We start from the raw sequence: 114072 nt of genomic DNA on the forward strand, positions 1-114072 counted from the left end.
ACAAGAAAATGTCTGACATACATGTCTTGAGCTTATAGATAAACTTTGCTACTTGCATGTACATACATGAACCAGTGCCTGGAACTGTGCAGTCAGTTTTCCCTTCTTGTGGTCGTATGTGAAGATCACAGTGCAGGTAGAAAAAGTCATTTGTATCTCATTTTACTGTGTTAATTTGTGCAGCATCGCTGCTGTGGCTCATCATAATTAAAGCCCTAAATTACAAGATTTCCTCTTATATTTCTGTTTCATGGTAAACATCTATTTACTGGATTGTTGCTGAATATCATACTTTTCTAACTTAATTTTCAACTTAACACAAAGACTGTCATATTTGAGGGTGGAAGAAACCAAGCTGCCTGGCATAAACCACTGTCCTTTGGCAAGTTACAGACAAACTTTCCCACATGACACACCAATATGCACATGAAAGACAGTAGTAGTAGCTGTTATTGTCGCAAAGCACGACAAACTGTAAGATAATTGGAGTCTACAAATTCCTAGACCAAGGTTATATGTATATATGTGTGCCTATCTACATCATTGTTGGAGTTTCATCCAAAGTCGATGGGTTGGGGGACATTTGCAAAATTACTATCCCAGCTGGCAGCAGATAAACAGGCAAGCTTCTAGAGGCTCTCTTGTGCCCTGAGGCTCTGGTCTTTAAAATAGCCAGAGGTGAAATTTATGCCATGACTGATGACTAAAATTAGATATAGGAAGCCTGCATAAACTGCATGTTTGTCCTGTTCTTCATTTTTTTTTTACCTTCTAGATTCATCACTTGCTTTTTTTCTATCTAATTATTTTTAAGGTGTTGACTACCACATCCTGCATTCCCAAAGAAATGAAAACTACCTCAACAATGTGAACCGTATAAAATATTCTCCATGCTCAAAACATCATCTCCAACAAATTTGGTAAAATTTGGCCCATACTCACATTCCTGCATTTTTTAGTCCCAGTCATGTTTCAACAACATCATATTAAGGATTACAATGATATGGTCATTCTGGATTATATTAATTAGCAGTCCCTATCAGATTTGTGAGCTCTTTCAAAAGAGGTAGTTGAGGGTTCACTCTTTATGGTGCAATATGCAGCTTTTAAGATTACGACAAAGAGTGCTGTCCCTTTGTGATGGCACTATGTTCCCCAGTAGGGTCAATCAATTTTAACATGGGGTGGTATACAGAATATACTATACAATACTACTTAAACAAGGTTACATTGAAGAACTGAATTATCTTCTTGGGTGGGTATGTCTTCCCAGTATTGCAAAAATAATTAGATTTTCTTGGTAGTTTGATCCAAATGAAATCACAATGTTAACAGATAGGGAAGTAGCCCTACTGTAATTGTGAAGCAGTGCATCACTTTGCATTAGGACATCATCCTGTTGTCATAATGACCTAACTTGAAAACTACCTATTATTCCCCACACTGATGTTTTCACTTCTACATGTATATCCCACACTGATTACAAGTAAGTTAATTAAATAAGCTTTATTTGACATCCACATGAGAACAGAAAAAACATTAAAAATTTGATGCATAGATGTAATGATAATCATTGAGAAATGCCAAGAATTATGCGACAAAGAATATTACTGCCATAAGAGGGTTAATGTTGGAAATTTGTGTACAAAACTCATCAGCCCAGTGCCTTCCATGCAGATTACCTCCACCATGATAACAAGATATTTTCACCTGATGGAAACAGACTTAATCTGATTTCATAACTCTGTTACCAAATTTCCTGAAGATCATAATAAAACCAGTCAAAATGAGGATGTTATCAGCAATAAGTCTGACTTGGTTCCAGTAGTCCATGTGGAGACGCACTGTCCAGTAAGAAATGTCACTTTCCACAAAGGAGGTCATGAAGGCGGTGGTGATCACCATACACAAGGCAATGTCTCTGAGAAAATAGCCTGACATAAAGCACAGTGAACTGGTCAGGTACATGATGGTGATGGCATAACGACTCCAGTCCCCACCTGGCACATGCCACAGGAATGCTTTCTTGTCCTCAGTCGTGCTGTTCAGAAGGTACGCACAGCAGAACAGGTAGATCCCCACCAAACCCTCGCCCAATTTTCGTAAGAACCCCTGACGCTTGGGGTCATTCAGGTGAGCAAACAGCAGACACATTCCAATTGTTCCAACATGTCTTGTTGCCATTCTTACCTGTAAAACGCAAAAAAATTGGTAGATTAGCACAGCAGAAATCCTCCAATCAAAGTTGGACACTAGGGGGAATAACCAGTTATAACATAACATGAGTTACCTCCTCCTGGATGAGACAACAATAAATAAACCCCAAGACTCAACAAGAATGAAGATATACATAAGGTAAATGCCTATTCCAAACACCCGGAATCTGAACTTCATTGACTGTTAAATACATCATGCAAATTGAGGTGCTGTTTCACTTAAAAGTATATAAATTATATATATATATAACCATATAATTCCTAAGTTCTAATTCCTAGCAACGTATAATTCATACATGTGGTAAAGGCCCTTCCTCGATCCTGGCTCAGGAGGTACATTTAGTTACAGTCCAAACATTCAGCTCCAGCTCTAAATGCTTAGGCAGCGACATTAAGTCAACAGGTGTGTTATGTAAGTGATCAGGGGTTGTGGTTTACTTCGGACACTTCAGTTTCCTCCCCCCATATACTGGACCACCATCAATAAGCAGAGTTTCACATTTTAATACCGATGTAATTGACAGTTGAGAAAAAATTACTTCACTGACCAATGATTTATTTATTTAGTACTTTCATTGGTGTTTTACACCGTACTCAAGAATATTTAACCTATACGATGATGGCCAGTAAATTGACCGACTGACTGTACTGCATATAATCATGATTTAACACTCATAGCTGAAAACTTAGTACACCAGATGAGAATCAGAACTTCAAAACTGCAATCGGAATACTACGATGTAGAAATTGTCATGGTTTTCTTGTTTTTCTTACATCATTATCTGTTCTCCAAATCAGAAAGTTCAACTATTTACCTACACACATTGATATACATTGATCAAAAACTTTGAAAAACCTTTGAGATACAGTGAAACTAGTCAGCTAAATCAAGTAAGCTGAGTTTGTCACACTTTTTTTCAAATCATGACTCCGCATATTCTTAACACTTCTATGTAAATAGGACTTCTTTGTAGCGAGTGAATAAAGTTTTGAAAACTTCAAGGTAGGTATATCACAGGTATACATGTACATACCCTCATCCATTCCTTGTATTTCAAGCTACTGTTAGTGTACATATTGTAGGCGAAGAATGCCAGCTGGCCAGCATAAACCACTGTGGCTTCCTTTCTTTTCCATCTCAATGACATGAAGAATCCACAAATAACGTACAAGCCAACATGAATATAGATTAATCTTGGCTCTACAGGAGGATAGCTGTGAAGAAGCAAAGTCAAAACAGGTTTACTTCTAAATGACAGGTGAAACTGCCTGGTGAATACAAAAGATCCATTTTCATTCACATAAAACAATGCTAACTTCTGTTCAGATTTCATTATGAAATGATACATGTGAAACTGAAAGCACAAAATCACAATACAGATACAAAATATATAGACAGGCTTGCATAAGACAGGACCAACTTTCCCACATATATTTCACTTGCAAAACTCCTACTAGTGAGACAGCTGTCAAGTGCACATGGTCAGGATTTCCTGGAACTTGAATTGTATCTCTTGGCAGTCACATGTACATGTAGTTCAGGACATTGCATCATTTTATGCAAATCTTGAATACTGAAACTTTGCATGGACTCAAGCATGGTTTCAAGCCAAAAACATAGAAAAATACACATCAAAACTTATCTGAATGAGGGAGACAGATTGATGGGTGAGGAAAACTGCAGTGCCTCAAGTAAACAGGCACCTTTTGTCAGCAGGGCCATATCTAGGACCATTTTAGTTGTGGAAAATGTTTGAGCTTTGTTTGATAAAATTTCTTTTTGCACCCTGTCCAATGTCACCTTTGAAGTTTGTGGTCAGAAATTTCAATTTTTTTCCAGATATGGCCCTGGTCAGGTACCTGATAAACTTCCTGCCTTAAAGCTGCAGCTCAAGGAGTGAGAGCTGGATTTGAACATTCAACCTCATTGTTCAAGACTGAAATTTGCAATGAGACAGTGATCTAATTATTTGACTGACATTTCATGGTGGAAACAGACTGTGGTTCAAGTTGTAGTTGAGACAGCCAATTCTCCTGCCTACAGAACTCACAGTCCTGCTAGCCCATTCTTGTGACATTTTGTCAAAAACGTATGTGCCCAAATCCTGTCAAATATGTTTGAGGTCTATATGGTAATTTAAGTCAGCACAGGGTTAAGTTCAATGCTCGCCTTTCGTATTGCTTTCGTAAAACAATGGAAGTTGTAAAGACTAGAGTGATATTTATGTGTAACTTTCTATATCACTGCTTACATTAATTACATCAATGCTTTCCTGAATGAGGCTTGCCAAATATACAAGAGACCCTTTAAAGATGTAGTCCACGTGACAAAGCATGTGATACACACACGTGCATTCAACCCTTACCATCTGTCTTCAAGACGTCTAAAAACCACATCTAAGTACAACAACCTGAGTACAAGCAATCCTCTATGGATCCCGACAGGCTGTCTCATGGAAGTTCAAATCCAGCTCGTTTCACAAGAAACTACTGAAATCCTTTCAAAAATGTATCAACCGTGAATTATACAATGCAGAATTCTCATATGTAATGGTGACGCATGACAGAGTCTAAAATGATAAACATCTTATTTACACTGTTTTTCTCTGTAGGCTATGCGAAGTCAACATCTCCCCATTCAATTTTAATCAATGAAAATCAGTTAAAGCATGTGAAAAAAATGGCGTCCGACTGCACGTGGAAATCAACACGTAAATATCACCCTAGTCTTTACAATTGCCCAAAAACCATTTTCACAAAGTGATTTGTGTCTACATAACTGGAGACTTATACAGTTATATAATGCGAGCGCACGATGCATTTACTTAACCATAGTGTGCGCAGTTTTCGTTAAGTCAATGGCGCGTAACTATCACTGAAAACCTTATGCACACCCATGCAACTTTATAAATTGACTCGCAACTTTACCTCTCCCTTTTTGCGCGCTCTCCCAGAAGCATGAGCAAAGTGACAGCATTAATAAACGGATATCTACAGAGGAGAAACACCGTCCCCCGGTCTATCAGCATTCCAGCAGACGCCATGTTTGTGATATGGACAGGAAGGCTGTGTCTAGCTACTCTCCGTTGACTCGGTTTTTGTCTTCTGAGTTACTGTTATATCAAGCAAAAAACGCATAAAACCGCGTCCAGGAAATCTTAACTTTGGAGTTTAATGTCCATCACGAACGTCGGATGTTTCTGGTTAATACCCGGCAAATCATGTAAAAGAAATGTAATTTGGCGGTGGAACTGATTTTTTGCATATTGGAAGTGTGTCGTAAGTTGGCACAGTTTGCAGATCTTGCAGGTGCTAATAATTTTCTGAAAGAATTTCTCCAATACTCGCTAAAAACACTGGAGGGGGAGGGGTTCCTTGTTGTTTCTGACAGTCATATTGATGAGTGATGGTCATGAACTGACACCGGCATATATTCTTTGCGAAGGGATGACATACACGCCAGAGATGCAGATGTTTCTGCAACTTAGCCATGAAAAATGTTTGATTTACGATTTGATTCCAGCGATAGAATTTTAGACACTTGAAACTGCATGATGAGCGCTCATTTTCTGTAAAGTATGTTTATTAAAATGAAATGTTGAGATACCGGTATAGGCCTATCTTGATTTCAAGTTGTTAGAAGATGGATAACTACTATATAATATGACTTGAACATTGATGTATATATTTGTTCTTAGTAATTTGTGTTTTGTTTCAGCCATTCAGTTATTGTGTAAAGGCGTCATAAAATTGACATTTTGAAGAATGGCATCAATCTTGGATCAGTATGAGCAGGAATCTGCACGAGCAGCATCTAGTCTGACATCTCCTCAGAGCGTAACAGAGCCCGTAAGTATGTCCACATGCAGAGGACAGCCATGTCATAGCTGAATATTTCACGTCCATCTGGGCTGCACGGTCTGCATATGCGGGCCAGCTATTGCGGGCCGACCATGGTTGGATCCTGTTTGATTGTGCATACAGCTATTGTCACAACAGCACTTAGCACAGAAACAAATTTCCCTGGCCGAATGGTTAGCGTGCCAGTGCAGCACAGTGACTCAGGAGCCTAATACCATTGTGCAGGTTCTGTGAGTGGAAGTCCAGCTCATGATGGCCTCCTCTCCAGCAACACATGGAAAGGCCTGCCAGCAGCCTGCAGATGGTAGTAGGTTTACTCCAGATTCTTCACGGGTTTCCTCCCACCATAATAATGTATAAGTGAAATATTCTTGAGTACCCGTCATATAAATAAATAAATGTAAACAAACTTGTAGGTGTACATTGCAGTTCTGCAGCTATTTTTGTTTGTTTGTTTGTTTAGTTATTCACTTGGACTTGTTTTATCTCATTACACATGTAATTAAATGTACATACAGTAAGTGTAGACACTGGACAAAACTGGACTTACATGTATGTACCGATGTGACAAGATACAAGGCTGGCTTCATGTTGCCTTCCTCTCTGGCTATACATGAGTAGGGTTGGTGCAGTCTGCGGATGGTCATGGGTTTCCCCCAGGCTGTGCACGGTTTCCTCCCATTGTAATGCTGGCTGTCGTCGTATAAGTGAAATATTCTTGAGTACAGCATAAAACACCAATCAAATAAATAAATAACAAGGCTGGCTGATGGTGATAAGATATAAGGGAATTTGTTACTAGAAATCTGATTCTACAGTATTCATGAGCAGTGTGTATCACTTCCAGGTTTGTTGTTGTACATTATTTATTTATCTGTTTGATTGGTGTGGGAGGAAACCGGGCATAGCCCGAGGGAAACCCACAACCATCCACAGGTTTATTGCAGATTGGAGGTGCATTGATAATTGTGAGCAGTGTGTATTAGGCCTACTCCCACGCTGTTGTTGTACGTTGAAGATGAGTGAGTGAGTGAGAGCTTGGGGGTTTAACATCCTGCTTAACAATTTTTCAGTCATATGACGACGAAGGAATCCTTGGAGTGCATGTAATGTGCCTCCTTATTGCAGGACGGATTTCCATATCTAGTGCTGCTTCACTGAGATGCCTTACTGAAGGCAAGTAAGCCGCCCCGCCCGAGCCATTATACTGATACGGGTCAACCAGTCATTGCACTATCCCTTTCATGCTGAACGCCAAACAAGGAGTTACAACTTTCCCTTTCAAGGTCTTAGGTGTGACCCAACCGAGGATCTTCCAAGTGTGCTATCGGGGCTGGTCATTGAAGATTGAAGGTGCAGGGATAATTGTGTGCAGTGTGTATTACTGGCAGTTTGTTGTTGTACATTTTCAGATTGGAGGTGCAGGGATAATTGTGTGCAGTGTGTATTACTGGCAGTTTGTTGTTGTACATTTTCAGATTGGAGGTGCAGGGATAATTGTGAGCAGTGTGTATTACTGACAGTTTGTTGTTGTTGTACATTTGCAGATTGGAGGTGCAGGGATAATTGATGCTCGTCTAAGGGAAACAGAACAACCTATCTTCAGCAAGAAAAAAGTTAACTTCAAGTAAGAAGGTTCCAGTGTGTGTCAGTGAAAGGGGTTTCTGCTGTTGGTTTGAAGTAGTGATGTCAGTGAAAGGGGTTTCTCCTGTTGGTCTGAAGTAGTGGTGTCAGTGAAAGGGGTTTCTCCTGTTGGTCTGAAGTAGTGTTAATCTCAGTCAGTGTCAAAAATTAATAGTGAGATGATGCACAAAGCAAAATAATTGATGAAAAGAGATAACTGAGTGCTTTACCCAGACAATTTTTGTCATTTTATTTCATCAACTAAAATTGAAGAATTCCATGTTTAGTGTAATGGTGAACAATTAAATGAAACAAAGCTTCTTTACTCACCCTCTATAGATTATTTGATATAGTCCCCTTGAATTTTTTTTTGTTTTTTGTTTTTTTTATATTTGTTCAGTGATCCAAAAAGTTTAGGTTTTGTTGGATTGTGTTTTCAGACCTCCAGACCCAATTGTTCACTTGACGGTGTGTAACAACTACTTGGTGATGGCCATGAGTAGTAATATCCTACTGAGACTGGATCTTGAACGCCCTGACCAGCCAGACGGTAAGTACTACTTTATGATCTGTCATATACAAGTACATGTACAGCCAGCCAGCAGAGAGAAACCCTACATCATAGAGGAAACATCAGCCTTCATTTTGAAAATGTAGAATCTATCCATGGACATTCTGTATGGTATGTATGGTATGAGCAATGAAACAAGTAACACATGCCACAGTATTAGTTAGTGCTTGCATGGACATTCTGTATGGTATGTATGGTATGAGCAGTGAAACAAGTAACACATGCCACAGTATTAGTTAGTGCTTGCATGGACATTCTGTATGGTATGAGCAATGAAACAAGTAACACATGCCACAGTATTAGTTAGTGCTTGCATGGACATTCTGTATGGTATGTATGGTATGAGCAGTGAAACAAGTAACACATGCCACAGTATTAGTTAGTGCTTGCATGGACATTCTGTATGGTATGTATGGTATGAGCAGTGAAACAAGTAACACATGCCACAGTATTAGTTAGTGCTTGCATGGACATTCTGTATGGTATGTATGGTATGAGCAATGAAACAAGTAACACATGCCACAGTATTAGTTAGTGCTTGCAAGGACATTTGATGAGAGTGGAATGCTGTGTGTAACACAGTATTTACCTGTCCGTGTACCTGTACTGTATTTGATGTGTATACATTGTACATTTACAGAGGTGGAAGTAACAAAGGCAGTAGAGGACAGAGTACATAAGATATTCCTGGATCCTACAGGACGTCATCTCATAATCAGCATGGAGTCCACAGAGAATTATTATCTCTCCAGAAACTCCAAGAAACCCAAAAATATTGGAAAATTAAAAGTAAGTTATAATAGTGAATAGTTTGCTGCTGTTTAGTGCTGAAGACTACTCTGTGTAGTTTAATTTGTTCTGGTGATTGTTGAACACTGCTGTTTTCTCTTGAGAAAATCAAAGGAATGGAGAGCAGTTGAACATCATTGAATAGCTGAATTGCTAGCTTATCTTGTACAAGAACGAGTGACAGGTATGAATGTGGTTTTCTCTCACACTTGTCTCTATGATAATAAGCATATCCATTTATATCTGGGTGATTATTTATATTGTCACACTACCAAAACACTGATAAGATGTCGCTAAAGTGTGTTAGCAAATGTGCATACAATTGTCCAAATGTGAAAACCTTATTTAAGTATTCATATAATCTGCCTGACGTATGTTGACGGTTTATGCTCTTGTCCACAGGGTCATCATATTGACTCCGTGGGCTGGAATTGGCAGAATGCCAACGACAATACAACAGGGGCCATACTGCTGGGGACCAGTAAAGGTGAGTGAAACCAGCAAAGTGATGTAAGTCCAGTTACCATCAATGTCACAGGGGCCATACTTCTGGGGACCAGTAAAGGTGAGTGAAACCAACAAAGTGATGTAAGTCCAGTTACCATCAATGCCACAGGGGCCATACTTCTGGGGACCAGTAAAGGTGAGTGAAACCAACAAAGTGATGTAAGTCCAGTTACCATCAGTGTCACAGGGGACATACTGCTGGGGACCAGTAAAGGTGAGTGAAACCAACAAAGTGATGTAAGTCCAGTTACCATCAATGTCACAGAGAACATACTTCTGGGGACCAGTAAAGGTGAGTGAAACCAACAAACTGATGTAAGTCCAGTTACCATCAATGTCACAGGGGACATACTTCTGGGGACCAGTAAAGGTGAGTGAAACCAACAAAGTGATGTAAGTCCAGTTACCATCAATGCCACAGTGGACATACTTCTGGGGGCCAGTAAAGGTGAGTGAAACCAGCAAAGTGATGTAAGTCCAGTTACCATCAATGTCACAGGGGACATACTTCTGGGGACCAGTAAAGGTGAGTGAAACCAGCACAGTGATGTAAGTCCAGTTACCATCAATGTCACACGGGACATACTTCTGGGGACCGGTAAAGGTGAGTGAAACCAGCACAGTGATGTAAGTCCAGTTACCATCAATGTCACAGGGGACATACTTCTGGGGACCAGTAAAGGTGAGTGAAACCAGCACAGTGATGTAAGTCCAGTTACCATCAATGTCACAGGGGACATACTTCTGGGGACCAGTAAAGGTGAGTGAAACCAGCACAGTGATGTAAGTCCAGTTACCATCAATGTCACAGGGGACATACTGCTGGGGACCAGTAAAGGTGAGTGAAACCAGCAAAGTGATGTAAGTCCAGTTACCATCAATGCCACACGGGACATACTTCTGGGCACCGGTAAAGGTGAGTGAAACCAGCACAGTGATGTAAGTCCAGTTACCATCAATGTCACAGGGGACATACTTCTGGGGACCGGTAAAGGTGAGTGAAACCAGCACAGTGATGTAAGTCCAGTTACCATCAATGTCACAGGGGACATACTTCTGGGGACCAGTAAAGGTGAGTGAAACCAGCAAAGTGATGTAAGTCCAGTTACCATCAATGCCACACGGGACATACTTCTGGGGACCGGTAAAGGTGAGTGAAACCAGCACAGTGATGTAAGTCCAGTTACCATCAATGTCACAGGGGACATCCTTCTGGGGACCAGTAAAGGTGAGTGAAACCAGCACAGTGATGTAAGTCCAGTTACCATCAATGTCACAGGGGCCGTACTGCTGGGGACCAGTAAAGGTGAATGAAACCAGCACAGTGATGTAAGTCCAGTTACCATCAATGTCACAGGGGACATACTTCTGGGGACCGGTAAAGGTGAGTGAAACCAGCAAAGTGATGTAAGTCCAGTTACCATCAATGCCACACGGGACATACTTCTGGGGACCGGTAAAGGTGAGTGAAACCAGCACAGTGATGTAAGTCCAGTTACCATCAATGTCACAGGGGACATACTTCTGGGGACCAGTAAAGGTGAGTGAAACCAGCAAAGTGATGTAAGTCCAGTTACCATCAATATCACAGGGGACATACTGCTGGGGACCGGTAAAGGTGAGTGAAACCAACAAAGTGATGTAAGTCCAGTTACCATCAATGCCACAGTGGACATACTTCTGGGGACCAGTAAAGGTGATTGAGGCAGGCAAAGTGATGTAAGTCCAGTTACCATCAATGTCACAGGGGGCATTCTGCTGGGGACCAGTAAAGGTGATTGAGGCAGGCAAAGTGATGTAAGTCCAGTTACCATCAATGCCACAGGGGACATACTGCTGGGGACCAGTAAAGGTGATTGAAGCAGGCAAAGTGATGTAAGTCCAATTACCATCAATACCATAGAGGACATACATGTACTGCTGGGTATTTAATGTTTCCTGCTCTTGTTTAACAGCTGTTGTTCTACAAATGTGATCTGTTTCCACAGGGTTGATATTTGAGACAGAGCTGACAGCAAATGAGGAGACAAAGTTCTTCCAGGGAAGTTTAGACCAGTATTTAAAACAGGTCAGTTTTGGTAAATGTCTTTCTTTGTCCTAGTCTGACGTTACATTTCAAAGTTATATTGATTTAGTGCTGATAATTAAAAAAAAATAAATGAAACAACTGCTATCACTTGCATACTAGGAGAACATACTGTAATTGGTTGACTTTTTGGGCCAGCTGACCAGCACTCATGGTCAGAAGGCTTGAGGGAAAGTTGGCAGAACAAGATCAAGGGCTGTAGGGGAATCTGATCAGAAAGGTTGAATAGCCCTCTGCGTACAGTTGATGTTCTCACTCAAATAACTATAGACAGTATAGAAAGTCGGCACGTGTCAACTGGCTGGCTATGTGCATGGATACACTTTTGCCAGTGAAGGGGCCGCGTAGGCTTTGAGTGGTTAGTCTGTCAACGCGCAAGGCCAAAAATTTAGGCTTCGTAGCGTGTGTGATTCCCTGAGCAACATGTCTAACCGACAACACTTGCCGGTCTAGTGAACGACACAGTAAATTTCTACTCGACCTTGGTCAGTCTCGGTATCTTCAGCCAATGCAATGTATGGTGAAATTAGTCGTCTGTTGCATGTAATCGGACCAACCTTCCATAATAAAAATGAGCCACTGCACTCCTCTGCCTTTAAATACAGCAAGTAAATACTCATCATTACAGTGTTTCTTCTCATAAGAAAATCTATTTTCACCCACTTTGTTTTTCATCAAAACATACATGGGTCTTCACACATGGAGGTTTCACATTCGTTTTGACTTTTTTTTTTCAAGGGGCTAGTCAAAAATAATTGGTCAGTGTTGAATTCTGTAAGCTGTCAGTTATCTGTAAGACTACACAGTCACTGAGTTCCCCAAAAATGGGAGTAGGAATAGATTTAGCCTTGCATTAACACAGTGTTTACAATTGTTGCAATATGAAGCTGGTAAGGGGCATTCATTTCCACACATGCCAACACAATGTTCAATCCATGCACGTTCTGCTTATGATCGCCATTTTATGAAACCAGGAATGTCTGGAGATTGTCCTCGCCTACCTATACAGGCTTAATGCAAATTTAGTGATGTACACACATGGCAATGGGCTGTCAAGATAATACGAGAACTAGGTTTGAACAGGTTTGTAAACAACCGTAGCTTGATACTTTCATCATTGTAATTCATCGATAAAAATAATGGTGTTGTCTAGAATTTTTCAAGCCTGTATCCACTGGACTACTTTCATCTCACCAGTCATGTGCACTAGCCTCCCCTGGCGACGTTTGTCCAGCTATCAGTCGAGGCAAGAAAACAATCACTCAACCCACCATTGCAGCATGATTTTAAGTTTCGATCCTTTGAAGTAAAAGTGGCAAATTTCATGGTTTGGCACACAGCTGGTGGTTGATGCCAGCTGGTTGAAAAGGTCAACAAATTATGGTAACAGTCATAATATCATAATGTCAGTCATAATATGACATAATATCATAATGTCAGTCATAATATGACATAATATCATAATGTCAGTCATAATATGACATAATATCATAATGTCAGTCATAATATGACATAATATCATAATGTCAGTCATAATATGACATAATATCATAATATCAGTCATAATATGACTGTTACTGCTGAAAGGAAGTCCATAAACTGCATAAAAGCCATTAATATCAATGAGGTGTGATGATGTTATCTCTTTATGTGCTACCAATTTACCTTTGTGGTGAATTTATGATTGATTTTAAAATGCATTTTCTTTAGTTAAAGCTGCCAATGAAACCCCAGGAGGTAGTGTATATCACTTATCTCACCTGTTAAAGTGTTTTGCACGTGATGTTGTTTGTATTATTCATGTCATTTGTATGACACACAAGTGAAAATGTGCAAAAAACAAAAACAAAACAAAAAAAAAAACCCAGATAGAAAACAATTTCAGAAAGTTGGATGCACAGTCCTAGCAGTTTCTGCTTATAGTAACCACAATTGAGTTTACAGTCCATTATAAAGTGTATAGATCAGAACTACATATGCTGTACTGTGTATAGATCAGAACTACATATGCTGTACTGTGTATAGATCAGAACTACATACGCTGTACTGTGTATAGATCAGAACTACATATGCTGTACTGTGTATAGATCAGAACGACATATGCTGTACTGTGTATAGATCAGAACGACATATGCTGTGCTGTGTATAGATCAGAACTACATATGATGTACTGTGTATAGATCAGAACTACATATGCTGTACTGTGTATAGATCAGAACTACATATGCTGTACTGTGTATAGATCAGAACTACATATGCTGTACTGTGTATAGATCAGAACTACATATGCTGTACTGTGTATAGATCAGAACTACATATGCTGTACTGTGTATAGATCAGAACGACATATGCTGTACTGTGTATAGATCAGAACTACATATGCTGTACTGTGTATAGATCAGAACTACATATGCTGTACTGTGTATAGATCAGAACTACATATGCTGTACTGTGTATAGATCAGAACGACATGTTCTGTACTGTGTATAGATCAGAACTACACATGCTGTACTGTGTATAGATCAGAACTACATATGCTGTACTGTGTTCACTGATGATTCCTTGTCAGTTTGATGTCCTATTGTGTTGGTTTGTATACAGTGTACATGCATACCTGTACGTATTTCTCATATACAAAGCACTTCCCATAGCACATTTATGGCGCTTTATGAATGGGCAGTAGGTCATGTCTTTCAATGGGGATTCAAAATTTATCGCTGTAAAAAAACTTGGCTTGGATGGTCTTCGCTGGCTTATTCATCTAATGGGTCACCATCACTTCAGCTGACCTGCCTGTGAAGACTTTTTCTACAGCATGCATTACATGGATGTACTGGAACGCAGCTGATACAGCTGTAAATCTTCAACCTTTTCAACCACTCAAACACTGTTTCAGTGGAATTTATGCATACTATTACTACAAATGTGATACTAAACATTGTTTGTTTATGTCATTAAAGAAGTAAGCTTCATAAATCTGTGGAAATTATTTCTCTACACTCCATAGTTTTTTAAATATTTCTAAATGCTTCAAAATATTGGTTGAAGAGGTGGTTGAAAAGGTTGAAGAATGAAGGTATTAGGCTATTGTTTTAAGTTTCATGTGTTAGATAACTAGCCAAGGGTGGGGATTTTCTTTAGGCTAATCTCTACCCATAAACCTTACATGTATATGACATACATGTACATGTATAATGAAATTTTCTTCAGTAGGTTAAACACGTCAAATAATCCTTGTCATACAACGGCATTAAACCCCAAGCAAACATACATAGATACTCAGAGATGTATCAGAGATGGTCCTATGTGTTGAGGCATAGCTAGACCACATATTAAACTTATTTGAACATTATAATCTGGGTTTATTGTATGTGTAATTAGAAGCTAGAAATACAGGTATCAATAAGAAAATGAGTTGCTGTGAGTTCAAGTCTAGCTCATGCTAGCTTCCTCTCTCGCCATATGTGGTAACATCTGCAAGCAACCTCTGGTCGTGGAATTCCCTGGGCTGTGCCCAATTTCTCCACCCATGAGACTGGCCTCTGTCATATAGGTGAAACATTCTTGAGTACAGTGTAAAACACCAATTATATAAATAAATATAATAAGTTGTGTTATACTTGACAGTTGTTCAACCTGGGGAAGGAGAAGGCAGTACCTGTGACAGGTCTGGAGTTTGACAGGATGCCAGTCAATACAATGACAGAGTACAAGTACTACATACTGGCCACCACACCAGGGTAATACTCATTGTGTACAGACTTAGTCTGGAGTGTGACAGACTGCTGGCCAGTACAGTGACAGAGTACAAGTACTACATACTGGCCACCACACCAGTGTAATACTCATTGTGTACAGACTTAGTCTGGAGTGTGACAGACTGCTGGCCAGTACAATGACAGAGTACAAGTACTACATACTGGCCACCACACCAGGGTAATACTCATTGTGTACAGACTTAGTCTGGAGTGTGACAGACTGCTGGCCAGTACAGTGACAGAGTACAAGTACTTACATACTGGCCACCACACCAGGGTAATACTCATTGTGTACAGACTTAGTCTGGAGTGTGACAGACTGCTGGCCAGTACAATGACAGAGTACAAGTACTTACATACTGGCCACCACACCAGGGTAATACACATTGTGTACAGACTTAGTCTGGAGTGTGACAGACTGCTGGCCAGTACAGTGACAGAGTACAAGTACTTACATACTGGCCACCACACCAGGGTAATACACATTGTGTACAGACTTAGTCTGGAGTGTGACAGACTGCTGGCCAGTACAATGACAGAGTACAAGTACTTACACACTGGCCACCACACCAGGGTAATACTCATTGTGTACAGACTTAGTCTGGAGTGTGACAGACTGCTGGCCAGTACAGTGACAGAGTACAAGTACTTACATACTGGCCACCACACCAGGGTAATACACATTGTGTACAGACTTAGTCTGGAGTGTGACAGACTGCTGGCCAGTACAATGACAGAGTACAAGTACTTACACACTGGCCACCACACCAGGGTAATACTCATTGTGTACAGACTTAGTCTGGAGTGTGACAGACTGCTGGCCAGTACAGTGACAGAGTACAAGTACTACATTCTTGCCACCACACCAGTGTAATACTCATTGTGTACAGACTTAGTCTGGAGTGTGACAGACTGCTGGTCAGTACAGTGACAGAGCACAAGTACTTACATACTGGCCACCACACCAGGGTAATACTCATTGTGTACAGACTTAGTCTGGAGTGTGACAGACTGCTGGCCAGTACAGTGACAGAGTACAAGTACTACATACTGGCCACCACCCCAGGGTAATACACATTGTGTGCAGGTTTACCAGGAAATACATGTACCTAGGTTTTCCTATCTACAGCCGTTGGAGCATTACTTACCTTGACCTAAATGCTGAACATTCATGTCTTCCTGTTTACAGCCACCTGTACCAGTTTAGAAGGAACATCTCCACCTCAGTAGGAGGTGTGTTGACATTATTTAGCTTGACCTAAATGCTGACCAGTCGTGTTTTCCTGTCTACAGTCACCTGTACCAGTTTAGAAGGAACATCTCCACCTCAGTAGGAGATGTGTGAACATTATTTAGCTTGACCTAAATGCTGACCAGTCGTGTTTTCCTGTCTACAGCCGCCTGTACCAGTTTATTGGGAACATCTCCACCTCAGGAGGAGGTGTGTTAACATTATTTAGCTTGACCTAAATGCTGACCAGTCGTGTTTTCCTGTCTACAGCCACCTGTACCAGTTTATTGGGAACATCTCCACCTCAGTAGGAGGTGTGTTGACATTATTTAGCTTGACCTAAATGCTGACCAGTCGTGTTTTCCAGTCTACAGCCACCTGTACCAGTTTAGAAGGAACATGTCCACCTCAGTAGGAGGTGTGTTAACATTATTTAGCTTGACCTAAGTGCCGACCAGTCGTGTTTTCCTGTCTACAGCCACCTGTACCAGTTTAGAAGGAACATCTCCACCTCAGTAGGAGATGTGTTGACATTATTTAGCTTGACCTAAGTGCTGACCAGTCGTGTTTTCCTGTCTACAGCCACCTGTACCAGTTTATTGGGAACATGTTCACCTCAGTAGGAGGTGTGTTAACATTATTTAGCTTGACCTAAATGCTGACCAGTCGTGTTTTCCTGTCTACAGCCACCTGTACCAATTTATTGGGAACATCTCCACCTCAGTTGGAGATGTGTTAACATTATTTAGCTTGACCTAAATGCTGACCAGTCGTGTTTTCCTGTCTACAGCCACCTGTACCAGTTTAGAAGGAACATCTCCACCTCAGTAGGAGATGTGTTAACATTATTTAGCTTGACCTAAGTGCTGACCAGTCGTGTTTTCCTGTCTACAGCCACCTGTACCAATTTATTGGGAACATCTCCACCTCAGTAGGAGGTGTGTTAACATTATTTAGCTTGACCTAAATGCTGACCAGTCGTGTTTTCCTGTCTACAGCCACCTGTACCAGTTTAGAAGGAACATCTCCACCTCAGTAGGAGGTGTGTTGACATTATTTAGCTTGACCTAAATGCTGACCAAACGTGTTTTCCTGTCTACAGCCACCTGTACCAATTTATTGGGAACATGTCCACCTCAGTAGGAGATGTGTTAACATTATTTAGCTTGACCTAAATGCTGACCAGTCATGTTTTCCTGTCTACAGCCACCTGTACCAATTTATTGGGAACATGTCCACCTCAGTAGGAGGTGTGTTAACATTATTTAGCTTGACCTAAATGCTGACCAGTTGTGTTGTCCTGTCTACAGCCGCCTGTACCAGTTTTTTGGGAACATCTTCACCTCAGTAGGAGGTGTGTTAACATTATTTAGCTTGACCTAAGTGCTGACCAGCCGTGTTTTCCTGTCTACAGCCACCTGTACCAGTTTATTAGGAACATCTCCACCTCAGTAGGAGGTGTGTTAACATTATTTCGCTTGACCTAAATGCTGACCAGTCGTGTTTTCCTGTCTACAGCCGCCTGTACCAGTTTATTGGGAACATCTCCACCTCAGTAGGAGATGTGTTAACATTATTTAGCTTGACCTAAATGCTGACCAGTCGTGTTTTCCTGTCTACAACCACCTGTACCAGTTTATTGGGAACATCTCCACCTCAGTAGGAGGTGTGTTAACATTATTTAGCTTGACCTAAATGCTGACCAGTCGTGTTTTCCTGTCTACAGCCACCTGTACCAGTTTATTGGGAACATGTCCACCTCAGTAGGAGGTGTGTTAACATTATTTAGCTTGACCTAAGTGCTGACCAGTCGTGTTTTCCTGTCTACAGCCACCTGTACCAGTTTATTGGAAACATCTTCACCTCAGTAGGAGGTGTGTTAACATTATTTGGCTTGACCTAAATGCTGACCAGTCGTGTCTTTCTGTCTACAGCCGCCTGTACCAATTTATTGGGAACATCTCCGCATCTGCTGAACCTCCCATGTTTCTGCACATATTCCAGCAATATGAACAGATGACAGGTTTGTATCACTAACTCACAACCTACCCTTCTGATGTATATACATGTCTTCTGTCCCAGTAACTGACATTGTTTTTGTTGTATTTGGTGGTGTATTTGGGTTTTGTAATGTTCACAAAACAAGTCAGTATCAGTTACTGTAGATTACCTTTTGTTACCTGTCTGATATATAGAACAGTTCCTGGAGCTTCCAGGAAACTTGGGCTATAGTCAGTTAATACCTGTAGATTACCTTTTGTTACCTGCCTGATGTACAGAACAGTGCCAGAGCTGCCAGGTAAATTTGGTTATAGTCAGCTGATACCTGTATATTACCTTTTATTATCTGTCTGATGTACAGAAGTGTTCTTGGAGCAGCTGCCTGGTAACTTTGGCTATAGTCAGTTAATACCTGTAGGTTACCTTTTGTTACCTGCCTGATGTACAGAACAGTGCCAGAGCTGCCAGGTAAATTTGGTTATAGTCAGCTGATACCTGTACATTACCTTTTGTTACCTGTCTGATGTACAGGACAGTTCCTGGAGCTTCCTCGAAATTTTGGCTATAGTCAGTTAATACCTGTAGATTACCTTTTGTTACCTGTCTGATGTACAGAACAGTGCCAGAGCTTCCAGGAAACTTTGGCTATAGTCAGTTAATACCTGTAGATTACCTTTTGTTACCTGCCTGATGTACAGAACAGTGCCAGAGCTGCCAGGTAAATTTGGTTATAGTCAGCTGATACCCTGTACATTACCTTTTGTTACCTGTCTGATGTACACGACAGTTTCCGCAGCTTCCTCGAAATTTTGGCTATAGTCAGTTAATACCTGTAGATTACCTTTTGTTACATGCCTGATGTACAGAACAGTGCCAGAGCTGCCAGGTAAATTTGGTTATAGTCAACTGATACCTGTACATTACCTTTTATTATCTGTCTGATGTACAGAAGTACTCCTGGACCAGCTGCCTGGTAACTTTGGCTATAGTCAGTTAATACCTGTAGATTACCTTTTGTTACATGTCTGATGTACAGAACAGTGCCAGAGCTGCCAGGTAAATTTGGTTATAGTCAACTGATACCTGTACATTACCTTTTATTATCTGTCTGATGTACAGAAGTACTCCTGGACCAGCTGCCTGGTAACTTTGGCTATAGTCAGTTAAGACCTGTAGATTACCTTTTGTTACCTGTCTGTTGTACAGAACAGTTCCTGGAGCTGCCAGGTAACTTCGGCTACAGTGAGTTACGTCTGTACCAGCCCAAATTCCGTGAACCAGCTCGCAGCTTTGCCTGGATGACTGGCCCGGGAGTGTACTATGGTACCATTGATGTCACAGGAGGGGCAGGACAGCACTCTGTCACTACCAACACCAAGCTGATTGCGTATCCTTTCTCTGCAGTGACATAGACGTGTAGAAGTGAAGTATGGGTGATGCTATGCTGATATTACCAGAGATTCAGAGATCTCTCTGGTTTCTGTATTTCATGCAGAAGTGAAGTATGGGTGATGCTTTGCTGATATTACCAGAGATTCAGAGATCTCTCTGGTTCCTGTATTTCATGTAGAAGTGAAGTATGGGTGATGCTTTGCTGATATTACCAGAGATTCAGAGATCTCTCTGGTTTCTGTATTTCATGTAGAAGTGAAGTATGGGTGATGCTTTGCTGATATTACCAGAGATTCAGAGATCTCTCTGGTTCCTGTATTTCATGTAGAAGTGAAGTATGGGTGATGCTTTGCTGATATTACCAGAGATTCAGAGATCTCTCTGGTTCCTGTATTTCATGTAGAAGTGAAGTATGGGTGATGCTTTGCTGATATTACCAGAGATTCAGAGATCTCTCTGGTTTCTGTATTTCATGTAGAAGTGAAGTATGGGTGATGCTTTGCTGATATTACCAGAGATTCAGAGATCTCTCTGGTTTCTGTATTTCATGTAGAAGTGAAGTATGGGTGATGCTTTGCTGATATTACCAGAGATTCAGAGATCTCTCTGGTTTCTGTATTTCATGCAGAAGTGAAGTATGGGTGATGCTATGCTGATATTACCAGAGATTCAGAGATCTCTCTTGTTTCTGTATTTCATGTAGAAGTGAAGTAGGGGTGATGCTTTGCTGATATTACCAGAGATTCAGAGATCTCTCTGGTTCCTGTATTTCATGTAGAAGTGAAGTATGGTTGATGCTTTGCTGATATTACCAGAGATTCAGAGATCTCTCTGGTTCCTGTATTTCATGTAGAAGTGAAGTATGGGTGATGCTTTGCTGATATTACCAGAGATTCAGAGATCTCTCTGGTTCCTGTATTTCATGTAGAAGTGAAGTATGGGTGATGCTTTGCTGATATTACCAGAGATTCAGAGATCTCTCTGGTTTCTGTATTTCATGCAGAAGTGAAGTATGGGTGATGCTTTGCTGATATTACCAGAGATTCAGAGATCTCTCTGGTTCCTGTATTTCATGTAGAAGTGAAGTATGGGTGATGCTTTGCTGATATTACCAGAGATTCAGAGATCTCTCTGGTGACTGTATTTCATGTAGAAGTGAAGTATGGGTGATGCTATGCTGATATTACCAGAGATTCAGAGATCTCTCTGGTTTCTGTATTTCATGCAGAAGTGAAGTATGGGTGATGCTTTGCTGATATTACCAGAGATTCAGAGATCTCTCTGGTTTCTGCATTTCATGCAGAAGTGAAGTATGGGTGATGCTATGCTGATATTACCAGAGATTCAGAGATCTCTCTGGTTTCTGTATTTCATGCAGAAGTGAAGTATGGGTGATGCTTTGCTGATATTACCAGAGATTCAGAGATCTCTCTGGTTTCTGTATTTCATGTAGAAGTGAAGTATGGGTGATGCTATGCTGATATTACTAGAGATTCAGAGATCTCTCTGGTTTCTGTATTTCATGTAGAAGTGAGGTATGGGTGATGCTTTGCTGATATTACCAGAGATTCAGAGATCTCTCTGGTGACTGTATTTCATGTAGAAGTGAAGTATGGGTGATGCTTTGCTGATATTACTAGAGATTCAGAGATCTCTCTGGTTTCTGTATTTCATGTAGAAGTGAATTATGGGTGATGCTATGCTGATATTACCAGAGATTCAGAGATCTCTCTGGTTCCTGTATTTCATGTAGAAGTGAAGTATGGGTGATGCTTTGCTGATATTACTAGAGATTCAGAGATCTCTCTGGTTTCTGTATTTCATGTAGAAGTGAAGTATGGGTGATGCTTTGCTGATATTACTAGAGATTCAGAGATCTCTCTGGTTTCTGTATTTCATGTAGAAGTGAAGTATGGGTGATGCTTTGCTGATATTACCAGAGATTCAGAGATCTCTCTGGTTTCTGTATTTCATGCAGAAGTGAAGTATGGGTGATGCTATGCTGATATTACCAGAGATTCAGAGATCTCTCTTGTTTCTGTATTTCATGTAGAAGTGAAGTAGGGGTGATGCTTTGCTGATATTACCAGAGATTCAGAGATCTCTCTGGTGACTGTATTTCATGTACAAGTGAAGTATGGGTGATGCTATGCTGATATTACCAGAGATTCAGAGATCTCTCTGGTTTCTGTATTTCATGTAGAAGTGAAGTATGGGTGATGCTATGCTGATATTACCAGAGATTCAGAGATCTCTCTGGTGACTGTACTTCACCTAAGTTTAGGTGTTGATTGATTCATCTGCCTTATAGATCCATTGAATATTCTTTTGTGAAGCATGTTTATCAGATGTTTGTCACACATGCATATTATTGGTAGATGTGTACTTACTCATGTGTCCATTGTTACTGTAATTCTTCAACCTTTCGCATGTTTGAAATCTGTTTATTCAAGCATATTTTGAAGGCTTTATTTTGTGTGGACTGATAAAAATTATACTTTTATACTGATGCCCTGAAAATGTCCAATCCAACCAATATAGTCTCCAAAACCAAATTAAAAGTGTGCATCAGTTGCACTGAAATTGCTCTTTCATGTGTGAAAAGGTTGAGGAATTAAAGTACATGTATACCTGACTAACAAAGCTAGGTCAATGGTGTACAGTACTGATAAAGTTTTCCTAGCTCAGCATAGGTCAGTGGCGTACAGTACTGGTAAAGTTTTCCTAGCTCAGCACAAGTCAATGGTGCACCGTACTGGTATAGTTTTCCTAACTCAGCACAAGTCAGTGGCGTACAGTACTGGTGAAGTTTTCCTAGCTCAGCACAAGTCAATGGTGCACAGTACTGGTAAAGTTTTCCTAGCTCAGCACAAGTCAGTGGGGTACAGTACTGGTAAAGTTTTCCTAACTCAGCATAAGTCAGTGGCATACAGTACTGGTAAAGTTTTCCTAACTCAGCCTTGGTCAATGGCATACAGTACTGGTGAAGTTTTTCTAACTCAGCATAGGTCAATGGCATACAGTACTGGTAAAGTTTGCCTAACTCAGCATAGGTCAGTGGCGTACAGTACTGGTAAAGTTTGCCTAAGTCAGCATAGGTCAATGGTGTACAGTACTGGTAAAGTTTTCCTAACTCTGCATAAGTCAATGGTGTACAGTACTGGTAAAGTTTTCCTTACTCAGCCTAGGTCAATGGCATACAGTACTGGTGAAGTTTTCCTAACTCAGCATAGGTCAGTAGCATACACTACTGATAAAGTTTTCCTAACTCAGCATAAGTCAATGGCATACAGTACTGGTGAAGTTTTTCTAACTCAGCATAGGTCAGTGGCGTACAGTACTGGTAAAGTTTTCATAAGTCAGCATAGGTCAATGGTGTTCAGTACTGGTAAAGTTTTCCTAGCTCAGCACAAGTCAATGGTGTTCAGTACTGGTAAAGTTTTCCTAACTCAGCATAAGTCAGTGGCATACAGTACTGGTAAAGGTTTCCTAACTCAGCCTTGGTCAATGGCATACAGTACTGGTAAAGTTTTTCTAACTCAGCCTAGGTCAATGGCATACAGTACTGGTAAAGTTTTCCTAACTCAGCATAAGTCAATGGTGTTCAGTACTGGTAAAGTTTTCCTAACTCAGCCTAGGTCAGTGGTGTACAGTACTGGTAAAGTTTTCCTAACTCGGCATAAGTCAGTGGCATACAGTACTGATATAGTTTTCCTAACTCAGCATAAGTCAATGGCATACAGTACTGGTAAAGTTTTTCTAACTCAGCATAGGTCAGTGGCATACAGTACTGGTACGGTTTTCCTAACTCAGCATAAGTCAATGGTGTACAGTACTGATATAGTTTTCCTAACTCAGCCTTGGTCAGTGGCATACAGTACTGGTAAAGTTTTTCTAACTCAGCCTAGGTCAATGGCATACAGTACTGGTACGGTTTTCCTAACTCAGCATAAGTCAATGGTGTACAGTACTGGTAAAGTTTTCCTAACTCAGCATAAGTCAGTGGCATACAGTACTGGTAAAGTTTTCCTAACTCAGCATAAGTCAGTGGCATACAGTACTGGTGAAGTTTTTCTAACTCAGCCTAGGTTAATGGCATACAGTACTGGTAAAGTTTTTCTAACTCAGCATAAGTCAGTGGTGTACAGTACTGGTAAAGTTTTCCTAACTCAGCCTAGGTCAATGGCATACAGTACTGGTACGGTTTTCCTAAGTCAGCATAGGTCAATGGCATACAGTACTGGTAAAGTTTTCCTAACTCAGCATAAGTCAATGGTGTACAGTACTGGTAAAGTTTTCCTAACTCAGCATAAGTCAATGGTGTACAGTACTGGTAAAGTTTTCCTAACTCAGCATAAGTCAGTGGCATACAGTACTGGTAAAGTTTTCCTAACTCAGCCTAGGTCAGTGGCATACAGTACTGGTAAAGTTTTCCTAACTCAGCATAGGTCAGTGGTGTACAGTACTGTAAGGTTTTCCTAACTCAGCTGAAGCACTGCACTTCAGCTTTGTCAGTATAATTCTATGTTCTGTTCTGATGTGTCATTCTGTCACATATCCACAAGAATGTTGGGATGTTTCATCTTAACTGTGCATAGCTACCCACGAGAGGAGAATGAGCGATCCAGCCCCCCTATAGCAATAGTCACCACAGAATTCCATATCTTAATTCTGTTTCAAGAAAGGTCAGTCAACAAAGTGTGTTTGTCCAAATGTCTCAAATCATTAGTTCAGTTGTAAAATTGCTACATTATTACATAATGACACAGGGATTTCTTGAAAAAAGATAAATATTTTGTCATACTGGTCATCATGTTACATGTTACTTTCAATCTTGTCATTTCCCTGTAGTGCCTGGCAAATTCAGGCTGGGGGTGGGGGGGGGTTGTGTTCTGCAAACTCTCTCTGGCCCTATCTGGCAATAACCCTGAGCTCCATTATAAATGGACAGTCACTGAGCACTGCAGTTAACGCCAATCAAATGAATGAATATGCCACTTTGGTGTTGTGTTGTTTCAGACTGAAGGCCATCTGTTCGCTGAATGACCAGCTGATTTATGATGACCTGTATGCTGATGTAAGTCATCTCAACCATCTCACACACGTCACTTCTATCAATGTCTCATCTTTATTTGGTGAGAATACCACCATTGTGTTTTGGGGGTTGAACAGGCATGACATACTTGTACATGTGAGAATGCATGGCCGGTGAAGCAGTGAGGTTTGTGCGCCATAGTATGTTGTAAGTCATCTATATTCCATAATAAAAACCAGATAACAGAAAAGAAAGATTATGTAAAACTTGCTGAGTAATAATAAGGTAACTGTATATATCTTTGCTGTTCTTTACCCACTCTTCATTGGCATTTTAATCCATGTCCACAAAACGCTGTTTGATCACTTGATTTCTTTCCTGAAAGTGTATGTTTTTATGTTTGTGACAGAGATTTGGCAGGCTGTTAGGTCTGTGTAAGGACCCTCTCCGGGGCACCATCTGGGCGTACACCCCTCAGTGTGTGTTCAAGTATAAGGTAGTCAGAGAGGCCAGGTAAGAACAGGCTCGCTGGGTATCACATACTTTAGCAGGGGTAAGGCCAGTAGGTACATGTACATCTGACATGTTGGATGTGAAATGAACAAGTTTCTTGAGTACAGTACACCATTCTGGCAGATAGATAACTACAGTAATTCCTTAACCTTGTCTCATATGAAAGAGCAACTTACAGTACAATTTATGAACCATTTTCATTTGATTTTAGAGACAAACTACATTGGTTGTCTGTTAATTGTTAAACGCAATGATTGTAGGGATGTATGGCAGATGTACCTGGACAAAGAGGAGTTTGAGCTGGCCAAGGAGTACTGTAAGGTAGGCAAGTGATGAGTGTGTGTGTGTGTCTGTCTGTCTGTCTGTCTGTCTGTGTGGTGTGTCTGCATGTCTCTCTGTTTGTCTGTCTCTGTGTCTGTCTGTCTGGTGTGTCTGTGTCTGCGTGCCTGGTGTGTCTGCATGTCTGTTTGTCTGCATGTCTGTCTGCCTGTGTGTCTGGTGCATTGTGGTATACATTGTCCTAAAAGCTGCATTATCATGACCTGATTTTTAGTATAATTGTGTTGATTTTGGAAAGTGGGATGAAAATTGAAAGCTACTAATCATACGGTGTGATATGTCAAATGCGTGAGGTGCATCTTCTTGAGGGGAATTCAGGAAGAGGGCTAACATTTCAGGGTCACACGTTAACCATGGATAACGCCAGCAGTAACTGAAGAAGTTATCCATAAATAATGTGTCATCTTGGCAGTTATGTATATGTATAGCTTAAATGTATGGGCACAAATTGGTAGAAGCTGATTTGAATAAACAAAATATCCCGCTGTAATTATACATGTCCATGTATTGTCCACCTCTTGGGGAGGCACATACATGTAGCACACCCATGTCCAGTCATATCTAAGGCTTTAAAATCTATGGTGTTGGCACTCATACATTGACTGCTCCTACAAGATTTCCCTCTTCCACTGAGGCACTCACCCCGGATATGTCACACATCTTGTATTCAGGACAACCCTATATAGATGTATATATACACAGATATGGTGTAGGTCTGCCTATGTGTTTGGCCACTCTGCTACACCTGAAGCACCCACCCCCAATGTGTCACACATCTTGTGTTCAGGACAACCCTGTATACATGTATATGTACACAGATAGGGTGTAGGTCTGCCTATGTGTTTGGCCACTCTGCTACACCTGAAGCACCGACCCCCAATGTTTCACACATCTTGTGTTTCAGGACAACCCTGTATACATGGATAAGGTTCTGACCAGGCAGGCAGAGTATTTCTTCAACCATTCTGAGTGAGTAACCCCATCAGCACTGCTACTTTATGTCCTGCTAAAAACATCATGTTTAGCCTATTATTACTTGAGTTAATCTGCAATCTTGTGAAAACATTAAATCATGCAGAGATTATTTAAGTTTGATTATTATTATTTTGATTTGGGACATCACTTAAATAATTTCTCAGTCTTTTATTTAGACTTCACACTAGTTCACTGCAATAGTTCCTTCCCTACACTCATTTTGTAACACAGTTCTTGAGCCTAACAGTTTATGTACTTGGTGAAATGAAAGAAAGTTTCACTGAAACATTATGAGGAGAATTTTGTTTTATGAAGGTATGAAAAGAGTGCCTGACGTTTGCCATGCTCAGAACTCTTTTGAGGAGATCACCCTCAAGTTTATCAAACTGGAACAGAAAGAGGCCTTGAAATCATTCCTGCAGAGGAAGATGGGTTCACTGAAAGCTCAGGTACATGTTAACTATGAGAGTATCAGCAGTGTGGCATGGGAGTGATTTATTTGTGGGAGGAGCGTATGACGTGGGGGTTCACCGGAAGGCTCAAGTAGACTTTTAAAATATCAGTAGTGTGCATGAGAGTGACTTGATGGGTTCACTGAAAGCTAAGGAAGCTATTTAAGTGTCAGCAATGTTGACTCATTTGTGGGACGGGTCTGGTGACATGATGGATTCACTGAAGGCTAAGGTAGGCTGTTCAAGGTGTCAGCAGTGTGGCATGAGAGTAACTTATTTGTGGGAGGGTCTGTGATATGATGGGTTCACTGAAGGCTAAGGTAGGCTGTTCAGGTGTCAGCAGTGTGGCCTGAGAGTGACTTATTTGTGGGAGGGGTCTGTGATATGATGGGTTCACTGAAGGCTAAGGTAGGCTATTCAGGCGTCAGCAGTGTGGCATGAGAGTGACTTATTTGTGGGAGGGTCTATTATATGATGGGTTTACCTGAATGCTGAGGTAAGCTGTTCAAGTGTCAGCAGTGAGGCGTGAGATTAACTTGTCCCCAGTGGTCTGTGACATGATGGGTACACCTGAAGGCTCAGGCAGACTGTTCAAGTGTCAGCAATGTGTAAGTTACAGTTACCGCCTTTCAGTGTCCAAGTTTCGGGTTTCGGTATCCAATCAACCAGCCCAGGCTGTCTTTCACAGAGGTCGCGAAGTGACTAAGGTGACAAAAAACTGCCAGGACTGATGATCATCTGGCATGGACACCCATGCCCAATGAAGTCTGTGAAACAATGAAGCCAGTGTATAATGAGAGTGATCCTAGTCTGTGACCTGCTCATGAAGGCCCTAGTCCTGTCGTGCTCATGATGGCGCTCGTCTGTGTCCTGCTCATGATGGCACTAGTTTGTGTCCTGCTCATGATGGCCCTCATCTGTGTCCTGCTCATGATGGCCCTAGTCTGTCGTGCTCATGATGGCGCTCGTCTGTGTCCTGCTCATGATGGCACTAGTTTTTGTCCTGCTCATGATGGCTGTCGTCTGTGTCCTGCTCATGATAGCCCTAGTCTGTCGTGCTCATGATGGCACTCGTCTGTGTCCTGCTCATGATGGCACTAGTTTTTGTCCTGCTCATGATGGCTGTCGTCTGTGTCCCTGCTCATGATGGCCCTTGTCTGTGTCCTGCTCATGATGGCCCTCATCTGTTGTCTTTGCTCATGATGGCCCTCATCTGTCCTGCTCATGATGGCCCTCATCTGTGTCTTGCTTATGATGGCCCTCATCTCTCCTGCTCATGATGGCCCTCATCTGTGTCTTGCTCATGATGGCCCTAGTCTGTCCTGCTCATGATGGCCCTGGTCTTGCATCCTGCTTGTGATGGCTCTAATCTGTGTCCTTCTCATGATGGCCCTAGTGTGTGTTCTGCTCATGATGGCCCTCGTCTTTGTCCTACTCATGACGGCCTTATGTGCCTACGTGAAGTAATGCTTAGGCAAGAAACCTGAGAGCCATTCTGAATTGACATGTATACTACACATACAGAACCAGTAGGCATTTGTATTGCAATATCTCTTTCATTATTTGAGCCTTGTTTACTGTGGAGAATACATTTGCCAGGGTAGTTTAGTGTACTGTCTTTCTCTCCAGTTTATCATTCCGCTGGCTCCTGCACTACACCTTCCATCCCTCCCCCCCAACATCCTTCCCTCACCCATTCTATCCTCATCCTCCCCTCCCTCACTCACCCCCGTTCTCTTTCCCTCACCTCATCCCATCCTTCTCCTCTCTCTCCATCTCAACTGGACCCCCATCTCATTTTCCTTTCCTTGCTCCATCCCACCCTCCTTTCTTTCCCCATCCATCCTCCTCCTTTTCTTGCCCTATCTCACCCTTGCCCCATCCATCCTCCTCCTTTTCTTGCCCTATCTCACCCTTGCCCCATCCCATCCTCCTCCTTTTCTTGCCCTATCTCACCCTTGCCCCATCCCATCCTCCTCCTTTTCTTGCTCTATATCACCCTCCTTTCCCTTGACCCATCCATCCTCCTTCCCTCTTTCCATTCCTCCCTCGCCCCTTCCCATTCTTCTTCCTGTGCCCCATCCCATCCGCCTCCCCTCGCCCCATCCCCATAATCCTTCTCTCACCCCATCCTATCCTTCTTCCTCGCCCCATCCCATAATCCTTCTCTCACCCCATCCTATCCTTCTTCCCTCGCCCCATCCCATAATCTCCTCTCCAACCCCATCCTATCCTTCTTCCCTCGCCCCATCCCATAATCCTTCTCTCACCCCATCCTATCCTTCTTCCCTCGCCCCATCCCAAAATCCTTCTCTCACCCCATCCCTATCCTTCTTCCCTCGCCCATCCCAAAATCCTTCTCCCACCCATCCTATCCTTCTTCCCTCGCCCCATCCCATAATCCTTCTCTCACCCCATCCTATCCTTCTCCCTCGCCCCATCCCAAAATCCTTCTCCAACCCATCCTATCCTTCTTCCCTCGCCCCATCCCATCCTCCTTCTGCCCTCATCCACCTCTCTTCACTCTTCAAAGACCTCTGTACCTGTTTCAGACAAAACTCAGGTGACGATGCTGGTAATTTGGCTGATAGAAATTTACCTGAACAACATGGTGAGCTGAGGAGCAAGGGAAGATATGAGTCAGAAGTATGACGCTGTACAGGAGGAGTTCCAGCGGTTCTCTCCCACTCTAAGGTCAAGGTGAGTCTGGCACTACAGGACTAAGGTACTGTGATACTGTTTGAGTGTATTGAGTGCATTGTGTACAGGAGCCGTTGAGAGGTTCCTCTTCCACTCTAAGGTCAAGGAGGAGTCCAGGCACTACAGGACTAAAGTACTAAGCCACCTACCTGCACGTTTCTGTGATACTCTTTGAGTGTATTGAGTGCATTGTGTACAGGAGTCGTTTGAGAGGTTGGTCTTCCACTCTAAGGTCAAGGTGGGTCAGGCACTGCAGAACTGGTACTAGGCCACCTACCTGCACGTTTCTGTGATACTCTGAGTGTATTGAGTGCACCTGTGTGCAGGAGTCGTTTGAGAGGTTGCTCTTCCACTCTAAGGTCAAGGTACAGGACTAATGTACTAAGCCACCTACCTGCACATTTCTGTGATACTCTCTGAGTGTACTGAGTGCACTGTGTACAGGAGTCGTTGAGAGGTTCCTCTTCCACCCTAAGATCAAGGTGAGTCTGGCACTGCAGGACTAAGGTACTAAGCCACCTACCTGCACATTTCTGTGATACTCTTGAGTGTATTGAGTGCATTGTGTACAGGAGTCGTTTGAGAGGTTGCTCTTCCACTCTAAGGTCATGGTGAGTCAGGCACTGCAGAACTGGTACTAGGCCACCTACCTGCACGTTTCTGTGATACTCTGAGTGTATTGAGTGCACTGTGTACAGGAGTCGTTTGAGAGGTTGCTCTTCCACTCTAAGGTCAAGGTACAGGACTAATGTACTAAGCCACCTACCTGCACATTTGTGTGATACTCTGAGTGTATTGAGTGCATTGTGTACAGGAGTCGTTTTAGAGTTTCTTCTTCCACTCTGAGGCCAAGGTGAGTCAGGCACTGCAGGACTAAGGTACTAAGCCACCTACCTGCACATTTCTATGATACTCTTGAGTGTATTGAGTGCATTGTGTACAGGAGTCGTTTGAGAGGTTGCTCTTCCATTCTAAGGTCAAGGTGAGTCAGGCACTGCAGGACTGGTACTAAGCCACGTACCTGCACATTTCTATGATACTCTTGAGTGTATTGAGTGCATTGTGTACAGGAGTCGTTTGAGAGGTTGCTCTTCCACTCTAAGGTCAAGGTGAGTCAGGCACTACAGGACTAATGTACTAAGCCACCTACCTGCATGTTTCTGTGATACTCTGAGGTGTATTGAGTGCACTGTGTACAGAGTCGTTTGAGAGGTTGCTCTTCCACTCTAAGGTCAAGGTGAGTCAGGCACTACAGGACTAATGTACTAAGCCACCTACCTGCACGTTTCTGTGATACTCTGAGTGTATTGAGTGCACTGTGTACAGAGTCGTTTGAGAGGTTGCTCTTCCACTCTAATGTCAAGGTGGAATCTGGCACTACAGGACTAATGTACTAAGCCACCTACCTGCACGTTACTGTGATACTCTTGAGGTATTGAGTGCACTGTGTACAGGAATCGTTTCAGAGGCTCCTCTTCCACTCCAAGGTCAAGGTGGGTCAGGCACTACAGGACAGGTACTAAGCCACCTACCTGCACATTTCTGTAATACTCTTGAGTGTATTGAGTGCATTGTGTACAGGAGTCGTTTCACAGGTTTCTCTTCCACTCTTCCAAGATCATCACCTGTTCATACAGGTTCATGTAGATGTATAAATAGAAATGTTGTTAAATTTACAGTTTTAGATTATATCTATTCCTGTGTACAGTATCTCTGGTTTTGGTTCTGCCAATACAGTCACATTGGTCCTGCTCATACTGGTTTCCTCTCTGGCTGTATGTGGGAAGGTCTGCCAGCCACCTGCATATGGTCATGGTTTTACTCTAGGCTCTGCCCGGTTTCCTCCCACCATAATGCTGGCTGCTGTCATATAAGTGAAATATTCTTGAGTATGGTGTAAACTACCAATCAAATAAATAAAATAACTTAGATTGTGAACATGCGTGATGTTGTTTACAGGAATGTGTGAGTAACAACAGGAGCACGGTGTATGATCTGATAGCCAGCCATGGGGATATTGAGGACATGATCTACTTTGCTGTCCTCATGCAAGGTCTGTGTCATTTTGGCATCCAATTCAGCAATTCATTTCAATGAATTAAAAAAAAAAAAAAGGTCAAAGATAAACTTTCAACATAAAATTTTGTCTTTTTGCAGCAGTCTTCCTGGTGAATTGAGTCGAGCAATTTTTTTGTGATACTTAATGCAGGGTGCGCACAGTCCTTGAAACATCTTGAAAGTGCTTGAAAAATACAATTTCATTTTCAAGTACTTGAAAGTCCTTAAAAAAGACAAATACTCCTGGAAACTCCTTGAAAATCTTAGTTTGTCCTGAACTTCAATATTGTCTTCTGACGGCCGAACCTGTATATCGGGAGCTCACTGATAATTCTCCCACAATCAGGGCTTCCGCTGGCACTTGCCATTGTCGCAAATTTAGAACAATTGTTTGAAATGGCGATAAAATTTGAAAAATGCGAATGTTTTTGGCGACAAATTTATTTACCTAAGAAAAAATACAAACGTTATACAAAATTTAGCATGAGAGTTTTCAGGGGTTTTAAGCAGATTTTCTTACTTTTTCTAATGAAAATAATCCACTTATTTTCATTTTAACCAGCCTCATCTTGGCGAAACAACATCAACACAGTTGTATGGCGATTACTTGAGAGAATCTACAAAGGGGGTTCAGCATTGTTGCAAGTTGACTGAGATTAAATAACGCTTGAAATCATTTATGTTAAATAACAAATGAGAATCATGGCATTTTGTGGGATGCCTTTCATAGCCAATTGTAAAAAAAAAAAAGCATTATCAATGGAGATAAATCAAGGTACACTTACACCTGTAAATAAAGTTACCGCCCATGAAAAATTTAAACTTTTCCACTTAATAAACTATTTTTTGGGGGGATCTGAAGAAAATTAAATGTTTCGGAATATGTACCGTCCGTCTGGTTTTCTCCTGTCAGACTTTGTTTACTCCAGTGTACTCCAGTGTACTCCAGTGTACTGATCACAAATTAATTTCATAACAAATTGAATTAATTGAAGTTTTCTGATAGAGGAAATTACATTTTACTAGGATCGTACAGATAGGAGGATAAATTCCAGATATAGCTGGAAGAGACCAAACTGATTTTAGCAGCTACACCAAGGCAGATAAAAACGAATTACAGAAGGAGACCAACAAGAGTCATGGCCGCTAAGGAAGTATGGCTAAAGAAAAAAAGTAGTCTGAAAAAATCTGATGACTGGCTAAAATGACTGGCTAAAAAAAAATACTGACCCAGAGGAAGCCCTGCATGATGATATATGGCGTTCATTTTTTTTTACTGAGCATTCAAAGAATGTGTCGCATTACAGAGGTGAAGGGCAGATATTTCTTGCAAAAGCAAGTGTACTATTCAATATACATGCATGCAAATTAAAGCATCTATAATTCAGACTTAAAATATAGTCTATAATTTGCACCATGGTATGTTTAAACTAGCCTTGAAAATGACAAAAAACTCCGGGAAAACTCCCGGAAAACTTGAATTTCATTTTCATAGACCTGTACGAACCCTATAATGGCATCGTTTCAACCATACATATTGAATCATTCAGTGTGTATAGTTTGTGTTTGTAGACTTTGATGGAGTTTGTGTTTGTAGACTTTGATGGAGTGTTTGTGTTTGTAGACTTTGATGGATTGTTTGTGTTTGTAGACTTTGATGGAGTTTGTGTTTGCAGACGTTGATTGAGTGTTTGTGTTTGTAGACTTTGATGGAGTTTGTGTTTGCAGACTTTGATGGAGTGTTTGTGTTTGTAGACTTTGATGGAATTTGTGTTTGCAGACTTTGATGGAGTGTTTGTGTTTGCAGACATTGATGGAGTGTTTGTGTTTGCAGACTTTGATGGAGTGTATGTGTTTGCAGATGTTGATAGGGTGTTTGTGTTTGTAGACTTTGATGGAGTGTTTGTGTTTGTAGACTGATTGAGTGTTTGTGTTTGTAGACTTTGATGGAGTTTGTGTTTGCAGACTTTGATGGAGTGTTTGTGTTTGCAGACTTTGATGGAGTGTTTGTGTTTGCAGACTTTGATGGAGTGTTTGTGTTTGCAGACATTGATGGAATGTTTGTGTTTGCAGATGTTGATAGGGTGTTTGTGTTTGCAGACTTTGATGGAGTGTTTGTGTTTGCAGACTTTGATGGAGTGTTTGTGTTTGTAGACTGATGGAGTGTTTGTGTTTGCAGACTTTGATGGAGTGTTTTTGTTTGCAGACTTTGATGGAGTGTTTGTGTTTGCAGACTTTGATGGAGTGTTTGTGTTTGCAGACTTTTATGGAGTGTTTGTATTTGCAGATTTTGAGCGTGTAATCAGCCACCATCTCCAACATGACAACTACACAGGGGCTTTGGATGTGCTCAGGAAGCAGGTATGTCTTACAGGCTAATTTGGGGTTTTGTTATTTCTGAAAGTTTTTACCTCATATCTCTAAAAATATTTCTAATTTGCTATAAAAACACATTTTGGAGAAATTTGCAACAAGGATTGATGTATGCATGTAAGAAAATTGTAACTAAAGATTGGACTATTGTGTAGAAGTTTTATTTTATTGCTTTGTTATAAATGCGATGTTGTGTTATATTTTAGAGTGATGTGGAGCTGTTTTACAAGTTCTCTCCTCTGCTGATGCAGTACGTGCCCAAGGAAACTGTGAATGCCTGGATAGAGCAAGACACTAAACTGGACCCCAAGAAGTTGATACCCGCCCTAGTTCAGTATGACCATGAGAAATACAGGGAACAGGTAAAATACTGTGTTTATGACTGATATCAGTCCAGGTTCAGTATGACCATGAGAAATACAGGGAACAGGTAAAATACTGTGTTTATGACTGATATCAGTCCAGGATCAGTATGACCATGAGAAATACAGGGAACAGGTAAAATACTGTGTTTATGACTGATATCAGTCCAGGATCAGTATGACCATGAGAAATACAGGGAACAGGTAAAATACTGTGTTTATGACTGATAACAGTCCAGGATCAGTATGACCATGAGAAATACAGGGAACAGGTAAAATACTGTGTTCATGACTGATATCTTCCCTAGTATTGTGATCATGAGGGGCCTCCGTGGCTCAGTTGGTTAGCGCGCTAGTGCAGCATAATGACCCAGGAGTCTCTCACAAATGCAGTCACTGTGAGTTCAAGTCCAGCTCATGCTGGCTTCCTCTCCGGCCATATGTAGGAAGGTCTTTTAGCAACCTGTGGATGGTCGTGGGTTTCCCCCGGGCTGTGCCCCGGTTTCCACCCACCATAATGCTGGTCGCCGTCGTATAAGTGAAATATTCTTGAGTACAGCGTAAAACACCAATCAAATAAATAAATAAATATTGTGATCATGAGAAATACAGGGAACAGGTAAAATACTGCATTCATGACTGATATCTTCCCTAGTATTGTGACCGTAAGAAATACAGGGAACAGGTAAAATACTGTGTTGATGACTGATATCTTCCCTAGTATTATGACCATGAGAAATACAGGGAACAGGTAAAATACTGCATTCATAACTGATATCTTTCCTAGTATTGTGACCATGAGAAGTACAGGGAACAGGTAAAATACTGTGTTGATGACTGATATCTTCCCTAGTATTGTGACCGTGAGAAATATAGGGAACAGGTAAAATACTGTGTTCATGACTGATATCTTCCCTAGTATTGTGACCATGAGAAGTACAGAGAATAGGTAAGACACTGTGGTAATGACTGATATCAGTCCTGGTTCAGTTTGACCATGAGAAATACAGGGAACAGGTAAAATACTGTGTTCATGACTGATATCAGCCCTAGTTCAGTGTGATCATGAAAAGTACAGAGAACATGTAAGACACTGTGTTCATGAATGATATCAGCTCTAGTTCAGTGTGATCATAAGAAGTACAGAGAGCAGGTAAGACACTGACTGATATCAGTCTGGTTCTGTATGACCATGAGAAGTACACAGAACAGGTAAGACACAGTGGTAATGACTGATATCAGTCCTAGTTCAGTGTGATCATAAGAAGTACAGAGAGCAGGTAAGACACTGACTGATATCAGTCTGGTTCTGTATGACCATGAGAAGTACAGAGAACATGTAAGACACTGTGTTCATGAATGATATCAGCTCTAGTTCAGTGTGATCATAAGAAGTACAGAGAGCAGGTAAGACACTGACTGATATCAGTCTGGTTCTGTATGACCATGAGAAGTACACAGAACAGGTAAGACACAGTGGTAATGACTGATATCAGTCCTGTTTCTGTATGACCATGAGAAGTACAGAGAGCAGGTAAGACACTGACTGATATCAGTCTGGTTCTGTATGACCATGAGAAGTACACAGAACAGGTAAGACACAGTGGTAATGACTGATATCAGTCCTAGTTCAGTGTGATCATAAGAAGTACAGAGAGCAGGTAAGACACTGACTGATATCAGTCTGGTTCTGTATGACCATGAGAAGTACACAGAACAGGTAAGACCTGGAATACAGCATTGGGATGTACAGGGAACAGGGAAATATGAAATACTGTTTTAAAGGAGAAGAAAACATAAAAATGATGCCAAGTCAGATGAAAGAGTGTCAAAGCTTATTTGCAAATATGATCTTTAATATTTTTGGGGATTTTTTTTTTCAGTAGAAAAGAGTATTTGAAAATATTTTTGTATGGTAGGTATTTGGGACCAACATTTGGTATTTATCTTGTTGCATAATAATGTTCTAAATAAGGATGTGATGCTTCTCTAATCAATTTATTTGAATGTAAATTTGTTGTTTATATCGAAACATGCATTTAACCTAACTTATGATAATATTTATGAACATATTAAAAATGTAAATATGATCCAAATTGAGGTTTAATACATTCGTTAGCTGAAAAGAACAAATTCTAGTGCAAAAATATTTATTAAACCTGTGTTACATCCTCATTTATGACATTATTAAACAAAGACTATAAATACCAAAGGGTGGTCCCAAATAACCACCATACAAAAATTATTTTCAAGTGTCTTTTTCTCCTTAAGGAAAAATCGGAAAAACTATTGAAGACCATGTTGAGGAATAACTTTTCACACTCTTTCATCTGAACTTTGTGTCATGTTTTCTCCACCTTTAATTAATGACTGTTGAAAACTTAGTCTTTCAGCTTGGCCATAACATTTGCTATTACTCAAAGTGTGTCTGTGTGTGTGTGTTTTCAGGGCAACGAGGCTATCCGGTATTTAGAGTTCTGTATCCAGAAGCTGAACAACAAAGATCAGGCTATTCACAACTACATGTTGTCACTTTATGCCAAGCTGCAGCCCAAACACCTGATGAAGTACTTGTTGTCCCAGGGGCAGGTAACTTTGTTTGCTTTGTGTTATCTCTGCAGGATTACCTCTGTCAGACTAAGTGTGGATCATAGAACAGTTAACATGGAAAAGTTTTAATTTTAGTCTAATGACTTGCCCCAGGTAAAGTGTTGAGATGCACAAGTATGGTGTAATACATATATCTCTCATTTCAGATGCATTGATATTCAGTGGTTCATGTAATAGGAAAATCTGACGTATGATAGAGTTGAAATTTGAATATATGATTCTGTATACGTAGGCATTGGGATATGGAACTGCGAAGCCCTGTCAAAATTGTTCATACATTTCAAAGTACCCAATGCACATGTAACATATACATCAGAGGCAATTAGTGAGGTCATTCTTTGGTGCAGAACATTCTTAATTTCATGATAAATTTTTATCATCAGTGTTGAATGTTGTTGGTATTATCTGTACCCAGGATGCTGACAGTATTTGCTATGACCTGAAGTATGGCCTGAGGCTGTGTGCAGAACACAGTCATAAAGAGGCTTGTGTTCACATCTACTCTGTCATGGGGCTATACGAGGAGGCTGTCGACTTGGCTTTACAGGTAAGCAAGACATACCCGGGGGAAAGGGAAGGGGGTGTTCACATCTACTCTGTCATGGGGCTATACGAGGAGGCTGTCGACTTGGCATTACAGGTAAGCAAGACATACCTGGGGGGAAGGGAAGGGGGTGTTCACATCTACTCTGTCATGGGGCTATACGAGGAGGCTGTCGACTTGGCATTACAGGTAAGCAAGACATACCTGGGGGAAAGGGAAGGGGGTGTTCACATCTACTCTGTCATGGGGCTATACGAGGAGGCTGTCGACTTGGCTTTACAGGTAAGCAAGACATACCTGGGGGAAAGGGGAGGGGGTGTTCACATCTACTCTGTCATGGGGCTATATGAGGAGGCTGTCGACTTGGCTTTACAGGTAAGCAAGACATACCTGGGGGAAAGGGAAGGGGGTGCTCACATCTACTCTGTCATGGGGCTTACCGAGGAGGCTGTCGACTTGGCTTTACAGGTGAGCAAGACATACCTGGGGGAAAGGGGAGGGGGTGTTCACATCTACTCTGTCATGGGGCTTACCGAGGAGGCTGTCGACTTGGCTTTACAGGTAAGCAAGACATACCTGGGGGAAAGGGGAGGGGGTGTTCACATCTACTCTGTCATGGGGCTTACCGAGGAGGCTGTCGACTTGGCTTTACCGGTGAGCAAGACATACCTGGGGGAAAGGGAAGGGGGTGTTCACATCTACTCTGTCATGGGGCTATACGAGGAGGCTGTCGACTTGGCTTTACAGGTGAGCAAGACATACCTGGGGGAAAGGGGAGGGGGTGTTCACATCTACTCTGTCATGGGGCTATACGAGGAGGCTGTCGACTTGGCTTTACAGGTGAGCAAGACATACCTAGGGGAAAGGGGGAGGGGGTGTTCACATCTACTCTGTCATGGGCTTACCGAGGAGGCTGTCGACTTGGCTTTACAGGTGAGCAAGACATACCTAGGGGAAAGGGAAGGGGGTGTTACATCTACTCTGTCATGGGGCTATACGAGGAGGCTGTCGACTTGGCTTTACAGGTAAGCAAGACATACCTAGGTGAAAGGGGAGGGGGTGTTCACATCTACTCTGTCATGGGGCTATACGAGGAGGCTGTCGACTTGGCTTTACAGGTAAGCAAGACATACCTGGAGGAAAGGGGAGGGGGTGTTCACATCTACTCTGTCATGGGGCTATACGAGGAGGCTGTCGACTTGGCTTTACAGGTGAGCAAGACATACCTAGGGGAAAGGGAAGGGGGTGTTCACATCTACTCTGTCATGGGGCTATACGAGGAGGCTGTCGACTTGGCTTTACAGGTAAGCAAGACATACCTGGGGGAAAGGGGAGGGGGTGTTCACATCTACTCTGTCATGGGGCTTACCGAGGAGGCTGTCGACTTGGCTTTACAGGTAAGCAAGACATACCTGGGGGAAAGGGGAGGGGGTGTTCACATCTACTCTGTCATGGGGCTTACCAAGAAGGCTGTCGACTTGGCTTTACAGGTGAGCAAGACATACCTAGGGGAAAGGGAAGGGGGTGTTCACATCTACTCTGTCATGGGGCTATATGAGGAGGCAGTCGACTTGGCTTTACAGGTGAGCAAGACATGCCTGGGGGAAAGGGGAGGGGGTGTTCACATCTACTCTGTCATGGGGCTTACCGAGGAGCTGTCGACTTAGCTTTACAGGTAAGCAAGACATACCTGGGGGAAAGGGGAGGGGGTGTTCACATCTACTCTGTCATGGGGCTTACCGAGGAGGCTGTCGACTTGGCTTTACAGGTAAGCAAGACATACCTGGGGGAAAGGGGAGGGTGTGTTCACATCTACTCTGTCATGGGGCTTACCGAGGAGGCTGTCGACTTGGCTTTACAGGTGAGCAAGACATGCCTGGGGGAAAGGGGAGGGGGTGTTCACATCTACTCTGTCATGGGGCTTACCGAGGAGGCTGTCGACTTGGCTTTACAGGTGAGCAAGACATACCTAGGGGAAAGGGGAGGGGGTGTTCACATCTACTCTGTCATGGGGCTATATGAGGAGGCTGTCGACTTGGCTTTACAGGTAAGCAAGACATACCTAGGTGAAAGGGGAGGGGGTGTTCACATCTACTCTGTCATGGGGCTATACGAGGAGGCAGTCGACTTGGCTTTACAGGCAAGCAAGGACATACCTAGGGGAAAGGGGAGGGGGTGTTCACATCTACTCTGTCATGGGGCTTACCGAGGAGGCTGTCGACTTGGCTTTACAGGTAAGCAAGACATACCTAGGGGAAAGGGAAGGGGGTGTTCACATCTACTCTGTCATGGGGCTATATGAGGAGGCTGTCGACTTGGCTTTACCGGTGAGCAAGACATACCTGGGGGAAAGGGAAGGGGGTGTTCACATCTACTCTGTCATGGGGCTTACCGAGGAGGCTGTCGACTTGGCTTTACAGGTAAGCAAGACATACCTGGGGGAAAGGGGAGGGGGGTGTTCACATCTACTCTGTCATGGGGCTTACCGAGGAGGCTGTCGACTTGGCTTTACAGGTAAGCAAGACATGCCTGGGGGAAAGGGGAGGGGTGTTCACATCTACTCTGTCATGGGGCTATACGAGGAGGCTGTCGACTTGGCTTTACAGGTGAGCAAGACATACTGGGGGAAAGGGAAGGGGGTGTTCACATCTACTCTGTCATGGGGATATACGAGGAGGCTGTCGACTTGGCTTTACAGGTGAGCAAGACATACCTGGGGGAAAGGGGAGGGGGTGTTCACATCTACTCTGTCATGGGGCTTACCGAGGAGGCTGTCGACTTGGCTTTACAGGTGAGCAAGACATACCTAGGGGAAAGGGGAGGGGGGTGTTCACATCTACTCTGTCATGGGGCTATATGAGGAGGCTGTCGACTTGGCTTTACAGGTAAGCAAGACATACCTAGGTGAAAGGGGAGGGGGTGTTCACATCTACTCTGTCATGGGGCTATACGAGGAGGCAGTCGACTTGGCTTTACAGGCAAGCAAGACATACCTAGGGGAAAGGGGAGGGGGTGTTCACATCTACTCTGTCATGGGGCTTACCGAGGAGGCTGTCGACTTGGCTTTACAGGTAAGCAAGACATACCTAGGGGAAAGGGAAGGGGGTGTTCACATCTACTCTGTCATGGGGCTATATGAGGAGGCTGTCGACTTGGCTTTACCGGTGAGCAAGACATACCTGGGGGAAAGGGAAGGGGGTGTTCACATCTACTCTGTCATGGGGCTTACCGAGGAGGCTGTCGACTTGGCTTTACAGGTAAGCAAGACATACCTGTGGGAAAGGGGAGGGGGTGTTCACATCTACTCTGTCATGGGGCTTACCGAGGAGGCTGTCGACTTGGCTTTACAGGTAAGCAAGACATGCCTGGGGGAAAGGGGAGGGGTGTTCACATCTACTCTGTCATGGGGCTATACGAGGAGGCTGTCGACTTGGCTTTACAGGTGAGCAAGACATACCTGGGGGAAAGGGAAGGGGGTGTTCACATCTACTCTGTCATGGGGATATACGAGGAGGCTGTCGACTTGGCTTTACAGGTGAGCAAGACATACCTAGGGGAAAGGGGAGGGGGTGTTCACATCTACTCTGTCATGGGGCTTACCGAGGAGGCTGTCGACTTGGCTTTACAGGTGAGCAAGACATGCCTGGGGGAAAGGGGAGGGGGTGTTCACATCTACTCTGTCATGGGGCTATACGAGGAGGCTGTCGACTTGGCTTTACAGGTGAGCAAGACATACCTGGGGGAAAGGGGAGGGGGTGTTCACATCTACTCTGTCATGGGGCTATACGAGGAGGCTGTCGACTTGGCTTTACAGGTGAGCAAGACATACCTAGGGGAAAGGGAAGGGGGTGTTCACATCTACTCTGTCATGGGGCTACATGAGGAGGCAGTCGACTTGGCTTTACAGGTGAGCAAGACATACCTGGGGGAAAGGGGAGAGGGTGTTCACATCTACTCTGTCATGGGGCTATATGAGGAGGCTGTCGACTTGGCTTTACAGGTAAGCAAGACATACCTGGGGGAAAGGGAAGGGGGTGTTCACATCTACTCTGTCATGGGGCTATACAAGGAGGCAGTCGACTTGGCTTTACAGGTAAGCAAGACATACCTGGGGGAAAGGGGAGGGGGTGTTCACATCTACTCTGTCATGGGGCTTACCAAGAAGGCTGTCGACTTGGCTTTACCGGTGAGCAAGACATACCTAGGGGAAAGGGAAGGGGGTGTTCACATCTACTCTGTCATGGGGCTATATGAGGAGGCAGTCGACTTGGCTTTACAGGTGAGCAAGACATGCCTGGGGGAAAGGGGAGGGGGTGTTCACATCTACTCTGTCATGGGGCTTACCGAGGAGGCTGTCGACTTGGCTTTACAGGTAAGCAAGACATACCTGGGGGAAAGGGGAGGGGGTGTTCACATCTACTCTGTCATGGGGCTTACCGAGGAGGCTGTCGACTTGGCTTTACAGGTAAGCAAGACATGCCTGGGGGAAAGGGGAGGGGGTGTTCACATCTACTCTGTCATGGGGCTTACCGAGGAGGCTGTCGACTTGGCTTTACAGGTGAGCAAGACATGCCTGGGGGAAAGGGGAGGGGGTGTTCACATCTACTCTGTCATGGGGCTTACCGAGGAGGCTGTCGACTTGGCTTTACAGGTGAGCAAGACATACCTGGGGGAAAGGGGAGGGGGTGTTCACATCTACTCTGTCATGGGGCTATACGAGGAGGCTGTCGACTTGGCTTTACAGGTAAGCAAGACATACCTAGGTGAAAGGGGAGGGGGTGTTCACATCTACTCTGTCATGGGGCTATACGAGGAGGCTGTCGACTTGGCTTTACAGGTAAGCAAGACTTACCTGGAGGAAAGGGGAGGGGGTGTTCACATCTACTCTGTCATGGGGCTTACCGAGGAGGCTGTCGACTTGGCTTTACAGGTGAGCAAGACATACCTAGGGGAAAGGGAAGGGGGTGTTCACATCTACTCTGTCATGGGGCTATATGAGGAGGCTGTCGACTTGGCTTTACCGGTGAGCAAGACATGCTTGGGGGAAAGGGAAGGGGGTGTTCACATCTACTCTGTCATGGGGCTTACCGAGGAGGCTGTCGACTTGGCTTTACAGGTAAGCAAGACATACCTGGGGGAAAGGGGAGGGGGTGTTCACATCTACTCTGTCATGGGGCTTACCGAGGAGGCTGTCGACTTGGCTTTACAGGTAAGCAAGACATGCCTGGGGGAAAGGGGAGGGGGTGTTCACATCTACTCTGTCATGGGGCTATACGAGGAAGCTGTCGACTTGGCTTTACAGGTGAGGAAGACATACCTGGGGGAAAGGGAAGGGGGTGTTCACATCTACTCTGTCATGGGGATATACGAGGAGGCTGTCGACTTGGCTTTACAGGTGAGCAAGACATACCTAGGGGAAAGGGGAGGGGGTGTTCACATCTACTCTGTCATGGGGCTTACCGAGGAGGCTGTCGACTTGGCTTTACAGGTGAGCAAGACATGCCTGGGGGAAAGGGGAGGGGGTGTTCACATCTACTCTGTCATGGGGCTATACGAGGAGGCTGTCGACTTGGCTTTACAGGTGAGCAAGACATACCTGGGGGAAAGGGGAGGGGGTGTTCACATCTACTCTGTCATGGGGCTATACGAGGAGGCTGTCGACTTGGCTTTACAGGTGAGCAAGACATACCTAGGGGAAAGGGAAGGGGGTGTTCACATCTACTCTGTCATGGGGCTATACGAGGAGGCAGTCGACTTGGCTTTACAGGTGAGCAAGACATACCTGGGGGAAAGGGGAGGGGGTGTTCACATCTACTCTGTCATGGGGCTATATGAGGAGGCTGTCGACTTGGCTTTACAGGTAAGCAAGACATACCTGGGGGAAAGGGAAGGGGGTGTTCACATCTACTCTGTCATGGGGCTATACAAGGAGGCAGTCGACTTGGCTTTACAGGTGAGCAAGACATACCTGGGGGAAAGGGAAGGGGGTGTTCACATCTACTCTGTCATGGGGCTATACGAGGAGGCTGTCGACTTGGCTTTACAGGTGAGCAAGACATACCTGGGGGAAAGGGGAGGGGGTGTTCACATCTACTCTGTCATGGGGCTATATGAGGAGGCAGTCGACTTGGCTTTACAGGTGAGCAAGACATACCTGGCGGAAAAGGAAGGGGGTGTTCACATCTACTCTGTCATGGGGCTATACGAGGAGGCAGTCGACTTGGCTTTACAGGTGAGCAAGACATACCTGGGGGAAAGGGGAGGGGGTGTTCACATCTACTCTGTCATGGGGCTATATGAGGAGGCTGTCAGCTTGGCTTTACCGGTGAGCAAGACATACCTGGGGGAAAGGGGAGGGGGTGTTCACATCTACTCTGTCATGGGGCTACATGAGGAGGCTAACTTGGCTTTACAGGTGAGCAAGACTTATGCCTGATGGAGGGAGGAAGGGGTGTTATCTGTCATGAGGCCGTATGAAAAAAATTATGTCTTAATTCCTAGAATTTTGAGAGTGGAGTTGGCCCTTGAAATACATTAGTATTTTTTTTTTACATTTTTTTTTACATTTATTTTATATGTGTTTATTACTACTTTGACTATCTGTCAATATCAGAATCGCCCTGCCACAGCAAACCACAGTATGTGTACACACACCTATTGACACATTGCCATACGACTTAAAAATTGTTAAGTATGACATAAAACCCCAACCATACATATATACATGAGTCATATACATTATTGACAAAACTGTAGGTTAGAGAAATCATAGTGGTATGGTAGAAGCCAGCTCAAGGTATACTACTGAAAAGTTAATGATGAGCTGGGGGTGAGCTAGGGGTGAGCAAGTGGTGAACGACTGGCACACTCGTGAAATTGTTTGACCTGGTTGGTATTGTAATCTTCCTGTGTGATATTTGTTCATGTCAGGTGGACGTGGAATTGGCCAAGGACCAGGCAGACAAACCTGATGAAGATGATGAGGAGTTGAGGAAGAAACTCTGGTTACGGATAGGTAAGTACATGTACTTAACACATGATACCTACCCACTAGGAATACAGGTATAGGTCAGTACTTAACACATGATACCTACCCACTAGGAATACAGGTGTAGATCAGTATTTAGCAGGTTATCTACCCACAAATAATACAGGTATAGGTCAGTACTCACCAGGTCACCTACCCACTAGTAATACAAGCGTACATCAGTATTAGCAGGTTACCTACCCACTAGTAATACAGGCACAGGTCAGTATTTAGCAGGTCACCTACCCACTAGTAATACAGGCACAGGTCAGTACTCTCCAGGTCACCTATCCACTAGTAATACAGGCACAGGTCAGTACTCACCAGGTCATCTACCCACTAGTAATACAGGCACAGGTCAGTAATCAAAAGGTCATCTACCCACTAGTAATGCAGATACAAGTCAGTACTCACCAGGTCACCTACCCACTAGTAATACAGGCACATGTCAGTATTAGCAGGTCACCTACCCACTAGTAATACAGGCACAGGTCAGTATCTAGCAGGTCACCTACCCACTAGTAATACAGGCACAGGTCAGTACTCACCAGGTCACCTACCGACTAGTAGTAATACAGACACAGGTCAGTACTCACCAGGTCACCTACCCACTAGTAATACAGGTACAGGTCAGTATTTAGCAGGTCACCTACCCACTAGTAATACAGGTACAGGTCAGTATTTAGAGGGTCACCTACCCACTAGTAATACAGGCACAGGTCAGTATTTAGCGGGTCACCTACCCACTAGTAATACATGTACAGGTCAGTACTCTCCAGGTCACCTACCCACTAGTAATACAGGTACAGGTCAGTATCTAGCAGGTCACCTACCCACTAGTAATACATGTACAGGTCAGTACTCTCCAGGTCACCTACCCACTAGTAATACAGGTACAGGTCAGTACTCTCCAGGTCACCTACCCACTAGTAATACATGTATCAGTATTTTGCACCTAACAGTACACGTTCCAGTATATTCAGCATGTAATGTATGTATGCGTAAGGCTAAACACGCAACCTTATCAGCTCAGAGCTTATCAATGATAAAGTTTTGACAATTACACACATATGACTCCGAAATGCCAATACATGGAATGTATGTAATGAAGAGCTGTTTCCATTTTACCAGTAAATTCATCAATTACATTGTATGTTTTGACCATTGATGGACAGTATGCATAATATAGAGGGGTTATATAGCTTTTAAAAATTTCGTTCAAACCGTACTCTTTGGTATGGAGTTTTCTTTTTTCATGTACCCTTTACATATACATGCACATAATTTGCCAACATTTCTTTGAACTGACCTCTTTGTTTGTAGCCCGCCATGTTGTGGAAGAAGAAAAGGATGTTAAAAGAGCCATGGCATTCCTGCATGAGTGTGAGCTCCTCAAGATTGAGGACATTCTTCCATTCTTCCCAGACTTTGTCACCATTGACCATTTCAAGGTAAGGTACATGTCAGGCTTCACAGGGACAGTGCGTGACTGAGGTACCAGTGTCACCTGGGCACTGACTCAGTGGTTTAAGGTGTTATGTTCCAGGCCACCATCCCCTAACAGATGATCTTGCTTATACCTGTGTGTTGCTGATTTCTTGTATCCATGAGTCAAACTGATTGTGTGGTTACTGGTATTGTAATCTGCGAAAAACTTAGCTATTATGTGATAAGTATTATGTCAGGAATTTATCAATAACTTATTCAGATGTGATGTTTGTTGTCTGTACGCCATTATCCAGTCCCTCCATGAATGTAGCCAGCACATACATGTAGACACCCTGAAGGGGGGTGTGGCTGAGGTACTTCTTGTAGTCTGGTCTGTGGTTTGATGTCTGTTGTCAGGACTCGGTCACCCAGCCCCTACGGGAGTACAGCCAGCACATAGACACCCTGAAGGGGAATTTGGCTGTGTTACTTCTTGTAGTCTGGTCTGTGGTTTGATGTCTGTTGTCAGGACTCGGTCACCAAGCCGCTACGGGAGTACAGCTAGCACATAGACACCCTGAATGGGGAGTGTGGCTGAGGTACCTCCTGTAGTTTGGTCTGTGATGTGATGCCTGTTGTCGGGGCTCCATCACCTAGTCCCTACAGGGGTACAGTAAGCGTACAGACACTCTGAAGGGGGGAGGGAGGGTGTGTGGCTGAGGCACCCTCTGTAGTCTGGTTTGTGATGTGATGTCTGTTCTCAGGACCCCATCACCCATTCCCTACAGAGGCACAACCAGCACAGACACCCTGAATGGGGAGTGTGGCTGAGGTACCTCCGGTAGTCTGGTTTGTGATGTGATGTGTGTTGTCAGGACCCCATCACCCAGTCCCTACAGGGGTGCAGCCAGCACACAAGCACTCTGAAGCGGGGTGTGGCTGAAGTACCCCCTGTGGTCTGGTCTGTGGTGTGATGCCTGTTGTGAGGGTGCCATCATCCGGTCTCTACAGGAGTACAGCCAGCACATAGACATGCTGAAGGGGGATTCTGGCTGAAGTACCTCCTGTAGTCTGGTCTGTGATGTGACAGAGGTAAGCACTAGTCTGTGATGTGATATCTGTTGTCAGGACGCCATCATCCAGTCCCTACAGGAGTACAACCAGCACATAGACACCCTGAAGGAGGAGATGGAGGAAGCGACGCAGAGCGCTGAAGAGATTCGCAAGGAGATCCAGAGCTTCAGAAACAAGTAAATATACACATTCCTGTCATGTTGTGATATTTAGTCAGTCTGACCAATATGCAACACTGGGTATTGGCTGTCATGTTGTGATATTTAGTCAGTCTGACCAATATGCAACACTGGGATTGGCTGTCATGTTGTGATATTTAGTCAGTCTGACCAATATGCAACACTGGGATTGGCTGTCATGTTGTGATATTTAGTCAGTCTGACCAATATGCAACACTGGGATTGGCTGTCATGTTGTGATATTTAGTCAGTCTGACCAATATGCAACACTGGGATTGGCTGTCATGTGATATTTAGTCAGTCTGACCAATATGCAACACTGGGATTGGCTGTCATGTTGTGATATTTAGTCAGTCTGACCAATATGCAACACTGGGTATTGGCTGTTATGTTGTGATATTTAGTCAGTCTGACCAATATGCAACACTGGGTATTGGCTGTCATGTTGTGATATTTAGTCAGTCTGACCAATATGCAACACTGGGATTGGCTGTCATGTTGTGATATTTAGTCAGTCTGACCAATATGCAACACTGGGATTGGCTGTCATGTTGTGATATTTAGTCAGTCTGACCAATATGCAACACTGGGATTGGCTGTCATGTTGTGATATTTAGTCAGTCTGACCAATATGCAACACTGGGTATTGGCATTTCAGGGTCATAGATGTGTAATTGTCAAAACTTTATCATTGATAAGCTCTGAGTTAATAAGGTTGCGTGTTTAGCCTCGTGTCATGTCAGGAAGGTGTATGTTTAGCCTTGCACCTGTTTTCACCTGTCTTATATCAGGAAGGTGTATGTTTAACCTCTCACATATTTGCACATTTATATCAGGAAGGTGTACATAAAGGAACAGCAGTGGCCGTCAGTAGACTCTGCTCTAATTACTCAAATTCAGGATATCTGTTTCATGTCAGTATGTAAAATTCTTTTTGCCATGTCACCAAACATTGATAATGTGAGAAGTAACTCAGTTGTATTTAACCTGGCAAAGTATGTTTCATCGCTGTTCTGTTTCTATACTCGGTGCTGCAGTCTTGTGTAGTGCATCGCCATAATACTTCCTGTTTATAGCCCCTTCCTTTTTACATAAATAACAAATAACATTGACCATTGTTTACTTTTCTAAGGTATGCGTTTGTGAGGACTCAGGACAAATGTTCAGCCTGTAACTTCCCTTTACTGACCAGGACATTTTACCTGTTCCCATGCCAACACAAGTTCCATAATGACTGTCTTATAGGAGAGGTAAGGATGTAATATTTTCCGACATCCACTTGTGTGATTTTAACTGCATGCACTAGCATAAATAACTGTTCAAACAATATGTATACAAATACATATATATACATATACATCTATGCACATGTACTGTATCTTCAATAATTATAGTACAGCTTTTCAAGAGGTTGTTGCATGACTAACCATTTAAAATGCAGGGATTCAACTTAAATCATGTACATGTAGTGCTCATTGTATATTGCAAGATGTAAATGTTGAGTTAGAAATGTACATGTGTATTTAGAGTATATGTGGTACCTGTGTATATTTCACAGAGTTTGTCTTCAGTGCTGGAACGGTTTTCAAGATTGATGATTTTGAGAGTTTGCCCATGTTAATGGCTATGCTTGTTGGGCATTCTGAAACTGTCCTTGGTTAATTAGCTTAAATCAGTTACTATTGCCTTTGCTGTGTCTTGTCCAGGTGTTGCCTAACCTGACATTGTCTATCCGGGCTCGTGTTGAGGACTTACAGAGACAGCTTCAGGAGAAGGATGATCCACGCTACGCTTCACGTCTTGCCGCCACACCTGCCTCCATGCACAGCTCCAAGGAGCAGAACATCAAGGTGAGTACTGTAGATGTCACATGTGATGGTCCATGTCACACTTCACACCAGACCACCACACCTGCCTCCATGCACAGCTCCAAGGAGCAGAACACCAAGTTGAGTACTGTAGATGTAACATGTGATGGTACATGTCACACTTCACACCTGACCACCACACCTGCCTCCATGCACAGCTCCAAGGAGCAGGACATCAAGGTGAGTACTGTAGATGTCACATGTGATGGTCCATGTCACACTTCACACCTGACCACCACACCTGCCTCCATTCACAGCTCCAAGGAGCAGAACATCAAGGTGAGTACTGTAGATGTCACATGTGATGGTACATGTCACACTTCACACCTGACCACCACACCTGCCTCCATGCACAGCTCCAAGGAACAGAACATCAAGGTGAGTACTGTAGATGTCACATGTGATGGTCCATGTCACACTTCACACCTGACCACCACACCTGCCTCCATGCACAGCTCCAAGGAGGAGAACATCAAGGTGAGTACTGTAGATGTCACATGTGATGGTCCATGTCACACTTCACACCTGACCGCCACACCTGCCTCCATGCACAGCTCCAAGGAGCAGAACATCAAGGTGAGTACTGTAGATGTCACATGTGATGGTCCATGTCACACTTCACACCTGACCACCACACCTGCCTCCATGCACAGCTCCAAGGAGCAGAACATCAAGGTGAGTACTGTAGATGTCACATGTGATGGCCCATGTCACACTTCACACCTGACCACCACACCTGCCTCCATGCACAGCTCCAAGGAGCAGGACATCAAGGTGAGTTGTTCTGTAGATGTCACATGTGATGGTCCATGTCACACTTCACACCTGACCACCACACCTGCCTCCATGCACAGCTCCAAGGAACAGAACATCAAGATGAGTACTGTAGATGTCACATGTGATGGTCCATGTCACACTTCACACCTGACCACCTTACCTGCCTCCATGCACAGCTCCAAGGAGCAGAACATCAAGGTGAGTACTGTAGATGTCACATGTGATGGTCCATGTCACACTTCACACCTGACCACCTTACCTGCCTCCATGCACAGCTCCAAGGAACAGAACATCAAGATGAGTACTGTAGATGTCACATGTGATGGTCCATGTCACACTTCACACCTGACCACCTTACCTGCCTCCATGCACAGCTTCAAGGAGCAGGACATCAAGGTGAGTACTGTAGATGTCACATGTGATGGTCCATGTCACACTTCACACCTGACCACCACACCTGCCTCCATGCACAGCTCCAAGGAGGAGAACATCAAGGTGAGTACTGTAGATGTAACATGTGATGGTACATGTCACACTTCACACCTGACCACCACACCTGCCTCCATGCACAGCTCCAAGGAGCAGAACATCAAGGTGAGTACTGTAGATGTCACATGTGATGGTCCATGTCACACTTCACACCTGACCACCACACCTGCCTCCATGCACAGCTCCAAGGAGCAGAACATCAAGGTGAGTTGTTCTGTAGATGTAACATGTGATGGTACATGTCACACTTCACACCTGAACACCACGCCTGCTTCCATGCAAAGCTCCAAGGAGCAGAACATCAAGGTGAGGTCATCACACCTGACCACCACACCTGCCTCCATGCACAGCTCCAAGGAGCAGGACATCAAGGTGAGTTGTTCTGTAGATGTAACATGTGATGGCCCATGTCACACTTCACACCTGACCACCACACCTGTCCCCATGCATAGCTCCAAGGAGCAGGACGTCAAGGTGTGTTCTTCAGTACTGTTCCAGGTCTGTTGGTCGCAAGATGTTGTGTAGGCACCAATTTTAGTCCAAAAACCACTTTATACATTTCTTTGGTGTTTAGCACCCTTCTCAAGAATGTTTCACTTATGACAGTGGTCAGCCGTATGTGGGAAACTCAGCCAGTGGGAAACAACCAGTGGATGTTCGTGGGTTTCCCCCTGGCTGTGTCTGGTTTTTTTCCACCACAATGCTGGCCGCTGTAGTATAAGTTAAATATTCTTTAGTACGGCATAAAATACCAATCAAATGAATAAATAAATATGATAGTGGTAGACTTAAGGTGGGGGAAACCTGACTCCCTGGAACGACACACCAACTGCAGCGGCAACAGGCTCCAGACAAACTTGACTTTACAGCTGGATCTGAAATAGGGAGAGCTTGGTTTAAAAACGTGACTGCCCGATATCCAAAGACCATGTTGTCTGTCATGAAAATTTAATGTTTCTGTTGTATTACAGTTTAGGTTAACAGGCTTTGCAGATATGTATCATGACAGTAAATGACTGACCTGGATGATATTGTTGGTCTCAGTGTGTGTAGTGTAGATATCTGTGTATCATGACAGTAAATGGCTGAGCTGGATGATATTGTTACCCCAGTGTGTCTAGTGTAGATATCTGTTTATCATGACAGTAAATGGCTGAGCTGGATGATATTGTGACCTCAGTGTGTGTGGTGTAGATATCTGTGTATCATGACAGTAAATGGCTGAGCTGGATGATATTGTTGCCTCAGTGTGTGTAGTGTAGATATCTGTGTATCATGACAGTAAATGGCTGAGCTGGATGATATTGTGACCTCAGTGTGTCTAGTGTAGATATCTGTGTATCATGACAGTAAATGGCTGAGCTGGATGATATTGTTACCTCAGTGTGTAGTGTACAGTTGTCTGTGTTATCGTGACAGTAATTGACTGAGCTGGATGATATTGTTGTCCCAGTGTGTCTAGTGTAGATATCTGTGTATCATGACAGTAAATGGCTGAGCTGGATGATATTGTTACCTCAGTGTGTAGTGTACAGTTATCTGTGTATCATGACAGTAATTGACTGACCTGGATGATATTGTTGTCCCAGTGTGTCTAGTGTAGATATCTGTGTATCATGACAGTAAATGGCTGAGCTGGATGATATTGTTACCTCAGTGTGTAGTGTACAGATATCTGTGTATCATGACAGTAAATGGCTGAGCTGGATGATATTGTTGCCTCAGTGTGTGTAGTGTAGATATCTGTGTATCATGACAGTAAATGGCTGAGCTGGATGATATTGTTGCCTCAGTGTGTGTAGTGTAGATATCTGTGTATCATGACAGTAATTGACCGACCTGGATGATATTGTTGTCCCAGTTTGTCTAGTGTGGATATCTGTGTATCATGACAGTAAATGGCTGAGCTGGATGATATTGTTGCCTCAGTGTGTGTAGTGTATAGATCTGTGTATCATGACAGTAAATGGCTGAGCTGGATGATATTGTTGCCTCAATGTGTGTAGTGTAGATATCTGTGTATCATGACAGTAAATGACTGACCTGGATGATATTGTTGTCCCAGTGTGTCTAGTGTAGATATCTGTGTATCATGACAGTAATTGACCGACCTGGATGATATTGTTGTCCCAGTGTGTCTAGTGTAGATATCTGTGTATCATGACAGTAAATGGCTGAGCTGGATGATATTGTTGCCTCAGTGTGTGTACTGTATAGATCTGTGTATCATTACAGTATGCCTGATTGTGTGTCCATTCATTTGTCTTTCAGGCTGAGCTGGATGACATCATTGCCTCAGAGTGTGTGTACTGTGGAGATTTCATGATCAGGTAATTATCATTACTATATTTACACACATGATCTACTTCTGTAACTTACTTTCACTGCTGTCAGATACAAGAGTCCATGTCAGTTCCCACAACTTTTTCAATATAATAAATATAATTTCCCAAAAAATTTCGTGGCTATTTTTAAGTGGTAAACAAACATTAATACACTAGTAAATTTTTTTTCTTAGGAATGTGGACAAGGAGTTTGTGGAAGGAGATGAATTTGAAATGTGATGAAGAGCTGGTTAATGAACGTCATCCACAGAGTGGCACAAGTGTCAAGGTCATCCACAGAGAAAAACATGCGATTGGTACAAGTGGCAAGAAATTCCAGAAAATTGGACTCAAGTGACTCCAGCAATTCCCAAGATGAATACTGTAATTAAAACACAAACATAATACTATTATCAAAGCTTGACAGGGATGCAGCTGTTTCAAACTTCAGACATGTCCAGCATTGGATGTCACAAGTTGCAGCATGGCAGTGTGCCACAGTCAACAGCGTACCACAGTCTGCTGTATGGCAGTGCTGAATATTCAACTAGATTTTGATGAAATTTGTCTAACAGGAAATGTTTATTTCACATGAACCATTCACCAACAAGAAGTGTAATTTATTGTGAAGAGAACTGTGCAATATGTTCCTATGTAAATATGAGAAGACTGAATACTAATGTGCATAATGGGTCTGTATATGAAAGTATGATTGGACCACATCCAGATGTAACCATAGCAACATGAATATTCCTATGTTTTGTATACCAATCTTTTCAGCATGATAGTGCAGATTTGATGTCAAAGTTGAGAAATAAAAACAATACAGAAGGATATAATACAAAGCAGTGGCTGCATAGTTTATTTCTCAGACTAACACAGGGTTCATAATGGTAAATTACTACATATGTCCGCAGGAAATATTAAAACCTTCACTGAATAGCAAATATCAGCAGTACATGTAGTAAACCCTGACACAAGGAATTTATCTTGCTTCTGTTCAGCACAATTTAGCAGTCCAGCTATAAAGCTATCTGCGATCACCTTGGAGTAACCTTCTATAAAGGTGTATACCAGTCCTTTGTCAAATTTTTACAATTTAAAATGGCACTTTACCTTCATTACCAATTTAAAACAAAAAACTTTTCAGGAAATCTTAGCGATAAGAATTCTTTTCATGGACATAAATATTATTTAATGCCTTGACCTTCATAAGCAATTTATTGAGGCAATTGTTCATTTAATCTTTATACGAGAGAATTTTTATGAACATCAAATAGCACTTATTGGGTTGACCTTCACAATCAATTTACAAATACATAAATAGAAATGTGAAGACAACATAATTTTCTCAAGACTTGTACAGCTCATGAAATGGTAGAAGAAATAGAAACAGGTTTTGTTTCCTCATATAGGAAGGTCCACTGTGTTTTCTGATTTTTTTACCCTGGGATGTCCTGGAAATTCAGACCTCACACAATATTTTTGGAGGTTAGTAAGACAACATTAAGCCTTCTCCCTACCACAAGGATCATCCATAGAGGCATAGCCATTTGGTGGGTCATCCGAGTTCAGTACAAATGCAAGTAACATGTTTCAACTAGTAAAGTGCCAGAGGGAAAGAGCTGCTATGGCCAATCAGAGAATCTGTCTTAAGTGTATAAGGTAGACTAGAGGTCACATAATCATGCAACACCAATTTAAACACATCACATGATGAAAACATATATATGTGCTGAGAGATTTCCACTGGCAGACTAAAATAAGCTGTGTTGAACAAGTTGTGGTACTGGACACTGTCCAAGGATCTCCTGTAGTTACTGGACACTGTCCAGGGATCTCCTATACTGATGTGACAATAATCCTTGGCAATGTACACCTGGTAATACGAAGATACTTGTGACAAGTCCTACGTGTACCAGTCATGACTTTGCACAGAATCCAGAAAGTTCTCACAGCTTGCTCGTGCACTGTTCATATACTGTTTCAAATGGCTTCATTCCAGATTCCTAAAGAGACAGAAATAAACAATTTCAATGAGGGCATTTTTGGTTCAATACATACATGTATACAACGTAAACTCAAAACTGTGACTGATACTAGTATATGTGTGCTATACAGGAAGCCAGATGTAAGCACAAAACTGTGACTGACACTGGTAGATGTGTGCTATACAGGAAGCCAGATGTAAAACCAAAACTGTGACTGATACTAGTACATGTGTTGCTATACAGGAAGCAGATGTAAACTCAAAACTGTGACTGATACTGTACATGTGTGCTATACAGGAAGCCAGATGTAAGCACAAAACTGTGACTGACACTGGTACATGTGTGCTATACAGGAAGCCAGACGTAAACTCAAAACTGTGACTGACACTAGTACATGTGTGCTATACAGGAAGCCAGATGTAAACCCAAAACTGTGACTGACACTAGTATATGTGTGCTATACGGGAAGCCAGATGTAAGCACAAAACTGTGACTGACACTGGTACATGTGTGCTATACGGGAAGCCAGATGTAAACCCAAAACTGTGACTGATACTGGTACATGTGTGCTATACGGGAAGCCAGATGTAAACCCAAAACTGTGACTGACACTAGTATATGTGTGCTATACAGGAAGCCAGATGTAAACCCAAAACTGTGACTGACACTAGTATATGTGTGCTATACAGGAAGCCAGATGTAAACCCAAAACTGTGGACTGACACTGGTAGATGTGTGCTATACAGGAAGCCAGATGTAACCCAAAACTGTGACTGATACTGGTACATGTGTGCTATACAGGAAGCCAGATGTAAACCCAAAACTGTGACTGACACTAGTACATGTGTGCTATACAGGAAGCCAGATGTAAACCCAAAACTGTGACTGACACTGGTACATGTGTGCTATACAGGAAGCCAGATGTAAACCCAAAACTGTGACTGACACTGGTACATGTGTGCTATACAGGAAGCCAGATGTAAACCCAAAACTGTGACTGACACTGGTACATGTGTGCTATACAGGGAGCCAGATGTAAACCCAAAACTGTGACTGACACTGGTAGATGTGTGCTATACAGGAAGCCAGATGTAAACCCAAAACTGTGACTGACACTAGTATATGTGTGCTATACAGGAAACCAGATGTAAACCCAAAACTGTGGACTGACACTGGTACATGTGTGCTATACAGGAAGCCAGATGTAAACCCAAAACTGTGACTGACACTAGTACATGTGTGCTATACAGGAAGCCAGATGTAAACCCAAAACTGTGACTGACACTAGTACATGTGTGCTATACAGGAAGCCAGATGTAAAACCCAAAACTGTGACTGACACTGGTACATGTGTGCTATACAGGAAGCCAGATGTAAACCCCAAAACTGTGACTGACACTAGTACATGTGTGCTATACAGGAAGCCAGATGTAAACCCAAAACTGTGACTGACACTAGTACATGTGTGCTATACAGGAAGCCAGATGTAAACCCAAAACTATGACTGACACTAGTAGATGTGTGCTATACAGGAAGCCAGATGTAAACCCAAAACTGTGACTGACACTGGTAGATGTGTGCTATACAGGAAGCCAGATGTAAACCCAAAACTGTGACTGGATACTGGTACATGTGTGCTATACAGGAAGCCAGATGTAAACCCAAAACTGTGACTGACACTAGTACATGTGTGCTATACAGGAAGCCAGATGTAAACCCCAAAACTGTGACTGACACTAGTACATGTGTGCTAATACAGGAAGCCAGATGGTAAACCCAAAACTATGACTGACACTAGTATATGTGTGCTATACAGGAAGCCAGATGTAAACCCAAAACTGTGACTGACACTAGTACATGTGTGCTATACAGGAAGCCAGATGTAAACCCAAAACTGTGACTGACACTGGTACATGTGTGCTATACAGGAAGCCAGATGTAAGCACAAAACTGTGACTGACACTGGTAGATGTGTGCTATACAGGAAGCCAGATGTAAACCCAAAACTGTGACTGACACTAGTACATGTGTGCTATACAGGAAGCCAGATGTAAACCCAAAACTGTGACTGACACTGGTAGATGTGTGCTATACAGGAAGCCAGATGTAAGCACAAAACTGTGACTGACACTAGTATATGTGTGCTATACAGGAAGCCAGATGTAAGCACAAAACTGTGACTGACACTACTACATGTGTGTTATACAGGAAGCCAGATGTAAACCCAAAACTGTGACTGACACTAGTATATGTATGCTATACAGGAAGCCAGATGTAAACCCAAAACTATGACTGACACTAGTATATGTATGCTATACAGGAAGCCAGATGTAAACCCAAAACTATGACTGACACTACTACATGTGTGTTATACAGGAAGCCAGATGTAAGCACAAAACTGTGACTGACACTACTACATGTGTGTTATACAGGAAGCCAGATGTAAACCCAAAACTGTGACTGACACTAGTATATGTATGCTATACAGGAAGCCAGATGTAAACCCAAAACTATGACTGACACTAGTATATGTGTGCTATACAGGAAGCCAGATGTAAACCCAAAACTGTGACTGACACTAGTATATGTGTGCTATACAGGAAGCCAGATGTAAACCCAAAACTGTGACTGACACTAGTATATGTGTGCTATACAGGAAGCCAGATGTAAACCCAAAACTGTGACTGACACTAGTATATATGTGCTATACAGGAAGCCAGATGTAAACCCAAAACTGTGACTGACACTAGTACATGTGTGCTATACAGGAAGCCAGATGTAAACCCAAAACTGTGACTGACACTAGTACATGTGTGCTATACAGGAAGCCAGATGTAAACCCAAAACTGTGACTGACACTAGTATATGTGTGCTATACAGGGAGTCAGATGTAAGCACAAAACTGTGACTGACACTACTACATGTGTGCTATACAGGAAGCCAGATGTAAACCCAAAACTGTGACTGACACTAGTATATGTGTGCTATACAGGAAGCCAGATGTAAGCACGAAACTGTGACTGACACTAGTATATGTGTGCTATACAGGAAGCCAGATGTAAGCACAAAACTGTGACTGACACTAGTGTACTATGCAGGAAGCCAGATGTAAGCACAAAACTGTGACTGACACTTGTACATGTGTGCTATACAGGAAGCCAGATGTAAGCACAAAAGTGTGACTGACACTAGCACATGAGGAGGGATGTGACAAAAATGGTGCAGTAGTTTCTTCAGCCTACTCAAGCCATAACACTGACATCACAAGTTAAATGTTTTTCAGTGTCAATAACATAAATAAATATAATGCACTGATCTATCGACTGATCATAGTAGTGTCACCTAGTAGCAGACGTTTCGATACCAGGTTTATTTCATTACAGCTTGATGCCATATTCCAGAATCTTTCCCTGGCAATAATTGCAGTCAGTTTTCTTGGTGGAGTAAATAAGACTGCGTCTGCCCAAGAGAAACCACCAACCTTTGGCAAGTGACTGACACACTTTCTCACATGTAACAGATACATGTCTGTAAACTATACAGGCGGAGACCAAATACCTTTCAAAAATGGCCACAAAGAGCATCATCGCCCACTTGTCACCAAGCCCTCAGCAGCAGTGAGAACAGGGGAATCTACAAGTTACAAATCCCAGGCCATCAGACTTATAGTGCTGCTCAGCACTAGACAACAACCTGAGGATGGTTGTGGGCTTCCCCAGGTTTCCTCCCACCATAATGCTGGCCATCATCATATAAGGGAAATATTCTTGAGCACAGCGTAAAACACCATTCTAATAAATAAATACACCAGACGCCTCCCAAAGTCAAAATATTCACACACCAGCTCAAAGACACCAGAAATCTCCGATAGTCAAAGTATCCAGATACAATGTCACAGACATCAGGCAACTCCCAGAATCAAAGTATCCAGATATTAGTCTATGTCACAGACGTCATCCCCCCCCCCCCAATTCAAAGTATCCAGATATTAGTCTATGTCATAGATATCAGCCCCCCCCCCTACATCAAAGTATCCTGATATTAGTCTATGTCATAGACATTAGCCCCTGCCAAAGCAAAGTATCCAGATATTAGCCTGTCATAGACATCAGCCACCCACAGATCAAATTATCCAGATATTAGTCTATGCTATAGACATCAGCCCCCCAAAGCAAAGTATCCAGATATTAGCCTGTCACAGACATCAGCCCCTGCCAAAGCAAAGTATCCAGATATTAGCCTGTCATAGACATCAGCCACCCACAAATCAAATTATCCAGATATTAGTCTATGCTATAGATATCAGCCTCCCACAAAGCAAAGTATCCAGATATTAGTCTATGTCATAGACATCAGCCCCCTCAAATCAAAGTATCCAGATATTAGCCTGTCATAGACATCAGTCCCCCCCCCATCAAAGTATCCAGATATTAACCTATGTTATAGATATCAGCCCCTCCCAAATCAAAGTATCCGGATATTAATCTATGTCATAGACATCAGCCCCCTCACAAATCAAAGTATGCCGATATTAGTCTATGTCATAGATATCAGCCCCCCCCCCCCAAATCAAAGTATCCAGATATTAGCCTGTCATAGATATCAGCCTCCCACAAATCAAAGTATCCAGGTATTAGTCTATGTCACAGACATCCCCCCAAATCAAAGTATCCAGATATTAGTTTATGTCATAGACATCAGCTCCCCCTCAAATCAAAGTGTCCAGATAATAGCCTGTCATAGACATCAGCCCCCCCACAAATCCCCCAAATTCAAGTATCCAGATATTAGTCCCCCCAAATCAAAGTATCCAGATATTAGTCTATGTCATAGACATCAGCCCCCCCCCCCACCAAATCAAAGTATGCTGATATTAGTCTATGTCATAAACATCACCCCAAATCAAAGTATCCAGATATTAGTCTATGTCATAGACATCAGCTCCCCTTCAAATCAAAGTTTCCAGATATTAGTCTATCATAGACATCAGCCCCCACAAATCAAAGTATCGAGATATTAGTCTATCATAGATATCAGACCCCTCTCCCAGAATCAAAGTATCCAGATAATAGTCTGTGTCACAGACATCAGATCTTCTCCTGAAGCATCAAAGGATCCAGATACTAGTCCATGTCATAGACATCAGACTCCACCCCACCCCCCCAACCAGAATCAAAGTATCCTGATATTAGTCCATGTCATAGACATCAGACCCCTCCCCCCCTTCAAGAATCAAAGTATCCAGATATTAGTCTGTCACAGACATCAGACCTCCCCCGCCAGAATCAAAGTATCCAGATATTAACCTATGTCATAGATATCAGCCCCCTCCCAATCAAAGTATGCTGATGTTAGTCTATGTCATAGACATCAGCCCCCCCCACCCCACCCCCCCAAATCAAAGTATCAAGATATTAGTCTGTCAAAGATATCAGACCTCCCCCACCAGAATCAAAGTATCCAGATATTAACCTATGTCACAGATATCAGCCCCCCCCCCACCAGAATCAAAGTATCCAGATATTAGTCTGTCAAAGATATCAGACCCCTCCCCCAGAACGAAAGTATCCAGATAATAGTCTGTGTCACAGACATCAGATCTTTTCCCGAAGAATCAAAGGATCCAGATACTGGTCCATGTCACAGACATCAGAACCTCCCCACCTCCCAAGAATCAAAGTATCCAGATAATAGTCTTTGTCATAGACATCAGATATCCACCCCCACCCCACCCCACCGCCGCCACAATCAAACTATCCAGATATTAGCCAAGGTCACAGCCATCAGTGCCGCACCGCTCCTCCTCCCTTACCCCAGTATCAAAGTATCCAGATACTACATGTATGATGTCATGGACACCAGACGTCCCTTTAGAGTCCAAGTATCCTGACACCATGCCAAAGACATCGGACACCTCGTAAAATATCCAAATACTATGTCATGGACACCAGACAACTCTCAGAGTGAAAGTATCCTGCCACGTGACCCTTCCCATTCAAAATATCTAGACACCATCTCAAAGACACCAGACACCTACCGGTATTCAATAATAACCTTTTTCCTAGTACCTCCATCACTTACCTTCTGTTCTGGCACCTACATCACTTCTCTATTCTGGCACAACAATCACTTATCTTCTCTGTTCGGGCACCTCCATCACTAATCTATTCTGGCACCTCCATCACTTCTCCTCTCCTCTGCCACCTCCATCACTTATCTTCTCTCTTCTGGCACCTTCATCACTTATCTATTCCGGCACCTCCATCACTTCTCCTCTCCTCTGCCACCTCCATCACTTATCTTCTCTCTTCTGGTACCTCAATAATTTACCTTCTGTTGTGTCACCTCCATCACCTCTCTATTATGGCACAAGTATCACTTATCTTCTTTGTTCAGGCACCCATTCAAAGTATCCAAATGTTCCCGCCCCTTCCATTTTCCCATAAATGCTCCCATAATAGCGCGGTATACACCATCTATGTACTTACGAAATAGGGATCTTCTATAATGTCTGATTTTCCTCTTGGATCATATTTTCCCAGAAGTAGAATTTCAGATGGACTCCCTTTCGGTTTAACTCTCTTCAAATCTCTGGTCACAACATATGCAGAATAAAAATTAGTATTGGTATCAAATGTAAGTTCACACAACTTCACATGTTCATAATGTTGTCACTAGCAATTAAACAAAATCAACTTAACAAATTAAAAGCAAACCACTAAATTCAATATGGATTTTGAATTATGCATTTGGCTGCCCTGCTCACCTGTAGGAGACACATGAATTCAAACTTCAGCTCAGTACATAAAGTAATGAAATCGTGAATTTGGTCACTTACGCTAATTCATATGCACACAGCGCATGGAACATCCCCCTTGTGTCATTGTGCTTTATATGCATGTAAGGTCAATACATGCTGTATTTTTTTCAGATATCACCTATAACATTTTGTTTAACGTTAATTCTGCAACACAATACACTAAGTCAGGAATTTACAGTATTTAATACGCACACACCGAATCAACAAAGGAATATGCCCCTCGTGTTATTGTGCTCTACGTGTGGAATATCCCCCTCGTGTTATTGTGCTCTACATGTATGGAATATCCCCCTCGTGTTATTGTGCTCTACATGTGTGGAATATGCCCCTCGTGTCATTGTGCTCTACATGTGTGGAATATGCCCCTCGTGTTATTGTGCTCTACGTGTGGAATATGCCCCTCGTGTTATTGTGCTCTACATGTGTGGAATATCTCCCTTGTGTTATTGTGCTCTACATGTGTGGAATATCCCCCTTGTGTTATTGTGCTCTACATGTGTGGAATATCCCCCTTGTGTTATTGTGCTCTACATGTGTGGAATATCCCCCTCGTGTTATTGTGCTCTACATGTGTGGAATATCCCCCTCGTGTTATTGTGCTCTACATGTGTGGAATATGCCCCTCGTGTTATTGTGCTCTACATGTGTGGAATATGCCCCTCGTGTTATTGTGCTCTACATGTGTGGAACATGCCCCTCGTGTTATTGTGCTCTACATGTGTGGAATATCCCCCTTGTGTTATTGTGCTCTACATGTGTGGAATATCTCCCTTGTGTTATTGTGCTCTACATGTGTGGAATATGCCCCTCGTGTTATTGTGCTCTACATGTGTGGAATATCCCCCTCGTGTTATTGTGCTCTACATGTGTGGAATATCCCCCTCGTGTTATTGTGCTCTACATGTGTGGAATATCCCCCTCGTATTATTGTGCTCTACGTGTGGAATATGTCCCTTGTGTTATTGTGCTCTACATGTGTGGAATATCCCCCCCGTGTTATTGTGCTCTACATGTGTGGAATATCCCCCTCGTGTTATTGTGCTCTACATGTGTGGAATATCCCCCTCGTGTTATTGAGCTCTACATGTGTGGAATATCCCCCTCGTGTTATTGTGCTCTACATGTGTGGAATATCCCCCCCGTGTTATTGTGCTCTACATGTGTGGAATATCTCCCTTGTGTTATTGTGCTCTACATGTGTGGAATATGCCCCTCGTGTTATTGTCCTCTACATGTGTGGAATATCCCCCTCGTGTTATTGTGCTCTACATGTGTGGACTATCCCCCTCGTGTTATTGTGCTCTACATGTGTGGAATATCCCCCTCGTGTTATTGTGATCTACATGTATGGACTATCCCCCTCATGTTATTGTGCTCTACATGTGTGGAATATCCCCCTCACGTTATTGTGCTCTACATGTGTGGAATATCCCCCTCGTGTTATTGTGCTCTACATGTGTGCAAGCCCTGAGCTGAATACATTTTGTTTAGCATGGTTTTACCTGTTACTGGACGCCGACGCTGAGGGTATGCATAAGTCACACCTGTACAATGTAATACTCACTGTATGTTCTCCTTATCCATTCCAAAAATATATTTAAACTTGGTGAAATCTTCAGCAGTGATCTGAAATGGAACATAATTATATGAAGTAACTGCCCGAGTGCACGTTATGTCTGATATCTTCATTCTAATTATGAAGTTTACGGATCTTGCTTATGTCACATATACCACTATCTGAGTGGTCCACATTAAATGACTTAGATGATCCCCTGGAGGTGGATCCTGGACACCCAATACATAATCCTGACAAACATCCTCATACCCAGCTTGGATGAGAAAGGGCAGAGAGGACAGAACATCCTCATACCCAGCTTGGATGAGAAAGGCTAGAGAGGACAGAACATCCTCATACCCAGCTTGGATGAGAAAGGCCAGAGAGGACAGAACATCCTCATACCCAGCTAGGATGAGAAAGGCTAGAGAGGACAGAACATCCTCATATCCAGCTTGGATGAGAAAGGCCAGAGAGGACAGAACATCCTCATACCCAGCTTGGATAAGAAAGGCTAGAGAGGACAGAACATCCTCATATCCAGCTTGGATGAGAAAGGCCAGAGAGGACAGAACATCCTCATACCCAGCTTGGATGAGAAAGGCTAGAGAGGACAGAACTGACACTCACCTAAAATTTCAAGCTTTTTCTTTTGTATCTCTATGACAACACAGTACATGGACTAATGTCTAAAACCACTTTTTGTTCAATCTGTAAGTATTCCATGTCATTATTTGTACAATGCGGACATGAGTTGAAAACAGCCACTTTTGATATGTGTATTAAGGTGTGGTTTTCTAGTAGTTAAGTTGACAAGGAAACTACACAACATGGCTGGCAGGAAAACCCTCACCTGTGTAAGCTTGCTTACACTGTAATTCTTACTAAACATTAGTTTTAAGAAAAAAAAGACTTTTTCACACAAACACAGTTAAAATATTTGTATCAATATGTATGTCGACAACTCCCTAGAGTCTTTGGCACTTTGCTAACATTAAGAAAAACATAAATAAATAGGAGTGTATGATTACTATGTCATCAACATGCAGGATAAGGTGGCTGAACTTCTGTTGTCTGACCTCAAGCCTAATGTTGATATTATTGCTAACATTCAGCTCACACCTTGTCTACATCATTTTTAAAACTCATGTTTACAAAATCACATGCAAAGCTGAAAATGATAAATGGTGTAGTCATGAAATTTAAGATGATGGAACACACATATCTTAATTGACCTCAGAGTTATAAAATCTGCTTGGTTCTGCAGATCTCACAGGAATTTCTCTGCGCAAATTTAATTACTGATCTGTTGTACAAGTGGTCAAGAGATTTTGCCCAATTAATGGGCAATGCCAGAGAACAATTATTGGCATTTCCTCTTACTAAACTAATGAGCTGGCATTTGTACATAAAACTGCAAAGGGTTCGTACGCTCTCTGTGTTTACATGCCTGACAAAGTTCTCACACAGCTAATGATAATATTTCATTAACACTGGTGGAGTATTTGTCCCAGCCGAATGTGTTGTAGTTGTTGTCCCTGAGTGTGCCAGTTAGGACACAGTTTAGGATAAGACAAGTTAGCCATGGTGGACACGTGGAGGCAAATCTCTGAGGAGAACTACAGCATGCAATCTCTACAAAGTGGTAAGTTAATCAGCTTCTTGTTAGGGCTGACAAATGCTCCAGTAAATGTTTACACTTACATCCTCATACATCAGTGTACAGTACGCGAGGGTGTTTCCCGTCAATGTCAACAAGTCACTTCACTCTTTCGTTACCGTGACATCTCAACACCAAAATTCATTTCAAAATGTTTCCGTCCTACTTTACATAATAATTAGGCTTCAATAATAATCTTTTTTCTAGCACCTTCATCACTTGCCTTCTGTTCTGTCACCTCCATCACTTCACTAGTCTGGCTCAGCTATCACTTATTTTCTCTATTCTGCCACCTTCATCACTTATCTATTCTGGCACCTCCACCACTTCTCTATTCTGGCACCTCCACCACTTCTCTATTCCGCCACCTTCATCACTTATCTATTCTGGCACCTTCACCACTTCTCTATTCTGACGCCTCCATCACTTCTCTATTCTGGCACCTCCACCACTTCTCTATTCCGGCACCTCCATCACTTATCTTTTCTGGCACCTCCACCACTTCTCTATTCTGACACCTCCATCACTTATCTATTCTGGCACCTCCATCACTTATCTATTCTGGCACCTCCACCACTTCACTATTCTGACACCTCCATCACTTATCTATTCTGGCACCTCCACCACTTCTCTATTCTGACACCTCCATCACTTATCTATTCTGGCACCTCCATCAATTCTCCTCTCCTCTGCCACCTCCATCACTTATCTTCTCTCTTCTGACACCTTCATCACTTATCTATTCTGGCACCTCCACCACTTCTCTATTCTGGCACCTTCACCACTTCTCTATTCTGACACCTCCATTACTTATATATTCTGGCACCTCCACCACTTCTCTATTCTGACACCTCCTTCACTTATCTATTCTGGCACCTCCGCCACTTCTCTATTCTGAGACCTCCATCACTTATCTATTGTGGCACCTCCACCACTTCTCTATTCTGCCACCTCCATCACTTATCTATTCTGACACCTCCATCACTTATCTATTCTCAAACCTCCATCACTTATCTATTGTGGCACCTCCATCACTTATCTATTCTCGCACCTCCATTCTGACACCTCCATCACTTATCTATTCTGGCACCTACACCACTGAACTATTCTGCCACTTACGTTACTTATCTTCTCTCTTCTGGCACCTTCATCACTTATCTATTCTGGCACCTCCACCACTTCTCCATTCTGGCACCTCCACCACTTCTCTATTCTGACACCTCCATCACTTATCTATTCTGGCACCTCCACCACTTCTCTATTCTGACACCTCCATCACTTATCTATTCTGGCACCTCCACCACTTCTCTATTCTGAGACCTCCATCACTTATCTATTGTGGCACCTCCACCACTTCTCTATTCTGCCACCTCCATCACTTATCTATTCTGACATCTCCATCACTTATCTATTCTCAAACCTCCATCACTTATCTATTCTCAGACCTCCATCACTTATCTATTGTGGCACCTCCATCACTTATCTATTCTCGCACCTCCATTCTGACACCTCCATCACTTATCTATTCTGGCACCTACACCACTGAACTATTCTGCCACTTACGTCACTTATCTATTCTCGCACCTTCATCACTTATCTATTTCTCGCACCTCCATTCTGACACCTCCATCACTTATCTATTCTGGCGCCTCCATCACTTATCTATTCTGGCACCTCCATTCTGACACCTCCATCACTTATCTAATCTGGCACCTCCATCACTGAACTATTCTGGTACTGGGGGCCTCCTTGGCTCAGTTGGTTAGTGTGCTAGTGCAGCGTAATGACCCAGGAGTCTCTCACCAAAGCGGTCACTCTGAGTTCAAGTCCAGCCCATGCTGGCTTCCTCTCCGACTGTAAGTGGGAAGGTCTGACAACAACCTGCGGTGGGCCTGGGTTTCCCTGGGTTTCCTCCTATCATAATGCTGGCCGCCGTCGTATAAGTGAAATATTCTTGAGTACGACGTAAAACACAAATCAAATAAATAAATAAAATATTCTGGTACCCCCATCACCACATCTTTTGTGGCACTTCCATCACTTTATCTTCAAATTAGGAGCTTTTACCACTTATCATAAGTTCTAGCACCCCTATCATTTACTGTCTATTCTAGCACCTCCACACTTACCTTTTATTCTGTCATCTCCATTACGCATGTTCTGTAATCTAATCCCTCAGCCAATACTCTTTAGTCTATTCAGTACTTGCCCACCCCTTACCAGTGGCTGTGTAATCCATCTTTACACACATGTACTTGTGTAGCTGTATGATTCATGCTTACCTGTCTAGCTGTATGATTCATGCTTACCTGTCTACCGGTATGATCCATGCTTACCTGTCTAGCTGTATGATCCATGCTTACCTGTCTAGCTGTATGATTCATGCTTGCCTGTCTAGCTATATGATTCATGCTTACCGATCTAGCTGTATGATTCATGCTTACCTGCCTAGCTGTATGATCCATGCTTACCTGTCTAGCTGTATGATCCATGCTTACCTGTCTACCCGTATGATCCATACTTACTGATCTAGCTGTATGATCCTTGCTTACCTGTCTAGCTGTATGATCCATGATTACCCGTCTAGCTGTATGATCCTTGCTTACCTGTCTAGCTGTATGATTCATGCTTACCTGTTTAACTGTATGATCCATGCTTACCGATCTAGCAGAATGATTCATGCTTACCTGTCTAGCTGTATGATCCATGCTTACCTGTCTAGCTGTATGATCCATGCTTACCTGTCTAGCTGTATGATCCATGCTCAGGCCATGTTTCTTCATCACCGCGATTGCTCTATCATCTGGAGGATTACCTATCTGGTATGTGGATGTAGCTGCACTGTCTACCAGCCACTGAAAAGGCACAGCACCATATCAGGGCAAAACCAGCCATATCAACAAATGATACCAGATACAGTTCATGTACCCGTATATGCAAACTAACACTGTGTTAAGTACCAGGTAAAATATTGATCTGTATTTAATAAAAATGTGATGAGAAGGGCATAGCTAGAGCACTCAGCTACGTGTATATTGTACATAACAGCTGTATTAAGTCTTTAATAAGATCACCTGTGTATTATACAAATCAGACTTTTCAGGCAGGGAAGTCTCCACGTAATTTTATTTTTGTAAAGAAGTACACATATTTTTCAATAGAAATTGAAGACACCATGGATCAACTATGCTCAGACCTTGTCTTGCAGTCCTCTTTCTTTCAGTATGTGATTGAATATACCCTCTGCCATGGTTGACCTGCATATGTTACCTGTAATAACAAGTCACTCTGGTTGGTTAATTATCTTACCACTGTAATGACAAAATCGAAATGTACTAGATAGTAACCCTGAACATCCATTAAGAACATCAACCACAAATTATGCAACATCTATCGTAGTCAGCTGTTGACCAGTGGTTTATTTCTGACTAAATACGCATGCATTTTCAATATAAACACAGCTTCAACTTCGCGTGTGAAGAACAAACAAGCAAACAATCCCCTAACAATGAACAATCTGACAAAGTGAGGTCATGGTACGGATTCGAACCTAATTCGAACATAAAAGTTACGAACACACTTCAATAGTCAAACCCAGGCATAGTACACGTGCTGTACAAAATCAAAGGGTTTTGTCAACAGAATTGGTAGTTTGCTGATAGTTTCATGGTTGAAATGCTTCTGAAGACTATCCCTCGGGAAGAGAGTATACCAAAACAGACTGGAAGAACTAACCAAGACAGACAAATAAGGCGGTCTGCTTGTTCTCCATCGTGTCAGCCTAGCAGGTGCGTCTATGTCACTCTGACATAGTTCTCTCCCCTTCTCAAACTTGGACTGTGTGCAGTTTACACATCCGCTTAACAAACATATTTCCATAGTTAATCAAGATTTGTCAAGGCTTAGTCAACAGTTGAAGTGTAAATATTTATGGCAAAGTTGAATTACAATACAAATCCCTTGTAAGTGGGTTTATTAAAACAACAGTCTTGTCATTACATTACAAGTAAGCAAACGTCAATTTTGCCTCAGCGGAGGAATAACAGTCGTCTGGTCAAAGGTCAACTGCTTACGTGCCGGCCTTTAAAGAAATTGATAGTTTGAGGTGTAAGGAATGTAGCGATCGGTTAAACTTGTTGGAAAGTGAATATCGTTGTTGGTGTTGTGGCGTTACACAGGCGGAGTCACTAGCATCTGAAGTCATCAACGATCAGTGGCAGAAACGTGGTGTTTTGTGTAAATACCAGCGGTTGTCCTGGCCGACTGCACAGCTAGCTTGCCAGACGAAAGACAGCTGCGTGAAACAACAACATGGATGCTAAACACTGACGATCACAGTCAACTTCTGGAGGCTTCACAAAAGTTTGGGGACTTGGGACTCTCCCATGTCATCTGAAACTGGAGGCCGTTTTTGCGACGCAGCAGTGTACTTAGAGATCAAGTAAATGACAGAAAGACAAAGTAACTAAGAGGAAAATCGATTCATTAACAAATTTTGTACCTTTTTCGATTTTTGTTTACATTGAAGTTTAGTGAAATTGCTACGCCGGCACAATATTGTGGACTTTCTGTAGTATTTGCTCCAGACTATTATCAATTTTAAAACAGTTACCTGCGCCCAAATTGCCTTCTTCAACTCGTTGGGAAAATACTAGGAGAAGTATTCAGGTCAGAAATCGAACATCGATTGATTTACTTGGAGTGTGTGTCATGTTCAACATGTTAAGTGCTGTATAGATTGAGATATTGCAAACAAATGAACCCATGATGGCAGCAAGGAATCCAAACACAAGTCACGGCAGACCCGTGCCTGCCCCCAGAGTTCGACCTGGGTCAGGAAAACCTATCCCCCCACAAAAACCAGGACCAAATGTGGCCGCAGTTTTAACTGGTCAGTTACAGGGTGCCATAGGCCCAAACCAACAACACATGTCAGACATGAAGGCAAAGACAGTTCTGAAAGAAGCTGTAGATGCAGTGGTGAACAGTTTTGCAAAGCATACGCATGGCTATGGCAGAGGTAATGTATGTTTTATGCTTGAAAAGTGCTGATGAAGGTTTATACAGAACTGTATTACTAATATTGTATCATACATATTGAAAATGACATAGTCTTCAGGCAAGTGTTCTTTGTGCACTATGACTGGTCATTGTGTAATTTTATAGTTGTGGGAAGTTGCTGATTCATTTATGTATTTAAAAGCAGATACTCATATATTCAGAGCTAATGAGAAAACAGTACTGCCAATGTAGTACCCTCCCACCTGCTTGCACATGTACATGTAGGTTTGACATGTACATGTAGATTAAGGGTGTTCTATTTGTAATATTGGTGATAAGAAGTTAGGAACCTGGGTTTCTTGGTTTGAGGGTTATAGGGCATTGTGTCACCCCTTGCAATGGCACATTAATTGTATTCGCTGTGATGTTCACAGTGGGCACTTCACACTCCTGGGGAGAATTTAACAATGATAGGATAAACATTGTTAAGTACATGTACATACATGAATGACACCTGGTGGCCATACTGAACAAGTACATTTACAGGGAGTTATTTCCTTCTGCTCCATGAAAGAAAGGCCTGGTTTAAACTGTGACAAGACATTTAATGGTTATTATTACACACATGTCTATGTGCAGCTAATGAATGCATTGGAAGTGTTTAGAAGTAAGCTGCAGGTATTAAAAGAACAACATGAAAAGTAATAAATGTACCAGGGACAATTTGGCATTTGGCATCCATGCAGATTGTTGAAATTTAATCAGAGTTTGAAATTGCATGCTGTAATAGTCACATGCACGTGTAGGCTTTATGTGCAAAAGTGTGATATGTTTTCTCAACAGTCAATATGAGGCTTTTCTTAAAACAGAAAATAGAGTGTATTAATTTCAGTGTTTGCTCTTTAGATCAAGAATAATAGATGACTAAATACACCTAAACTGAATTTCATGTAAATGATAGTCAAGACATTTTATTAAGGAGAAAAATGTTCACAAGATTTAAATTCTTCAGTCACATGGAACATGGAGCTAAACGATGAAATGTTGATTATTGCCTATTCCCAAAGTTCAGAGTACTGCAGGACACTGAAACTATCGTATTTGAAGGTTAAACTTTGATTACTTTTTCAGAAAGAATGTCTGACCTAAAAACTATACTCTTCATGTTAGGTGTCAAGACCAGTCTCACCTCTAGTACTGTTACTGTAGTCAACTGACAAAAGAGTATGCTGATGATTGGCTCAGAGCAGCTATGACAACACTTCAAAACTATGAATATTCAAAATTTGTTCTGGAAAGTTAAAAATGAATAACAGATATATACATGTGATCAACATCTTCCGGACAATATTCAAGGTACCTTAACATGGGACCTCCACAATGTGGTCAGCTTGTCGAGAAGGAATCAAATTTTAATGTTCATTAAACACTTGCTGTGTCGATGAAGGTGGTTCAGCAGTGGCCATTTAAACGCTTTCCTTGAAAGAGTTTTACACATCTGAAAAAATATCAAAATGCTGTCAAAGTATCAAAATGCTGTCCAGCTTACTGGAGAAGGGTTAAAGGTGTAAGGAGACATGTAGAGATACATGTACATGTAAAGGCATATCTTCTGATGTCTTCGAGACCCAATTCTGATGACATTAAAATCTGAGAGGCAGGGAGGATTAGTGGGGAGTTCCAGGATAAATTTATATGAGACACCCATCTGTACAAGTCTGGCGAAATCAGTAGGGCCTGAATGGGTGGGCCAAGTTTGGCTTTATATGTCACAGCCTGCTGTCACCAGGTTCTCAGTATTTCTTCAGCGCACCAAGAGCTGGAAATAAAATAAAAATATATATGTATTTTAGGTCCTTTTTTGACAATTGAAATAGTAGTTTAAGTAGAAATTAAGAAGTAGTTTAAGTCTGAAGAAATCTTCAGATGTACCTCATGTAAACTTTGTCGAATGCTGTCTAGTCTTTAAAAACATGTTGTTACAAAAACATGTGAATTTCTTTTAATAACAGACTACATTTGCCTTATATTTTTGCCTAAATTTTTCTGCTGTTTGACAACTTCATGTATACTTGTGTAATACAATGCCAGGTCATGACTAAAGGGGATTCATTTTGTTGATATTGTGAAGAGACAAGTACTGTATATATACATGCACCACGTGATGTCTGCTGGAAAAATGTCATTGTAACATGACATATCTGAGAAGAAGAATGTGCTTTTTATTATGAAAGGGAATTGTGAAAAATGGCCTGGAAAGAGGTGTGGAAGTGGCCTGTTATTTTACATTGTAGAGAAAATGTGTCAGTGCAGAGAGGCTAGGAGCAGTCCACATGGTTAGCGTTTGTTGTGGAGAGAAGAGTTAGCACCTTCATGAGAACACTGTCACACAAATAGAGAGCCTTTTTAGAGGGAGGTAATCTGACAGGTATCCTCTGTGTGCAGTACCCATCCTGTGTATGGCAGGGCCACAGTTAGGTGGAAAGCTGCTGATCCCAGACAAAAATCTTTCAGAAAAATCAGACTTAGAAAAAATTCTGTCCTGGCACACAAAGCATCAGGGGGGCATAATGCATGTTGTTGTTTTGACTTGTACATCATTATTCAGATGGAAACTGTCCTAGACTTGTGGGCAACCCAGAATTAGGTCGCCTGCACTGTCCTCATTGTGACCAAGCTGTATGCAACAAAAACAGCTTTCCCGTAATCTTAAAGTAATTCTGAATTCGTGTCATCTCACTCTGGAGGAATAATAAGACCGTAACATTATGCATGTAATTAACACAAATATAACTGGTGTGCCCACTCAGACAACATCTGAACTTGGCAAAGAGGTAACGTTGCCAAATCACATGATTCCATTAATAGAGAGGACAGATAAATTGTGAAAGTTAGGCTGACAAATTTCAGAACACATTCAATCCAACTGCATGTACATGTAGTGTTTTTAGTGTTTAGGCAACAAACTACATGTATATATACTATACTTCCATGTGTTTAGGTAGCTTTATCGTGAGGCAATTTTGTTTGTTGATATGTTACACAGTATTAAAGGGCTTGCCTCCACCTGTGTATCCAGGAACACACGCAGACATTGTGTTGACATGCTGGTAATTAGGTAGAGCTTTGAGGTATGTTTGTGAACACATTATGGCTCAGACAAAAACAGCTTCTAGCTATTTCTTTTATTTTCTTTTTTCGTGCTTTTCCCATTAATGGAGTTGGATGCAGAAAATACATGTATGTCCTTGAAGAAACAAGCTTTGTATTCAGTATACAGATATACATGTATGTACATGTACATGTACACACAGGTGTTTTATAGTATTCAGACCTTACATGTAAAACTCTGTACATGTGCCTGTTATAACACATGTGCATGTACAAAATGTGTGGAAATGAATAGATAGGTGCTGACTGGATAATACAATCTGTGTACATGTACATTAAAGCACGTCACTAACGGTACACTACAGTGCATGGTACAAGGACGTGATGGTAAATGATATGCTAGTGGTGAACTTAATGTTGCAAAGCAATTTTGCATTATACATACAACATGCAGTTTCAGATACACATATTCAGATATTTTGAAATTATTTACATTGGTCATGACTCTGTGTTGTATAACACTTTGAGGGCTACAGCTCCATGTGTACGGCATTGTTGTGTGTTGGTTTGTGGATGTTTGAGCTGGCAGTGGCCACATGCTGTTTGACCAGGGCTGGACTCTGTCCAAACCCAATAGAAGCTCAGTCAAACATGTATAATCATATGGGCTATGGGAGATTTCCACTCTGGCCTGTCAACATGGCCACATGTGATTAACATAGGGGGTAAATCAACCTGTAAACAACACAGCTTGTTAGCAACACTAGTTTCAATATGATATATCTCCCCCTGTCCAAATCGTGTGCCACTTGTTTGATCAGTAAATGTTGACGAGGCTAAAATCTTAATCAACAGCTGAGAATGTATGCCCAGAAATTAGCGCCAAATGTGGGAAACTTTGGGAGTAATGCCTGCTGCTTGACCACAAAGTCGGGTTGTGGCTGTCATGACCACAAAGTTGGGTTGTGGCTGTCATGTCCGCAAAGTCGGGTTGTGGCTGTCATGACCACAAAGTTGGGTTGTGGCTGTCATGTCCACAAAGTCGGGTTGTGGCTGTCATGACCACAAAGTCAGGTTGTGGCTGTCATGACCACAAAGTCGGGTTGTGGCTGTCATGTCCACAAAGTCGGGTTGTTTCTGTCATGTCCACAAAGTCGGGTTGTGGCTGTCATGTCTGCAGTCCGTTGGATCTATAAAAGTTATTATTAAGAGAGTAGAACAAATTGTTCTTTATTCCAGAAAGTTACACAATACATGTATGTATCTAAGTCTTTGGACCGGGTAAATGTGATTGCTGTAGAGTCTGTGTACCCTATTGTGCCGGGCTTGTCCACACTGCACTGTGTACCCTATTGTGCCGGGCTTGTCCACACTGCACTGTGTACCCTATTGTGCCGGGCTTGTCCACACTGCACTGTGTACCCTATTGTGCCGGGCTTGTCCACACTGCACTGTGTACCCTATTGTGCCGGGCTTGTCCACACTGCAGTGCATTCACAGTGATCATGTTGGTACATATACATGTAAGTTTGAATGTTGTGTAACAGCTGAACTAATTCAGCTCTGGAAACTAGTTTGGGGGCGACCTTTTCAATTGTGAAGTCACTCACACTATAACGCACCTTGATGTTTTAAGTGCTGGCTCCAGCACACCTCATGTCAGTGATGCTTCAGCTTGAACCTTCACTCGTGGCGTTTCCATAATCATTTGATCAAATCAAATTGTAATCAGTCTCAACTTCAGGGGGAGTGGCATTGATGTGTAATTTCAAAAACCTTGTGCTGAGTCTATTGTTAAAATTCTCAAGTAGTAAAATCTGTCTACTTGTATTGGTGAGAGATGTAGATCTGATTTGTTTTGAAAATCTTTTATCTGTTGTATGTTGATGCCAGATTTGCAGTTAAAATAAATAGTGCTCTGAGTATATGTACATGCTCAGCTTTGACATGAACTTGTGGGTAGGTAAACTGGTCCTAGGTATACCTGTATGTTTGGTGTACACCTGCATGTACAGGTATGTGTTTTGTATGATCCGTCACAGTAATGGTATACTTTCCCACAGTAACAGTGGACAGTGATTATAAATAGCAAGTACTTGTATGTATTTAGTTTTTACTGATGGTATTGTCATTTGTAGAGTACTTCTTAAAAAGTCGCCATGCCCTTAAGGCAAATCTTGACAGGGTTAGTTGTTACAGAACATGTACATTCAAGGACAAGGCTTTCATTAATTTTACACTATGGTAACAAGCTGTTGTGTTTGAGGCATATTGTTTTAAGTAGTGGCTAATTTCATAGTATTAATTGTTTCTCAGTTTTGTGATGCACTGAGATTACTTACTCAATAAATATACATTTATATAAACTTTCCAGTGTATAGTCAGGATCAGGCGCTGAGTCATTTTGAGTGTTGTGTAACAGCTGAACTAATTCAGCTCTGGAAGCTAGTTTGATTTTTTTATTTAATTAAACGAGCAACCTTTTTAATTGTTTAAGTCACTCACAGTATAATGCACCTTGATGTGTTAGCTGCTCGCTCCAGCACACCTCATGACAGCTGCATGTTAGAGATGCTTCAGCTTGAACCTTACTTTGTACAGCTGACTGGGTATGTGGGATGTATGGTTGATCCCTGCGGGAACAGTTGAGGTGCCCATATGATGAAAATCCTACCTACACTGTGTGGGCCATATGGTCAAGTAGTGGTCATGGTCATGGGGTGTAGGGGGTACATGGACACAGACCAGACAGGAATAGATGTGATGGATGCAAAAATGACACCATGATTAGGGGCATTCTTACCATGACAAAGACATCAGCACTTTGTCATTGGCTCTAGGCTAGTACAAAGTACATGGTTGAGTTCAGTGTTGCTAACATTTTGACTTGCCTACCCAGACCATGACTGTTTGACAATATGTAGCATGCATACAGCTATGCAGTACCATAGGTGTACAATACTTCTAGTATAGTAATAATAATAATACTTTATTTTCTGAGGGAGATTGATTAGTTACAAAACCAATCTTCCTTGAGCCCCTTATGCATACACACATTCACACAAAAGGTTATGTACAAAGTCTCTACAGTATATATAAAATATAGATGAACCTGATATATGACGATCAAAGACTATATACAGTGCAGTGCATTGTAGACAATATCATACTTAATCATACATAGGCATATTTGGACATGATAAACATTTCCATTTTTTTTTTAAAACATTGACATTCTTTGATTTTTTAACATGTATAGGTAGTTGGTTCACAATGTCACCCCCAAATACCAAAAAGAATTTGTAATGCATTGGTTCTAGGTTGTGGAAGGATGAGTGTGGAGGCATCCATAGTCAATCAAACGAGTCTGCATGTTTGTGTGGCAGAACCCTGAGAAGTTGAATTGGGAAAAAAATTGTGCACCTGCAGATTTATAAAATGACGACACAGGTACAACTGCACAACTTTTTGGGGTTACTGGCCAAGAGTTGGATGCATATATGTGCACCCATGCACTCTTAATTTTGAACCCAGAATGGAAGTTTTGATAGATTTGCCTTGACGTAAAAATTTCCCTATTTTAACACTTGTTTGTTACCCAAAAGTAATTGTTTAAATCACATTTTAAATTTTGAGCAAGCCAGTATTAAAGTCCCAACTGGCTGCTGTATAACCTACATACTTTGTGCACGTGGATGTACTTGTTAAACCAGCACAATGCAGCCGTGTTCCTGTACTTGTGTTGCTGTACATAGCTACACGTATTTGTAGTTGAGCACGTTGATTGTGAAAATGTGAACAAAGGGTTCAGTATGTGTTTAGTGATCTGCATTCCATGGAAACTTTCCTCAGGAGCTCTGTACTCCAGAGAATTACATATACTTGGGTCAAGAAATGTTCTTTTGTGGAGGTATTACATGTATTTGTAACAGGGAGTGACAAGGATGGTTGTGAGAGTATATGTGGATGCCTAGATCTGGGATCAGTTTCATTCTTCCCTGATTGACTTTCAGAAATACAGATCTCTCCTCAGACTCTTCCATTCTCTAGGCTGGAACTCGGTCTCTTGGAGTGTGCTGTCCTCATCATGTCAAGGCTTTATGCTTTCTGTTTCTTTTAATCCCATAGTACATGTACATTTAACCTTGACTTTATATCATCCACGTGTATTTTTTCATGAATAGTACATGTAACCCTGACGTCATATCACCCACTGTACTTTCTCATGAATAGTACATGTAACCCTGATGTCATTCACCCACGTGTACTTTCTGGTGAATAGTACATGTAACCCTAACTTCATATCACCCAAGCCCAGCATAATGACCCAGGAGCCTCTCACCAATGCGGTCGCTGTGAGTTCAAGTCCAGCTCATGCTGGCTTCCTCTCCGGCCGTAAGTGGGAAGGTCTGCCAGCAACCTGCGGGTGGTTGTGGGTTTCCCCCGGGCTGTGCCTGGTTTCCACCCACCATAATGCTGGCCGCTGTCGTATGAGTGAAATATTCTTGAGTACGACGTAAAACACCAATCAAATCAAATCAAATCATATCACCCACGTGTACTTTCTCGTGGACAGTACATGTAACCCTGACTTCATATCACGAACATGTACTTTCTCGTCAACAGTACACGTAACCCTGACTTCATATCACACACGTGTACTTTCTTGTGAACAGTACATGTAACCCTGACTTCATATCACACACATACTTTCTCGTCAACAGTACATGTAACCCTGACTTCATATCACCCACGTGTACTTTCTTGTGTATAGTACATGTAACCCTGACTTCATATCACACACGTGTACTTTCTTGTGAACAGTACATGTAACTCTGACTTCATATCACACACATACTTTCTCGTCAACAGTACACGTAACCCTGACTTCATATCACCCACGTGTACTTTCTTGTGTATAGTACATGTAACCCTGACTTCATATCACACACATACTTTCTCGTCAACAGTACATGTAACCCTGACTTCATATCAACCACGTGTACTTTCTTGTGAATAGTACATGTAACCCTGACTTCATATCACCCACGTGTACTTTCTTGTGAATAGTACATGTAACCCTGACTTCATATCACCCACGTGTACTTTCTTGTGAATAGTACATGTAACCCTGACTTCATATCACCCATGACTTCATATGATTTTTCGTGAATTATAATGACCGGAATAAACACAATTGTACCTGACATGTTGACTGCAATGAAAACTTCGCTGATCACCGTGTGCAATTTAGGTTGACCACATTCTGCATTGCCTGGAAAAAGATAAACTCATGGAATGTTTAGAATAAAACCAACACTGAAAGGAAGATAGACAGCATGCTTGGCCGTGTTATCTTTAATTTGTGTTTCAGTAATGAACAGAAGGAGCAACATATGCAGATATTGTCAAAATAGATGCATGTAATGTTAATTATGAGCAGCTGAGTCCACCCTAGCAACAATGTAACATGATTTGAAAATGGACACTTGTTAGTTGAGGTGTTATCAGTTTTACTCCCATGTAATGCAGCAATATGAATTGAGAATTGCTTGGAGATTGTGAGAAAGCAGCTTTCATGTCAGAGCTATCGGATGCCGGCCATAACACTTGTTTGAATGTTCATGTACAGTGATGTCCCCTCTCCTGTATCTATGAAGTGAATTATATGCCGATTTTGAAATGCCGTTATCTTTAGTTGTGATTTATGACTGTGAATAATAACATGAATTTGCATTCTCATATGAGTTTGATCTTCCCATCTGTAAACCTGCGTGCACAGATGGAAATTTGTACATGGATGTATAATCTGGATGTACCAGTAAATGTTGCGTTTTAGTGTTACTGTTCCAGTAAATGTTGCGTTTTAGTGTTACTGTTCCAGTAAATGTTGCGTTTTAGTGTTACTGTTCCAAAGATCTGATGTACCCTAATTCTTCAATTATGAGTCAGCACAGAATAATGCCGTCAGAATATGCTTGAATGAACACCTTGAAAACATTCGAAAGAATTATAGTACATGTATGTTGAAAGCTTTGATTCACCTGTGTTTTGTTGACAGATCATGTACATGTATACATGTATGTCAGAGTTTACCTGTACATGTACATATGGGAGTGTATTACCAGAGCAGTAGATTCCCCTCACTGATCAAGAGTTTACAAACATACATGTACGTATATGTGTTTTGGGGAATGTATTACCAGAGCAGTAGGCAGTAGACTTCCCTCGCTGATCAAGAGTTTACAAACATATATGTACATATATGTATTTTGGGGAATGTATTACCAGAGCAGTATGCAGTAAACTTCCCTTGCTGATCAAGAGTTTACAAACATATATGTACATATATGTATTTTGGGGAGTTTATTACCAGAGCAGTAGGCAGTAGACTCCCCTCACTGATCAAGAGTTTACAAACATATATGTATTTTGGGGAATGTATTAACAGAGCAGTATGCAGTAAACTTCCCTAGCTGATCATTGCATTTGTCACACATGTCGCTATTGTCCCAAAGACACTGCCAGACAAATATAGGGCTTTATTGAATTAATTTTTTTTTATCTACTGAAGTGGGATTTAGTCCCTAAGAGTTGGATCAAAAGCTGGCTTGTACTCAAACAATACAGCGATGATCAGGATTGCAGGGCTGTTGACTTTTGTGAGGGTTTTCTCCCTGAGAACTGACTAGAGGGAGAGTTTGGCTCTCTGTGTGCACTGTCCATTGTCTCAGCAGACCATATTGTCTGGTCTGCCAGGAAGCACACTGGACAGTCCGTCTGACAGATCATTTACACAGTTTTTATACAAAGGTGGATTCCAAGAGCTTGTTGTTGGCTGGCTTAAGCAGACACTCCAGGCTTAAGAACTTCTCTGTTCTGGCATGGACATGTAAACATTCCAGCTAACTTAACACAGGTGGCAATTTTGGTAGCAGGCATTCTGTCTGGTGGCAATTTTGGTAGCAGGCATTCTGTCTGGTGGCAATTTTGGTAGCAGGCAGTCTGTCTGGTGGCAATTTTGGTAGCAGGCATTTTGTCTAGTGGGCATTTTGGTAGCAGGCATTCTGTCTGGTGGCAATTTTGGTAGCAGGCATTCTGTCTAGTGGGAATTTTGATTCTAATTCATAAAAATCAACAAGTTACATTTGCAGCATGGCAGTCAAGTATGCTTACACTTTTAGAGATGAATATTGAAATAATTCTACCATGTAGCCTCTGGCAGCTGAGAGTTGTAAATGTGTTCCATTGTAGAGTCCTTTATTTTAGTATGTAGCCTCTTGCAACTGAGAGTTGTAAATGTGTTACATTGTAGAGTCCTTTATTTTAGTATGTAGCCTCTGGCAGCTGAGAGTTATAAATGTGTTACATTGTAGAGTTCTTCATTTCACCTTTGTTACATGTATGTGTACATTTACATTATAATTCTGGTCACAAATAAAGCAGATTGTGCACAGGATAAAAAACCCACAGTGAAAGGCTACCTGCTGACAGGTGCATACATGTATTGTGCACCCACTGGAATAGCAAAGAAAATATTTGTTGTAATGAACCTTATGCATGCATGACTGAGCAGCAATTGTATCTGCATCAGCGATGTCTGCCCATTTGTGGAATAGAAATATGTGACATATATGTAAATGTAGTACAGTATATGTTTATTATCACTACATGAATGGTATTAAAGCCATTGGTGTAGATATCCTGTTGTTTCTGTCAGTGTCTTGTAAGCATGTGATCTTATCCACTGTGAACTGGATTAATGTGTACCTGGGTATGCTGAGGGCCTACTTACAGTATCTTGTCATGTTGTGTGAAGGAGATGTATGTAGCTACATGTACCTGATAACACTTGGACAGACAGCTAGCAGCTGGGCAGAGCCTACAGGACTCAGCCACTCATTGTGGGAAGAGCCTACAGGAGCTGCCAGTCATTTATTGCGGGGAGAGCCCACAGGAGCTGCCAATCACTCATTGTGGGGAGAGCCCACAGGAGCTGCCAGTCATTTATTGTGGGGAGAATGCACAGGAGCTGTTAGTCACTCATTGTGGGGAGAACTTACAGGGGCTGCTAGTGAATGAAGACATTGCCATCTGTAGACCCAGTGTTACGCTAATCACAATAATGCACTGTTGACAATGGACTAAATCACTGGTGTTTATTTGTCTGGGCAGATTTCTCACATTCCATCAGGTAGGCTCCTTTTCACCTGGCACGTCCATGCCGAAATCCCTCACAAAGCCTTACCTGCCTGGCCTTTGATGTTTTTTTATGATAACCTGATAGAAGAATTGTCCAGGTTACGCCAGCCTTACACCCAGTCAGCTGGAATACCTGTACCAGGCCTTTTATCAACACTCTCCATTAGGCAAAGTGATGTTTGCACCATAAACTGTGGAGAACTCCGAGCAAAATGGCCAGTTTGGGCAGTGTTCAATGGGGCGTGTGATACCCTGCCACCCACACTGAGCCTCAGTGGGATGTCACCTGTTCACACCTGGTGCTCTGTAGGAGAGGTTATGTATGTGTACCTGGATGGTGTAGATAAATTGCGACACATACATGAGTACACAACAAAATACATTTATGTTTAAGATGTGTATTTCTTATGCAATTAAGTGTCAAACAGCAGTGAAATGACTGGTGCATTTGAATTTCTAAAACACTTTTGAAATTTAAATCAAATGTTGGAAGAAAACAGAAATCTAGTCCAAATGTAGAATACATGTATATGAAGAATTTAAATTTAAGCATGTGCATGTTTGTGGATTGTTTGGGTAAAGTAGACAAAGCATACTGGCATTTGTAACACTATGAAATGCTACATGTACAAATCGTAACATGCATACACACTGGCGTTTGTAACGCTATGAAATGCTACATGTACAAGTCGTAACATGCATACACACTGGCGTTTGTAATGCTATGAAATGCTACATGTACAAATCGTAACATGCATACACACTGGCGTTTGTAACACTAAGAAATGCTACATGTACAAATCGTATCAAATAACATTTTTCCTATTTTCATTTGACGTGTTAAAGCTGAAAAATCACACCTTATGATGCTGTTTTACATGTATTTAGCTTGTTAAAGATGGTTTACTTCAAGACCATTGTGGAAACCTGTTTTCCAGAAAAGTGCATAATGTTCAGTGTGATATCTTGTACACATACTGCAGTATGGTGTGCTAAAATAGTGATCAATTAAATCAATACACTAGAGGCCCAAGTTTCATCATTAAGACTCTTATCATTATTATGAGCTAATAAAAAATAGACTGAATTGTTATGTATGTACATAATAATTTTGAATGTCCTGGTTGAGTGGACATTTAATTAAAGCCCTGTGACATGTGGATCAGACCAGATGTAATGATGAGCTAACAATCGTCATTCTATTTTTGTGGATTCATCATCGTAGTTGATGTGCTTCCCTCAGGCTGCTTATGGGTGTTTCCTTATAATAGATAAATTGATTGGGTACATGTGCAGTGTACATGAACATGCAGGTCCTGTAAATCCTCTATCTTTTCCCATGGTTGCAAGGTTTTTATTCCAGCATACTCCGAAGGCATTATTCTGTGTTAACTGATAAAATTATACTTTTGATGAAGCCCAGAAATTGGCAAATCTAACCAATGTAAGAATGTGAATAAATTGCACTTTAAGCTACATGTGGGAAAAGTTTGAGGAATTATGGTGTATTGCAGGTGCCTATATAGATATAGGTGTACAACTTCAAGGCTAGGTGCATACATGTACATGAATGATGTCTCATTCTATTTTTGGTCTACAGTACCTGCTCTACTGTATTTGGTATTTTTCTTTGATTGATGTGTAACAGTAAGGCCTTGTAGTTCATGAATGTAAATGTAGCATTACCTGATAGCCACGTACACGTGCACAACATGCATTACCTGAAAAGCCACGTACACATGCACAACATGCATTACCTGAACAGCCACGTACATGTGCACAACATACATTACCTGAACAGCCATGTACATGTGTACAACATGCATTACCTGAACAGCCATGTACATGTGCACAACATGCATTACCTGAACAGCCACGTACACGTACACGTGCACAACATGCATTACCTGAACAGCCACGTACACGTGTACAACATGCATTACCTGAACAGCCAGGTACATGTGCACAACACGCATTACCTGAACAGCCACGTACATGTGCACAACACATTACCAGAACAGCCACGTACATGTGCACAACACGCATTACCTGAACAGCCACGTACATGTGCACAACATGCATTACCTGAACAGCCACGTACACGTGCACAACATGCATTACCTGGACAGCCATGCACATGTGCACAACATACATTTCCTGAACAGCCACGTACATGTGCACAACATGCATTACCTGGACAGCCACGTACACGTGCACAACATGCATTACCTGAACAGCCACGTACATGTGCACAACATGCATTACCTGGACAGCCATGCACATGTGCACAACATACATTTCCTGAACAGCCATGTACATGTGCACAACATGCATTACCTGGACAGCCAGGTTGCAGGTTGTCCTGCTGCTGCTCAATATACAGGTACAACAAGGTCTTCATGGTCTTCTCCCATTAGTTTTCCTACAGTCAGTACTTTATTTGGAATTTACCACTTTCCTGTCTTTCATTTTGTGTTTCATGAACAAGTTGACTCTAAAAAAATTCAAACATGGAATGAAAATAAAGCTGTAAATGCGCCTTTTTATTTTATCTGATCTTGTGTTTTTTTGTGAATTTCCCTGTTTTTTAAGATTATGCATTAAATATGTACATCTTAACAGGAAGAATTGCTGGGATAGTCGATGTTTTCCACAAATTAAATAATTTTTTAGGTTTTATTTTTATACACTCCTGCGACTTTGAAAAAGATTTATTCTTCCTGTAAAACAACAATTTTCATTGGTGTGGCCTTATGGCATTGGTTTAAAGTTAGTGTTCCAGTTGGACGACTTCTCAGGTCATGCGTCATCAGTTTTGAATACAGTCCATATTTCACTTGGACTCAACACTTTAAAACATTACAACATCACCAGTTTTATAGCCTGTTCCGCATGCATCTATTCTACTGTATGAATTTCAGATGGAATTTGTACGAGCCTTAAAACATTATCCTTAGGCCTGAAAATAATTTTTCAAAGCATAGCTGATGAATGATGAAGATTTTCTATGTTGTAATGGGGGCCTCCGTGGCTCAGTCGGTTAGCGCGCTAGCGCAGCGTAATGACCCAGGAGCCTCTCACCAATGCGGTCACAAGGGGCCTCCGTGGCTCAGTCGGTTAGCGCGCTAGCGCAGCGTAATGACCCAGGAGCCTCTCACCAATGCGGTCGCTGTGAGTTCAAGTCCAGCTCATGCTGGCTTCCTCTCCGGCCGTAAGTGGGAAGGTCTGCCAGCAACCTGCGGATGGTCGTGGGTTTCCACCCACCATAATGCTGGCTGCCGTCGTATAAGTGAAATATTCTTGAGTACGATGTAAAACACCAATCAAATAAATAAATAAATATTTTGTAATGTGTCAGGTATCATTTAGTTTGTGGGTGACAAAATGGGATATGATGCCTAGATCCACAGTCCATATTATCTCAGTTGTATTTTACCCCTGACTTAATTAGCAAGCCTTACAAACATGTGTGCTGTATTTCAGCTGAAGTTTAGGGTACCACTTTTACCTGTCTTGTGATGTTAACGTGGAGTGGAGCCAGACTTCAGCTTGTACTCTTGTTGGTCAGAACCACACTATTAAGGTGCTCAGTTTTGGTCAGAACCACACTATTAAAGTGGTCAGTCTAATTGCTGTTTTCTGCTTCTGACAATCGTTCAACCTTGATCAAGAGACGTCTAATGGTGTACTGTGTCATACATGTAGCTCTACTGTTTTTGTTTTTTTTTTTTCATCTGTCATCCCACTAACGAGCCATTAGACATAAACACCTTGTGTGTAATTGTTTTCTGCCCATTGATTTTACCTGAGATGTGACATTATGCTGTGTTTGTTAGATATTGGGGGATGGGGCAGGACAGCTCATTGGGCACACATTCAGGTGGCAGCTCGATCAAGTCTCTCAACCTTCCTGGGTTATTGATGGGCAATTAAAAAAATAGAATCCACATGTCAGGCAGCATGAAGTAAGAATGTGGAGAAAATCAAGTCTCCTAACTCTATGCCCTTTTTGTGGCCAGGCTGTGAAGGTGTATGGTGAAGCTAGTGGTAGTTTGAACCTGGACAGCAGCAGGGTTAATGCAGCGCTCAGGTTACAGCCTGGGTGGACAAGGTAAAAACAGAGTCAGTAGATAGGAGGTGTACACAAATACTGGAAGCTGTGTCTTTAGCTGTTTGGCCTGGCAGGGCATGATCCGGTAACATGTGTGCAACTTTTTAACCATTCCTTGAAGGGATAGAGGAATGCTTTAGATGTGATTTTCACCGGATTTTCTGATCTGCGATGGAGCGGAGTTGTGTGTTTATCTAATGAGAATTTCTGGAGGACAAGTATAGAGGTATTGAACTTTGGTCTGTGTCAAGGCACATGTAAATGGGGTTACCTTTTCAAACATCTATAGGAGTAGGCTTTGTAAAATTCAATATCTGAAAAGAACAGAAAAGCAAAGAAAAGTATTTTATAAGAAGGATTAGCATAGAGAATGGCTGAACATTTTGCTTTAGATTACAAGTACAAACTGGTACATGTAAGTGAAAGGTTTGTCGTACAGTCAGTATGTTCATACAGAGTTATGAGATAAGATTTGTGAATATTAGTCTGCATTATATAAATAAATGCAGTTAAATAAGATTTCAAATAGGGTTAATATTTCAGTTTATGGATTTCAGAAAACAAACTGTACGCTGTGCATGTATTTTATAAAACATTAGCTTAAGCATGTACCGTTTCAGGGTTCTGTTAATTTCAGTCGCGTTAAAGGCTCTTAGATGAGTGTTTGATGGAAATTTAAATTATTTATTTTGTGAGTTTGAAAAGTATATATGTGCATGTGATCTTGTAAAGATTAATTAAATTGTTGGCTTCTACTTGTTACAGTGAATGTTGTGGAGGCGTTACAGGAGTTTTGGCAGATGAAACAGGCACGTGGTGCGGACCTGAAGAACGGAGCAGTGGTGGTGTACGAATCACAGCCCTCCACATCACCCCCCTATGTCTGCTTCGTTACTCTCCCCGGGGGAAGCTGCTTCGGCAGTTTTCAGGTAAGCTTTGATGGTCACCTGAGTTAATACAAGGGTACACCTGTACATGCAGCTACATTGTATATGTAATCTGTTTGACGGGATTCAGTTTCTGATATTTCCCAGCAACTGAGAGGCTGACTGTGGGAAAACCTGTGTGAGGACAAATACAAAGCCTGAATCTGTGCATCGGTCGGTGAAATGCAGGGTTATGGGATATACGTAGCTGAGTTCGAGGATCCTAATCCCCTGACTGAGTGTAGGTCTGGCTGTGGGGTAGCTGCAGGTATACGGTTGCTGTCGTGTAGGTAATGGTCTCACCTGACCTTTACCATGGCTCCTCTAATTAGAAGTTCACACCATCAGTCGCCACAATCAGTTGTCTTCAGATGTAGGCATGGGCCTGAGCAAATGGGACGGCAGTTTTTTCCCTGCTCTGCTTTTAGATGCGCCTAATTGATGGCTGGATGAGCCATTTGTTTGTAGCATCTCTGTATTTGTTTACAGGGAGTCTGCACACACTCATCCCTCAAACTCAAACTTCTGCGTGCAACATGGCATGAGAGGATTGCTCTGAATAAATCTGCATTAGACAGGGTCAGGTTTGTGATGTAGGGCTGCAGGGGGCTTTAGTCGCTCTCTCATCCCCTCTACTCTTTCCTGGAGTTGTCCCTGTCTCTGATGCACGGTGAATGTACTTGAATTAAGTCAGGAGGCCTTGGTTGATTTCTGAGGTCAGGTGTGCTGAGCCATGTGTGTGGGTCTTACCACTGAATACCTGAAACAGGTACCTGTCTTTGACTTCAGATTAACTGGTTTCTGACTCCAGTCTGTTCAGTTAAATGTATACTACACATATACCTCTGTTCATTTGATACTATGTACTTTAGCTGTAGTGAAATGTTTTAGCTCATGGATTTCTGGCTTTTATTCATCACTTAAGATGTTTCTACAAAGTAAGGATTCTGTGGATAAATTATATCGTGGAATTTAGTTTTGCAAGAACCCATGAATGGAACTTTTTCCCCCCAGAGCACCTGTGTGTATATCAGTGTGGGAACAGATCTAATGACAAACTGTTTAATTACCTGTAGATCCAAACATGATGTCCTCTACATCGTAGATACAAACTAGATGTATTCTAAAGCCTAAACCTCATCCTTCTTTTTAAAACAGTTGAAAATAGTAGTGGTGTCAACATAAGGTTGGGTTTGTTACATGTAGGCCTACATGGCAACGGTAGTGCTCTGTTCAAGGCTCACAACCAATTAACGTGACTGCTGTCAAACACGTGATTTAAAAACCAATCAAAAAATACAACAAATAAATGAGAAAACAAATTTGTTGTACATACTTTCAACAAGAATAAGAAAACAAGGATGTTTAAAACAAGGCTGTTATTGTATCCAGCATTTTTCACATATTCACAGATCTTTGGAAATCTAAATGCTGAGACCACCATAAAATGATAAAATGATACAATTTTTGTAATTCATCTTTTTGAATGCTGCATTGTTCTAGCCATGAAACCTCTTGTGCAATATTTTTAGAGCACATGTCCTTGTTTGCTAAGGAAAAAAAAAATATATATATATATATATATTTTTTTTTGGCAGAAGTGGGGGGGGGGGCACAACAAGACTGACAGTGTGTCATTGGCAATCTCGGCCGGTGATGATTTTTAATCGCCATGGATTAAGATGATAAAACTTTGACATTTTCTCTGACAGAATTGCACAACAAAAGCTGAGGCAAGACGTAGTGCCGCAAAGATCGCTCTGATGAATTCAGTGTTTAATGAACATCCATCCAGGAAGATCACTGAGGACTTCATTCAGAAGGCTGTCACAGATGCCCTCTCCTCATTCAAGGTACGTCCTCTTCAAGCTTTGTCCAGTTCAACACCTGTTCTTTGTTTTCATGACAGCAAGAAGTGCTTAGGCTACTGTTAGGGGTTATCAGTTATCTCCCCTGAAAAGCAGATATAGGCCAGTGTCTTTCTGAAGGAATCTCTATAGATTGTCAACATGACCTTTATAACAAGCACTAAAACAACCTTGTTGTGCAAAAATACTGTATTTTATGTTTTTCATGCAGCAAAAAAACAACAGACCCAGAATGAAGGAATGCTGTCAGCTGACCTACTTTATAAAGTGTTAATGTCAACACATCAATACCCTAATTCTTCAACTGCTAAAATTTAGTCTTTTGGCAAAGTGAATTAATCCTTGTCATTGCCAACATGTGGTTTTAGTTATTTTAGCCATGTATGATTAATTTCTGGTGTGATTGGCTGGCAGGGGCGTGTTGAGGATGCTCACAACCCTAGCACTGGTATTGGAGCATTCAAGTTCATGCTGGAGTCTAACCACTCACGCACCATGCTGGAGTTCCAGGAACTGATGACCGTCTTCCAGCTGCTACACTGGAATGGCAGCCTCAAGGCCATGAGGGACAGGAACTGTTCACGACAGGAGGTGCTGCTTCATTACTCCAACAGGGCACTAGACGATGACATGCGTTCACAGATGGCGCTGGATTGGATTGCACGCGAGCAGGAAAACCCGGACATCATCAGCCAGGAATTGAAAATTGCAGAACAGGAACTAGAGAGTGCCAGGCTTGCAGGGAGAGAACTCCGTTTCCCTAAAGAGAAGAGAGACATTCTGAACTTAGCCATGAGTCAGATTGGACCAGCTGAGAGTATAGCTTAGAGGTTTTACATGTCAAAACTAGGAGCCACATGCTGGCAGAGAGCTGTACATGCAACAGAATTACAAACTGCAGCATTAGCAAGCCCTGTGTTAAACAGTACTGTGCTATGCATTTACTGAATTAGTGGCAGTGGTGAGTAAAGGTGCTCAGCTATTGTCCAATCCCTGCTGGCAGGATACGAAGGCTGACTGAATATCAGACACAAGTAGTGACCATTTGTCCATAACCAACTGTTATCAGCTTTGCCTTAGTTTGCATGTTATACACATCAGTGTTTGTGTAGAAAACTAATAACGTTGGTTAACTATTACATGTCTTTTTCTGTTGGATCTGACAAAACACATTGATTTGGAACATATTTGTGTTTTAACATGCTGCCTGTACAGGTGAGAAGAGATGCTTTGTGAAACCTCTGAGGGCTCCATGTAATGTGGTATCCAGACTTATCCTCATGTAGCTCCATCGGAATGACACTTCATGTGCAGTATTATATCATTTAGAGCCTGGGAACAGATCTTGGGCAAACTCACAAGATCAAGACAAGACTGGGTTTATCTCTGGTGACGGGATCATGCTTGTCATCACAATGGTCAGATTCCTGTGTTATTCCCTATTGTTGTTTTCTGTCTTTCATGTTAGGACATGTAGATCTACAGTACATATATTTGTTTATGACATCCTATCCACATTACACAGAGTAGTGCAAACATGTAAATCCAATTTTATGTACATACATGTATACATGCAATAGGATAATGTGGATTTTATAGTCAGACGATGCCTCAGTGACTAATTTGGTACATGTAGGAAATCGCTTCTAAATATTGCTATTTAATTTTCACCATTGCTCATGCATTTATTTGGAGGTAAATTAAATTGTGGATAATCCTAGTTATAGGTATAACATACTAACCATGCATGGATGAGATGTGGTGGTAGATATCAACCTGTATGAAATGTGGTGGTAGATATCAGCATGGAGGAGATGTGGTGGTAGATATCAACCTGTATGAAATGTGGTGGTAGATATCAGCATGGATGAGATGTGGGGGTAGATATCAACCTGTATGAAATGTGGTGGTAGATATCAGCCTGGATGAGATGTGGAGGTAGGTATCAGCATGGATGAGATGTGGTGGTAGATATCAACCTGTATGAAATGTGGTGGTAGATATCAGCATGAATGAGATGTGGTGGTAGATATCAACCTGTATGAAGTGTGGTGGTAGATATCAGCATGGATGAGATGTGGTGATAGATATCAGCCTGTAGACTTCAGTCTCACATGTACCCGCACTGTTGGCTTTATACTTAATACTTAAGTTAACTGTACCTGTAAATTTTGTGTAAATGATTGCAGAATGTTTTAGCATGTCTCAGAGATGTACCATATCTCCAACTCACAGATATTCACTTCTTGGACAAAGGCTGGTTTCTTCATAAGGCTCTGACCTTGAATAAACAGTGAGAAAATGACCTTTAATGTAGGCATTAACACTATGGATTGTGGAACAGCAAATGAGAAAAGTGTTTTGCAAATTGTCAGTTTGTCTTTCGTCTGTTTCATGTAAGTGTCAGTATTAGTTAGTATTGCACTTTTTGTAGCTATGGCATACATGTACATGGTATCTGTGTCCTTGGGACACCAACGCCACAGTCATATCAGCAATAGGCTTGGACCTCATCTTAAACTATGTGTATATGATACTGTTTCAGTCTTGATGAACAACAAGATATAGTACCATTTCTGTTTTTAGTATTGATGGCTGACATGGTATAGTACCATTTCTGTTTTTAGTATTGATGGCTGACATGGTATAGTACCATTTCTGTTTTCAGTATTGATGACTGACATGGTATAGTACCATTTCTGTTTTCAGTCTTCTTGATGACTGACATGGTATAGTACCATTTCTGTTTTCAGTATTGATGACTGACATGGTATAGTACCATTTCTGTTTTCAGTCTTGATGACGGACATGGTATAGTACCATTTCTGTTTTTAGTATTGATGGCTGACATGGTATAGTACCATTTCTGTTTTCAGTCTTGATGACGGACATGGTATAGTACCATTTCTGTTTTTAGTATTGATGGCTGACATGGTATAGTACCATTTCTGTTTTCAGTCTTGATGACTGACATGGTATAGTACCATTTCTGTTTTTAGTATTGATGGCTGACATGGTATAGTACCATTTCTGTTTTCAGTATTGATGACTGACATGGTATAGTACCATTTCTGTTTTCAGGATTGATGACTGACATGGTATAGTATCATTTCTGTTTTTAGTCTTGATGACTGACATGGTATAGTACCATTTCTGTTTTTAGTATTGATGACTGACATGGTATAGTACCATTTCTGTTTTCAGTCTTGATGACTGACATGGTATAGTACCATGTCTGTTTTCAGTATTGATGACTGACATGGTATAGTACCATTACTGTTTTCAGTATTGATGGCTGACATGGTATAGTACCATGTCTGTTTTCAATATTGATGACTGACATGGTATAGTACCATTTCTGTTTTCAATATTGATGACTGACATGGTATAGTACCATTTCTGTCTTCAGTCTTGATGACTGACATGGTATAGTACCATTTCTGTTTTCAGTCTTGATGACTGACATGGTATAGTACCATTTCAAGGTTAGTCACCTGGCATGGTATTGTTGAGATTTTTGTTTGTTAGTATCTTCACAGCATTTATATTTAGAATTATATTTAATATCTTGTGAATAAACACGTCAGTTTATTAAATATGCTGTCTGATTTAGGTGCTCACAGAATTCTTTGTTAAATGTGGAATTGGTCCATTATGTGGCTAATTGAGTTGTATCTTTGGTGATTGTTGAAACAGTGTGTCATTCATTCTTGATAAATTATACCTGTACATGTAGTTTGCCATTTGCTTTGTTTGTTACCTTTAGATGAAAATTGTGTGCCTGTATGACATATGTTCTTATAGTTGGATATTAATCAAATTTCATGATTGTTAACTAACATATATTTAAGAAAAAGTAATTTGAAGCCTGTATAGCCATTAGTATAGTAGAAATCATTTTGTCTTTTCGAAGGTTCTCTTTCTAGGATTTTGTGCAAGACTGTTTAACCCAGTGCCTTGGTGTTATACAAGCGCCATGTCCATCATGTTCACGTCTTCATTTTCACTTTCATTACTCATACAAAGCAACAATATTGAGCCCAGATGAAACCAAACAGTTCCATTTCTGTCAAACAACAATGCAATTAGTCCATTGGTACTTAATGAGTGTTAATATGACAGCTTCTGTCATATAGATGATATTGTGTATTACCCCTTAAGTGCCTCTGTGACATGTTCATAATTGGTGACACTACTGCAGTCTATTGAGTTAATTGCCAGTAAGTTTATACCTAACATTGGCAGTATGTGAACCATGGGAAATTTTAATTCTGATTGAAATCTTCACCAGATTGCTGTGGGATTTTACATGAAATACCATATTTATTTATGAATCTGACTTTGTATCCTAAAACCCAGAATTGATGTGTTATCTTTATCAGAAACATTTGTCTAATAGCTGAACACAAACCATTTATGCTTCTTGTAAGCTGCATAATAAATGTAACTAGGCAATGGAAATAAAAATGTCACAGCTGAATTGCCTGTTTTCCTGTCTGTTCTTGTGGTGACATTGTAGCTCTATGGTTAATGTGTGTTGTGCATGGAGAGCTGCAGCTCTGTGGTTAACGTCTCTCCATGAGAGGAGAGCTCCAGCTCTACGGTTAATGTCTCTCCATGAGAGGAGAGGTCCAGCTCTGTGGTTAACGCCTCTTCATGAGAGGAGAGCTCCAGCTCTACGGTTAATATCTCTTCATGAGAGGAGAGCTCCAGCTCTGTGGGTAATGTCTCTTCATGAGAGGAGAGCTCCAGGTCTGTGGTTAACTTCTCTTCCTGGGAGGAGAGCTCCTGCTCTGTGATTAACGTCTCTTCATGAGAGGAGAGCTCCAGCTCTGTAGTTAATGTCTCTTCATGAGAGGAGAGATGCAGCTCTATGGTTAACATCTCGTAATGAGAGGAGAGCTCCAGGTCTGTGGTTAACGTTTCTTCTTGAGAGGAGAGCTCCTCCTCTGCGGTTAACCTCTCTTCATGAGAGGAGAGCTCCAGCTCTCTGGTTAACGTCTCTTCATGAGAGGAGAGCTCCAGGTCTGTGGTTAACATCTCTTCTTGGGAGGAGAGCTCCTGCTCTGTGATTAACATCTCTTCATGAGAGGAGAGCTCCAGGTCTTTGGTTAACATCTCTTCTTAGGAGGAGAGCTCCTGCTCTGTGGTTAACATCTCTTCTTATGAGGAGAGCTCCTGCTCTGTGATTAACGTCTTTTCATGAGAGGAGAGCTCCAGCTCTGTGGTTAATGTCTCTTAATGAGAGGAGAGATGCAGCTCTATGGTTAACATCTCTTCATGAGAGGAGAGCTCCAGGTCTGTGGTTAACGTCTCTTCTTGAGAGGAGAGCTCCTGCTCTGCGGTTAACGTCTCTTCATGAGAGGAGAGCTCCAGCTCTGTGGTTAACGTCTCTTCATGAGAGGAGAGGTCCAGCTCTGCTGTTAACGTCTCTTCATGAGAGGAGAGCAGCTCTGTGGTTAACATCTCTTCATGAGAGGAGAGCTGCAGCTCTGTGGTTAACGTCTCTTCATGAGAGGAGCGCTCCAGCTCTGTGGGTAACGTCTCTTCATGAGGGGAGAGGTCCAGCTCTGCGGTTAACGTCTCTTCATGAGAGGAGAGCAGCTCTGTGGTTAATGTCTCTTCATGAGAGGAGAGCTCAAGCTCTTTGGGTAACGTCTCTTCATGAGAGGAGAGGTGCAGCTCTGCAGTTAACGTCTCTTCATGAGAGGAGAGCTTCAGCTCTGCGGTTATCGTCTCTTCATGAGAGGAGAGCTTCAGCTCTGCGGTTAACGTCTCTTCATGAGAGGAGAGCTTCAGCTCTGCGGTTAACGTCTCTTCATGAGGGGAGAGCTCAAGCTCTGTGGTTAACGTCTCTTCGTGAGAGGAGAGCTTCAGCTCTGTGGTTAACGCAAAAGACTCCTACATTATGGTCCTCATGTTCTACATTGAGGAAAAGGTTCTGATCTGAGACAAACCTGGGTCAGGTTATACCATAAACTTTAAAATTGGAACTTTTCCACGCCGCTTGGTTGTCAGCACTGAAGGGTTAAAACAAGGAAAGATGACTGGCTGGCCCTGTGTCAGTATAATGTGACTGGGTGGGGTGTCATGTCTGGTATCTTCGGCATAATACTTCAGTGGCGGCAGGACTTTAGTGGCATGGACTCGCTCTGCCAAAAGACATTGTGTATATATTGTGCATTCATTCATTGATTCATTCATTTATTCTCATCTGAGGTGACAAGTTCGAGTTTGAGGACTAAATACTACTAATCAGACACATGATATACAATATACCATCTCTCTCTAGAATGAATGGGAAAATTGAAGAGACCGAGAAGATGATAATGAAATCTGACATGATCTGACATGAGTATTCGTCTTGTTTTCTACCCCCACCCCCTCACCTCCCCACCTAACAGACTGGTCTACCAACTTCCTTCGCAGAAGTTGCGTAAAAAAGATGTCTTATCTACAGTGATATGTTGCCCGCGTCGCTTACATTCCTGGATAAGCCTGTTGAAACTGCAAGCAGGCGGAGTAAAGGGGTCCTACAAATAACTTCTTTAATGGACTTACGTTTTCTCTTCAGTTTGAACTCCAGCCATGGTTGATGTGTATCTACAAGTGTCGTGTTCCAGTCATGAGGCACTAGTGGGTTTCCACAGGCCACAAACATTACATCCGTTGAAAAACTGCAAACTTACTAAATATTTAAAAAAAAAACCACTTACCAGCTTATATTAACCAACTTATATAAGTGACACAACTCATAGTAAATAGACATATGCCAGCAAGACAGCGATAACTCGACAGTGAAGAAATATTGGAGTCTTACCGGCATAGCACGCAATTGTTATTCATAATTACCTTCTATCTTCAATAAAAACTTACCATACTATGAAACCTTCATCGACAGGTTCTGGTATTGACATTATCAGATGTTAAAAATTTCATATGAGAGACATTGTACGTGGGATGGTCTGGCAGCAACCTGAGGATGATCGTGAGTTTCCACGGTTTTCTGTCCAATGAATGCTTGCCGTCGGCGTATAAACGAAGTATTCTTGTGTACGATGTGAAACACCAATCAAGTGATTAAATATAGTCCTTATAACAGACAAATATCACGGATCAAAGACAAGCACCAGGGGAAAGTGTGAGTCGAGGCCGTATAAACGCTATGGTCAGTTGAAGAAGCTTGATTCCGTCTGCTGACAACCTGTTTTCCCACTGCTTCTAAAGACTTATTAAAGAAGTGACCACAGAAAGTCACAATATATGGAAACCCGAAACTATGTCTGACCGTACCCACTAAAAGGAGCTGACAGAAGATACATATCCACCAAGACGGGAACATCTGTTTTATTTGCGTAAGAATTAACGTTAGATAATTGTAAACAATCTTACGATGTGGTACAATACATAAAACAAGTGCAAAATAACACTGTAGTTCATAACATTTACCGTCCCTAATCTTGGAGTGTCAGGTTAAGTTTCTCAGCCAGGGTTGCTGACCCGCTCCGTGACAACAAGCTCCCCAACATGTTACCGTACACATAAGAAACCCATAAACTTTCTCCATGCCTACAAGAAGCTCGTTATGCACCTGACAGTACATCAGGTACCTGAATCACAACGTCTAGCTCTTTGTGCTCCTGTCAGTACATCAGGTACCCGAATCACGACGTCTAGCTCTTTGTGCTCCTGACACTACATGAGGTACCCGAATCACGATGTCTAGCTCTTTATGTTCCTGACAGTAGGCCTACATGAGGTACCCGAATCACGACGTCTAGCTCTTTGTGCTCCTGACAGTACATGAGGTACCCGAATCACGATGTCTAGCTCGTTATGCACCTGGCAGTAGGCCTACATGAAGTACTCGAATCACGACGTCTAGCTCTTTATGCTCCTGACGGTACATCAGGTACCCGAATCACGACGTCTAGCTCTTTATGCTCCTGTCAGTACATGAGGTACCCGAATCACGACGTCTAGCTCTTTATGCTTCTGACAGTACATGAGGTACCGAATCACGACGTCCAGCTCTTTATGTTCCTGAAAGTAGGCCTACATGAGGTACCCTAATCACGACATCTAGCTCTTTATGCTCCTGACATTACATGAGGTACCCGAATCACGACGTCCAGCTCTTTATGTTTCTGACAGTACGCCTACATGAAGTACCCGAATCACGACGTCTAGCTCTTTATGTTTCTGACAGTAGACCTACATGAGGTACCCGAATCACGACGTCTAGCTCTTTATGCTACTGACACTACATGAGGTACCCGAATCACGACGTCTAGCTCTTTATGTTCCTGACAGTAGACCTACATGAAGTACCCAAATCACGATGTCTAGCTCTTTATGTTTCTGACAGTAGGCCTACATGAGGTACCCGAATCACGACGTCCAACTCTTTATGTTTCTGACAGTAGGCCTACATGAGGTACTCGAATCACGGCGTCTAGCTCTTTATGCTACTGACACTACATGAGGTACCCGAATTATGACGTCTAGGTCTTTATGCTCCTGACGGTACATGAGGTACCCGAATCACGACGTCTAGCAAAGAGAGTGAAGTCTGATTGCAGAAATACACGCCTACAACCATGAGAGTGACGGCTGATTGCAGAGGTACACGCCTATAACTGTAAAAATGACGGCTGATTGCAGCGATACACGCCTATAACTGTGAGAGTGATGTCTGATTGCAGAGGTACACGCCTATAACTGTGTGACGTCTGATTGCAGAGGTACACGCCTATAACTGTGAGAATGATGTCTGATTGCAGAGGTACGCGCCTACAACTATGAGAGCAACGTCTGATTGCAGAGATACACGCCTATAGCTGTGAGAGTGACGTCTGGTTGCAGAGATACACGCCTATAGCTGTGAGAGAGAGACGTCTGATTGCCCACCTATAGCCGTGAGACTGACGGCTGATTGCATAAATACACGCCTGTAACCGTGAGAGAAACGTCTGATTACAGAGATACACGCCTATAACCGTGAGAGTGAAGTCTGATTGCAGAGGTACACGCCTACAACTGTGAGACTGACGGCTGATTGCAGAGATACAAGCCTATAACTGTGAGAGAAACGTCTGATTGCAGAGGTACACGCCTACAACTGTGAGAGTGACGTCTGATTGCAGAGATAAACGCCTATAACCGTGAGAGTGAAGTATGATTGCAGAGATACACGCCTATAACTGTGAGAGTGACGTCTGGTTGCAAAGATACAAGCCTATAACCGTGAGAGTGAAGTCTGATTGCAGAGGTACACGCCTATAACTGTGAGAGAAACGTCTGATTGCAGAGATACACGCCTATAACTGTGAGAGTGACGTCTGCTTGCAGAGATATAAGCCTATAACCGTGAAGAGTGACGTCTGCTTGCAGAGATATAAGCCTATAACCGTGAAGAGTGACGTCTGATTGCAGAGATACAAGCCTATAACCGTGAAGAGTGACGTCTGATTGCAGAGTTACAAGCCTATAACCGTGAGAGTGACGTCTGGTTGCAGATGTAAGCCTATAACCGTGAAGAGTGACGTCTGATTGCAGAGTTACAAGCCTATAATCGTGAGAGTGACGTCTGATTGCAGAGTTACAAGCCTATAACCGTGAGAGTGACGTCTGGTTGCAGATGTAAGCCTATAACCGTGAAGAGTGACGTCTGATTGCAGAGTTACAAGCCTATAACCGTGAGAGTGATTTGCTATGTGCATTAATGTTACTATTCGTTTGAAGGACTTCCTGTTCCTGTTCCTGTTGAAGAGATTAACTCCCTACTCCCCAACACCTCCCCAAACTCCTCCCTCCTGCCCCCCACCTCCCTCCCCCCCCCCAAAAAAAGAAACACGTTTCGGCATGTCAATGTCACAGGAACTATGAATAAGTCCGATAACGTTAACCCCGTCCGCACCTTGGAGCTCAGCATGTACAATCGTCATGCACATATGAAGACTACTGATGTTTATACATGTATTCAAGGTTCTGTTTGTGGCAAGATTCAGGCACCTAGCTGAGACTACGTGAATTATCAGGGAGTCTATTAAACTCATGGCGACCTGATTCCAAAATAAGATCCATAATATCACGAAACTAAAGCAAATGTCTCCGTCGTGTTGTTCGTCGACAGAAGGTGAACACATAATTAATACACATAATACGCTGATGTCAGAAGACAGATGAGCCTTAGTGACTTGGTTTGACATCTGTGTACACATCTGAAGTGTGTGATTCAAGCGTTCGATGAGAAGACTGCATGCATTAATGTCTGAACCGGGAACCAGAATCAAATATCTGATCAGAAGTTGCAAGAGATGGTCTGTTTGCACAATAATGTAGACTCAGATCAAACGACTTTGATAATAATGACAAGTCAAAAGTAAATAAAAATAACAGGCGTATGACAATGTGTACACAGGCACAAGTTTGATAAAAACAAATACTTCAATACTTCAAGAGATACGAGTATACGAGCAAAAAAAAGGGCAAATGACATCAATGGCATTACAAAAAATGGCCATGGTCACCGACAAAAAAGTGTATGTTTCCTTCCAATGCTTAAGTGCATATGGTATAACCTTAGTAAACATTGCCTACAACGTTCAAGGCATAGTGCGTTTACAAAGTAAAGGAAGTACAGGCCTAACGACTCAAACACGATTAGATATAAGTGACATGATGCTTGATGGAAATTGCGCGATGAATTCAAGAGATAGTGTTTTAACAACAGACGGGCGGACAGACTGACTAATGCCGACCATGTGAGGCCTTTAGACGGGGGAGTAAAAATCACTGAGCTCTGGGTAAACTCTGGTCTCCGGGAGATCTCGGCATGTGTTCTAAACAGGGAGAAATTTTGGATGTTTTAGGGAAATGCGCAAGGCCACGGATGTCTCAATGTCCATTACGTAAATGTTCCACATACATACAATGCAATGTACAGGATCCACAATGGTAAAAAGTAAAAAATCCTCATACGTAATGGCTCCACATACGCAACAGCTCAACATACGTAAAAGTTCCATATGTGTAACGTAAAGGCTCCAAGCACGTGACGTAAAGGCTCCAAACACGTAACGTAAAGGCTCTAGGCACGTATTTAGAGATTCATCTCCTTCATCCCAAACCGTCGATCGTTAGCTGCCCTTCGTTGTATCACCCTGGACCCGTTGTATGGCTGCCAAATTCCCCACCACGTCCTGTCCAACGTGTCTCTTCAACTGCTGACGACTGTTCTCAGCCAGTCCAGCACAGTCCAGACAGGTAAGTACTTACTAACAGTCGTAGCTGTTGTTGACGACCGACCCAAGCCCACCAAGCTCCACCTAGACTTGGAGTACCCCAAGTACAAAGGGGCTCCATCAGTGAAAGCAGACTCACTATTCAAATCTTTGTTCGTAATACGGAGACAGGAGGCCGGGTTTTTATCACAATCAGTCTCCCAAACCTTCACAGCCATAGTCTGGAGATTTGATCGAGGTTTCTTGCTGTCGAATCGAGCCGAGGCCACACCTGGCACCACCCAAGCCGAACGCCCCTGGAACCATGCCGAAGACATGACACAAGGTGGCGTGAACGCTTTGGTCATGAGACTGTCGTATTTCAGCTTGAGCAAGGCAAAGTCGTGGTCCTGAGAACGGCGTGACAGGTACGCCGGATGTACCACAATTCCCGTCGCCTTGTTCAGCTCCCGAAGTCCGATCTTCACATGGTAGTTAGGGGACCACGAGGGATCTCGGAGTTTACCCGGATTAGCCAAATTCTTTTCCACACAGGAAGCTGTCGTCAGAATCCACCAATCCGTCAGCAGCACCGCATTACATGTCGGCTTTCGGCGGGAGTTCAATACAGTCACATGATAGTTCTTAACTTCTGATTTATGTCGTCTGCGGAGAAAAGAAGAACATTGTTATAAACACTGTAAGTCATGCACATGCAATTCTATACACTTAGCAATCTCTCGGTACCTGGTGTCGCTGTAAATGACAAGAGACACATTTAACGTAGCATGCATTACAACTGAGTTAAAAATAGGCTAAAATTTGCTCAATTTTCCCTACTGTTCAATAAAATTCTACAAATGACATTGTATTTCTGGTTGACACTAATTACCGAGTTCAAGCCGAACACAGCTTTACAATGAAGTTATTCTGGATGTTGAGTTTGCGTTTTTTGACCTAAAACTTTGGGTTTGACAATAGGTGAATGACTATCTGTACTGAACCTTGATTGAATCGTCGACATGAAGACAGCGATTTATCTGAACTGACCTGATGAGGGCTTTGTCAAAATGCAATCTCCACTTTGACTGGAAGCGACATCCAAGCAACACGCTTTCCTTGCGTCGTGTGTCAGTTGTTTTCCTTGTCTTCTGAGTAACCACTTTTGGTGGAAAAATGGTTGTCGATGTGGATGTCCCTCTGGGATAAACGTTTGGAAACTTTGGCCTCAATGTTTGTTTAGGTTTTAGAGTTGTGAGGACATATGGGCGAACGGCGGGTTGTTTCTGGTCATAGGGCGGGTTGGCGCCTGGTTTTGCCGTGTCATATGTCTCATTCTTGAAGCTCTTGTTACTCAGTGGTCTTGACGTATAGCTGGGAACTCTGTAAGGACGACGAAATCTGTCTGGTCTGGGTGTTAGGGCTGACAGACGGTTAAAGTTGCGCACGTTCGCCCTGTCTCTTAATGGAGGTTTTGTTTGAGGATTAGGGATTGGGGATCGATTGGGTTTCCGCGGGTAGATAGGATTCCGGATCCTAGTTGGCACTTTTGGCGTCACCTTCACGATCTGTCTGCGAGGTGTCGTTGTCCCCACCGTGGGAGAAGGTATTCTGTGAAAAAGAGAAGGTGGGTTCCACCATGTTTCTGTACCTGAGTTATTGCCCTTATCATAGTCGTGTTCATAAAGCCGTGGTCCACCAAACTCCCCTTTCTGATTACGTCTCTCTTTGTCAAACTCCCTCTTTGACGAGTAGTTTTGTGATGTGCCTCTGGTAGAAAAACCTCTTCTTGCCTGCGGTCGCTTAGTAGTGAACTCTCTTGGTATTATAGGCCTTCGTGTTGTTTTCCAGCGGCGTCTCCCTGGATAATGGACATCGCTCCTCTGAGTCGGCCTGGAGGTAGATATCGTTGGTCTGGGCCGCTCGGTGAAGGGTTTCCTCCGGTTAGAACGAGACCAGGGACTAGGCGTAGTGGTTCCTCTAGAATCAAACGTCCGACCTGAGAGTCCCGAACCACTGTGGATTCTAGAACGATCACGGGAGTCCACTAATATGTTTGGCCTGGGGGATATCGGTATGAAGCGTTTATTCGCACGTCTTAAGGTGTCGACAAGCGGCTTGGTTACTCCGGATTTCTTTCTCACACGATTCTTTTTGGAACCATGATTTGCGTTATGGTTTGAAAGGACGTTGCGATTGCTGTATTTTGACCTCGGACCCCCCTGGTATTTTGACCTCGGGTCTCCCTGGTATTTTGATGTAGATAGAGGCAGGATGTTCCTTAGCGTAGTGGTTAACATGGGGTTGTTTTGATGCACACGGGGATAACGACTCTTTGGTGCCATTATTGTCCTGTCTTGGCTTGGGTAGTTATGGCGCTCCTTAACAGGAGGTCTGATGGCGGGCGAGCCTTGCCTTGCCACGGGAGAACTACAGGTAAAGTCAGATTGGCCCAGGGATAGAATCTGAAAGACATAAGGCATGGGTACGTGCACATAATAGATCGCCTTTACCTAGGGCATTTTTGGTAAATGTACAGAGTTCAAATGTGGTAAATATATAGAGTTCAAATGTGATAAATGTACAGAGTTCAAGTGTGGTAAATGTATAGTGTTGTTGTGACTACATTCTATACCCTGTAGACCAGTTCATAGGTGGACATACCATTTATAAGCAATCTTGGTTTATCATTTATTTGTAACCATGACAATCAATAACACTCGTAATACGACAACTTTATCAAGGAATTAACTATTTTATCACAGACTGATTGGTTTATCTGAACTCGCTTGAGTAGAATTGCTTTAATGTGAGAAGTCATGTAACCAGGATAATGGTGTGTGCTTTGGATGGCCGTGAAATACTCCTGATGGTATTGGTATCTTAGGTATGCTACTGTGTTTAACATATACGAAATCCTGTAGTGTTATATCCCCAAACCATCCTCAGCATATATTAACTTTGATATCACACTCACTCGCTGTCCCCTAAGCTCTCTGGGCTGGTCGCATGCCAGTTGATCTGCATCTGCCAGCTGGAGCTGCCAGATGGGGACGAGATATCGAAACCAAGACAAGTGACAGTCACACAGCCACGGATTCTTCACCAGACTTAACTCCCCTCCTGTGGCCATGCTGTTGCTGATGTCACTGTGAAGACTCTTAAGTCGATTCTCAGCTAACGATAAGTGTTTCAGGCGTAGTCCAAAAGATGGGGATGCCTTCACTTCGGAGAGGTTATTTCTGCTTAAATCCAAATGACTGAGTGAAGAACTCGGGAAGAGACTGTTCATGTTAACATAATGGATGGAATTTCCACTGAAATTAGCCCTAACCAAATTAGGAATTTCATGGAAAAGATCCTTCATCAGTAACGATAAGCGGTTTTGTTGTGCGTTTAATTCGTCAAGACGTGTAAGGCCTTTCAACACAGTGCCAGATAGATCCTTCAGCTGGTTATAACCAACATTTAAATGACGAACATTTTTTAAGGAAGAAAATATTCCACCCCGAAGGGAGGAAAGCAAATTGTTATTCAAAAGCAGCGTGTTCAGTTGTTGTTGAGAATGGAAGGCTTTGCCATCGATGAATGTGATGTGGTTAAAAGCCAGGTTGAGGAATTTCAAATGAGGAACAGTGCGGAAGCTCTCACCGGTTATTGACGATATCTGGTTATGTTGAAGGTTTAACCAAGTCAGCTGTGACACAAATCTACTGAGAGAAACTGCTAAAGAACTATGCTCAATTGCATGTATTTTATTTCTAGCTAGATTTAGCTCCCTTAGCTTTCTCAATCCTGAAAACGTGCCGTTGACTAAATCCGTTATTCCGTTTCCAGATAAATCCAGTTTCTCCAAGGCATTGAGATCTTTGAAGTTTTCTCTGGAAACTGTATCTAGGTTATTGTTCGAAAGATCCAGTATTTTCAGGGCAGACGGCCGACCAAAAACATCTCTGGCGATCAGAATCAGTTTGTTGCCGGCCAGATTTAGCTCCGTCAGTTTGGGCGTCCCGTGAAATGTTCCTGCTGGTATTGCACCGATGTTGTTATAGCTGAGGTCTAACCTACGGAGACTGTGGAAAGAGTTCAGGGTTCGGGCGTGTATTCGGATTATCCGATTTCCTGACAAGGACAGATCTGACAACATCCTAACCACGGTGAGACTTCCAGGCCCCAGGCTACGTAACCTGTTACCATTCATCGACAGCTTCTGCAGCTGAAGGGCATGGGAGAACCAATCTGACTGAATGCCATCAAACATATTGTCATCCATGGATAACTCTCGGAGATGGCGGTTTCTGGCAAACACAGTTCTCGGTAAATACGTCAGGTTATTGGAGGACAAATCCAAAATTTCGAGATTCCTTAGTGAATGAAATGTGTCTATATCCAGAGATCGAATCTGATTTTCATCTACGTAAAGTTTCTTCAACCTGGGCACGTTGTCCAACAGACCAGACGGGAGGATGTGAAGACCGTTTTTGGACAGCCTTAGCTCTTCTAAATGATACAGTCCTTGGAATGTTTGAGTTTCCAACGATTTCAGGTTGTTATTCTGCAGATTTAACAAAACCAAGTTTGGCAAGTACTCAAATTCGGCCGGACTTATATACCTGACGTCATTCCCAACAATGGACAGCTCCAGTAAATCACGTGAACGCATGAAGGCGCTCTTTCTGATTGTGGACAGCTGATTGTTTGAGTGTATAGCTGTTCCTCGAGCGGCAATACTGCTTGGTTTGTGGGGATGACCATAGGAAATGGAGTCACGTGACTGATTGGACTGCCCTTCCTCCCCAAAAATTGACAGCCGAATGATATCTGCAATATAAAGGTTAACAACTGAGACTTTTGATTGGTCCAATACACAGCATATGTTTTTGCCAATATCAATCATCGTTAGGGATTACATGGAATAGATATGACTTTATATACTTGGATTTCAGTGTAGGAAACCAGATCTATTTGTGGTATTCGCTAACATATTCAGAATTCTCTAATTTAAACTTTTAAAATCAAGACGAAAGAGATTCTTCGACAGTTTAAATATTTCTATGCTTACTGTGTTATGCTCTTGCTTAAAGGGAAAAGAAATAGTCCACTTCTTAAGACAAGTCTAACAGTAACAAGTAATCATTCTGAAAGATGATTTAACGTAGACAGCGTTTGACCAGACTTTCAAGAAACTGTATCAGCTCAGTTGACAAGAATTTACCAGCCTGCAGGCCTATGATCGGCATTCTGTGTATGTAAGCTTCATGCTGAAAATCTTTGCTTTACGTGCGATTCTGAAGATTTGGAAGAGTATTTTTAACCAACGTTTTATTAACAAGTAGTAAAAGAGGTCAGTACGGCCTGGTGGTGGAGCTATAAAACCTCTCAGGGAGAGTGAGATATCCGAGACGGTAGATACGGGAAAATCTGATTAATCCTAACTCTATTTTGCCAGCGTGGAGAGTCAATGTGCCAAGTCGGGTGCTAATCCGGCATCAGCACTGCACCACGGCGAGGTGTAGGTAACTAGCCATCTAGGCTATATAATGTACTTAGGCATAAAATGTTGGAGGTATTTAATCATAAGGATATGTACCTCAGACTGTCTGTTATCACTTAGCAAGTCAGTGCACGGAGAGGCGATGATAACGAGGCGTTTTTACCTGGGCTGATACATAACGCTCCCCTAATCATATACGCTAACCCATGTAGTCTGTGACTATAAATACGTAACTAAACGACTGTATCTAAAATGGCTGCGTGGGAACAGGCACATTTACCCGGGGAGTTGCTTCTTGCTTCAATGGTAAAGAAGATTTTAGGTTTTTAATTTATTTATTTATTTGATTGGTATTTCACACCGTACTCAAGAATATTTCACTTATCCGAAGGCGGCCAGCATTATGATGGGAGGAAACCGGGTAGAGCCTGAGGGAAACCTACGACCATTCACAGGTTGCTGGTAGACCTTCCCACGTAGGGCGGAGAGGAAGCCACCATGAGCTCACAGCGACCGTACTGGTGAAAGGCTCGTGCGCCGCGCTGGCGTGCTAACCATCTCGGCCGCAGAGACCCCAAGTTTTCACACAAGAATAATTAAACATGTAAACATTATGACAGATGCTTTTATGGCGTTAGCCTTTGATTTAATGACCCTGAAATGATAGTACTGGAAAAGTGCCAACGTGTGAAGAACATCCTTGGCATGGATATTCCATCTTATGCAAGTGATAATCAACACGGGTTCGTCAGACGTCTGTAGTTAAATCATTCTGCAATTTGTTGTAATTAACAACCGTGTGGCACCTTGTTTATGTCCCGAGAAGTCGTTACACTCGTAGGGTAAACTATACCCTTTTTTCTTTGGGTTAGAACTCCAAATCTGTCTACAGCCAACTAGATTTGCTTGCCGTTCGCTGTATAAACTGTACTAAAAGCGGCATCTAGCGGAACTCTAATGAGATTTAACTGTGTACATTTAAATGAGGATAACAGTGGTGTTAGCAGAGCTCTGCAGATGACCGGCTCGTCTGAACTAATGACCTACTGCTGGCCTGCCAAACAAACCCGATCTCTGCTAAAAGCTATGCAGCTGTCATCCATGTTGAGAATCCTGTTGACTTACGAACATAAAGATACAATAACGAAATGTTTACGGTACTGTTCAAAAACCTGAATGCAATTTTATATTTTTCTGAAAACGCAAACCATCATATGTCGCATATTGTTACATGATGTAACAATTTTGTCATATTATGTTACGCGTTTGGCATGGTCATAATTAGGTCTGACTTGATGAACAATAGAACTGCTAACTGTTACAGGGAATAATTCAGTAGGAACATAATGATAACAATAAAACATAATCTCGCACGGGAATTCAGAGTGTAACAATATTAGATCATGAAACTAGGTCATTGCTACATGCGCAGTGCCACACCAAAAGCTGGCGCAATTATCCAGAGAGACCAGACATATGGGGAGCTTGAAATCGTCCTCTGGCCAGTTTATATCATTGTTCTACTGTGTTAGCGCGAGCTTGGCCTCCATTGCCATATACCCACGACTCTTGTGATTCCTGAAGTAATAATGTAAATGTCTGTGTTCTATGCCACAAATTCTCAACTCGAGTGTTCATACTCTTTGTCTCATACACCACGCACGCCCCAATTTTCCCCACCACGAAACAGTTACAACAAATCTGACTCCCTGATGTTTACCGGTGTAGGTCACGAGAAAAGACAATTAGAGTCATCTCTTGCTGGTTACGATGCTCGTTGTCAGTTTGTTATTTGACTGCTCTTGTATGTGGCACTGAAGAACAGTTCACTTCTATGACAGTTTGCGTTATGGGCTCAACCGTCCAACACATCGGGGAAAAAACTCCATGCTTCTCGGAGTTGTGACCTAGGTCTAAAAAGGGCAAGGGACAGGTGTTCCAGACGAACAAGACAATTCTAAAACAATGGGGGTATTGGGGAATATTTTATTCCAAGCCGTGATCTTCGGTGGAATCAATATAAAGGTCGGATGAATTATACGTATTGGTGAAGTAAGAAGAATTCTAATCTATGCATCGAAAGAGACATTCGTAAACCAGTCGTCAACGAATAAGAACGTTCTAGGCCACTAATCACGAGGCCAACTCCCAAAATGACGTATGACACGAACCACCAAAGAACTAAGAAAGTATATAAAATACGACAAATAGGACAGAATCATGCAAAGAGAAGCAATCCACAGTTTTCAATAATATTGGAAAGAGGCAAAGAATGTTAGGCGACGGAGTAAAATCAGTATTCAAATCGTGTACCATGCTAGAATATCAATTGTCGATAACAAACTATGTATACCAGTTTTATTGCTTTATTGCAACTGTTGAAATATCCAACGTGACGATTTAATTCAACACGATGAATATCCGTTTCCTGGCCTCGGGTTAAGCGGAATTAGACATAATCCCGAAGCAGAGCGTCCAGAGAGATTCTGGACGCTCTGTCTATATTTACTAACGAGACAATTATACTCATTCTAAAACTTAGGAAACTTGAATTAAAAAAAGTTTGATGAAATACCCTCGACACACAAGTGTTTGTAGTAATGACTTGTGGCGTGGACTGAAATCGCCACACAACACGCAGGATCTAACAAATGCCACAAGGCGAGATATGTTCACGCCATATGCAGGACCCTTCGGTATATTGCTGTCCAAGAGAGGATAATTTACAGTGTCAAAATTGAAACTCTCCTACTTTGTCCTAAAATCTGCGAGAGGAGAAATCGTTTTGGTCCTGCACAAACCGACAACAAAATATTTGTAAGATAATCCAGCCCTGGTGTTGTGTAGGGTTTGTTTTTGGAGTACCTCCAACAAACAGTCGTGGTCTTTCAAATACCATGGCTGTTTTTTTTCCAAAATACAAATTCAATTGATACCAATGCATGCATTCTTTAACCAGACGTGTATCACACATATAACACTTACCTGAAGGTATGGACGAAGGCAGGTCTACCAACCCCATACACATCATGTCCCGGCCGGAAACGGCCCGGCTAGACCCGGACGAAAAGTCTCTCCGGAACCAATGACCTTGATCAATGGCGTTTTCCAACATCCGGATATCAGCCGGAGACTTGAGGTCCTCCCACCGTCTCAGCAGTTCATGTCCGGGCCGGATCTGCGAACAACGACAAGCCAAGGGACACTGCATCGGCCTGTTGGTGTCCGGGGACATCTTCTGGGGAGGGCTGTGTCTATAATTCTGGGTCGCCACAGTGGAGGTCAGCAAAACTAGTCCTAAACATGCCCACATCCCTGGGTAAGCCGCCTCCATTCTGGACGAATAAAACAACCGTCACACTTTGTTCACGTTCACTTCACTTTTTGTGCTCAGCTAACATGTTGTCATGGTATTGCTTTCCAAATTCCAGAGACGCCAGCAAAGTTTGGTGGAAAACCATCAATATGTGCATATGCCTACATCATGCGCTTGATTGGGCTTATTTTTCTTGCGCTCTAAATTCCCCAGCTCTTTTGAGAGTTTTTGTGATGGTGTGTAGAGACTCTCAGAGTAAATGAAGCGTTCTCCTGTATACAGTTACACCATTGCACTGTCGGTAATAGAAATGCTTACTGGGATATTTTTGAAGCTGCCCAGCGTAGAGAAATTTTAGCCCTTAAAGGCCGCGCGGCAAATGAAAGAACCACTGAATCCTTGTGTAATAAAGCAGAATATATGGAGCCAGTAGCGGGGCATAGCACAGCGGGGAATTCCACGGGGCTCCTGTTATATCAACAATTCTTCGGGTCTCATAAGTCCGGAGGCCTCCCCTAAAACATTTATCACTGAGGGTATTCCCGAGATCTGCCTGTCGTCGATGCCTGCGTCGAGAAAACAGCTATGTGGTACCAGATCTACGGCCAATCCGCACAACACCATGCAGGCAATCTCCAGATTCTACCATTCACGGGCCAACAATCTCAGTAGTTCTATGCCTTCCCAAGCACGTCACTGTAAATAATGTGCCTTCTGACAGAGATCGGAACCTGCACAAGAAGAAAACATAAAGTCAGTCCAGAATAATGTTTCTTTTCGACCTTTCTGGATGAAAGTAGTTTAATAGTACTTGTCATCATGCTGTTCGAGCCCCAAAAGTAAACCGACCCTAAAAAAAACGCACATGGTTGGTGCAGGCGTTACAGGTATTTGGTGGATGAAAAGGGAACGATAAATCTGACATCCTTGGTGACATTAACTGATGGTGGAACAGACACATGCAATGCAAAGCGCACATGTCTGCCAAAGGTTAATTACAGATTAATGGATTGAGAAAGGATCAGTCCGTGCATGTGGGCGAGTATACATTTACTGTGTTTAACATATATCGGCTAACATGCAGCGACATCAGCACTTGGGTTTTACATTGAAGTTTGTTAACTAACCGTGTTAAACCAGTGTACCTCCTTTCATTTAAATGATAATTTATGGGACAAATGTGACTACTGCACTTCACACGCCGCTGCTTTTCGATATGTTTTAGCTTTTCTACTGTTCTCAAGAGGATAAAACTCGAAACCAGGCAGTGAAACAGCGTGTCCTTTCCTCAGAGACCTTTCAGTCTCGTATCCTGTCTCCATGTTTTCCAAAGCTTGGTTCAGAAACGCTTATCTCGCCCGAATTAACTAAAACTTGAAAAGTTTACGGTTTACGGTCTGAAGATTTCCATTTATAATTCTCAGTAGCACGTCAGGGATACCATGTACAGCGTCATATACGTACGATGTTAGCAGTTCCTACCCGATAAACCAGCCACCAGTTCCCACCCGATAAACCAGGCCAACAGCCTTGTACAACTTATTCCATCAAGTCGTCATTGAGGCTTATGGTAATGCTTATATAGGTCAGCATAAACATCGGCTTATTTATCGCTGAAATAGTTTGAAAATTTAAGCACTTGGCAGAAAAAAATATTTTTTTATTTCTAACATCAAATTTAGACAGATGAAAGCATTTACAGATTGAACCAAGAGTACATTGAAGTGGCAGTGTGTATGGGCTGACGCACTGCATGGAGTTGTGGTGTTATGAAAGCGCAGGGCCTGTACATAAAACAAACGTAGGCCTATATGTGGTCCACAAATCTTGTATTCACTCTTGTGCAACCTTTATAGACAGAAATGTGAAGAGTGAAAAAATAACTTTTTCTGGACTATAAAGGAGCTTTAGGTGGGGGGGGGGGGAGTGTTGAGGTTGGTGGGGGATGTTTGATTTGATTTGATTGGTGTTTTACGCCGTACTCAAGAATATTTCACTTATACGACGGCGGCCAGCATTATGGTAAACATGCCACTTGAAGCACTGTAATGATCTTTGCATCAAAGACTCGGTAAAGCTGATGCTTGACGAAGTTGTTCAGCTTTCTGTCAGAGTAGCCAATATTACTGCCTGTTCAATTCCATCTGTTCGAGACCTGGGGAAACTTTGAAACACGTCAAAGTTGTTTACACAGTACAGCAGACCTACCCTTATGTTGTTTATATTGTTAAGTTTTCTTAGCGAACCTTCCAGCTTAACCCGACCACTGAGGCCAATTATTTTTCGCCTAGCTGTAACATGTAGGAAAACAGAACGGGCAACCCTGGGTGATACAAACATAACAACGCGGTAATACGGCAAGTGTCAGCTCCGCGACATAGCCTGACTTGTGATAACAAAGTTGAGTCGTGTTTTATAATGAGAATTTTCTCCGCTTTTCCCCGGTCGGACATACAGAGCTGAGATTTACTGTGGTTTTATTGCAGGATCGGAAACTGTATACAAGAATAAACAACAGAAATAAAGCCGATTTTTATCGCCATCTGCTGTACGTATACTTCATGTTTACAAAGAACTGTCAAGAATTACAATAGACTCTCTCATTCGGAGTGAGGCAATTTAGTGCCTGTTCCCACAGTTATATATCAATGACACATTTTGTTAAGAGGCTGCAATCCACAAAACACAGGACTACACCGAGATGAAAGTTCAATAGAAGGATGTGGTTTTGTGAAACTAGAAAAAGTTTGTCCGAAGAATGAATGAATGATTATGGTTTAACGCCACATCGGCAATATTTCAGCCATATCGTGTCCGAAGACAAAAAGACTATGACATATCCTATATTTTCAGTTTAAGTCTCACATGATTCCCGAACCACCAATCCACCAAAGTACGTTAAGAATTAGCTGAGGATGAATATTCTCTGTTCAGTTATTTATGTATTTGATCGGGGTGTAATGCTGTTCTGGCTCTTGAGTGGAAGAAACCCCGCCAGGTACCTTATAAACGTGTATACAGGGTTAATGGCATGCCTTAGTCCGCGCAATGGCGATTGTGACTCAAGCTGACTTCACCACTGTTCTCTTGTAACGAATGAGTACTACTGTACAAGTTTGCCTCTAAAGGTCATATAACAGACGACTGGAATAAACGGCAGAGGACATAACTTTTATTACTTCCGATGGGAAAGGTACCCCGGCCATTGTGGTAGCCTAGCCAGAGTCAGGAAGATTTGACAGCAGTAAAGAGCAAGGCTTTAACCAATTCCCGAATAACATATTAAAATCATACATGACAGGATGTGAGAATTGCTGTTTCGCAAGATGAGTTTACGTCATCGCTCATTTACGTTGTCTTACTCTGTTAGTTTGCGGATTTTGCGTTAGACCGACGTCCGCGAGTTCTTATATGTGATTGTCTGTGGCTTCAGGGCACATCTGCAATATATCAGCAATATATCGTGGCGATTCCAGCCCTGTGGATCGTTCGAATTTATGAACAATGGCTTTTTCATCTACAAATTGGCCATACATTTCATTAAAGGGAGAGTTCGGGGTCAATCGAACATGGCATATTGTTTCATTGCTGCAATGATCCGTATACTATACAACAGACCACTTTCACCAAAAATATAACTTTTCCTTTCCAAGTAATCTGTCCGCTTTGAAGATCGCTTTAGACGTCTTGCCACCGTGGCGGGTACTTTTTATATCGGTTTTTATAATGAAATCATCGCGCACAGAGGATCCCATACAGACATGCTTCCTTTGCTTTAAAGTACTTATGTTAAATTGATAGTTCCGTTACCTTGACTACGGTAGTCAACGCTGCGCTGTTCTTGAACCTGTAATCTTGGGTTAGAAGCCTGTCTGAAATTTATTTCGGGTGTGGGCGAAATTCAAAACCAGACACGGTCATACCGGCAAGTCTTGGGCTAGATTGTTACTTAGTAGTTCCCCATGTATTTAGGCAGTTGAGCTCAACACCTGTGCTGAGTACGGAACACACGTTTCTTAATTAGAGTAGCCTACATACATACGCTGTAAGCTGTCCCTTATCACCTCATTCCGAGGTTAGAAAATGCGAACAGTATGGTCCACAATGATCCGAGAGTAGAAAGCCGGTTAACTCCTGAAAAACACCTGAAAAAGTCTTTCTTCATTGCTATACAGAGCAAGCAAAAAACATTCTTTGTAATAATCTAGCACACTGTGGATGGTCGTGGGTTTCTCCCGGGCTCTGATTGGTTCCTCCCGGGCTCTGATTGGTTTCTCCCAGGCTCTGATTGGTTTCTTCCACTATAATGCTGGTGGTCGTATAAGTGAAGTATTCTTGAGTACGGCGTAATACACTGATCAAATAAATAAATAAATAAATAAATAAATAATAATCTTGCGTTGGGCGAAATATGTGTTTGACAAATGGCGAATCTTTGAAAACGTTGACAGTGCTACACTTCAGGAAGGTAGTAAGATTTCGATTCCAAATTATTTTCTATTCTGTGCATTTCAGTTAATATTCAGACTCTTAGAATTTCTCTGAAAGGATTATAAGTCTTTGTAACCTTTTCTTGAGAAATACTCATCTGCAATAAGTTCTCCACCTACGTAAATATTTCACCTTTACAAATACTAAAAATTTTCTTTAAAAAATTTCATTAAGAATACTATAACGATAACTGACTTGAAATCCAGTATAATTTATTCATCTGATTTAACTGACTTGAAATTCAGTATAATTTATTCATCTGATTAGTGTTTCACGCCGTACTCAGGAATATTTTACTTACACAACGGAGGCCAGCATTATGGTGGGAGGAAACCGGGATCAGCCCGGGGGAAACACACGACCATATGCAGGTTGCTGCAGACCTAAAATCCAGTATAATTCGGTGATCCTAACTGATGGACTATAGATGACATCCATACGCAATAAACGATTAAAACCACGCTGGCAAACATATACATGCATGAACAGAAAAGAAAATATCTTTAAATGAGAGTCACGTGACAAGTTGCTTGTAAATGACAGTTACTAAATTAAGGAAAGCCGCCATATTTGAAGGAGATACTTAGGCCTATCTACTTTAAGAAGTAGGACCAAGATGGGGTTTGTTTCTAATGTTCTTTTAAAGATCAACAGTACAAGTGTGATGAAAAACAGCACAGGCCGTTCGACAATCTGATTGGTTAAAATAAGCTAACCAGGACGCAGAGTGAGGAAGCAGTTTGGTCGGCACCAGTGAACGTTATAGGTTATAAATATAGAAAACACAGAAAAAGTACACCGATTCTACGTGGAACCATAATTAAGTTAGACAAATCTAAAACCGTTAAACCCAACGAAAACGCTACATCTTCTCTCTGTCAATCTAAGCGGTGGCAATTTCAGCGCGTCAAAACAACACGGACCTGAACAAATCGCTTTTCCCGTGCTAAGTAATGTTTAATATGTCCTAGATATGGTAAGAGCATCAAAGTTCGGCTGCTTTCAAGACCTCTTTACGGTGCACGTGTACATCTGTCAAGCTACTTCTTCTTGTTAGAGCAGGAAAGCTATGTTCGTAGTCAATGTAAACATGCAAGTGAGGAATGCCAAAACCCGTCACAGTGGCGGGCAAAGTACGA

The 114072-nt window shown here is 42.2% G+C and overlaps 5 protein-coding genes across 7 annotated transcripts; 2 read left to right on the forward strand and 3 right to left on the reverse strand.

The window, feature by feature from the left end:
• Positions 1–1496: 1496 nt before the first annotated feature.
• On the reverse strand, positions 1497–5269 carry LOC135468943 (transmembrane protein 101-like). Its single transcript, XM_064747434.1, has 3 exons — positions 5145–5269; positions 3251–3431; positions 1497–2190 (listed from the first exon to the last, which is right to left on the reverse strand). Exons 1-3 carry the CDS (start codon positions 5258–5260, stop codon positions 1726–1728), a joined length of 762 nt encoding a protein of 253 aa, XP_064603504.1. The 5' UTR covers positions 5261–5269; the 3' UTR covers positions 1497–1725.
• A 104-nt stretch (positions 5270–5373) lies between these two features.
• On the forward strand, positions 5374–55000 carry LOC135466481 (vacuolar protein sorting-associated protein 18 homolog). Its single transcript, XM_064743978.1, is given in 32 exon segments — positions 5374–5495; positions 5935–6065; positions 7625–7704; positions 8141–8250; positions 8912–9060; positions 9463–9547; positions 11556–11635; positions 15281–15393; positions 18577–18665; positions 19850–20030; positions 24634–24720; positions 25055–25112; positions 25480–25583; positions 25844–25904; positions 26827–26891; positions 27213–27227; positions 27229–27346; position 27636; positions 29902–30025; positions 30507–30531; positions 32009–32102; positions 34395–34468; positions 34687–34842; positions 37291–37431; positions 37868–37999; positions 44927–45011; positions 46347–46474; positions 47580–47701; positions 48837–48954; positions 49411–49554; positions 53110–53168; positions 53357–55000. Coding segments are annotated over 31 exon segments (2928 nt in total). The 5' UTR covers positions 5374–5495; positions 5935–5981; the 3' UTR covers positions 53403–55000.
• Positions 55001–55058: 58 nt separating this feature from the next.
• LOC135466420 (low molecular weight phosphotyrosine protein phosphatase-like) lies at positions 55059–71583 on the reverse strand. Of its 3 annotated transcripts, none has more exons than XM_064743874.1 (6): positions 71550–71583; positions 68385–68458; positions 67930–68043; positions 63538–63599; positions 61642–61744; positions 55059–55171 (listed from the first exon to the last, which is right to left on the reverse strand). In XM_064743874.1, exons 2-6 carry the CDS (start codon positions 68436–68438, stop codon positions 55115–55117), a joined length of 390 nt encoding a protein of 129 aa, XP_064599944.1. In that variant the 5' UTR covers positions 68439–68458; positions 71550–71583; the 3' UTR covers positions 55059–55114. The 3 variants fall into 3 exon arrangements, with proteins under 3 accessions (XP_064599944.1, XP_064599942.1, XP_064599943.1); XM_064743872.1 differs by lacking the exon at positions 71550–71583 and adding an exon at positions 68924–69006; XM_064743873.1 differs by lacking the exon at positions 71550–71583 and adding an exon at positions 68765–68898.
• LOC135466418 (protein limb expression 1 homolog) lies at positions 69276–89760 on the forward strand. The gene is made up of 4 exons (XM_064743871.1): positions 69276–70208; positions 86379–86542; positions 88252–88392; positions 88822–89760. Exons 1-4 carry the CDS (start codon positions 69953–69955, stop codon positions 89233–89235), a joined length of 975 nt encoding a protein of 324 aa, XP_064599941.1. The 5' UTR covers positions 69276–69952; the 3' UTR covers positions 89236–89760.
• Positions 89761–93645: 3885 nt separating this feature from the next.
• Positions 93646–108460, reverse strand: LOC135467597 (uncharacterized). The gene is made up of 5 exons (XM_064745370.1): positions 108112–108460; positions 102610–104453; positions 100683–102097; positions 99688–100298; positions 93646–94286 (listed from the first exon to the last, which is right to left on the reverse strand). The coding sequence occupies exons 1-5, from the start codon at positions 108458–108460 to the stop codon at positions 93646–93648; spliced, it is 4860 nt and encodes a 1619-aa protein (XP_064601440.1).
• Between the last annotated feature and the right edge of the window lie 5612 nt (positions 108461–114072).

The sequence above is a fragment of the Liolophura sinensis genome, chromosome 6 (genome assembly GCF_032854445.1).
Source record: "Liolophura sinensis isolate JHLJ2023 chromosome 6, CUHK_Ljap_v2, whole genome shotgun sequence".
Classification (NCBI taxonomy): domain Eukaryota; kingdom Metazoa; phylum Mollusca; class Polyplacophora; order Chitonida; family Chitonidae; genus Liolophura; species Liolophura sinensis.

Excerpts from the sequence above, each read along its gene's own strand:
- LOC135468943 (XM_064747434.1), bottom strand. The coding sequence starts at position 5,260 with ATGGCGTCTGCTGGAATGCTGATAGACCGGGGGACGGTGTTTCTCCTC. Across the intron at positions 3,432-5,144 it reads GAGCGCGCAAAAAGGGAGAG|CTATCCTCCTGTAGAGCCAA; the intron begins GTAAAGTTGCGA and ends GCTTCTTCACAG. Across the intron at positions 2,191-3,250 it reads AATACAAGGAATGGATGAGG|GTAAGAATGGCAACAAGACA; the intron begins GTATGTACATGT and ends TGCGTTTTACAG.
- LOC135466420 (XM_064743872.1), bottom strand. The coding sequence starts at position 68,960 with ATGGAGAACAAGCAGACCGCCTTATTTGTCTGTCTTG. Across the intron at positions 68,044-68,384 it reads AAAGAGGACTGCAAGACAAG|TGGCTGGTAGACAGTGCAGC; the intron begins GTCTGAGCATAG and ends GTGCCTTTTCAG. Across the intron at positions 61,745-63,537 it reads ATGGATAAGGAGAACATACA|AGATTTGAAGAGAGTTAAAC; the intron begins GTGAGTATTACA and ends TGTTGTGACCAG.
- LOC135466418 (XM_064743871.1), top strand. The coding sequence starts at position 69,953 with ATGATGGCAGCAAGGAATCCAAACACAAGTCACGGCAGACCCGTGCCT. Across the intron at positions 86,543-88,251 it reads GCTGCTTCGGCAGTTTTCAG|AATTGCACAACAAAAGCTGA; the intron begins GTAAGCTTTGAT and ends TTTCTCTGACAG. Across the intron at positions 88,393-88,821 it reads ATGCCCTCTCCTCATTCAAG|GGGCGTGTTGAGGATGCTCA; the intron begins GTACGTCCTCTT and ends ATTGGCTGGCAG.
- LOC135467597 (XM_064745370.1), bottom strand. The coding sequence starts at position 108,460 with ATGGAGGCGGCTTACCCAGGGATGTGGGCATGTTTAGGACTAGTTTTG. Across the intron at positions 104,454-108,111 it reads GCCTTCGTCCATACCTTCAG|ATATCATTCGGCTGTCAATT; the intron begins GTAAGTGTTATA and ends TTTATATTGCAG. Across the intron at positions 100,299-100,682 it reads TTTGACAAAGCCCTCATCAG|ACGACATAAATCAGAAGTTA; the intron begins GTCAGTTCAGAT and ends TTTTCTCCGCAG.